At 43.2% G+C, this 143,186-nt stretch overlaps 2 protein-coding genes across 2 annotated transcripts; one reads left to right on the top strand and one right to left on the bottom strand.

Moving 5' to 3' along the window:
- The first annotated feature begins 1,729 nt into the window (after positions 1-1,729).
- NT5DC3 (5'-nucleotidase domain containing 3) lies at positions 1,730-25,044 on the top strand. The gene is made up of 14 exons (XM_030040991.2): positions 1,730-1,961; positions 5,347-5,531; positions 9,093-9,167; positions 9,681-9,736; positions 13,385-13,475; positions 15,151-15,288; positions 16,832-16,892; positions 17,129-17,231; positions 17,377-17,478; positions 18,486-18,567; positions 18,921-19,007; positions 20,206-20,346; positions 20,714-20,778; positions 21,890-25,044. The coding sequence occupies exons 1-14, from the start codon at positions 1,775-1,777 to the stop codon at positions 22,149-22,151; spliced, it is 1,635 nt and encodes a 544-aa protein (XP_029896851.1). The 5' UTR covers positions 1,730-1,774; the 3' UTR covers positions 22,152-25,044.
- On the bottom strand, positions 24,954-113,039 carry STAB2 (stabilin 2). The gene is made up of 69 exons (XM_030040990.2): positions 112,723-113,039; positions 108,183-108,316; positions 107,240-107,355; positions 103,144-103,229; positions 102,248-102,317; positions 99,723-99,818; positions 99,293-99,418; positions 97,163-97,359; positions 96,037-96,170; positions 90,963-91,096; positions 89,095-89,177; positions 88,270-88,419; positions 86,835-86,978; positions 85,980-86,042; positions 85,768-85,887; positions 85,066-85,119; positions 83,782-83,862; positions 82,650-82,802; positions 79,204-79,266; positions 78,292-78,375; positions 77,218-77,304; positions 76,575-76,686; positions 75,131-75,311; positions 74,006-74,099; positions 73,630-73,788; positions 73,145-73,240; positions 72,272-72,367; positions 71,226-71,273; positions 68,748-68,884; positions 68,269-68,383; positions 67,228-67,305; positions 66,957-67,049; positions 66,735-66,842; positions 63,866-63,997; positions 62,625-62,750; positions 61,150-61,206; positions 59,834-59,929; positions 59,213-59,408; positions 58,589-58,684; positions 57,563-57,608; positions 55,997-56,073; positions 54,342-54,467; positions 53,716-53,789; positions 51,841-51,912; positions 49,046-49,165; positions 48,504-48,551; positions 47,325-47,408; positions 47,078-47,224; positions 46,550-46,675; positions 46,149-46,208; positions 45,433-45,609; positions 45,261-45,350; positions 44,305-44,451; positions 43,006-43,062; positions 42,425-42,548; positions 41,318-41,467; positions 39,380-39,484; positions 38,873-38,980; positions 38,003-38,196; positions 36,819-36,960; positions 36,335-36,468; positions 35,052-35,217; positions 34,710-34,816; positions 33,950-34,069; positions 33,013-33,171; positions 30,648-30,755; positions 28,174-28,302; positions 27,130-27,246; positions 24,954-26,497 (listed from the first exon to the last, which is right to left on the bottom strand). Exons 1-69 carry the CDS (start codon positions 112,804-112,806, stop codon positions 26,447-26,449), a joined length of 7,644 nt encoding a protein of 2,547 aa, XP_029896850.1. The 5' UTR covers positions 112,807-113,039; the 3' UTR covers positions 24,954-26,446.
- Between the last annotated feature and the right edge of the window lie 30,147 nt (positions 113,040-143,186).

A 143,186-nucleotide genomic window follows, 5' to 3' on the forward strand; every position in this document is an offset into this window, starting at 1 on the left:
CCAGTCCTAAGGCATTTTTGTTTTGTTGCAGGTGATTGATTTAATTAGGAGTTGGGGCGACAAGAAAACCTACAATACCCCAGAACTATGCTATGAATTCAGAATGACTTTCACAGAGTCTCCTAATTTCATAGATGACTTAATTTTTTCTTTTTTTCTAGTTGTACATGGAAAGTCTGGTGCGGAAAGGTTAATGGGAGTTTTCATTTTCTCTGCCCCAGGGTGTTGTAGTGAAAGAATTCTGTAAAAATCTTCTCTGACTCGAAGGATCAGAGAAAGCAAGTACCAGATTAGAAAGTCTCTATGAAGTTGTCTTTCCTCTCGCCTTGTCTGTTTTCTAAATATTGACCATCTTGTTCTCTCTTTGTTCCCAGAATTTATTGTGATGGATTCATAGTAATGTATACCAGAATACCATATTGCAATAATAAAATGTCAGTGTTAATGTAAATGATAATGTAGGAACTTTGGTGAAAGCTGTATCTGGTCTCCACAGGCAACCAAGTCTGGGAAGTCTGTAGGGTATCGGACTTTTGGCAATCACGGTTTTAATGTCAGTCAAGAACTCAGCCTCGGTGGGAAGGACAGAGCTACCCACTGACAGACACTTTGAAATCTAAGGCTTGTTTTTCTTTCAGTTTGTTGTGGTTTTGCCTGTAAAAATGAGGTGGGCGTCATTCTTTGTAAAAAAGAGAATGCTCAGAGTAGTATTTAGACTGAAATCCTTCAGATTTTTATCGGATTGCTGCTTTAGACGTATGGGGAGGAATGGGTGAGTAACTTCCAGACATAAGTGACAATGGGTTACGTGGATCTCCTTGGTGTAAGAACAAGCTGTGTTTGATGTTGACTGTATTGGAAAAAGAATTATGTTCCTTTTGTTTTAAAGAAAGTTTCTGAGCACATCAGGAATTCAGCATGTGGAGCTGTAACCTTTCTGGTGTGGAAGTGGTCTGGCCTTTGTTCTTCTTCATCCATGCGTCATCTAAATTTTTTTTTTTTACAAGTATTAATAGGTATGGTTCAAGTTCTCAGACTGTCAGGGTCTACAGCTATCAGTGGCAAGTGTTTCACAAGGAGCTGGGGGCCTCAAAACAGCACTAGGGCTTCTGCGGATTTCGTGGTATTCTTTGTATTACACACTTTATATCCAGCTTATGTTTTGAGCTTATTTTGATCATGGTTGGAAGCAGGTGTATATAGCACTTCTCAAGAGCACACTGGCTGGAAAAGTATTTGCTGTTGACGTGGTGTTTGTCGGGCAAGAATCCCAGGCCCCTCCTAGCACAGCGAGAGAGCGGAGGAGCAGCGGAGGCGCGAAGTCGGGGTACGTTCCCCACGCAGCTCCACTTGCCCTTGACCCGAGCGATAAACCTTCAGCGGTTGCCGATAAAATGCTGCCGGCGGTTGTGGACGGCGGGGGGGGAAAGCCGCTTTCCCTCGATGGGACGGCAGACCTGAGGGCAAGGGCCCCAAATACCCCGGGGTTAGCTTCCCCCGCCCCCGGGGCCACGGCCTCAGCTCTTTAGCGAGCCGCTTCCCGGTGAAGCCAAACAACCAGCCCCCGCCCCCGCAACCCAGCGCTGCGGAGGCGAGGCCAGAGCGCGGCGGGGTCTACGGGCCGCTCCCGCCCGGCGGGACCACGCTACCTGCCGCCGGGCCGGGCCGGGCCGGGTCCCGCCTCCCGCCTCGCCGCGGCCCCGGGGCGGAGCCCGAGGAAGTGACTTCAGCCGGCGGCGGAGCGGCACGGCGGGGCTGAGCGAGGGAGCGGAGCATGGCAGCGGCGGCGGCGGCGGCGCGGTCCCTGCTGCTGGCGGCGGGGCGGCGGCGCCGGGTCCTGCCCGCCGCGGGGCCCGCTCCCTACTGCACTGTGGCCCCGCAGGAGAGGCGGCAGCCGCCGCCGCCCGACATGAAGGGTTACCTGTGGTCGCGCTACAAGGAGGCCAAGAGAGTCACCAAGGGTGAGCGGCGGGGCCCGCGGGCGGCAGCCGCGCCAGCCATCCTCCTCCTCTCGCTACCTCAGGTCGGCGTGCCGCCGGTCCTGAAGGAAACAAATGCGTGCTGGCGGTTCGGAGAGGAGGAGCGGCGAACGCTGTGGGAGCCGTTGCGGCAGCGTGAAGGGCTCTGGGGGGTCCTCCGGGGCGGGGGGGGGGGGTCTCCCCGTGGTGAGCAGCCGTGGGTCCGACCGCCCCCGCGGTCATCGCGGCTGCGGTGCGGAAGCGCTCTCCCTTCTGGTGGTCCCCAGTGGTCTCCCAGTGTCAAACTGGGAGCGCCGGTAAGGCCGTCACCTCGGTGTGTCCTGAGGGCCGGGCACCCGGCGGACAGGCGCTGCTGGGGGCGGCCGCCCCTTCTTCTTGCTCTGCTCTGAAGAAGGGGTGAGCCCGCCAGACCACCCGCCGTCTGACCCAGCGGGGCTGGAGCTGCTCCGGAGAGCCGCGGGGGAGACGGCTTTGCTACGGCGTGGCTCGGGCCGGGCGAGGTGGCTGGCGTTGGGGATGTGTGGTGTGGAGAAAAGCAAACGTAAAAAAGAAAAATCAGGAAATTGGTCGTCTGTTTGAGGGGCTTTCCGCAACAGGCTGCTCTTCCAGAAAGTTGAAATGCTGTGAAGTCTTGGATGACTCTTTTAGTTTTGTCTGTGGTTCCACTAAAATATGAAGTGTTGAAGCCAGGGTAAAATGCTAATGATACGTGCGTGACTCTGGGAAGCTCCATTCTTCAGCCCAGCAAGGCAAAAAGTTAAGGGCCAAATACTTGCTTGGAGCTTGCTTGCTTCTGCCCTTGCTCTGATGGGAAGAGTATTACCAAGGTGCTTGACTATGTGATGTTTTCAGAGAGCCGAAAGAGAAAGGGGCAGCGTGTGTTCTGCAGCATCAGGTGGGCAAGCTTGTCCTGTAGTTGCAATGGGTTATGCTGTAGTCTTGCATGTTTTGCCCTTAAAAAAAAAAAAAAAAAAAGTATATATATACTGCATCAGCCTGCACTTAATAGTCTTGAGCATGAACTGGGGCTTCACTGTGCTGGGTACAAACGTAGTGTTTGCAAACATAAAATAGTGGCAAAGTTTCACAAGTGAAATAAGAAGCCGTGTTACAGATCTCAGAAGAATCTTATGGACTTTGGAGGGTGGGATAAGGGTTAGGAAGAAGAGAGTAAATGCCTTTTATTTTGTAATCTTTTTTTCTTTTCCTGTTTTTGGAATTAACTTTTTCTTATAATAAACCACACCCAGAAAATACTTCAGAGCTGAGGTTAGAGAGTAGGGTAATGTTGAGAGAGAATAAGTCAGTCAGTGGGTGTGGGTTGGCGAAAGACGAGGCAAGTGCTTCTAGAATAATTCAGAATGTTTTATTACAGCCTAAGTCACCCAATGGTTTCAAGTATGTGACGTTTCACTTAGTTACAGTGTTAGGATGACAAAGCTGTCCTGATTTTTGACCCAAGGTTTATAGCACTTGGGATGCTGTCTGCCAGCCAGAACTTCTAAGAGCTACAAACTGTTTATACTGTCTGAAAACAGACAGGCGCTAGTCAAGGTTTTTTTTTTTGATCTGAAATATCCTTATATATAGCTATACAAATATCTTTATTTTTAAAACAAGTGTTGAGTCACCAGGCTGCACAATTGAAATCTGAAAAAATACTTTAACTATAATACAGAAATGGGTGTTGTAATGTGATATTGGAAGTTCACTCAAAACTGTGGTTATGACTTCAAGTTAATTAAATGATTCATGGTCCTTTTTATGGAGTAAGAGTATTTGCCTTAATAGCAGCATGTCAGATTGCATTTGATTATTTTGTTACCTCAACTGAAAATAACATTTATCTCCTATATTAGTATAAGCAGTGACTGGAGATAGTAGGAGCTAATGTTTTGATTGAGGCTTATTTTGTTAAATCCCCTGAAATGAAAGATACAGCTCTTCATGTCAGATTAAGCATGGGGAACTCCTGGGATCTTTTCTGGTGAAAGAGATGCTGGACTTTATTTGAAACTTGGAATTAAACTCTATGAAATTGCTGTTCTTTCTCTCTCTTAAAAATTAAAAGACTTGGATATCTGCATCTGATGAAGTTGAATGGTTTCAGGTTACTGTCTGTTATTGGGCATCTGTAGAAGTTTCTTATTGTATCTGCCTGTCAGCTGTGCAGCAGTCTAAGGCATTGCTGTTACAAATGTTATTTCCCTTTCTATGAGTTGGCCAGAGTTTTCAAAATGGAGCACTATCTTTCTAACAGATCTGGAATCCCCACCCCTACCTGCGTTGTTGAGATGGTTTCTTCCCATGGTGGAGCACATAGTCTATCTGTCCTCAGAGCTGAAGATCCTGAGATAAGCTTGACCGATTCCTTCTAGACTTTTATGTAGAAAGTAACCAAACAAAGCATAGTCCCTTTAAACTCACCCTTCCAAGCACAGAGTTGAGATGAAAACTCCCCTTTTTTCCACTAGTAGGGATAAAGATCATGTATGGGAAGGGAACGAAGGAAAACATACTCATGTTTTATGCTTCCAGGAGGGTAGCATTTAGCCTCCTAATGTTGCTCTTCAATGTTTTCTAAACAAGAAATACAAACATCCTTAATGCTCATGTTGGTGTTGGTCCTAAAGTTACTTAATATGTTACGGCTCTATGTAAGCGGTCTTCTCAGACAAATATCAAGAGAAACATACCGTTAAAAATGGAAGTGATTTACACACACTAGGTACATGTGTGTAGAGAATAAGCAGAGTATTTTTGGTTTCCTGATTTGCTAGAAGGTTAACAAGCATAGCAATGTGTATGTAACTGTTGTTTGGAAAGTATGGCCATCGCATAAAGTTTACTTACTGAGTTGAAACTGAGTAATGTGGTAACCTTGAAATGGTGAAGGAAAAGAAATTAAAGCAATGTCAGATTAAAACAATGTCAGTTCTGCTTCTGGGGCAGAAGCTGGGCCAAATAATGGGAGGAGAAGACAAGGCTCCTATAATAATAATAATAATCCTCCAACTCCAAAGCTCATTTTCAAAAGCAGTAATAAATGTCTTAATGGAGTTAGCAAAAGATATATATATGTCGAGTCTGGGGCTCTCTGATGAACGAGATGCCAGAACGTATCTTCTCTCTTGAACTGTACAGAGAAAAGTGTGCTTCAAATAAAAACTATGGGTCACAAAGACAAGTTAGGGACAGCATTTTCAATAGCATCATATTGTTAAAGATTACCTCATTGGTGTGAATTAGTTTGATAGTTTCCATCAGCATTTATCTATATTTAGAAATTGCTAATGGTTTTCTATGTATTTATTTAAATAAAAACATAAGGCTGGTATAACTTTTTTTTTCTCTCCCCTGTTCCCAGAGTTGGTTCCTTCAATTATGAGTAACATGCTGAATCCAGATGCTATTTTTTCAAACAATGAATTGAGCCTGTCAGACATTGAAATTTATGGTTTTGATTATGACTACACATTGGTCTTTTATTCTAAACATCTGCACACGCTGATCTTCAATGCTGCTCGAGATCTTCTTATTAATGAGCATCGGGTAAGTAAAACTAATGGAATAACAATAAACTTAGGAATAAAGAGTAAAATAAATAATTTCTAACTGAGAAGGGCATAGCTCATCTTTTCATGCCTCAGTCCTAGCTCGTTTCCCTTATAAGACATTTTGTACAACAGCTACATATGAACCACAGAAGTCCTGGTTTATTCTCAACTGCAGTTTTGAGCGGAGGGCAGTGTGACAACTGTTAAGGAATAGAGTTTTGTTCACTTTATTTTTTTTTAATGTAGTGGTGTGGTTTTTGTTTTTTTCCTGATTGTCAATTATTGGAGTCACCCTAATAAGTAAGAAGCTTAAAAGTTACCATTACTCTGTTTTGGGCATTGCTGTGAGTGCAGTGATTAATTTCCATATGAAATATTTTTAGCCTGACTTCTTGGGAGGCCTTTGATTGCACTGTGTGCTTGCAAGGTGCGCTGTACGTGCCTGGTGTTACAGCTGAGTTAGCTGAAGGGGCAGCGTGTACAGTGATGCCGTAATCAGAGGCTGGATACAACAGACACCCGAGTAAGTTTTCAGCTCAATAGTCCCCGAAGAGGGGGCACTGCCCTGTTGCCTCACCAAGCAGTGTGTTTGCATCGGTGACCCGTTGACATCCAAGCAGCTTGGAGCTGGTTGTTGCATAGTTTGGGGATGGGAGAAGTTACTGTGTGTCGGGAAGCAGGGGGGAGATGGGTGACTTGGGAAACTGAAGGCATTGCAGGGAAAAAGATTGGAGAAAACGTGGACTGAAAGAGGCAAAGTTTATTGAACTGTAGGACTTGCACGAAAATAGACAAAATTCCACCGAGTAACTTAATTAATAAAACTGCTTGTGTATTTTATACAACCTAAATCTGAATGGGTGATGGTGTTCTACTTTTGTATTTGAGTCTAAAGGTTAGGAGCTATATATAAACTTCTATAAATATCCCTGGAAGAGGAACAAAACTTCATGGGCACTACAAGCATACACAACTTGATCCCCCTAAGATTTGGCAGGTCTTGGTAGCAATTTCTGTAGGATTAAAGCTATGTGGTTCTTGCAAAAAACGGTGTTACTGTAGGAGTCAAGATTAATTCTTGTAGACAAAAATTCAAACGTTGCTCTGTCTTTACTATTTGAATGAATTCAGGTAGTAATAACTTTCCGGTTTGTCTCAAAGTCTCTTGAGTTCTAGTAAATGAATCTGTAATTACTTTTTGAGACAGCTTATGGAAATACATCATCTCCTGTTGAAATTTATTGAGGGAGAAGAGTTTTCATTAATGCCATCTCTGTAGCTGCTTATACTGTTAATGTTTTTCTTGCCTTTAACGTTAGAAAAAAATTCTAGATAGTATTGCCCATTATGACTGTCACAGTCAACCTAAAAGATGGCCAATTTTGGTCATGGCAGTGTAAGAATCAGAAATTGCAAAATGCGGTGTGGGGAGCAAGGAATTTTGAAGTGTGTCCAAGAGAATAAACATCAGTTTAATGCTAATCTTGGAGGTGGCAGCAGGTGTTGAATGTAAACTCTTCCTCTTGGTTTTATTTCTTTCCTAATGGACGGGCCTTATGCCACCTTATCTGGACTGCTGTTTCAGTCCAGATATATGTATTCCTACCAAGATAGTAGAGGGGTAAGCAAACAGTGCAATTTTTATCTTTTTTCTTTTTTTTTTCCTGTTTGGCTTGTAAGGAAGCTTTGATTTATGTGCCAAGGTAGGCTCAATCTTTTTCTCATATGTACTGACATGCATGCAAAGAGACAGCCTTCTAGTAGAATAAAGTAAAGTAGGAAAGTCAAGTGTGCAGAAATTTGAAAAAGTCAGAAATTAATTTCCTTGTTCATGCTTGATGTGGCTGCTTTGGGGCATGTCCAATACATTGTAGTTTTTAATCGATCACATTCTATATCCTCCCCTGATGTTTTCCCTTGTTTCTTCTGCTTCCATGTTCCCTGGCCAAATCTACACATCTTCCCAACCCGTCTGTAGGCTTCTGATGCTGTTCCTCATTCAGATCAGTAGCATCCCCCACGTTTTCTGAAAGTGGTAGTAGGGATGATAGTTCAGAAGTTAGGAGAAAGGACTATTTTCTTTAACTGTAGATGCCTGTGCTCAGTACAGGCACAATCTACAGCAGTTGCAGAGCAAGTCCTCGTCAGCATAGAGAAAAACTTTGTGGAGAAAGTGCTATTTATTTTTTGTAAAAGTAGCTAGAGCCTCTGTTGAGGCTGTATAATCTACTTTTTTTCCCCAAAGGCTTGTAAATTAGGCATGTATGTATGGAGATTGTTGTAGAGAAGGTGGAGAATGTGCCCGAGATGCATTTGTCAAGTTCTAAGACTGCTGTAGCCTGTGGGAGGGAAATGAAGGATTGCCTTTCAGTTGGTTAATCAAAGGAACGATAGTTTTCTCAGGCCTTGTCAGAAATGACTGAAGCATTTTGCCTTTTAAAAACAAATGAACAAACTCCTTAGCCCAAGGCACACACCTAACATATTTTTTTCATGGCTAACCTATGCTTAAAGCAGGCCAAAATTACAGTTGACTGAAAATGGGCTTGTACTGAAAAAATGTTAGAAAACTCTCTAATAGGTGGTGTGAGGTACCTGTGCTATCTGTAAAGAATCTGAGGAAAGAGTAAATGACACAGACATTCAATTTATGTGCATCTCTAAACGACGTGTTACAAATGCTGTCCAGGGTAAACATGGTTGGGTCACTGTGGTGTTCTTCTGAGGCAACTCGCCATGATGCAAAGCAAGTGCCCAACTTGCTTTCAGGATCTGACCTTTATGACACACTGTACCTCAGGGAGAGTCCCTGTTAGGGGAGCCTGGCTTCTCCAGGTAACATTAGCCATTGTGAATTCTCTTCTTCCTTCTTCCCCATTTGTGTTTATTTGCAGTGCACCGTATCTTTAAACACCTCTGGGCTCTACATTTCAAACTCAACAGTCTAAGATCAGGAGTATGATCTGCACTGAGGGAGTCAAAACAGATAGCTGTGCTGCTTTTATTTCTTGCCAAAGATTTTTTTGCTCCTGTTAATATTGATGATGATGTATTGTTTTTTCTTTCAATAGAAGTGAGCAGTAAATTTCAGGTATCTCTGTAAATTAGGGCATGTTCTTGCGTTTCTAGCTAGAAGGTTGAGTTGGAAACGGTTTGTATAGTCTGTTTCATGGGGAGACTTCACAATGCAAGGTAACTCAGCTATTAAATTTTAGGAAGTTAATAAAATTTTGTTTGTTTTTCAAAGGTGCATGTATCAAAATAACTTTTTGAACAAGAGGCTAATGTTAAAAAGTGATCACTACAGAGTACCTGGATGTCCAACTTTAGGTACCATTCCTCACTTAGATTTGAAACAATGACCTTGAATTCTGGAAAAATGTTTGACTTGTCTTGCGCTCTACATATGTTCCTGCAAATATCACCAACCTATCAACAGGCCTCTTAATGACTAGTGAAAATGAGAAGCATAGAAAACTTAGGCTTCTAAAATTCTACAGAAGCAATTTTTTATTTATTATGGATTTAAAATCAAATCATTACTCTCTTTTCTTAGTATCCTGCAGAAATAAGAAAATATGATTATGATCCCAACTTTGCAATCCGAGGACTTCATTATGATGTGCACCGGGTATGTATAAATAACTTTGTGATGAGTTATGTAGTGCTCAGAACCTAGCCAAAGAAAATAAATAGGGCTTTTAAGTCTTCCAACTTTTCACTGTGTTGATGTATAAGGATTTTGTTTCATATTTTTCTCTTTCATAGCAAGCTTGTGTGTGGGTTTTTTTTTTTTTATAGCTCTTAAGTAGAAAATGTTTTGGGTGTTCTGTTTTCATGGTGGGTGGGGGAAGACAACTTAGAGTGCAACAGAATAAACGTAAGGAGGCATCTGCTAGTAGGAAAAGTTACTTCTTCATGACTTAGCTCAGGTCACTGGGCAGTGTTTCCTTGGTGATTTGGCAAGCCCTACGTAAAAGTCATTGATAAAAGTATTTTGGAAGCTATGAAGGAAGTTGAACTGAAGGTGCTCAGGCATTCTTGAGACAGAAAGGTTATAGATAAAATTGCTTTGATTTTTATAATTTCATGTCAAATAGTTGACATGATAAAAACTGATATTTTTTCCTCCCCCCCCCGCAAGGCATTATTAATGAAGATTGATGCTTTTCATTACATTCAGCTGGGAACAGTTTACAGGTGGGTAAAATTATTTCCTATTTATAATAAAAATGTATACTCTTATTTTTTTAATCTCTTAGTTGCATTTATTAGTGTACATCTTAGGTTCTTATCAGGAACAGTGCCCTGACAAGCACAGACATGAATGAACGTTGCAGTCTTACTGGAAGGGGGTTTCTTTGCACCTCTGTGTGTACACACAGACGTGCACACACGTTTACTGACTGGTAGAGTAGAGCTGATTCCCCAGTTCAGAGCTGGGGAAGTTGGCAAGCTGGTTGGTCACATAGTGCTGACTCACTTTGTTTCCGGCTGTTAAATTGGCTGAAAGACATCTAAAAATACGCTGATGACTTCTCTGCTGTTGCTTTCTGTGTAAATAATTGTCACAGAGTGCCTCTTAGCATGACTTCGGTGTGGTTGTAGAGACACTGGAGACGTCTTGTTGTGTTTGCACAGAGCTTTTAAATTTGGACACATCAACCGCATCATACTTACAGAATGGAGCACAACTGCTTTGTGCCTGCACAGCCTGACGCTTTTTCAGTTTACTGAATTGATGTAAAATCGTCAATCTCTGTGCTGTGCTTCATTACGTGACATAGACATACTGTATGTGATCTTTGACTGGAGAGTTTTTAGTATGGCTTAGTTTGCTGTGATGAAGCAGTACTCATTTGACTGACATGAACACCACACTTGGTACCAGATCTTAAATTAAACAAGAAGCCTGAGCACCTTTCTTAACGTCATTGGACAAAAAATTTTCTTTTGGGGCCAAAAGATAATGCAACCTTGAAGTGATTTACTATGGGGGACTGTATATGGTAGTATGAAATTATAATAATGTGCTTGTTACTTCTTTTTGTTTGCCAGTCAGGCAGATGGGTAGATGATTCAGCTGTAGTCGTTGATCTGCTCTTTTACGAGTTATGTCTGAGATGCCCTTTGGGAGAGAGGAGAGTAAGGGAAGGAAAATGAAAGAGGAAACAAGGTGGCATGGTCCAGCTTATGCTGTCAACATAGTAGCTATGTAAAGCTGCCAAAACAATGTGTTCTGTATGTATCATCAGAGTCTGAGTGAAACTTTATACCATCTGTTTGAGTGTTTTATACATGCTGATGTAGAATAATTCTTGTGTGTTTAAACTGACAAAACCTGTTCCTGTGGTTTTTGAAGGAATCGTTTATGCAAGGCTAGGAGGGAACCAGAGAACTCGGTGTGAAGGTCACTGATTGTAAGATTCATTTAAAAAGGCTGTCACATTTTTACATTTTTCACAGTGAAAAATGCTAGTTTGCTAGATTAAAGGCTAGGTGAAGTAATCAAACTACATTTATCTGTAGAGGTATGTAGTAGAAATATTAAGAATGGTATGAATGGAAATGTGTATGTGTGAGAGCACCAGAAGAAATGTTGATAGAAGGGACAAAAGGATGGCATGCGTTGGTGGTGCCTGGATCGGTTGGTCATCAGGATATCATCACATCTGCACGCTGTTTCTGCAAACACCTGTATGGGGGTGGGGGAGCAAAAAAGAGGCTGAAGGCTTTGAGAGATGATGTCGGGAAGAACAGTCGTATGACAGGAACTGTATAGTTACCTAGACAAGAAGATGAATGAGTGGTGAGTCCATCAGCAGTGTTGCCTTATGACTCAGAGTGGGACAGAATGAAGAGGCAGGAGATCACAGTTGCTGTCAACTCCTACTACAAAAGACACATCCAAAGCCAGAACATGATGACCAGTCAAGAAAACTCGAGAGGTGTTGAGATTTGTTGAAGAGCTGGTGTCCCTTGTTCTCCGTGTCACCCAAAGTAATTCTGGACAGACTGCTAGACCACACATCTTGGTATGTGTGAGTCTATGTGACAGCGAGAGTGAAAGCTACCATTTCACTCAATACTTTATCTTAATTTTGTTTAAAATATTACCTTTGTCTTCTATGCCAGCACTGAGTTTTGCTGTCAGTTGCTGCATATCTGTAGTTCTTGGGTTTTAACCTCCTGCGTGTTCTGTGCGTGTGTAGGTCAATTATACAGCTGAAGGTAGCAGGACTTGCCCAAGCGTACAGCCTCATTTGCATTGAGAGGTGTAAGCAATTCTGGTATCCCTCTAACAATGCACGTCTCCAAGAGCAGCGGTGGGAGCACTGCTGTAGGTGAACTGTGATGCTTTTAGTGCCATCTGTCAATGCTGTCAGTGGAATGAAATAAACTTTGTAGTTATACAGCTGGACTGTGAACTATGTCATGACTATGAGTCTTCTAGTAAAACTAATCTACAGCTTTGCCTACACAGTTGTCTCTTCCCCTCTGCATTTCATGTATGTCTATTTTCCTCTCTTGATTTGTGCTTAAGTAGCTCCTGATCCCTAAGCCTTTTCTTTAGCAGTATTCAAATACCACTTGGCATAGTTGTCTGCAGACTAGAGGATGAGTCAGTCCTTCTCAATTCTGATCATATTATTTGGTATATGTTTAACATTTTGGTTGCATTTCTTTGTGTTTACTGCTGTGGAGTGGGTGGCGCTGGACTCTATATATTACAAAAGTAAAGTATTATCTGCCCTGTTTGTGCACAATACTAACCTGAACGCTGGAGTCCTACCAGCAGTAGCACAGAGCTATGTACAAGTTGATGTAGCACTGAGAAGTGCAGTAAAGGAGCAAGTTAACACGGGACTCTGCTACCATAGCAGCCCTGAGGAAGTTCATGTATCATGCCCTTCCACTGCAAAGCTGGTGTGGATGTTAAACACTGAAAGTACTAGGCTTATTAATTAATTTATTTACTTTTTAATGCCTCACGACACTTCTGGGTGAGACCAAGAAAAGGAGGCACTGAAATCACTGTCTGTCTTAAAAGGCTGCAAAACACCATAAGTAGGCTTGGAAAAAGGGACCAGATGATCTGGTTTTCATTTGCGTTCTTTAATCTTAAGCAAAACCTCAACACTTCTGTGTCCTCTGGTGAGGATGTTTGCATGCCTGCAGTGTTTTAGATGCTTTAGTGCAAGATGCTTGATACTTTAAACATTCAAAACCAAACCAAAGCCTTTAATCTCTTAATAGTTGATAAAGAAACTGCAGAGAGATGATGTCTCCTACTTCCCCATTTGTTGTTATATTTTTATATTTTAATTACTTATCAATAATCCTTCAAATAATCTTAAATTTTGGGAAACTGAACTGTTGATACAGTTTAAAAGAAATTCTTACTTAGTTAAAGGTTGTGTATGTTTTTCTTTCCCTTGAATCTTCAAGGTCATGCTGCAGAATAATCTGGTTTAAAACGCTATCACATCATCAGTGCTGTATGAAACAAAGGCAGAGTGAGGAATTACTTTGTGTTAAGAAACTGGAAGCTCTAACTACTTCTTACAAACCCTTGAGGCATAGTTTCAATGGAGACTAATTAGCTCTTTTCCCGTAAGAAAGTAAAAAGGACTTAAAATTGGAATGTGTTCTGTGTGCGTCAGCCTGTTAAATGTTACTTGTTCGGTTAGGAAAAATGCTGGTTTAACTTACAGACTAAAGTGTTCCTATGACATTATTAGTATTTTAATAAGCTCTGGATCTAAGTGTTAATCTGTCAGACTTTCATTTGGTAATTCTTGAAAATTTTAATCTGACTTTTGAATTAAAGCTAATGTTGTTTTCCAGAGGCCTCAGTGTTGTCCCAGATGAAGAAGTCATTGCAATGTATGATGGTTCCCATGTCCCTTTAGAACAAATGAGTGACTTTTATGGAAAGGTAAAACCACAAACTGCTCCTTAAAAAAATTTCTTTTTTTTTTGGAGGGGGGGGGGGTAGCGATGTTTGCATTTTGTTCTTGTTCTTACTAGCAGTTATATTTTCTCAATACATGATTGACTTAGTGCTGGATGTGGAGTTTGCCCTCTAAAGTGACAAATATCTTTTTTTTTCTCCTACTCGCTGTAGTTTCTTCTTTCACTGTTCCCTTGCCCACTCATTCAGACAGAGAAGCAGAACATAGGAAAATCAAGTGACTTGCTCAGTGTTGCACAGCAAATCTGATAAAGGCTGGGAAATGAACCATATCTGGTGCCTTACCCTGGCTATGTACTTCTTCATGGTGGTCTAATGGCTTTGCTGAGGTAGCAGCAAGTAAATGTATGGAGGCATCTCTTGCATACAAGCTGGCAGAGTGATAGTAAGAGGATTTGACAAAAGATGAAGGATAGCAGATAAAGCTTTTAAGTTTCGGATGTGACTTTTTGGGGAAGGTTCATCTTGCTGGTAGGTTCCTTCCTCTTTCCTAAATGAAGAATGGTGCTGTCTTTTTAGTAAAAACCAAGTTTATTTTACTTCTTTTACTTATGGATGTTAATTCGACATTGATGTGAAAGACCCTTCATTGTGCTGTGGAGCATTTTGTTGTTCTTGCACTTGTTCTTATTTTAAGGAGCTGAACTTAGAGTTTCCAAATCTGGTCTCTGCAGCAGTTCTGAATATCGCCATGGCATTCCCTGTGGGATGCCTTGGTCTCTGCAAGTCTATGCTTTCTTTGATCTTGGAAAGGACTGTGACAGGACAAGAGGCCATGGGCACAAACTGAAACACAGGAGGTTTCCTCTGAACATCAGGAAATGCTTCCTTTACTGTGAGGGTGACCGAGCACTGGCATGGGTTGGTTGCCCAGGGAGGTTGTGGAGTCTCCATTCTTGGAGATTCAGAAGCCATCTGGACAAGGTCCTGGGCAGCTGGCTCTAGGTGGCCATGCTTGAGCAGAGGGGTTGGACAAGGTGACCTCCAGAGGTCCCTTGCAACCTCAACCCTTCTGTGTTTCTTTGATCTTGACCAGTGTGCTGTCTTGTGCTGGTTGCTTTTCTTCTCTTCTTGAGAAGTATTTGGCTTGTATTTGCTCTTGTATGATGAGATTCTCTACTTTTGTGAAACTTAACTATAGTTACAGCTTTTGCAGACTAGAAATCTTTTTCTCTGTTACTGCATTAGTTATTGTACATTCTTACAACTTTTTATTATCTCTTTTCAAGGAGGTAAATTGTTTTGTGGTCCTAATTAGTATTCCACTTATTAAAAAAAACCCAACCAAACCCAAATACCAAATCCTCCACCCCCATCACAATACCCGGTGCCTCTTATTTATACAAGTGCAAACTTCCAGTGAAGGCCTAAGTCCTTCTCTTGACTTTTAGCTGAGCGCTGTCTTTTATGTGTTTATGAATGAAAATACTGCTATTAAGAGTATTGAGTATTCTTAAGCCAACACTTTTGTCGGAGTTATTTTATTGAAAGTCTGTTAGTTTGAAAAGCATCTAAAGCAGTGCAAACAGTGATGGCAAAACTGAATATCTGCAACTAAACTGAAGTGTTTATACTGGAAATGTTCTAATCTGAGAAATGCGTGACCTTTTTTGCTTCTTTTTTCTTCCCATCCCTGTAGAGCTCACATGGAAATACAATGAAGCAATTCATGGATATATTTTCCTTGCCAGAAATGACACTCCTTTCTTGTGTGAATGAGTATTTTCTGAAAAACAACATAGACTATGAGCCTGTTCATCTCTACAAAGATGTAAAGGTACTAGCTTTGAAGATTTAGGTAAACCTCTACGTTTGTGCGTCTTCTCGCTGAGCACTTCAGGAAGCTTCAACCTGTTGTGTCAGCTCCAGTGAAATACCTCAACTTTAGGTTTTGTATAGAGTAATTATTGCCATACAACCATAAAGACATAAGTAAAATGAAGGTAGACCTTGGAAAAGAAACATTGAATAATTTGAAATTTGTTTTAAATCTGACGTTCTAGGGCTGTTGCTCTTTTTGTAGGTTTGAGGGGTGGATGGGGAAAAGTGAAGAAGCTCTTGTATGTCAGTAAATCTTCTTTTGATTGTTATTAAACGTGTACTTTTCTTACTACCAGGAATTGTAAGAGGCTATAGGGAATTCCAGTTTGGAGCTTTCAGTTGTACTGCCAATGTATCTTTGCTAGTATATTATCATTTGCTCTCTCTTGCTTTTGGTATATCTATTTTGCCTGTTTTCCTCTCTTCCTCCTCCTTACCTTCCTAGTAATAATGACTAGAGTAATTTGACCCTCTTGATTCCTCAGGATGTATCCTGCAGCGGAAATGATTTTATGTCATGGTTATTAAAGAACAGAAGAAGCCATGCCCAAGTTCATGGTATTTGTCTGCACAGGCTTTCCATCCAAAACCTTTTCCTGGCCCCTTGTTGACATGTATTAAACTTGTGTAGTGTATGTGCAGCATATGTGATGCACCTGAATGTTGAATTTCTCACTTTCCCAAGCAGATTAGATGGGTTTTAAGAAACTTTTGACCTCTAGAGTAATTTTCTCTTCTGCCTATTGTTACATAGAGTCAGAAGGCTAGTTCTTGTGGTTTCTGCTGAAGTGTTTGTAGAAACTTCTGTACTGCTCAGCATTACCAACATTTTGGAAGCCCTATAGTGGCATTTTTTGAGGATTTTTAGGACATGCCCCATTTAAGTACCAAAATGGCAGTACCACTTGTCCTAAACAAAGCTGTCTGGTGCAGAGCTGGCTCAGGAGAGCTGCCAAATGCTTTCAGAGCACCTTATGAGTACTTTGCTTAAGCATTTAGCTTCTTTCATCTGTTCATAAATTTCTTTTTTTAAATAACCAGGGCATTTGTGAGTGATCATAATCTAAAATCTGTCTGACTTAAAAGCTTTTGTTTTGTGGTTTGTTTTTTTGTTTGGTTTTTTTTTTTGCAAGAGGAAAGGAATGCGTTCTGCTCCAAAGGTCATTGGAAATCTGCGATGGCTCTGCTTCTGCAGAGGGCTTTCACCCTGCTTCACCCTTCTGAGCTCCCTTTCGCAGTTGTTATGTAAAACAGCCCCTGTGCTATACAGTTTTTTACTTCCCAAAAGTATGAAGTTAGTTTCTTGGAGGACGGGCTTACTCTTTGTCTAGTGGTGACATATATATAATGAACATCACATGGCTTTTCTGTAAAGTTGAAAGTGTAATTCAGAGAAAGGAGTTGTTTTAAAAACGAATTACTACTGCTGTTCAGTGAGCATGGTTTTTATACTTGAAAAGATTTTTCAGTTCTTTAGTGCTCTGTTGCTTTCCTGACAGGATTCAATCAGGGATGTCCACATCAAAGGAATAATGTACAGAGCAATTGAAGCAGATATTGGTAAGTACTAATGAGATCACCTGTCAAAGCTTTTTTCACTGGTAGTATAATGATCTTTCTGGCTTCCTTATTTAAGATTACAAATTCTAAATTTTAAAGCTTGAAAGAGTTATCTCTACTTGTCTAAGGTGCCTTTGTTAAGTATAACCTTATGTTCTAAACACTTGGTTGAATGCAGTGAAAATGCTGATGGAAAACGTTTTCAATTAATGCTGTATTTTCCCCAATACTCACAGAGAAATACATCTGCTATGCCGAACAAACTCGTGCGGTGTTAGCAAAGCTGGCTGATCATGGCAAGAAGATGTTTCTCATCACAAACAGTCCTAGCAGCTTTGTGTAAGTGAACAGTTGTTTGCTGTTCAACTATACGTTTTTAAAGGATGGGGGGGGATGAGGTTCTTGAATGTAATTCATTATATTATTGAACAGATAACTGCACTTCTGTTATGCTTCACTGTTAATATCCCTCTGTCCTTTTTAGGGACAAAGGCATGAAGTTCATAGTCGGCAAGGACTGGAGGGATCTCTTTGATGTGGTCATTGTACAGGCTGATAAGCCAAACTTTTTCAATGATAAGCGAAGGTGGGTATTTAGTCAGTAAAGAATGATTCAAGCAGCTTATTCCATATAAGGCTATAGAGCATGGTATGGAATATTTTAATTTAGATGCAATGTAAAATGAAATCATATTTGCTGAAATCCTGTTTAAGGTCATTACAGAAGGTAGCAACACCCAATGCTGAAGTCCAGATATTTACCATTTCTTACCTGAGAAAGTTCCAGTAGATGAACCAGGTCTACTGGACTGAGTTAGGGTCACAGAAGCTGTTTTTAACATCTTAGCTTGTAAGCTGGTGAAGTGTGTTCCTTTCCTAATAAACCTGAGAAATTTTGGTGCCTTTCAGAATCAGCCCCTATCTGGAAATCTCTTTCATTGCTTCTGTGTTTTGTGGTTTTTTTTTTTTTTTTTTTTAGTCACACATGATATTTGAAGGGCTGACTGGCTGACAAACTGGAGTATTTGGACTAGTTCAATTAAGTAAACACATTTGTAATGCGTATACACTACTCTTACGCTTGAAAAAGACCTATTCCTTTATGTGTACTTAAGATTTGAAAGTGAGATAGAGGGAGGTGGGATTTTTTTTCCCTTTTCTTTTTTTCATTTAATTTTAAAAAGAACTTTGCTGTATGTCTTGCCCCCAGTCCTCTTGCCCCCTTCTTCTTCAGTTGTACAAAATGAAGTATTGGGCAAGATTTTTGCACATCTTCACTTTTTTGGTGTTCTCTTCTCTCCTTAATGGCAGACAATTCTGACTCTGTCTGGGATCCCTGCCTTAGTTCTCAAAAGTTGTTCTCAAACCCTGTTCTAAATGTCATAAGCATACTGCATAGATACATTGTATTTCACTGCCTAAAGTGAAAGTTTTGGAGCTTTGCTTTTTCTGTCTATTACAAAATGTTCAGGTGCTAGAGAGCTTGTTTTCCTTTTGAAAGATGAATATTTTTAGTACTAAAATTTTAATCTTCTCCTAAAAAGTGTCAGAATTTCTACAGCAATGTATCAATTATATATAATTCTATTCTAGGCCATTTCGGAAGGTGAATGAAAGGGGAGTATTGCTTTGGGACAAAATTCACAAGCTGCAGAAAGGTCAGATTTACAAACAGGTATGCTTTCAATAAACTCTTTCAGTTCAAATTTAATACCTATTTCCTAGAATCCCAAGCTTCTTTAGATATCATAAAGGCTTCTAAAAGGTAGATATATTCTTTGAGAGTTATTTTAGTGATTGAAGTGGTACAAATTCACTGTTGGTATTGTATGTCTGAAGTTTATTTACTTGCCTCTTGAAGTGACAGTATTACTGAAATCGCCTGTAAAATTTGGGATTCATGATACATAAACCGAGGACAAGATTCTTGATATGAAAATATTTTTAGCGGTGTACTAAATTCCTTTTTCATGCCTATGAAGGTGCAAGTTGCATGCCACTACAATGTATGTGTCATTGTTTCCACAGGGTAACTTGTATGAATTCCTGAAGCTTACTGGCTGGAGGGGCTCTAAGGTTCTCTACTTTGGTGATCACATTTACAGTGACTTGGCAGTAAGTAGTTTACTTCCACAAAATAGGATAAAAGGAGAGGCTTTTTGTTAGTTTCCCCGTCTTCCTCCCCAGTTGTTCAATATAACATACTTTCATTTGAGATTTCTAAATACAACAAAGTTTGAGTTGGTAGTTAAGCCATATTGCTTTTCTTGCAGTGAAGAAAATTGGTGCCATAAAAGGCCAACAATATTTTCCACCTGACTTGTAGCATTTAACTTATTTACAAACTGCACTCAGGAATGTGTGAGTTTGTATTACTGATCCAGATACTGATTGTGTTAGATGTAACAGAGAGTAAACACAGATATCCAAACATACAGGATATGGCTGGTTTGGATGACATTTACTACGAAGTGTAATAAGAGCTGAATGAACTTCTGTTTTGAATGCAGGAGGCGAACTTCCTGTCACTAATGTTAAACTTTCTTTCTTCCTGAGATCTTGCTATGGTTTGTAGCCCCACTATCCAGGCACTTTCTTACTACCTTATGAACAAATGTACTGTTAACTGTTACTTTAGAGTAAGTGACCACCACTTAACTCTTTTGTAATTGATTGTATATGAACGCCTAGGTATGACTTTCCACTGCCAAGCTGTGGTAACATGTTTCAGCAGCAGCGGATGTTAATGTTTTTGCCCCGATCTGCTTTTAAAAAGAAAAGTAAGTTTGGGTGCTTCAGAAGGCTGAGGGCTAAAGGAAGGAGGATGCAGCTCTCTTCTTTCTGACACAATGGAGGAGAGAGCACAGGTGGCAGCTGCCTTGTATTGTACTTGTCAAGAGGAGCTTGAATAGCTGGGGGTCCCGATACAACCCTTCTGTCAGCTGAGTGTATGGGTAAATACCACAAACCCAACACACGGTTTTCTCCAGATACTTCTGACAGCAGCAGAGGTCTCATGAACAAGAGGAATTTCCTACTCTTTGTTTTAAACCTAATGAATTAGTGCTTATTTGCAAGTGTTTATGTGTTCTTTGTCTCCCTCTTTTTAACAATGTGGGATTTGAAGCTTACTCTGAAATCAAATTCTATTGCCTATTGGCACAGTTAAGTCCCACTGTTTAATGTTTCTGCTTATACATAAGAAGCAATTATATTAGTGCCCCTTTGGGATAAACAGTGGTCAAATTCTTCAGTTCCTTTAAGTAGTTCCTTTTAAGACTAATACTTATATTTTGTAATTCTTGGTAAATAGGATTTGACCCTGAAGCATGGCTGGCGCACTGGTGCAATTATTCCAGAGTTACGATCAGAGATTAAAATCATGAACACAGAGAAGTACATTCAAACCATGACCTGGCTGCAAACCTTGACAGGATTACTGGAACACATGCAGGTTTGTTCTATGTGTGTGTAATCGGCTCTGTATAGCAGAAGAGATCTAGCCAAGTTTCTAAATGCTGGGCATTGACGTTATGAGTGCTTTATGTCTCATTAAAGTTCACCGGTTTGACTGTAGATAAATAAATGCAATTATTTGCGTGGCTAGTTAATAAAAGTTTTCTCAAAATCTTGTCCCCTTCCTCCACTGGTCAGCCTGGGTTGATTCCTGCTTTCAGTTGTTTAAAATGCGTGTGGATAACTTCTGTATACTGATCTCTGAAGCATTGCTCCTGTCCTGTTAGCTGGTAAGGGTTTATTAATGGAAAGGCTCATTTACAAGTGCATCCTTAGTTACCTGTTATCCATACTTTACATTCCAGATTCACCGTGATCCTGATTCACAAATGATTTTAGATGAATGGAAGAAGGAAAGAAAGGAAATGAGGTAAGACACGGGAGATGAAGAATTTGCAATATGCTTCATGGTAGCCAAGTGTTTTATGTGATGACTTCCACAGGTTTCTTCAGAATTTCTCTCCATCCCTGATGTATATTCCCTGGTAGTTCCAGACCTTCTAAAATTGTCTGTGTAAAGCAATATTCTACTTGTCTCTTGTGCAGCTCTTCTCCCTTCTGACCTTTCATGAATATGAACCCCTTTTCCCTGTTCCCCTTCTTTGGAACAGATGTTAGTTTTCTGTATGAAAGGGTAACATCATATCAAATACTTTTCCCTCTCGTCTCAGTTCTCCTGTTCCTTTATGTTCAGCTGTCACTGTTGCTATTGATTACACAGCTTTACTTCTGCATGATTTAAAAATGTGTTTCTATATCAAGACTTAGGTCACTTCAGGTTTTTTAGATGATTTTTTCAAATTACGTACAGTACATTTTAGAATACACAGAAACTGGGCTCTGCACTAGACTAGCAGTGGACTCATCACAAAGATAAGTAATAGGGCTAAAACTCCTAAAAATCTGTTATTGTGAAGGAGCAATGCCTAAATGCAGGGTATGTGAAGTGCGTAGTTGGCAAGTCCAACAGCTGTACCACCAGCAGCCTTCCCCAGAAATGTGGAAGTAAATGAAATGGGAATGATACTTGGCAGTGACTAATAACAGAAGTTAATTCCAAGATGTGTTTAAACTTTTTGTGTACATTAAGCCAAAGCTTTGTGTTTTTTTTAAAAAGTCTTTTTGGGACAAGTGGATGTCACGAGGATTTAGATGAAGCCAAAAGTTGTCTTTCACAAACTCTAGAAAGGAAAGCTTGAGATACCATGTTTCTGAAGTCAGAAGCAACTTATCACTGGTTGTAGTGGGAGAAGTGTGAAGCTCTTCTGTTCGTTACTGTGATTGCTAGATCTGGGCTACATACGTGCAAGAGGTGCAGAAATTTCTTACGTGGTGCATTTAAGTGTTTTGAAGTGCAATGGTAAGAGAATAATGCATAGAACAGATTGTAGGGCCTGCTTGCTTCAGCTTCTGGGTGCTAGCTGGTAGAGAGATGTGTGCAGGTATGTTCATTCTCTTTGTTTTCTTTTTTTGGGGGACAGGGAGATGAACAGGAATTTCTTCAACGCACAGTTTGGAAGCTTATTCAGAACTGATGAGAATCCGACTTATTTCTTAAGACGTCTCTCTAGATTTGCAGATATCTACATGGCATCATTGAGTTGTCTCTTGAACTATGAGCCTGATTACACGTTTTATCCAAGAAGGACTCCTTTGCAGCATGAACTTCCTGGCTGGTCAGACCAGCTGTGTACTGGTACATTCAGAATACCTTTCCTACAAGAGACAGTTCAGATCAAATAAACACTTGGCAGCTTCCTTTTAAAATGGGCAAATATTATCTTTTTTTTCTTTTTTGAATGTACATGTATTTTATTTAAGTCGCTTAAATCTGTTCTCTTGATTTAGGTGTAATTCGTACTTGTTCTCATGAGTGTTGTACCTATTGTCTCCTCTCCTGCTCGGAGATATAAAAACTCCTTTTACACACAGAAGAGATGATGGACTGCCAAAATAGTAGTGGGCTGGGAGGGAGGGCACATTTAAGGGGAAGAACCGGTGGTGTTCTGGGGTGGTTGGTTTTGTTCATTGGAAATTTCGATCTGCAGCCTTGTGGTTTACAAAGACAGACGTGTACTCACTGTTCTGGCCCTCTTCAGCGCTCCAGCTGGAGCCTGTAGTGGATCTTGGCACTGAAAAGCTTAAATCCAGTATTAGTAATTCAGTGATACACAGTTAGTAGCCAGTTTACAGTGAGACTGAGAAGGATGGTGTATGCATCTTAACTTTCCTTGCTGCCATAGCTAGAGCCTTATCTGTACCTGAACTAACCGCTGTAATGTTGGCGTGGCTCTGCTGCATTGCAGTGATTACAGAGCTGGCAGGCTCAGGCTGATGGGCTTTTTCTCCTGTCCATGCAGTTTCTGTTCTTGTAATGTCTGTGCTTGCCTGTCGGTGGACCTGAGCCTAAAACTGAAAGTGACAGTACCTTGGGCCGCTTCAGCTTCCTTTTGTTAATTTCTAGGCACCTTTCTTTTTAAGTTTCAAAACACTTTAAATATCCACTCTCTAATAATAAAGCCATTTCAAGAGGTCTTGCATTTTGCATTTCAAAGTGGAGGCAGATCTCTGTCAGGCTTTAGACTGATCCTAAATGCTGCTTGTTAAAATTTTAAGTGTCTTACAGTGGTATGTAATGTGGTTTTACTGTTCCCTAGAAGAGAAGGTATTTCATATAGCCTTCAGTAATGGACTTTTACAGTCGAAAGTAAACACGCACAATAGGCAAATGAGTTAAAAGAAAAATGAAGGAATGGGAAAATGAAAACCAGAGTTTTCGGATGACATTTTTTTAGCTCAAGCCCCAGAAGCTGAATTGGGGGTGGTGGACAGTTTGCATCAAGCAAAATAATTTTGGTGGCGCAGATTGGAAGTTTTATTGAATTACTGAAATTGCAGATAATGCATGAACACAAACTCTGGGTAGTATATATATTCCAAAGATGTGAGCTGAAAAATGTCTCTTTTGCACAAGGAAAACATCTGTTGATGTGTTTCCTCAAACAGGCACTTTATAGAACTGCTATATAATTGTTTTTAAATAAGGATGCTTTCCTTTCTCTGCATCCAAAGGAGACTTTTTTTTTGTTTTTTTTTTTAACTGGTGCTTCCCACCCCAGCCATTTTAGAAGGCATTATATGATTAATATTTTTCAAATTTTAGTTATTAAAGGCTCTGTTTTTAAAAGCATGTAACTAACAAAATATATAGCATTTGATATTCTTCATTTTGAGGATATCACTTGCTTCCTACCATGATTGTCAGGTAAACAAACTTTTGGCGACCAAAAGTTTTCTTGTTTGGTTTTCTTTTTTTTAACCTGTATTATGTGCAAGTACCGATATTGAATTTCACATGCAGTATCTTTCCTATTCTTAAAAGTATGTTTGCAAAGTAAAGAATGTATTCTAATCTAGCCTGTACAATTTCATAAGTAGTTTTCCTGTATGCTTGAAATCAGTCTGAAGTCCTCAGAGGTGGTTATAGATTTTATGTTCATGGTTTTCTTGCGCTCCTGTTTCAAACTTGATGTGGAACACTCCTGACGTGTGTGTGTGTTATTTAAACAGATGAATATACTTGAAATGAGTAAGTTCATCCGACAGTCCTGCTGTTTTGCTGGAAGAAAAAGATAAAGTTTTGCAGGAAGTTAAGTTTGGCTTTATCAGGAGACTTGTTGGTGGGGCTGTGCAAGAAATATTTAGCATAACTTGATAATGAAATGTGGGGATGGAAATACCCAGATTTGCCTTCAGTTCTTTATCCTAATGCTCAGCTAGAACCGAACTTGGTGCTACATGTGTGTAGCACCTCTCATGCTCCAGAGATTTCAATGCACTGTTTAAAAAAAAAAAAACAACAAACCCAAAAAACCAAACCCCAAACCACTGTACATTCTCTGTCTTACTACCAGCAAATAATAATATTGTTACTCAGTTGTGCATTATTGAATTTGATAATGTTTTGTTGGTTATAGCTCTGTGATATTTATTCCTTTAAAGCTGGCTAGGAGTCAGTTTGCCTAATTTACCTGTGTTAAGCAGGAACAGTAATGTTATCCACGTAATACACATTTTGTTTCAAGATTATTTTCTCCTCTCCAACTTCTTTTCTCTTAACTTACAAATCAAACTTCTGTACAAAGCTATGTTACAACAGCCAGCTGAAGGAAAATCTTGTTTATATTGCATGACTTCTTGAAATAAACAACCTTGCATGAAAAAAAAGATTATGGGAGGGTTATGTTCCTTTAAGACAACCCAACTACGTATAATATGAATTTAAGTGAGAATTTTAAAGTGTATTATTTATTTTTCAGTGCTAGAATGCTGCTCTTTAACTTTTAAAAATGTCTTGCATTTTTGTAATGATTTCACCTCGGCACTCTCTGCATTACTTATTTTAACCTTGTTATGTTACTGACTTCAAAGAGATTTTTGAGCATGTTTAAAGGACATATTCATTTTGGGAGTATAGTTCATTTGAACACCAAAGCAAGAAGAAATTTTCATTCTGTTCTATCAAAAACACGGAGGATAATAGTCTGTCAATAAAAGAAGAGTTTAATGAACTGTAGAACTTTTTTTGTGATAAAAATATTTAATGATTATTACAAAAATAAATGCTTGGACTTTATCTTCTGGTCCCTACGAGCCTTAATATTTTGGGTGACTGGGGAGAAGGAAAGAACATGAGTTGTATTAATTGCAAAACTCTGTGGGGAAAACTCCCCTAAATACGTGTGTATGTTTTCAGTGTGTTTGTGTTCTAAATTTTTTAATATTTTATAGGTAAAAAGAAGCAAGCATGCGTAGGGGGGCAAGGGAAGGAGTCAGGGAAATGACCTTTACATTCCCTTGGTTGTGCTTGATAGCTGTGTCAACAGCCCCAGATTTGTCTGCATACCTTGCTCTGCTGGGAGGCATCCTGGGGTTGCTCTCGGAGGTAAGGAATGCTTTCCTGGAGTGACACCTTCCCTCCTGCCCCCCACGCGTAGCAGACACCAGGAAGCGTATCACAGGGGAACGTTACTGCTGCTAGCAAGAAAATCTTCCTTTTCTTGCTTTTTTTGGTTTCTGCAGCGTTCTCACAATTTGCTATGATATTAATGTTTTGAGGGAAGGAAACAACAGCGAATCAAACTCGAGTTTGATTCACTTCTAATAGTACGGTGAAAATCGCAGCTGTTACTGCTGTGCGTCGGTTGAAAGGCAATGTTGACGTGCTTGGTAAAAATACGGTATGTGAACAAGCAGGTAGCTGCTGCTCCTCTCAGAGCTAAAAAACTGAATGTGGACGTGACATGGCAAGGGTATGTTCATCTTCATTGTCCACTTGCCACAAAAATGGCTGAAGTAAAAACTACCATTTGAATGCTCTCATGTCACCTGTATTTCTTGCTAAAGCTGCTACGATTACTATTTCCCTTTGTACACTGAGGGGAGATGTAAACAAAACACAGTCAAGTTCGAGGAAAGACAGAAAAGCTAGAGGAGGCAAGTGGGGCAGACAGGATAGTTGTGTTTCCTGCTGCTGAAATTCTTGCAAGAAAGTATACTAGCAAAAAATCCCCTCGGTTTAAAAATAGAGGTTTAAGACATGTTCTGTTTCACACTTGCCAGTTGTAGTTGTAACAGAGCCAAAACGAAAGCGTAGAGCCTGGAGTACTAGTAAATTTAGGGTGTTTGCCAAGTTAGCAGCCCTGTGTGTTTGAGGCCATTTTAAAGTCTCTGAAGAAGAATAAAAGCAGTTAAATAGCAGGCCAGTGAAAGTCTACTTTTCACAGAGGTGCTTCTGGGTAGGTTAGTCGAGACTCAGTTTTGCATTTGGCACTCATAGTTGGTATTGCTCAGATCCAGCCAACACTTCTGAGGTTGGCAACTCTGTGAACTCTGTAGACTGCATCTTAAACAAAGCTGTGCTCTTTGGTTTTTAATTTGTAACAAGATTTCATTCCCTGCAACCTGTAGGTGCTGTTTTTTCACAGTAAGTGTAAATAGAAATGTGTTTTATAATTGACTAATGCCGAATTCAGTCTTTAATTTTGATCATGAGGACCAGTCATCACAAGCTGCTGGTCATCCGAATCCTGTAAAATAGAAGAAAAAGAAAATCAGACTTGAACATTGAGTTAAGAAATGAAAGTCACTTTTTGGCAAATTTGCCCATACAGATGGCAGAGTTTGCACCTGCCATTTTTGCACCAAACAAGCCTTTTACTGGATGCAAAAAGGTTTATTTTGGTTTTAGACTCTGCATGTATGTGAGGGACTTGCTAAATTAGACCACTGAAGCTATTCAGATACTCTGGCTTCACTCAATCTTTCCTTCCTTTGATTCCCAGCCCCTTTCCTGTTGCATTTCAGATTCTTTGGAGTGCTGGCATGGCACTCAGCTGCGTTTGCAGCAAGGAGAAGGGAAGACAAAATTGGAAGGCTTTTTAAGTTTGTATAGACACATCACTGGCATTCAGTAGCATTTGAAGTCTGATTTAATTCAGCTGTCTTTGAAGGTAGACTTGAGGCTGTAGTATACAGCTGTATTTCAATTTTGTTACAGGTGAGGCTACCCAATTTCTAGCAGTGGTGAGGCAGGAAAGCCAGGAACTTGAATGTTCCTGAATTAATTTTTCTTTTTTTCCAACTAGACATTTTCCTTTCATAAAGTCATTCCCTCTTACCATTTATTTTAGTTGTGTCTCAAATCAAAATGAACACTTACTGAGAAAAGATCATAAGTAGGTTCTGGTGGAGTCAGTGCAGAAGAACTTTCATATGAGGGGTTGGTGATAGAAGGCTGTGACTTGTCCAGTGATGTTACGTCAGTGTCATCTATTGACTACACAAAATCACACAAACCTGCTTAAAATCCATCCTCCTCCTACAGTGCATTAAGTGGGGCACTTAAGCTTCACTAACAACTGGTGCAGTGTTGTAACTGAACTGGCTTTATCAACTAAATCAGTGTCTCCCAGGCATGAACTGTGTTCTGGGTGGTTGTATTATCTCAGGTCACTTAACGCTGCTGTCTTTTTTTTCACTCCCTTATTATTTTTATGTCTCAGCAAAGATTGGGAGAAGAAGTGTTGCCCTGACATTGTGCCTGGGGTAAAAGGTACCTGGTTGGTCCTGAGCGCTCTCATTGCAACTATATAAAAATACAAGTGTTTCCCTGGGCTCAGGGCTCCTGTTTTTTGTTTCTAGAAGATGATTCACATTACATGCAGGGGCTATAATAGGAAGGGATTCCTGGTTACTTCTAGGCAGTCTTTCTTTTGGATCGATTCTTGTGTATTTTGTAACTTTTTTTTTTTTTTTGTTATCCCTCATCTCTGAGTAGCTTGGCTGTTGCTCGCTGCTTTCGCATCATTATGATACTATGCAAGGCTAGCAAAGTTAGTTAAGAGAAAGCAAGCATGAAAGTGCATCGGTATAAAAATTTGCGCTTCTCAATCCTGCAATCATTTCAATTTGCTTGTCTTTTGAATCTGGCCTTTTCCCTATCAAACCTCCGGAGCAGCAAAATTATTAGCAATGCCGCGGAGGAGGAGGAAGAGAACAGGTCCCCTTTCACTAGTTGTAATTACCTGCTTCTCTAAGGGTGACCATTCTGGGGAGACAAAGGCTTCTGCACTGTGCTCTGTAGTTAAATAAGATTTTGGCCAGTCCTTGGTGTTGGAAGTGTCTGTGAGAGCAGGAGCCCGTCGGGCACCCTGGAGGGAGAGGTCTGGTGCCCCCCCGCTTCGCGTTCCTGTCTGCTGCCTACCTTGAAGTGCTGGAAGCCTGTGTTTCTCTTCCTGAACCTGAGGTAAGAATATCCAATAAAAGCCACAATTCCTGTAACCAGGCAGATGCCAAAGAATATTCCTGTTCCGGTACCGGCGTGGAGAGGAGCCTGGAAGCAAGAGAGAGGGTGAGTGAGCTACGGGTGGGCACTGGTCACCTTCCAGCACCCGAGCACACGCAGCGTCCCTTTGAGATGTGCCCCTAGTCCTGAACTGCTTTTGTGCTCAAGTTTCCTGGTGCGTGTTCCCTAGAGACGGTCAAATACGGCCTTTCGATAGTAATAACGAGCTAGATTTTTTTTTTGGGGGGGGGGGTACTGGACATTGCCTCTAGTACAGCTTCATCTTGTTTATGGTTTTGAAGTTACAGAGCGTGCCAAAGTGATCTTTTCTGGCCAGGTTTTTCAAAGTAGCAATAGCGGCTGAAACCCCACCGGCCCGAGGAGGAGAAATGGATACCAAATTCCCTTAAGCAGCTTAGGAAACCTGTGCTACAAACCCTAGAGGGCTCTGCATGGGTTGAAGCTTATTCCCCACTGCTTTGTGCACCGGGGAGGTGTTGGTTATTGCCAGCTATCGGCCGGCATACCATCCTCAAACCAAACCGCATCTGAGCCGAGGGCCGTCCCATCGCAGGTTGGAAGGGCTGCCAGCCTGCGCAGAGGGTGTGCGGGGCTGGGCTCCGTCGGCGGCCCAACGCCAGCCTTCTGTAGGTTGTTTTGCCCCAACACGTGCAATGCCTTTCACCTGAAATCATTCTTCAGTCAAGCAGCTAAAGTGCCCATCCAAGTAACTGTATATAATATTTTATAAATATTTTAATAAGTACGTAGGTACTTATGGGAAAAGTGTGTCCAGACTTTGGCTTCTGCCTTCTGCAGCTCTGTGGCCTGATAGATGGATATTATGAAGGGGACTGGCAGTTTTGGGGTGATGGTAAGTTTGAGGGATCCCAGAGTATGTAGTCTCCCCAAAGCACCGTGCTGTTTGCTGGCAATCTGGGAGGGGAGGAGGGGTCTGGAAATGGGTAGAAGGTTCCTATGCTGTTCCTCTTGCTTTTCCGTGTGACACCTTAGCTCTGTAGCCTCCTGCTTAGGAAACTAATTGTTAAACTTACCCTGGCAAAAATAATCACGTTGTTGTCTTAATAGATACGCTCTCTTCATTTATTTTTTAGAAAATAAAGTAATTTACATGGTGCAGCTGGACAGCTAAATATTAGAAAACATTTCATTGCCCTCTAGCATGAGAGAGGTATTATAAAGATTGTAATATCATGCTGCTGTAGAGTGACAGAAATTGCCTATTATTTTGAATAATTTTCAGGCAGTAATTTACGCTTTTACCCAAGTGTTTCATTTCCTACTTCTGAAGATTGTAGGCTGCAAGGGATTTTTGTGAACCATGATTGTGCAGGCATATTGCTAAGCTTCTAGGAACAAGAAGGCTGGTTTGTAAAGGAGAGGGGGTTGCTCAGAACAAAATGAAGGTGAGAAATAGGGTATCAGTAGGATTAATCTTGTGGACCAAGGAAGGGGGCTGGTTAGCCGCTTCCAAAATCCAAGCTGGAGTGGATGGGCTGTCGATGTTGAGTGAGGCCCCTCCAGTGTGCAGAGAGAAGGATCAGAATGAGTTGCCCCGAGTGAAGGGAAGTTCTTCAGATTAAGTAAATGGTGGGTCTTCTTGCAAGGTCAGCTTGAGCCTGTGTTGGGCTGGCACAGAGCAGCCTGTGTGGAACAGAGCTGGGGAGCGCTAACGCTGCGCATCGGAACACTTACTTCGTTAAGGAAAACATTCTGTACTGGGAAAAAAGGAGCTCGCTGTGCACCTCTCCCAGGGGCAGCAGGGACCGCTTTTGTGAAACATCCCAGTTGCACTGCAAGTGGACAAAATGTTTTTCCTCCCTTTCGTACAAAGCCGTAAACTTTGCTGGTGGGAAATAATCACAGCAATGTTCCTGCCTCCCTGCTGCTGGGCCCTGTACCATTGGTTTGGTCTTTCTAATGGGAGAGATACTTGGATAACTGGGACCATTGCAGGTATTCATGCAGACAGAAAATACCTATTTTCGAAACACCTTGTTGTTTTGGATTGGAATGAATGCAAAGCCAAGAGTAAAAAACTTTCCTTAGAAGCTTGAAAGATCTTTTTGGAAGAACTGAAATGGAGCTTTATCAAACCTCCAGTACAAAAATAAGCTCCATTTTAAAATGGAGCTTTTATTTTATTTATATAAAATAAATGTGGGAAGAAATTGTCCAGACGGAAACATTTGCAATAGGCTTCACTGGCACCTTGTTATCAACTTCCAATTTTCTTTCAAAGTAACCTTTTAAACACAAACTGCATATATGGGAAGGAAACTGGGAATGTATGAATGTCAGCAATGAGTTTGGGATGATGTAAGCCACAGCCACCTCCCACCACCCCCACAAAAAAATCACTATGTACTTACATGTGCTGGTGGAGCCTTTAAAGGCTCTGAAATGACGTGGATTATCCCGTTGGAAGCGATTATATCCCATTCAACAATAGCACTTCCATCCACATATCTGATCTCGCTCTGCCAGGACAAAGAGCAATGAGAGCTGAGCTTTAGCCTTCCTCCCTTTGGGACTGAAATAAACCTTGAGACTATTTCCCCACCTCGGTTACTGACACAGAGAGAAAAACCACATGGGACCTAACAGTGCTGCCTCCCTGGACATCAGCCTGGCATGGCCCCAGGCTGTGCATGAAGTAGCCATCAGCATTACCTGCATATTGTTTTCTTGATGTTTCAGATGTTTCTTTGTCTTTATTTAAAAAAAAAAAAAAAAAAAGTTTTTTGTGATGTTTGTGCAATTGCCAAGTTCTGCATAGGAGTGTTGTTACTCCTGAGTGCCAGGCAGAGGCTGCAGCCTACCCCCGTTACAGCTGCTTTCTGAGCTGAGGATGCTACTTGCTCTGAGTTTGCTGGCTCGAGAGAGCTGGCTCAGCACTGACGGGGAGCCGCTGCCCGCAGTTTATTTGGTGGCCTAGCATCTGTGAGCTGGAGGCTGGTCCCATTTGGCAGCTTATTAGGAAGGAAGAGGAATGGGATCAGTCGTTGCCACCCCAACGCTTCTCTAAACTCTGCTGATAATGGGAATCCTCCGCTGCTTTGGGCTGGTCCTGAGCCTCTCCAGCCTGCGTCTGTGTTTTGGGAGGGTGGATCCACGGGCGCCTGCCCTATTGCAAACGCTGCTTTAAATCGCATCCTAGCAAAATGGTTTCTCCTCAAGCGAGCAGAACCAAGAGCTGCCACCCACTCCTGCCCCTGCCGCGAGGGTGAAACGCCGCTGCCGGAGCCCACGGTGACCTTCTGTGGTGGCACTGCAGAGCGGTGCAGGAGTTACCCCGTGTCCTCCTCCCTCGCCCTGCGCTGCCCCGACAGGGTCCTGGGGAGCGCTGGTGGGCTCCGACCCGGTGTGCTGGGACGGGTGGGTGCTCGGCTGCCCAGAGCACGCGTGGGAGGCGGCTGCTGCCTCTCCTTCCCACCCCGGCACCCGCCCAGCTGCACTGCATCCGAGGGCGTCCGTGGGTGCTCCAGGGAGGAAGAAAAGCTACAAATTTCCAACCAGCTTTGAAGGGCAGGAGCAAGATTTGTGTTAATGGGCTCAGAGCCTCCCCTTGGCAGCTTTTGAAGAAAGGAGGATTTTTTTTTTTAAGGAGAGTGTCTGCTAGCTCAAATATCAGATCAAAGCAATCCAAAAGAGCTCCTGGCATGCTAATGAGCGATACAGGCAAGCCTTGTGCTAGTGCACCTGATCTCTCACAAGGATATACTTTATTAATGCAATTACTGGGTTTGCATTATAGGGTGGTTTTAAAAATATAAATGGTAATTCTCATGCCAAAGGAGTTTCTCCTGAAAGGGGAAGGAGGAAGGGAGCAAAGGCAACAGATGACTCATTTGTGCAGCTCTTCCTGCAGCACCTATTTCCTTCTTGTTGGTGTCCGTGAAAATCCACACACACCCCCCCCACCCCGGTTGGCGTGTTGGGCACTCAACTTTCCTTGGGTCCAGCACCATTCTCTAGAGCACATTTTAACTGCAAGCCCACAGGCGTGGGGTTTCTTATTTTCCTATTCAGCTGTACAGCCTCACCCACAGCACAGTCCCAACCTCGGTCTCAAGGGGTTTCTGTCACGGAAGTCATTTGAAATGCTTGGGCAGTGAGTATTTTCGTAATAAAAAATGAGAAGTTGGGTGTGTTTTCAAAGGATGTGTTCTCTAAAATGTCAACTTTCCATTTGCAAATATACTTTCGATTTGCAAAAAAGGATATCGATTTTTGCATTTAAAAAGCACTGAAGTAGTAATAAAAAATGCAAACCACTGTTTTATCTGCTTTTGCTCTGAGCAAGGCTGTGCTGGTGTCTCCTGCCTCTCCCAGAAAGTTACCAAGAAACTTTACAAATGCCCGCACCTTTCTTTAATGATAAGCTGCTGCCCTGTTCTCTCCTCCTATTGCACTGCTATCTCCCATAATCCTGCCAGGCTGAGAGAAGGGTTGAATCGAGCCCGTATCCCCATCCTGCCGTTCCTGCAGGCCACCTGAACAGCTTCCTTTGAGTTTTGCGGGTCAGAGCTTGGCCGTGGGCAAACGTGTACATTTGCAGTTTGCCAGCTGCTATCCTGCAGTCTCTGGGCAGGAAAGGCCCTTCTGAAGTCAGGCTTTCATTGCTGCCCGCTATAACCTTACTGAATTGCTCTCTGGATCAGCGTGTCACCCGATTACCGGGTATAGCGTAAGGGGGGAAAAAGCATGAAGATGGGAGATTTATTAAAAAGGTACCTGTTCAGTGGTGGGGGCTTGATATTCCTGGCCCCTGGTGTTTGTAATGAGGAGTTTTACCCCTAGACGAGTTAGAAGAGTGGTTCCGTTGGTCAAGTCCTCATAAAACATTATGCTGGCGTTAGATAAATGATACTCGATGTCTCGCCCGGAAAGTGTCTGCAAATGAGAGCAAAATACAAGGAACATTAACTGATCTCATTAATCCTCTGGATTTACAAGTAGGCTAAGTGCCTGTGACCTTTCTCCCTCCTTGCTATTAATTGCAAGTGCAATATGGGGTAGAGGCTACTGGGAAATCTGGATGTGAACAGTGGGATCTTCTGTCCCTGCTGGCCTCTGATGCTGCCTGAGCAGGCAGTACCTCGATTCTGGTGGGACAAAGGATTTTACGCTTTTGTACGATGACCTGAAGCGATGAGCCTCAGAGATTATCCAAACAGCTTGAAGATGCAAGGCAGGGCATAAACCCGTGTGAATTGTTTGAGATGATGTTTGACGGAAGGAAGGAAGGAAGGAAAAAAGGGAGAAGCATAGATACGAAGCTAGGAACAGATGCCTTTAATGTATTTGTGGGAAATACCAAAGCTGTGCACTGCTTTCTTCAAATAACTGTGCTTGATGTTAATAAGCCAGAACAGACTTCATCTCAGGCAGACTCTTTTATAACTAGGTAACTAAAATCCCTGATGGAAAAGTCTCTGTAGTGACTCGAACGCTCAAAAACCTTGCGCTCCTAACTGTGGAAGAGAAATGGAAATGAACTCGCCTCTTTCAGAAGCGCAGTTTAAACTCTGTGGGGTTACACAGAAGTCATGTCATACTGAGATTTTTTTTTTTTCCCAAGCTTGAATTTCACAGGGATATAGAAACCTATAATGGCTATTTAAAAAGTGTTATTAAAACGAGGAAGGAAAAAAAGAAAAAAACCCCTGACCTCATTTTCCCTTAACCCGCTGTCGTTTGGAGCAAAGAGAGTGGCGTGCACTGACAGGTCTGTGAGGTACCGCAGGAACTCTCTCCCCTTCCTAGAGCTGTTGGAGTAAGCCATGATGTCCTAGGCAGAAACAAAATCCAGCTTTACTAAAGAGCGATTGTGCGCTCCTGTGCGGGGAGCTGAAAAGATGAGACTGTATAAATAATGACAAAGAAGCTTTCTGTTATTAGCCATGAAGCAGCTCTGGAGTGACATTACAAAAGAAGTTTGTATTCAAAACCCAGTTTTAGCTGCTGTTTGATGAGCGCATCTTAAACTGACTTGCAGGAGTTAGGCCCTTGTTGTCTGTGAGGCTACTTATAATGCCTTTCTGAGTAGCGGCAAGAAAAGGACCCTTTTAATGTTTTGCCTTTCCCCAGCAGCAATTCAATAAAGTTAAAAAGCACCGCTGCTCTTGTGGCGCCGAAAAAGCCAGGAGCATTTGTGCACAGAATCTCCTTTAAGTTAAAGCTGCAGCCGCGTTTGCCTTCCAAATGCGGTTTAGAAACCCGAAACCTCTTTGGAGCAAGTAATTAAAAAAATAGTAACTAAGTTCTGATTTTGAGGGTGCAGAATTAGACCCCTCCACCTTGCTTCGCTGGTGGGCTGTTGTTACCTGTATTTGCCGTGCTAGTAAAGCAAACACTGAGATACGACCCGGCGGCAGAGCCTGCTTTGCTCCGCTCCCCCGACCGAGCAGCGCGCCAGCCGCGGGCCGTACCGACAAGAAGTTCGTCAGCGTTGGGATGGACATCAGCACTTGCAGCAAGTTCCCGCTGCAGGAGAAGCCGTCCCCCACGTAGCCTGGCTTGCAGGTGCAGTCCACCTCTGGAAGGTACAAACACGGAGAGCTGCGTGGGCGAACGCCCTTTTCAAGAAGGCTTCAGGCTGCCCTGCGCCTGAAAACCAGCTTGCAGGCAACAGATTATATATTTTTTTTTGAAGTTTAAAAGAGGCAGAGTCTCATGCAGTGTTATCTAGCAGCCTGTGGCCGACCAAAGGAACCGAAATGCCGGCTGCTGCTCCCCTTTGCGCAGAGGGATGCAGCAAAGGACCCTCTTACCTTTCTCCCTGTAGCAGAAGACGTCCCAGGTTTCGCTCAAGTTGACTCTTCTCCCGTAGTCCACGATGCCGACGTACCCGGAGCCGCAGTTTGGGGAGGAGAAGGCGGTCGGGTAGCCCACTCTTTCGCCGTCTAGCCAGCCGGCGGCGCATAGGTGGTACCTCGCCTGCAGCCGGCACGGCCGTAAGGGAAAAAACCCAGGGGGAATTGCTGGGTGGTGGGCCTGGGGTGCCGCGGATGAAATGAACAGTCCCCCCGGGGTGCTCAGGCAGCACCCAACCTGCCAGCGCTCTTTCGGAGGGTCTGAGGGGGTTCTGTCCGTCCGTCCGTCCTGCAGCCTGCCCTGTGCTGAGCTCTGGGCTAAGGGGCTGCGGAGACGGGGGCCCCCTCTGAAAGTCAGCGGCTCCCCGTACGGACCAAAGGAGCCTTTCCTGGGAAAAGCTGCCCCGAGCCCAAAGCCGGGCAGGATCAGAGGTGGGTGTGAAAGCCAAAGGGGATGTGCAATCCCGTTGTGTGCCAGCCCACCTTTTGTCAGCGTGGGAAGGGCTGACAAACCAGCTCAACGTAGAGAATAGTCCCCAGGAGCGCTGGAGCCAGCCCCTCTGCCGACTTTGCTGCTTCAAGGTAAATATTTAGACTATGGGGCACAGGGGACGTGCAGCTCCGCCTGCAATCTGAATCTCCTCGGGCAGCAGAAGGAGGTTTACGTGCTGACTGTGGTCCAGCCTGACATTTTACTAAAGGTAAATGTCCCTAAATGATGAGCGTTTCTCCTCCTTCTGCAGATGGGAAGGAGCCAGAAAGGCACAGTCAGTCTGACCCACTCTTCTAAAACAAGTTTCACAAACCCAAGGTGTGATGCTCATCCTGCTAACGTCAGCCGTGTGTTGTCTATAACACACTCAAGGAAGAGAATATGGAAATGGGTCTGCTAATTTAACAGCATTTGGGGAAAAGATTCCTGGAGCCTCACATTAAAAAAACCAAATTAATCTGAGCATAATTCTGAAGTGTACATTTCTTTAAGAAGTGCTAATAATTAAAACCCGCATGAAAACACTCTGTAAGTCTGACTCTACCATCTCACCCCAGTACCACTGGAAACAAGAACTTGGCAACTGGTTTCAGTGCTGTCTGAGCAGGCACAAAACCAATAAACAGTCTGAAAACAGCTCCCAGCCAAACATACCCTGGGGCACGGGGGAAGCAAAGGAGGGAAAATGAAGCTTATTAGCACTGAGATCCGGCTCCAGGGATGTCCTCCCGCAGCGAGGCTACCTCACCTTCTGCGCGTAGAGCAGCTGGTTGTACGTCGCGATGGTGGCCGACTCGTTGGCACAGGCCTCCTTTGCCTTCTCGTAAGTCATTTTGTACTGTCCTTGTGGGGACCGTAAGTGGAAAATCCCAACCGTGGTATCTGCAAAGCGAGAGGAGAACCAGCTCTTCCTGAAGGGGTTTCCATGTCTGGATGCAGAGTCAACTGTGCCGTACAAATACCCGTGAATTTTGTGAAATGTAGTTAGGACAGCTCGATCCCTTCGGGGTAACATTCCCACGTGGAATGCCCTCATCTATTGCTTCGTAAATCTGGTATCACAAAGTACGTGAGCACACTTTCTAACTTTAATCACCTCATTGTTTCAAGGGGACATAGGTAGAGGACTGAGCGAGCTTACAGACACGAGGATGCCGGCCGCCGGCTTCAGTGCAGCGGCACAGAGACGAGGATGTCCCCGTCGCGCGGCGTGCACGGTGTGCCACCCTCACCTTGGAAGTGGAGATCGGCGCAGTCAGCGTCAGGGTGGCACTGCCCGTTGTCTTGCAAGCAGCGGTCGAGAGGAAGCTGCATCACCGAGCAGTTCAGCCCATCGCCGATGTAGTTATTTTTACATTCGCACTTGCGTTTGTCCTGGTCGGAGAGAGAATAAAAAAGGCCAAGCCAAGTACTTAGCTGACATAAAAGTGGTATTTCAAGCAACGTTCTGAACTGTTGGAAAAATTTCACTTGATATAGCCAGGAATGGACAAACAGGAAAGTTGCTACTAACAGCTGTGATTCAACAGACCACAAACTCTGACACTGACATTTATTCTTCTAAGCAAAACATTTACACATGCACTTGGGCGCTTTCCTGAATTAATACCAAAGCACAATTCCACCCACAAAGCTATAACGTGCATTGGGGAATTATATGACACGTAATTTAACAAAAATGGATGGCAGACCTATCAAAATGATATTTAAATGACTGGGCATGGGACCATGAAAGGAATTTATCAGCCTGCCAATAGTAATAAATTGAGAACTATAAACCAAGCAGGAGCTGGTGACATCCAGGGATTGCGATGGTTGGCAGCTGGAACGGATTAGCGGCAAGGCTTTTCTAGATAGCTCCTGGAAGACACATCAGGCAAGCCACCAAAACGGAACGGACAGGTGATCCCAAAAGCACCCAGACAAATGTTGCATCGAGTCACCGGCACAAGCTTTCCTCAACAACATTGACTGTGCGGGCCAAGGAATTAGTATCATGTGGCTGCAGAGCTTTTTAAGCTGAGTCCGGCCAACCAACAAGTGACACTGTTCTCCCAGCTGTCCCTAGGTTTAGCTATCAAAATATATTCAGTTTCAATCCAACAAACTCCTATTGCAAAGAGGGATATCCAGTTAGGGAGAGCTAAGAAGGGGACAAAAAAAGTACACATGCAAAATATCCCATCTGCTGTATTACCCCTTTCCCTAGAGCAGAGAAGTCAAACTGTTTCTCACCCCTCAGCTGAAAGGATACCAAACTGATGTGGAAAGTAGGCTGGAGCTACGTAACGGTTGTTTTGGAAAACAGGGACTTTGAGCGGTACAGAGTGTGATCCAGCCAGAGAAAATACTTCTGCGGGCACCAGGAAGAAATGCCTCAGACTTCCCTGCTGGTGACTGAAATCATTCAACTTACAGGTCCTATGACAGTGCAAATGGCGTGCTCGTGGCAGCCTCCGTTGAACCCGTCAGCGCAAGGATTTACTGGAAGGCATGTAAAGCCATCTCCCTTGTATCCCTTCTGGCAGCTACAGAAGACTTTCACCCCGAGTTGTGTGCATTCGGCTGCCTTGTGGCACCCGCCGTTGTTTTGTTTGCAAAGGTCGGCGGCTGCGTGGGGAAAAGAAAACAGGTGAGTAAAGTCTGCTTTTAAAGAGGATGGTCTTCACAGAGACAATGCACCTCCAGATTTTTAAGGCACACTAAAAATACTAGGACGCTTGTTTGGGGAAAAACCCTGAGTTTCCTGAGGCATTCCTGACCTTGTGCAAAGGCTATCCTTTAGGGCTCTGAAGCCCTTGTCAGGATATGGTCGGTTTAAGAGACGTGGCACCACCCCCAGAGATTCTGCTTTGCCTTTTGGTGGCCCGAGAGAGCTGCTTTTTTGGGGACTCTGCTCTGGCCAGGGTGACTTCAGAGGACGCAAGACACCTGGCTCAGAAAGAACGACTGTTTCTGCAGTGATGTTATTGGGGCACTGCCTTGCCTAAGGTCATCAAAGAAAATCCTATTAAGTGAAACACTGCTAAAACCCATACCGTCTCCAAAACCTGACTGAAGCGCACCTCTTCCTCATAATCCTGCTCGGTAAAGCCTGGTGAAGCCAACCACTTGCTTCAGAAAACAACTGATCTGTACATATCCTGAATTTGTTTCACTTGCTGCATTGTGGAAGTTTTTAGGTTTTTTAGCCAACATTTCATACCGGACGGTAACTGCATGCAAGTGCATGTGCAAGAGGGGACAGCTTGCTTTCTTGTAGCAAGCCGTGCAAGAGGGAGCTCACCTGTGCATGTGATCCCATCCCCGTCGTAAAACGGCTTGCACTGACACGTGTTGTTCTCCATGCAGACGGCGTTGGCGGAGCAACTCGGGGAACACACTGGCTGCAGAGCTGGGGGGAAGGCAGAACAGCGGGGATGAAGGTGCTATTTATATTGCAATGCCCTTGTTTCATGCAGAAAGAAAAGCCGTCATACCAGTCTTGCTAACTGGAAAACCTGCCAGAATTTTTTCTTTTTTGACTGCTTAACTCTCGGGTGATACCTTCCCGCAGGTAACCCAGAGCCCCTCCGCAGGGGAGGTAAACACTTATATTCCCATTTCACAAAAGCGGAGACAGGGAGGTGAAGGGACACATTCAGAGTCCAGAGCAGAGTCCCTTAGCCTCCAGTGAGGGCTTCTGACATTATCAACTCTTTCTCTCTCTTTTCTACACAAATCCTCTGTTAAATTGCAAGCGCTGTCAACCCTTGGCTCCACGCGACGGAGCCTGGTGAGAAGAGGCAGAGACCTAGCTTGGTTTCACACAGCCGGCCAGTCCATCCCGTTTCACAGAAACATCGTCCCGTTCCCGAATAGCCTTCGTCACACTGCCCATGGGTCTTGCATTCGCAGGCTGCAAAAGGAACGCAGAAGGATCACTTACAGAGCTGCCTTTGGGAAAAGGGAAGATCTTTCCTTAGAGAAACCACCTAGACTGTCAGCTGAGATACAGTATTATTTAGCAACTATGTAGATAAATTTAACCTCATGGTTTTTCACCACGAGGCCAGTCGAGCAGCGGGCCAGGCTGTCCAGAGTGGTTGGGCGGTTTCCATCCTTGCATGTTTGCAAGGCCTGATGGGGTAAACCCTGAAGAGCCTGGTTTGAGCTCAGGGCTGACCCTGCTTTGACCAGGGCTTGGGCTAGACACCTTCTGAGGTCCCTTCCAACCTGAATTATCCTGTGATCCTATGATTTTATAACTGGCATTCATCCACTGTTACTCTGAAAATGAAAATGAGGATCGATCTGCATTGTGGTAGAGTAGCAAACTTGACAAAGGACTGTGGCAGGAAGGGGTTAATGGCTGAGCTGAAGACCCAGCCTGATCCTGCCCTAATGTGCAGCAGCTGTGGGCTGTGGGAAGCCTTTTAGCCAGAGGGAAGAAAGGTGTGCAGAGAGAGTTTGGTTGCTGCTTGGGAGGAGGTCTGTCTGAGCAAGGAAACCAAATACCAGGTTAGTGACCTTTGCTGTAAAACATGGGTGAATTAGCTGTATTTTTTTTTTTTTAAGGTATTTTTATGTCTAAAAGCTTCTGAATTCCTGTTGTTCCTTTTATACATAGGGTGTTCCCTCTTGTGCCCTGCAAACTGAAGCATGAGGGACTGATTTAATCTATAGGTGATGGTTTTTTTCCCCTCACTCTTTGGGCCCTGCAATAACTTAGATGCTGAGTCCTTTTTAAGGAATTATTGGTGACTCTCTGACTTGTAATGCAATGAAGTAGCATCCTTTCTTGCCTTACTTCTCTTCCTGAAATATTGTTGTTTAAAGACAAAAATGATGTGGGATTGGGGAAACTGATTCTGTGAAGAGCTGGTCCTGCTGAAAAGGAGTTTCACCCTCTAGTTATCTAATTTTTGGCTGACATAAATATGCATTGAAGAGAAGGGGCTGGAAAACTTTTTTTTCTGTTAGACACCACAATCTGCATCAGACTACTAGCTCACACAGTTGATGCTATGTTGTGCTATAAAACTGATAAATTGCAGGTAAGCATACTCTTGAGTATTGGTATCCAACCCTAGTGTCTTGCCTCTACCCTAAGGATATCTAGCTTATAAACCCCACTGCATGTACATGATGAGCACTACAGGTGCACATGGTTAGGAGAAAGATTAATATAGCTTCCCACCTGATGGCTTTATGTTAGGAAAACATTTAAGTTTAAAGGGTGATATTGATCCTGGTTCCACCTAGTTCACATTTAAACCCACAGCAAAATAGATTATGTGAGCAGTTTCTTGGCTGCTGTTCCTCTTCACAAACTGCCTTCTTCAGTGTTTTTTTTTCTTCTCTTCCACAAAAATAGCTTGTGGCCTTGGTCTCCTGCAGTCCTTGAGGAACCACATTGCTAAAATCCTGTCTTGCCCTTTATGGGGATAGGGGAGAAGGCTGGTCTGTAGCTGAAAACACTTGGTGACGGAAGCTCTGTCTCCATTCCCTGTTACTTATGTACCATATGAGAATAGGAGCCTTGCAGAGAAAGCTAAGTAAGCCTCTGCCACCTCCCCGCCTTCTCCTCCTCCCTTCTGAGACCTTGTGCCATCCCTCTGTGTGAGGAGGCACTCGGGGGAAAATGTTGGTGTTGAAAGGGGAAAGCATTTCTTGGTTTGCTTAACCCATCACTGACAAAGCAGTTTAAGAGTGACGTGGGCAACAGCGTGGAAAGGAAACGTGAACGTACGCCTGCAGCTGGAGCTGTATCTGCCTGGCAAGCACAGCTCGCACGAAGTCCCGTTGAAGCCGCTGTCGCAGCGGCACTCTCCTGTCCCGCTGTACCCGTCGTCGCAGGAGCCGTGGTTATTGCACGGGGTCTCTGGGCCCCCTGGACAAGCTGGAAGAGTTAAAAAAAAAAAACCAGAAGTGTCTGTTTAGCTCAAGTGCATGCTTATTCATTGACACTGTTCTTTATTGTTCTGTAAAAAAAATCCTTGAACAGGGAAAGGCCTGTAAATGCGTCTCTGTTGGGGTGTGTAAAAGCAGCTGTGACACTTGGAACTGCAAGCCTCCTGCTCTGAATTCCTTGACGTACTTTACAACTCCTGTCAGAAGGGTGTCGCGGCCCCTTCCAGCCCTGCGTCTGGGTGCTCTTACCTGACTGCTTGCTCATTCCGACCCGTTAGTGAATGGCACTGCCCGGCCCCTGCCCAAATCCAGCCTTGCTTGCGCACCTCCGTGTGTCTGGGTGCTGCTGGGGTGAGCCCAAAGGGCAGCTCAGGCCAGGCTGGCCAAAATTGCATGGGACCTGCATATGTCAGTCTGTGAAATCTGGATGCCTGTGTGCCCCAGTGAAAGCCTCAGCACCATTCCCCTGGGGGGTGAAGGAGCACACGGTTCGTTAGTGGGTGCTAACAAACAGCTGGAGAGAAAGCCTCCCAAACTGTGTCGCACCTGGTTAAAGTTACAATTTCTGAGCTTGCACCAGTGGTGTGCCTGCTTGCAGGTGGCTGAGGAATCGTACGCTGTGTCCTGGTATCACCACCACAAACCTGAGGTCTGGTCTTGTGTCGAAAGGACTTTCAGCTGGTGACTAATTAATTCTCGCTAGGTTCGGTTACGGCAGAGCAGTCTGTACAGCATTCACTTAGTTTGCTAGCCTGGAGTTTAAAACTTGCCGTAAATGTGAAAGAGAGATTCTCTGGAGTGGCAAAGCAATACTGCTTTCTGTTTACTTCAGCTCTTGCAACAGAGTTCCCCCATCTTGCGGCTGTGTCTCCTCATCCCGCTACCCCAGCTCCCCCAGTTCATCCTGCTGGGCGCTCCGCAGGGGTGCTGGGGGAGGGGGTCCTACCTTGGCAGCCTGGCCCGAAGTAGCCCTTGCAGCACTTGGCCGTGTGGATGACCATGGAGCAGTTCCTTCGGCAGCCGTCCCGCTGCAGCCCGTAGGACTCGTACGTGCACCGGTGGATCCCCTCCTGGGCGTCGCGCCGCCAGCGCGGGGAGGGGAAAACACAGAAGATGAGTGCTGCGCGGAGGTTTGGGTTTTTAACTCGTTAAATCGCAGCTCTTGATGTACATCGAATTAGAACGTGGTGTGTGAAGAGTGCAGGCGTGAGGCCCCTGCCGCCTTTTTGAGTCCGGACTTGCTGAGTGCCGTTAATGGGGATGGAGGGGCTGCTCCGAGGTCAGCCGAAGCGCTCGCTACAGTGGATGCTGTGCGAGACCAACAAGCATCGTCCCCCCCCCCAGCCCCTGGGTGTTTGCCCAGGGACAGGTTTGTCCCTGAGGCTTTATGGCATCACTTAACAGTGTGGTTTCACTGTTGAGGGTACTCTTTTTATTTTTTTTCAAAGCAACTTATTAGAGTTTGCTTGTGCGAAGTACAGAGAAGAGCAGGTTAGGCTGCTTAAATGCAAGATTTTAAGGTATTACCTTTGGTTTTGTCCCTGGAGGGCATTTCGAATTACTGAAACAGCTAACACAATGCCCCTGTTGTACAAAACGGAGAAGAAAAAAAAGTATATTAAGATAATGACAACAAAAGGCTATTTGACGTGGACAGAAAGTCTGTTTTATGAGAGCAGCAAATATGAGCAGAGAAGAGTGTAGGCTCACTACACTTGAAACAGAATATAAAAAACTCTGGAGAAAGAATAGAGGAGAATGACAACAAAATATTTGCGTTAATTTAGTGCCATGCAATGCAAGAAAATAGTTTTGATACCAGAATATAAGTTCTAGAAGAATAAACTTTGCTATGGATTTAAACAAGCAGGGAAGAGATGGTGAATATTCTTCAAACAAATATTGACATGGGCTGCATCAGATCTGGATGTCTAATTTGGAGTAGAGGTAAATGGTTACTTTTCAGGAAGCGCTAACTAGATCTGAGGAAATTATATCTATTTGATTTCATTTAACAAAATAATGAAACAAAAGGTAACTTGAGCAGATGGGATACAGACAAGTGTTGGTTTTATAATTGAAATATAAATTCCAATAAGTTTTTTTTTTTTAAAGACTGATTACATGATTTTTTTTTTTTTTTTTTACTTTTGGTAATTTTTTCATACATTCTAATGAAACTGAAGTAAATTTACTCTTGAAACCATTTCAAAATGGGTTTCAAAACTTCCTGTTTGTGGGACCCATCAAAGTTCACAGAGGAAACTTCCTCCACTCTAACAAGTGCCTGTTCAGGTGTGTTAAAGGATATTTCTGTGAAAGCAAGAAATGTGAGAGACTGAGAGCCCGGCTAACAGACTAGGCAGTTCTCTGTCTTGTGTCCTTAATACAGGGACAGCAACGCTGTTCCTTTGTAATTGGGAACTTTGTAAATGCAATCTCTATGACCAAATTAGTGCGAATTTATATTAATTTAAAAGCATGATAGGAAGATCTGTCCTTGCTCAAATTTATGCTTGCGTTTGTAAGGTACTGTTCTTATGGAAAACAGGGCAGGGCTCGCTAAGCCGGTCTTCACTGAAACCGCTTGTCCTGCGCGTTGCTTAGCGTGGGTGCAGGATTTCTGTCGTGTATCTTTCGGGTGTCGTGCTGCGCTTCTTAACCTTAGCTCTGACCCGGGCGGCAGATGAAGCCGGCCTGAAGTGGCGGCACTTGATCTCAGTAGTGCCAAAGCTGCTGCGAGTGTCGCCCCGGTCCCTGCGAGGGTGGGGTTTGGCCCTTGGGCTGTGTCTTTGCCAGGGTGGGGGACCAAAAAAGGGGACTGACCATGAACTCCACGGTGAAGAAGCTGTCGCAGCGTCCCCCCAGGCTGGGGTCTGTCAGCAGGCAGTCAATGCCGTAGGCGATGCCCCCGTCGAACTCCAGCTGCCGCTGCACTATCTTGCACTGTCTGTCGTTCAGGAAAAGGGCACCCTGAGAGACGGGATGGGGAGAGGGGGTGTGACAATTCAGGACCCAGTCTTCCTTGAATCCAGGGCCTGAATGGGAGTTGGGGATAATCCTTCCCCTGTAGGAATGCTCTTGGTGCAAGATGGTGTGTTAAACTATCCTGGAGGTAACGCTGATGGCTGTAGGGGCTCAAAACCAATTTGGGGACCTCTTTTCCTATAGCTGAATGCTATAACCTCACAGACGAGCAGATCTTTTTCCTTTCCTGAAGGGGACAGAGTATGCCAGCCCCATGTTTACCTTATGCACGTTAAGTCTTAGTCATGTTTTGAGAGGCAGATGCTCCGCAGGTATAATACGATACATTGGCAAAGAAAAATGTGCCATTGTTCTGGCTTAACAGGCTGTGTGCATGCCTGCAATCTTAGCTTGTAAGTGCTTACAAACCAGAGTCTGCCCGCAGACGCTACATTCGTGGGGCTTCTGCCAAAGCCAGGTTCATCTTAATAGTTTTCCATTGTGTATTTCATTGTAGGAGAAATTAAAATGTGCTAGTATCTCAGTTTTGAGGTAGCTGAGAGCTGTTTTGAACAAATAGCATCTTACAACAGAGAAAACGACAGTTCCAAAGAGTCTTACAAAGCATCTAGCCTGCTGAATCCGTTGGAGCGGCTGCCCTGGTTTTGTGGCTGTTGGCACGGACTGGTGAAGATCAACTGAGCGTTGATGCCACCGACCCTTTCTGGGGGCTGCGCACTGGCACGGCGGGGTCCGCGTGAGCAGATCCTGCAGCAGGGGCAAGGGGTAAATGTGCCAGCAGGGCGAACACTTACAATCTCCCTGTTATCCCCACAGCTGATGCTGAGGTTGGAGCCCTGCAGGGTCTTCAGTGAGGTGGAGTGGGGTAGCTGGTAGGCCAACACCTGGGAAGGAAGGAGGGGAGATGCTCGTGTCTGGGCTCGCATGTCTTGGCCTTGGCAATGCTCCTAAAAAGCAAGGGCTTACCGCAGCGTCACGGACGATGTGGAATTTGAGGTACTGCACCAGTTTGTCTGTGTTGGTCTTCTTGAAGAGAAAGTCCATCTGCTCCTGCGGTAGCCCACGGATAGCTGCGTCTGTGGGCCAGAAGAGCGTGACGGGTTTGTGGATAGGATCGTTGATCAGCCCAAGCAGGTTGTTTTTCTGCAACGTACCAAAAATTGGGGTGGAGGATTAGTGGTCCATCTAAAATGATGTTGACCCTATGGGGTGAATGTCTGGTGTAACTGGATGCAGTGGCCTGTGGTCTGCCTGGTCACCAGCCTGCAAACACCATGACTTTAAAGAAAACAGATGCCTGAGTTGAGCTGCCCAAGTTGAGTTACACGACCAAATTCTCAGAATTGCTCCATCACCCAGGGCTGCCCACCGAAAACCAGGCTGACGGCCCAACTTTGGGCTCGGAAAATCTTAATTGAGTCAAATCTTGGCTGTGTAATTTGGTATATGGTAGGACAGAGCTGAGTGGGGAGGGGAAAGGTGGCTGTGGGTCTGCCTGACGTCCCCCCCACCTCTGTGGGAGAGGGACCACATGGTGACCAGGGTTGTGTGCTGTGTTGTGAGCCCTTTGGCTCCACTGAACACCATCCTGCCAGTGACGCCACGTGCCGTGTCTGTGCTCTTGTATTTAAGAGATGTGTTTAAAACCTTTGTCCAATTGCTGCTGTGCCTTGTGTCCTTACCTCTAGCAAACTGCTGAACAGGATGTATCCATGTTTGGCTGCAACCATTTTAAGGCTTTCCTATGAAGAAAGGCATATTCAGTAACTTATCTAATAAATATGTTATATGGGTATTTAAAAAGCAGATATTGGCTTGCTTTACCCTGTAAGTCACTTTTTGTTATGAAATCAATGCAACTGTAAAAACCCTGTGCAGAAGTCCTCTTATACTGTTCTTGGTATAACTGTAATTCCTGAATGAATTTTAAATATAACATTTAACTTATTCAGCAGTGTCAAATGATGTTTGTACAAGGTCTTTTCAGTATCACTGGGGTTTTCTTGTGACTTACATGATCTACGTATCTAACAGTAACTGTGGAAAAGCCCCTGGGTTGAGAATGGCAATGAGCTGCACATACCTTCTTAAGGGGGAAATCCTGCATATGTGATGGGACCAGAATTTGGTTTATGACATGGATCACGCCATTTGTGCCAACAGCATCACGGAGTATAATTTCAGCTTTGTTGTTCAAAACCAGTGAGTTCTGGAAAGGCAACAAAAACACATTTTCTGTGGAGCCTTGTGGGTGGGTGAGGCTGATGCCAAATTTCTTTGATATGGTGAGCCCAGACCATCCTTTCTTTGCAGCAAACAGTAGCTTCAGTTTTAATAAATTGCCCTTGGCTTTTTCAAACTCTCATCATGCTCGTAAAGCCAGAGTCTGAGGATAAAATAACTGGTGTCAAAGCAAGGGTTGTACAACTCCACTCTTAGCATAGCAGATAAGTGCTGAACACTTCAGCTGAATGGGCAACCTTCTTTTAATGCTATTTATTTATCTTTGTGCATCAGAGGAGGAAAGGGAACCATTCGGGTTTTTAAAAAAAAGCTGAATGAAAGCAGACTGTTTTATTATTCCATGTCCTGCCTCTTCATTCTCTGTTACCTGAGAGTAGCTGATGTGTATCGGGTCCCCATGGAGAGAGGTGACGTTGGTGACTGTTGTCAGGTCGCTGTACAACAGACTGGCGCAACCCACCATATGGTACCGGAGGACTTGAGCCATCACTCCTTTGGCGACCCAGTCCTTGACCTGCAGCAAAAAGTGGAGGAGTTGAGAAGCAGTTGAGCAAGGCACCTGAATCCAAAAACTCACGGCCAGCCCCCCAAAAACTTCTGGCCTTCTTACTTACTCGTGGGTCACTGTTTAGCACGTCTGTGCGAGGTACAAACAGGGTGAAAGGGCCAGGGCCTGCAACATCTCTGATAGACAAGGCCTGCCAAATTGAAGAAGACAAAGCAGTAATGAGTCGTTAGCGCACACGACATCACGCAGCGATGGGGACAGCCCTGCTCGGTGGGAAGTGGTGCCCGCAGCCCTGCCGCTGTTGCACGTCGGGTTCCCTTCCCCGCAACGCAAGGGTGAGAGAAGCTCTGGGATGGTGCGGACTTTCCTTCCCAGCCCTGTCTGTCACCACTGCCCACGGGTATCCAATGGAAGACTGCGGCTTATCGCCACGTCTCCGTTTCCTCTGCAATAATGAACAGAAGAGGGAAAGCTCTCAACACCAAGCGTAGGGAGGGTGGAGGAGGGCGATCTCCTCCTGGTCAAGGGAAGATGAATAAACCCTTTCATCTGGATATAGTCAGGAGTGGATATATGCATGTGTTTGTACACGCATTTAGGTGATGCGTGGTTGCTTGTACCTAGGAGTAGATTAATTACTGGTAGAGGGACAAATGGACCTGGGGTATCGCTGGCACTTTGCAATGACCACTGACAAACTAAAATAGGAAGAGAGCTCTGCTAAAGTGGGAGGAAGCAATTAGTTTACCGTGGTAGCGCAAGTGAAACTAGAATAGGAGTCTCTGGACTAGCAGGCCAGTGTATGGGTTTGTGCTGCCCTGAGGCTCAGGGTAAATGCAGAATTACTACTGCCGGTCTCCAAAAAGCAGTGAGAACTGGCGGTGTGTATTGACTGTCTAGCAACACACGGCAGCGTCCTGTGACATATCCAAGAGGCAACTGAAAACAGCATCGCAGTTTGGAAACGCAGCAGGGCTGGGAGAGGAGTGGCATTTGCTCCCATCAGAATTCATGAGAGATGTGCTGGAAGATCTCGGACTGGGTGAAAGCTTCAGTTTTATGCCTGGTCTGGAGGCCCTACTTTTCCCTGGAATCTTAGTCTTTGTTATTAATTCTCTAGAGGTTTTCATGACAGTTAATAGTTTAAACTAGAGTATCTCTGGTATTACTGGCTGGTGATCCAAATCCACTTCCAATTAAGTTGAAGGATGCCTGGTCCCTGCCCCCTCCTTGAGGCAAAAAAAAAAAGAAAAAAAAAAAAAGTAAGTACTTTACTTTTTCTTACCTCTAAGTGGAAATAAAACCTAGATGTGTTGGAGTCCCTGAGAAGTTCCTGTAACCAAGAACAAGACTTTGTAAAAGTGCTACAAACATGGGGCAACATCTGTGGAGTATAAACAAATGCAGCACTTGCAAAACAAAGAGGACTTCTGGCTTGGAATAGATGCTGCCCATCTGCATTGCTCCTGTTCTTGTCTTACATTGCTTTATCAAAAAACAGGCTTCTTTGACACCTAAAAATACTAGTATTAACTCCCTAGTACTGCAGTCATAATGACTGTCCATTAGTTGTAGTTTTTGTGGGGTATTTTGTTTGGTGGTTTTGGTTTTTTTTTTTTTTTTTTTTTTTTTTTGTTTAAGGCAGGTAAGATTATCTTGCAGTGTCCTGTTCCTATTCCTGGTTTCTTGGATTGGGATTCTTTCCAATTCTGCAGTAGACCTACCAATTTGTTCAAGGAAAAAATTGGCATATTTCAAGAGACAACCACTGTATTAAATAACTATCTGAAGAAAAATAAGGGACAGCAAACACATGCAGCACTTTACCTGGAAGATATTGCCTCGGCACTTAAATCCATCCCCAATGTAGTTACGTTTGCAGGTGCAGGTCCTTTCAGTCAGCTCGGTGTCATTACAGGTGGCAAATTCACTGCAGCCTCCGTTATTCTTGTAAGATCAAAATTTAAAATATTCAATTCCTTCACTGCCAGGTGTGCAGGACAATTCTAGTTCACCACTTTTTTTCCCTGATGTATATAGCTTAGAAAGACTTAATCCCGACAGCTTTTTGAAACAAGATCTTACTGGAACTTCTGGCAGTATATACTTTCTTGCAAACAATAAAGAGCATTTAAGGTTCATAAGAAATAACTCATTTTATGCAGAGGATGTAGTTTTGATTACCTCCTTATATCTTCAGTTCACGGTGTTATAAGGATCCAAAAGATTTCCAGGCAGGTTTCATTCCGGACCTTGGGGATGAGTCTTAGCCGCTCTGCTGAGGCAGCATTGACTTACACTGAAGGGAACTATAGCTGTAAATCACTTTTATGGTGCTAGGAACCTGGATTTTGGGAGGAGCATTAGCGCAGGGCTGCCTGTTGACCCACCACGCGTGCTCTCCTCTAAAACATCTCCCGTCTCCCCAAGGCTCGGAGCAGCACCGATGCGCCTCGCCCGGCCGCCTGCCCCCGGGAAGCTCCCTGTGCCGAGGGGAGACGTTCCTCATCCCGGAGCAGCGTGCCGGCGTTCAGGGCTCGGAATGGTCGCAAGTGGGAGCTCCCCAGCTAGCGCCTCGCTTTAAAAATAAGTTTCTATCCTGGATTTGAGAGCAAATCGGGGAAAAATGGAGAATCCATCTTGTTTTCTTTCCTTGTGCTTGTTTCGTTAGTGTCCTTTCTGTTGCCGGTCATCTCGGGGATCCTTTCCCACGAGTGGGAGCAGAAGCTCCTTTGGGAGCTGCCAGTGGGGCCTGATTTGACAGGTCATAGTGAGTAGAGGGTCTGGGTGCTTTTGCTATTTATTTGGCTAGCTTTAGGCGGACTGTTGGCAATCCTGGGTTTATCGTAGCTTTGCATGAAGCTTTGCCACACAGAGGTTTGCCAAAGGGAAGCCAGATTAGCCTGGTTTGACAGTAACAGTTTTCAAGACTATCTTTCTTTTTTTTTTATATATATATATATATATAAAAAAATATATATAATCAGCCAATTGGAAGCAAAGTTGCTGGAACAAGGCATAGGAAAAGGCAAAAGCATACAAAATCATAGGAAGCAGTAGTTCAGAACTTTGAGCTTTCCTCCCTTCAGCTTCTGTTTTTGCCCTTGCTCTTTCATCTCTGCAGCCTTTCAAGGTTAGAGAAGCTCTGCTGACAGGCCGGGCCCAGAGGGTGAGAGTTATTGTCACTGCGCTCGGAGCACAAAGGATTAATGTGCACGGGAGAGTGGATATGTCCCTGGTGCAGCTTGCCAAGAAGCAGAGTGATGTGGCTGGTGCAGAGAGCCATGTCGCTTGCAAATATGTGACTTGCAGTATGGGAGTTAGCTCGTGTGAAACGAATGTGGCTGATTCTCAGCCTGCAGTGATAAGTGACAAAACGAGGAATGCGGTGGGAAGCCCTGTGCTGTGTGGTGTGGAGGGAAAGAAGGGAAATTGTTGGTGTGGAGAATGCTTTTTTTTTTTTTTTTTTTTCTTTTTAGCCTTGCCATCAGCAGAGGCTTCCATTCTCCCCTCCTCTGTTTCACTATTCCCTAAGCCGCCTCTGCGGCAGCTTGCGGCGTTGCTATCCTGCGCTGCGCATCCGCGGGGATGCGTTTGGGATGCAGCCTGCGCTCGGCCGTAGGGGCTGCGCTCTTTGACTTGCCCCATGGGAGCTCTGCCCTTGGTGAGCCCGCAGGCTGGGACCTCCGCTGGGAACGTCTGCTCCGGAGAGCCCAGGCCCTGGAGCACCTCTTCGCCCCAACGTGGATTTCACTGGTTATCACCCAGCAACGTGAGGACTAGTTACTCTGATTAGGCTAAGAAAAATTTCAGACTGAGAAGGGGATGTGTGTGCTGACACGTGATAATTTCTCATGTTCAGGCTGCACAGATACGGTCCCAAACCGCACCAGAGGACTTAATGACAGGAAAATATTAAAAATAGGTGTTTTCATCTACCGTAGACTGTTCTATTTGGTTCTCAATCACTTGTCTCCCAGAACACCTAGAACTGGCCCCTGAGCATCCACAACCTGAACTGTAGATTTATTTTTTTTTTTTTTGGTCATTACAGGTACCGTGTAGTAGATCACACTTCTCTCTTATCATTTGAACCAAGCTATTTAATTGTCTTGCCTAGAAACTGCATTTTTTTTTAATAGTAATTGAAATGTTGGTAAGCCCTCTGTGTCCCAAACACAAATTCAGATAGTGTTTTTTTATATGAACTCTAGCAATGACAGAAAATTTGCTGAGAAGACATGACTTATGTTTTACCACTACAGACTAGGGGCTGTTTCCCTAGATCTGATTTGAAGTGTGTGGTGTTTTTTTTTTTGTTTGGTTTTGTTTTTTTTTTTCTGTGTTTTTTTTTTTTTTTTTTTTTTAAAGACTTAGTGATGAGTCCAGGCCCTCACTTGTGTTATGTCCAGGCTGTGGTCCAGGAAGAGCCCTTACTGCACACTTAGTTTCTAAAATAGCGACAGCACTAACGCATGTACTGAACCAAGCACATTTAAAAATTAGCTAAGTTAACGTAAGTTGATTCTGGGCATACCTGCCTTAGTTTTGAATGCATACAAAATCCAGAAGTGTAATGATTATAACAAGACCTTAAATACTGTCTTTAAATGGATACTTACTTGTGAACACAGACTGATATATGTGCATCTTTTACCATCTCCAGAGTACCCCTTCAAGCAATTACATGCTGCCTACAAAGCAAAACCAGAAAATGTATATACATGGAAAGATATTTGATTTTTTTCATCACACTTATATTTAATTTACTTTTTTGCCAGATTATTTCATAGTGATATGGTGTGGGATTTATTAAACTAAAAATACATCATCTCTCCTGCAACAGTTTCTTAGCCAGCATGAGCAACCATGGACTGAGATTGAGGAATAACAATTTCCAAGAGGCTCAATCTGCCCTTTCCCTGCCTATTCATCTCTCCTCTGCTGTCCTGGTCATTTGAAATGACCCCTTTGACATCTGTGCTTGCTTGTCTTGCTGGCAAAACAGGCTAACCCCCTAATTTGTTTCCCTCATTTTGTTTGCATAGATTGGTATTCCCCTCTCTTCTCTTCCCTTCCCCTATTTTTTTTTTTTAAGTGATGAAACAGATCTTCAAAACAAACTTGGAATTGTGTCCTGATGTTACTGGCAGCTTCCCATGCAGCGGTAACACATTTGACATGTCACGATTACTCTGGTTTGCACTTGCAGTTATCACAAAGTTGAAAAATTAACATGGTTGCAAAGAAATTACTTGTCTTCCTCTCCAATTTGCTGCTTAATGGTTCTCAATTTAGAATGTAGGGGATTGAAAATTCAAGGAGATTTCTGCAGCAGAAATAAAACTGCAAGGCAGTGTAATAGCAGTGTTTTATGTACTTGGGTGACTGAAAGCCCTACAGAAAGCAGACGCATTTCTGTCCTTTAAGTTTGGCTCTACAGCGCTGGGATTTTGTTGTGGTTATTATTTCTCTGATGTTAACTCTATTCCCATGGGTAAGGAAGTAGAAATAATCGTGTTGTAGGTACTACTTCTATCCCCAGTGAGGGCGTATGGAAGAAAATAGCCATCAGCTGTCTTGTCTGGAGGGATGGGGAAGGAGTTAAGTGGCGCTCTGCTCCCACCAGAAATGCACCGACTTGCAAATGAGTCAAGGCAAAGAGTTAATTGATCGGTATTGGTACAAAGGGCTGACTGGGTTATTGCCCCTCCTGTCCCTGGACAACTGGAAGGCAAGAGGTGGCCTCTCATTCCTGGTCGCCGTTTCCTGCGTTGCTCCTGAAGAAATACTGTTGTGCAGCGCTTGCAGGAGGATTACAGTCCTGCCAATAGCCAATGTGAAAGTATAGAGGCATAATAAGAAGTGCTGCAATCAGGGTGTTCAGCTTCTGAAACTGTTCTAAAAATAGAAATGCTAATCTGTGTCACTTGATTGCCTGCGCCAATTTGTTTCTTCTTTCCCCCTTTGTCCTTTTATACTTTTTCTTTGGAGAGTATGTGGTACTTCTGCATGGGAGATGCAGAACAGCGGAGGAGTGAGTGGGTGCCAGTATGCTGTAACTCCTACATGAGAACTATGATTCAGGCCACTTTGTTTCCTTGTGAATACGTTTGAGCTATGCTGGGAGAAGGGCTAGTCTGAAATGGAATTTTTCCATGGACAGTTTCTGTAACAGTGAAAGAAATGTTATCTGGCAATACTTTCAAACTGACAGGTTTTCACATCAAAACCTCCCAAAGGAGAAAAACAACTGCTTGAAACAGCAAAACAGTGCTTTCCTCTGCAGTTTTAGATTTGTTTTACTGAGATTAATTTTTTTCATGTTTGTCCACACTCCCCCTCAAATAGCTTTTTGAGGGAAGCATATACTCCTCAGAATTTTTGTTATGAAATCCACTTTTCCATTTAAAAACAAAGGTGAGATGGGGATATCTTCCTTTACCCACTGTAAACAGTTGGCCAGTCTTATTTACCTGCACTGACAAAGTACTCACTTGGTTGGGTCCAGTCTGTGTGCACTCTGCATTTCTATCGCATCCACCGTTGTTCTCCAGGCAAGGGTTGATTTCTTTATAAAAGAGAAACAGTATAATGGGGGGGGGGGGGGGGGAAGTGACTTCTGAAAACCCAGGAAGGGAGAATTTTAAGTAGAGCTTACTAGGAATGCAGATTTATGACAACTGTGAATCAATGAAACTCATTCCCTTAGCTACTTAATACCTCAGTCTAGGTCTTGCAGTTGTCTTGGTGAAGGCTAATACCCTGCTGCCAACGTTTCTAAAACCGTACCTGGGCGAGGTATGGTACAACAGTGCCTAAAAGTCTTTAAGATGGCAGTGGTCAGAGGAGCATGAGTGTATCAAGCTGCTGAAGGTGGGTTGATCTCTGTTGAGAGGCAGATCTTTATTATTAAGCTTTGGTGTCACACCACACCGCTGTAGTTGCATGGTTTGCCAAGTAGTATCAACCATGTGGCAGGTAGAGATGCCTTTGGCATCAGGGTCTATGGTATCAGGAAACTGCATTTTGGGTCATAGTGGAAGAAGGATCTTCCATCTACAGGAAAACTCACTCCTGTAGTTTTCCTCCGTGTGATATACAAGACATTGCAAATGCTTACCGATGCAGACTATTCCATCCCCGGTGTACCCAGCGTTGCAGACGCACGCTCTATTGCCAGGCGTTGTTCTTCTGCACTCTGCCTTGGCAGAGCAGCCACCGTTGCTGGTCTTGCAAGCGTCGATAGCTGAACAGTGACAACAACCCAGATTAAACTGATGTGCTTAAATGGCTTTTTGCTTTTTCAGGTTAAGCTGTCTCTACGTTTTAAAGGGATTTGCTAACATTTTCTGAACGCAGAATCTTTCTGATTTAAGAGGCCATAGACTTCATTAGTACCAAATATTTATTACATCTTATTGATTACAAGAGGGAAAGCTGAGAAGATGCCTCTAGCCTGGAAGGTAAGGATTCATCAAGGACTGACTTTCTGTAACTTTCAGTTTTCCAATTCTGCCTATTCCAACCGAGCACCGAAAAGGCACCTTCACGTTCTCTGGATTAAAAGACCATTTGAAGCTTTCCCTTAGCTTGCCTCTTTCTGCACACAGATCATACGCCTTCTCTTGCAGGATGCCCAGAGTGTAATACCACCCAGTCCTCCTGTGACAAAAAGTCCTGGTTGTTACTCAGATGGATACTCCTGCTGTTTCTCCAACTTTGGATGAGTCAGAGGCTTGCAAATTGAGTTTGCTCGGGTTACCCTGAGAGGAGGGAGGGAGCCTTTTCTGATCTTCAGTGTGAATCAAATCAGCCCAAACATTGCTTTAATTTTTGCCTCAAATGACCCCAAATTGCTGTTTCAGCAGCTGTAACAGCCAGACTGGGGAGATGACTTGTCCTGTGACTGGTTTTGCCCTGGAATCCTGTACAGGGGAATAAGGGAGAGTGCAGAGCCACTGTGTGTGAGCTGTGTCACCCTGCTTTTCCTGCACATGGGGAATTTCCCATCAGTAGATTAAAACGGATTTAGTTGATTTGTGCCAGAAGAGAAAATGAAAGCAGCTGGAGTAGGAGTGCTAAAATCTTGGATTAGGACCCTGCTAGCCATTGTGGGTAGACAAATATGCTTCTGTTCCCAAAAGCATTAGTATTTTAATTGGTTAAGGATTAAGTAAAACAACTGTAAAATTAATTACAATCACTGTAGCTGGAAGCAGTCTATTTCGTAAGTCTGGATATCCCAGACTCTTGGAGGGATGCCTAGGATAAGCTGCTATTGTCCCTTTCTCAGGATCTCTCAGAACTCTCTGGTCTAACGAAGTTGATTTTACCACCCTAGAAATCCGTGCAAGTTCAGAAAGCTGAGGAAATGGTAGGACTATACAGCTTCCAATAGCTGGAAGTGCTATTGTACCCTGAATTGGCCTCTCTTTGCTGGGCTTTGTTGGGAAAAGGAGTAAAAGTCATAATCCGAGTTTCATTACTCTGCAAACAATGGGGCTGGGTTGTGCACGGCGTGTTCCCTTTTCTCTGGTCTCCCTTAGCACGGTGCCTTGCAACTTGGAGATTTTGAGCCCTTTGTCTGATACGAACCTGCACCTGTTGGGCTCTTGCTTGTTTTGAGGAAACTGGCGGCAATCCCTGTTTTTTAACTGGTGCGTAGGGAAGTGCTCATCTCTCACCAGCTCCACTGTGACCACAGAGTGCTTCAAGCATGTTTTGTTTTGTTTTGTTTGTTTTTTTTCCAAAAGGGAAAAAACAAAGTCCACTTGCCTGTGCAGAACGTCCCGTTCCCCTCAAACCCAGCTGCACACTTGCAATAGGCAGTGCCGTTTGATAGGAGAAGGCAGCTAAAGAAGTAAAAGGAGGGAGATGACATAAAAAAAAAAAAAAAAAAAAAAAGTAGTCAGGCCTTCTGTACAGCCCTTGTTTTTGTCCATTGTTCTGAAGGTATGATGCATAGAAATAACAAGGCGTTTAACCATCTAGTGTGATGTAGTTACAACCATAAAAATGAACCTAGTTGGACCAAGCTTTCCAAATGCATTTTGGATGTATTATTTTAAGTATTAAAAATGCACGCTTTGGTCATCAAGTGTCCTATTTTCTCGTGCAGAACTCCAGAAGTTTCATGCCTGCTCACCCCAAAACTGTGCCAAAATGTTTGGGTGCACACAATTTATTGAGGGATGCAGCAGAACAGATGCCTGGGATGGGAGCCAGGTGTCCGAGTCCTCTGGGTTCAAGTTTGCCCTTCTGTATGCAAGTGTGGGTTTACTGCCCCGTGAGCTCTGTATAATACAGGGATTGCTCCCTGATGTCACCCAGGGACAACGTCACAACACAGCCAGCATGATCCCGTCCTTTCCTGCCATGCCGGCGCCTGTCCTTACACCTACAGGGGTACGGCAGTGGATGGATAAGGCTTAGGGGAAGAACAGTCATCTTCTCCTTTCTGAAACACAGTCTTGATGCCAGCATGTGTGGGATCCCCCTGCGCAAATTCAAGAGTGGAGTTTTGCCAAAAAGCCTGGTAAAATCACTGCTGTGAACTGCAGTTCACAAACACGTGGGGGAGAGAATGATCTACATCTGGGGAAAAAGGGGGTTTGCCCTTCTGGTTTCTCTGTTCCTATGGAAGAGCTGTGGCTGAAAATGAGGAGTCTTTCCAGCCACCTTGCCTTGTTTTTTTAAATCTCTTGGGTAATGTAAATCTTGCTGTCTGGTCAACGATGGTGGGTGGGTGCACTTCAGTAAATGGCTCAATGGGGGTGACTTGCTCCTTTGAAAACTAGTTAGTGTCCCAGTATTGGTGCTGGACAGCTGAGAGCTTATTTTTTTTTGTTTTATATTTTGATGCAAAGAGGAGAGCTGTTTCTTGCCAAATGCAGCTCTCTGAAGTCCCTAGTGCCGATGGCATTTCTGAATTATGTGTGTCGTGGTAGATGGGCCAAATAGGTGGAGCAGATAAAGCCCACCTCAGAAACCAACCTCTGTGATCAGTCTTGCCCTGGCCTCCTGTTTTCTTTAGTGCTGCAGGCTCCATTTCTTTGTATACTACATAGTAGGATGTCTCACTTTTTTTTTTTTTCTTCTCCCCCTGGCTCCCCCCCCCCCATCCCATTTGTTTCCCCCTTTAACATGCACTTTTTGAACTTTTTGACCTCTTCACCAAATATGTTACATTAACATTGCTTTTTATCTCTGTGGTGGAAAACATGAGCGTTATCCATGCTGCTGAGAAGTCTTCATAAAGAGCAAGGTGGCCTATGCTTTTTGCCTCGCAAGAGATCCCCTTTTTCTCCCCCTCTCCTCCACATAAGTGGATTTCATACGTACTTAGCACTGGTATGGCATGAGGCGTTACAAGCGTCGTCTTTGATTTCTGCAATAGGAAGAAAAAAAAAAAAGAAACTGGCATTAGAAACTTTGGGGTCAACATCCTTCTAGTTTCCCAGTCTTTTGTTCCCACCATGCAGAGCTGGAGTCTGAGTTGTGCACCAGGCAATCCTGCTCTTAGTCTGTGTAGAGACTCCATCTGTAGAGATCAGTGGGTACCACTGAAATTCAGTTGTGAAGAAGAGGCATGTCAGTCTATCACCAGGAAAACATTTCACCTGTTGTCATGTGTCTGTATTTAGTTCGGTGAGTTTTGCACTTTTTTAGCTTAATTATATAAGTGTAGGTTTTCTAAAGGAACTGAAATTTGCTCAGATAGAGCAACTATAGCAACTCTAACTATTATGTTCATTTCACTACTATTTTTGCCCTGAGCAAATTTAAAAACTGATATTGAATGTTATTATTAATGTGCTTGTACCATTTTTTATTTTATAATATTATACATGGAGTTCTGAAATAGTTATTTAATACATTTAAATTATGTCTAACTAAAATATAATTTTATTGGATATAGGAGCTGTATTAAACCAACACAAAATGATTTATTTGCTAATGAATTTTTATTGTATTAGCAAGAACAAAATTTAATATCCAGAGTTGTATAGCTAAATCAACTTAGTGAAGCACCTGAGAGGCTTTTGATCCAAGGATCAAAATGCGCTAGGTAACTCTGCTCTGCAAAATATATAGCCTTAACAAATGGAATATTCTTTTGGGACAGATACAGGATGACACAAGTAGAGAATTAGCTAAGTAAGGCATTTAAGTCTCATGAGCGGTATCTCAGCTGGCTTTCTGTTAATACGGTGATTAATTGCCGTAGCACAGGAGTGTCACCTGTATTTCACTGCATGTGGGAAGCTGCTGGATATCTGCTAGTGCACTGGGGTCTGACCACTGCTGTAGTTCCGGCATTTCCCGAAACGCTCGCTTCTTGCCGCAGAAAGAAGAGGGGACACTTACCGGTCTCGCACGTCACCCCTCTCCAGCCAACGTCGCATTCGCAGGAGCCGTCCCCGTCGATCCCGCTGCTGCATTTCCCATGGAGGCAAGCGCACGCTGCGGGGAGAGAGGGAGCAAACCCCGGGCAGGGTAGCAGCGCGTGCGGCGAGGGGAGGGAAGGGCAGGAGGGATGGCCCGGACAGCTTCTGCTGACGGCACCTTCTGCTCTAGGCTATTTCAAGAAACGCTTTGGCTTGTGCCTATTGGCTTCTACCTACAGCATAAATCTGAATTCAAGATATGCCTATCTTTCCTCTATTCCCAAATGCAGGGACTGGAACTGTATTTTAATGGGAAAGCATTGGTGAAAAAGCAGTGCTAAAGAGGATTATTCTCCCTGGATGCTGTTCTAAGGCCGTAGTGTGCCAGAGTAGGAGGCACCGTCTCCAAACAGGGGAGTAGAGAGAAAATACCATAACGGGGAAAGAAAAGGGGTTAATGCTGTTTTTAAGACTGGCCTATTACCCTGAGAGCGAAGTACCTTTCCAGGATCTAGAACGGACACGGTTAGAAGATCCGAGGGGCAGGTTTTGACATCTGACAGGACTAGCGAAGGTGCCTGCGTGGTTCGGGGGTGCTCAGTACCTTGATCGCAGTTGCGGCCGTATCTGCCTTCGACGCAGCTTTCGCAGGCTGTACCGACAAACCCCTCTCCGCACTCGCAGGCGCCGGTGCCGTTGATGCCGTCCAGGCAGACGCCGTTTCCGAAGCAGGCGTTCCCCGCTTTTCCCGGGCAGCGCTGGCACTGCTGCCCGAAGAAACCTGCGCAGCACTCCCTGGTCTGGAAACCAAGAAATGCCAGGCTGAGGGTCAAGCCCAGGGTAGCAAGCATGGCAGCAAGCACGTGGCTGCCGGGTATTGTCTCTTGGGATGGCCGCCGGTGGGAGGCGAACTGTAGATCTGGATTTTTAGCAGCGGTTCAGCTCTGCTGGTCTCTGGCCACGCTCCTTACTGTGCCGGGGCTCAGGCATGTGTGGGGTTACCCTTCCAAAACCTGTGCTCCCTCGGCACCGCATCAGCTCCCAGCCCTTCCTCTGCTGCAGCCATCGGCAGCCTTTAACCTTCCAATCTCTGCTGCAGCCAGAATAAAAGGCCTATAAATATATCGTCAGGGACCGCCTTGAAGTGCTGCGTGTATTTAATGGGGATTATGAGGAGGGTGGGGGGGGTTCCTGGCTTTTACTCTGGCAGAAACGGTGTACTCACAATGATGGTTTTAGCACACTTTGGCTGGCACCCGATCTGGATGGTGTACGTTCTCATGTTGTTTTCTGAGAGGATGCAGTATTTCTTTTCCCCTGCCTGAACAAAAATTGGAGAAAGAGCGGCACTTCTGAGTAATATTGATCAGCTAGTTTCAAATGTTTTAAAAAAAAATGGGACATTAACTTTATGCGTGCTCTGCACTGACTCACACATTCACAATGAAAATGAAGGAAATACTTTTAGAAATAAAAATGCATTAGCTAAGTGATTTCTGCTAGTGAACATATGATCAATTTAACTCAGTGCCCTGTGGCATTTTAAAGATGTGTCTAATACTGCCTTTGCTCAGATTTGAACAGAATTTTTTTCTGAAGTTTGACAAACATTTATGTTTTTTTCTGACACGTTTCCTGTTCTTCCTAATACTTTTTGGAAAGCTGAAAGCCAAAGTTCTGCAAAACCAGCTGTTGAAATGTTATCTTCCAGGTCTGGACACAGTTGGGAAAGATTGCTTGCTGAAGAAGACTTGCTGCTCTCATTGTACACTTGTTAGAAGATTGAGATAAGCATCCTGCTGCTCATTGTCAAGGAAATGTTAATATTTTTGGGTTTTACTCACGAGCACTTCAGTTTGGCTTTGCCAGCCAATTACTTTAATGAGGCAGATGGGACTTAATCTGCTTTGGAATCCTGTTACTGACATAATTAATTAAAAAATAAAAGTATAAAGGAAAATACGCTTCTATAATCACAGCAGAGGGGCATTGCCAGAGAAATTTAGATGCCAAGAAACTCTAGGTCTTATCGTGGTTGACAGGGACCTGCTAAATGTCTGCAGTCTTCCTGTGTTGGACCTAAGCATCCAAAGTCTCTATAGTGTCCAAGTCTCCTTGTGACCATAACTCACAGCATATCGTTGGGCCCAGGTTGAGTTTGCCCTTCTGTACATCTCTGATTTGAAGGGCTAAAAGTTGCTTCTGTAACTCCTCCTGCAGCAAGCATACTCCAGACCATGCTCAGATCCCTCGATTTTGCATGGTAGAGGTAACCTTTGCAGTTAGAGGAGGCTTCACATGTCCCAGTGCATACTAGAAACTGGTCTTTCAGGATAAAATGACCTTTAAGCTGCTCTTGATTCTGTTCCCTTGCTCTCAGGGTGGATCAAGTCTATGGACTGCAAGTAATGTATGTAGTAGGCTGAAGTAACTACGATAACTTTTGTTGAAACTGAGGCAATTATATTGAAACCAGGATTGAATACATCTATGCTTAGTTTTGATTAAAGAAATAATTAGCATTAATGATAAAATACTTACTATTTCTTTTGTTCCTGGGGGACAGCTTGATGGCTGCGAACAAATTCTGCACTTTTCCTTAAGCAACACAAATGGGAGGTAGTTAGTAGACTGTATAGAGTTCCAGACAGGTTGTTTAATAGAAAATGCATAGTTTCCAGCTATATTTCTAAACCTAGCCATCGGGGTGCATAATCAGGATAATCCTTTTGGTAAAGGTGGTGAGGGTAGCTGGACTGCTCAGCAAGGAAGAACATCCCTACCAGTGGGTCTGTAGGGACACCCCATGGGAAGCCTTCTCCCAAGGGGAAGGAGAAGGAAAGCTCTTTCGGATATTTCCCTTTGCTCTTCTAAAGCAATGCTTCCCAAAGGCCTCCCCATCAAAAGCACAATAAAAGGCAAATCTTGAACTTGGACACAGTTTGCCTGTGGTGCACAGGCAGCTTGGAAATGGAAAACTCACTGTGTGTATGTCCTATGCTATATATATATATATGTGTGTGTGTGTGTGTGTGACTCATTTGCACATTTAAGGTCAGTTTCTGCAAAATGCTTAGATACGTGTTGTACCTAGTACACAATGTTTAATATTATTCTTGTATAGCTAACCATGCCCTTACTTTTAGCAGGGCTTAAAGGAATGTTTAAGTATGTTGCTGCATTTGAACGTAGCAGGGAAAATAATTTTCCATGGGAAAACAAAGGACCACGTGCAAAGAACCTGACTGAGCAAAGCTGGGCAAAAGACTTGAGTGAAATATACTCAAATATGGGACTGTATCCCAAGGAAAAGAATTAAGCTACAGAAGTTCATGCCTGTTAAATTTGCTTTAACTGAGGCACAAGTGTTACTTTGTCTTCCTTGACTAGTTTGTTGCATGCCCCATAAACAGGGACATAAGCTGCCTGTTTGCTGTCCTGTTTGACTCACTCGGGAGAAAAGGCAAAGGGAACATTTGTCTGGCAGTTTGAGGAAACCACATCTTATTCTTTAGAGGAATGTAAAACCAGTTGTATTTTGTATGTAAAAGGAACTAAACAGGGAGAATGCTTTACTTGGAGGGCAGGAGGAGTTCATGTGTATGGGCAGTGGTAATCTGTACCTGGAATGAAAAGAAACATTTTTCCTCACTAAAAATATTTTATTTTCCTTTTTTTTTTTTTCTTTTTTTGCTTTCTGTTTGCTTTATAAAAAAGTGGTCTGGCTAAGAAGATGCATTAGAATAGTGCATTGCTATAATTTTCTGATGATTACAGGTCAGAAATTGCTTATTCCTGTGCTATTCTAATTGTATTTTACACAGGCTGTCAGTACACCGATTGCAGCATCAAAGCAGTCATAATAGATGCTAAAACTCTGGTAGGAATATCTTTTGCTGAAAATGCATGCATTCCTTCCTGGGAAATAGTGTCATGTATTCTGTACATTTTAGCTGTGTTTGGCTATAGATCTCTCTGATGGGCCTTTAAACATCTATATGAACAGAACCACTTACGGTGATCACGGTATCATTAAGATCACATCTGTTCTTCTGGATTTCCAGGACTTTTCCCAATCCGTGAATAATTCCTTTATCTGTCGCAACATTTGTATAACTTATAGGAGCATCATTTATGAATAGCTGCAAAAGAAATGCCATCAGTTAGAAAGCAGCAGAGCTGTTTGGTAGCTATATGGTAACTAGAGCAGTAGCAAGTGAAAGGAGGAGCAACGTCCAAGCCTTGCTTAGGGAAAACCGAAGAATGTAGTTAACTTCAAGCACTTGCTCACATCCCAGTTGCTGCATTTAAGAGCTTCACTGGACTGGAGGGCATGAGATGTCATGCAGCTTGTTGAAGTTTCTTAGCAATAGGATTTGGCAGAGCAGCTTTTTCCACCGTGGGGTGTAAAGGTTTTGAAGAAGGAGCCTAAAGTAAGCCAAGAGCTGGGTTTGCTGTCTGGGGAGGGATGAGGGGCTTCAGGGAAGCCCTCCCAGCAGCTGCTCCTTCAAGGAGGGCTTTCATCATCTCACTGCTACCCCACACTCCCATCGTGCCCTCACCAGCAACAGCCCCACGAGCAGATGCTTTTCCAAGGCTCTGCTGCGGGCAGAGCAAACAACTGGGCTGAAACTGCTTTGGGGAGAAGTTTCTGCCTTCCTTTGCCTGTGCCCAGAGGGAGCTCTGGGCTGGAGGAGGAGGAGGAGGAGGAGGACCAAGGTCCTTTCCCAGCTGTGTCACCGAATTGGGTGTGTCATTTAAACTTGCTGTGCCTGACTTTCCCATGAGTGGTGTTGAAAGGCAATACATATTTGTTGCCAAATGCTTCGAGCTCTTAAGGTTGAAAGTGGAGTAAATCCACAGAAAATAGAATTAACGTTTTATAATTGAAGGCAGGTTTTTAATAGCTCTTGGAAGTCAGATTAATGACCGCTTTGCAATGCAGGCCTGTAGCTGCTGGAGATGCATGTCCACCACAATAGCTTGTAAAATGCAATGCTAAATGTGAACAGTATAACTGAAATTAAATTCAATCAAAGATCCCCTCAAGGGTGACTTTGAATTAAGCAGGTCTGAGAAAGGCCTTGCGTTTGAGTGACAGCTTTTGTGCTGTTGCATCCTAGAAGGGGTGCAACATGTGGGGTGCATCCTAATGTGGGGTGCACAGCTCCTTTTGACTGCATGTTAGTTTAATTTTGAAGCTGGATTCGTAAAAAGCAGGAAACCTGTTTCTCCAAGCAAGTGCAGACAACATTACCTGGCCGTTGTGGAGAAAGAACCCAACCTGGTAGGAGAACCCCAGCATGGTCTCCCTGTGCATGCCGTTGTGCAGGTTGTTCTTCAGCAGCTTCTCATCCAGCACAATGTGATAGCGGACTTGGCTTTCGTCCTGCAAACACAATTAAACTCAGAGTTACGTAACAAAGCATGAAAAGTTATTAGGGATAGCTTTTCCCACAGGGTATAAGCCAAATATATATTGCCTGAATTTAAGGAGAAGCTTCTCCAGCTAGCAGGTTATTTCCTATGGTGGAGAGTCTGCATTCCTGTCGTAATGAAACTTTTATTGACCATGGGAGATGGAAGGCTATTGAACTGGTGGGACCAAGGTTTGCTTGTGCCTGGTAGCGTCTCTTTCTGTGCATAGGGCTGGCCGACAGATTCAGGGAAAAGTTAGTCAGATGACTTTTTAGGACTCTGAACTTTAACGACTTTATTTGACATTAAAAGTTGCATATTCATGAGTGCTTTTCTAATCTTCCCCATACCTATTCCTTCTCCTTTTGGGAATCCCTGAATAACCTATAGATGAATGTTTACAGTAATTTATAAGTTTGCAGTGGTGTTTTTTTTTTTAATCTTTAAGGTCCTCTTCAGTCAAAGTGTTAGAGCTACACCTGTTAATTGGAAAGTTTCCTACGCCTCATTGCTAGAGTGTATTCATTTTTCATTGATGCAGTGAAATTATTCTCTGTGCATCAAAATTTTGTGAGGGCTTCCCAAGGCTTCTGCACCTTGTTCTGAAGCAGGGCACTCCCAGAGCTCTCCCTGACTTGGAGGGGAAAGCAGAAGTAGGATGTGTTTGTGAGAGAATTGTAGATGTGAGACAAGCTGGGGCATTTGGAGGGCTTAGGAGCTGCCTAGCCAACACATAGCGCTGCTGCAGCTCTATGTCTTTGCAGTAAAAGGTGCTTGTGGAAAATCCCGTTGCCTGCTATCCCCTTGTTCTGAACGTCCATACTGCTCCTTGCTCTTCCGCTCCTTCAAAAGTGTGTGAAAGCATGAAGTAACCCCAGGCTGCAAGATCTGTGATGTTGCCTGGCTTTGCCCACAGGGTGAAACAGTGGTCTTTACATCTCTTAGGGTGGGACCCATTCTATTTTGATTTCCATGGATTTGACAAAGAAATATTTGCAGGCAAGAAGGTGGGAATTAAGATAGAGCTAATCTCCAGCAGTGTCCAACCCTATTTAATCCTCCCAACTTGGATGCTTTGGAGGAAAAGTTAACTCTCATCCATCTTCATTTCTGTCTTTAATCACCAGCAGAGTGAGAACAAAACCTTGATTCATCAAGGCCAAGAAATGGGGTCTCTTTGCTGTGCCGAGCTCTTCCCTCTGCGGCAGAGTTCTCCCAAGGTGTTTGTTTCGTGAAGAGGATAAGGCTTAGGCAGGCTTAACCTTACGGCTGTTTTCTGATTTTCTTTGTCAGATTGCCACACCAGGCAAGGTTGGGAGGATGGAAGAGAGACAGAAGAAACATTGGTAAGTAGTGGAAATGAAAAGGATTTCTCTGTGTGCGTAACCTGAGTCCAATGGGATTGATGTCCTATGTGTCTCTCAAAGTTTGTTAGAAATGGTTCTTACAGTGATGTGGAAATGATGATATCGTGTCACAAAACAACTAAAATAGCGTTCAAAAGTCATTTGAGCAGATGTAACTTGATCATGCATGAATTCTTCTGGTGAGGCAGCAAGCGAGACTTTTGCCGTGGGTTTGCCGGTTGGTGGTAAATGTTTTGGGACGAATCACTTGAACCTTGTGCTCCTCAGCTTCCTGGTCATAAATGGAGACCATGAAAGCAGGGACAGAGTGCGGCAGAGTAAATATTTACGGAAGAGGCAGGGAAGTATTAATGTCATTGAGCAAGTGATGGGCGAAGCTTCCTCTGCAAGGTGTGGCTCTCGATATGTGCATTCGATAAAGCTGTTTCAAACTGGAGCAAATATGAAGAAAGGCGCTGGGATGACGCAGGAAACGGATAGCTTACCTTGGGAGGAGACTGACAGGATTGAGGCGGCTGTTTGGCCTTGTAAATACATCAGGGCGCAAATGCCAGAGAAAGTTGTTTCAGCTAAAGCATATTCTTGGCATAAGAATAAAGGACTATAAACTGGCCAGAGGTGTACTGTCAAAATAATATAAACTAGCTCTGGGCAGGAGGACTGAGGTCGGCCGGGGAGGGGGGATGGACACGTCTGCACTGGTGGGAGGAACTGGTGGCCAGGTCAGGCATGGTCCTGGTGTGGGGGTCCTGGGAGTGGGCAGCAGCAATGGGGTTATTTTTTTTTTTTTTAGGAAATTTTTCTGAGTCCCGGGACTAGCCAATGGTGCTTGTAAACTGGGATTAGAAATGGTCTGCAGAAAGTGGCTAGGCAATAGCGTTCCTGCAGAAGTGACAGGGCAAGCATCTGGATAGTTTTAAGAAAGAGTCAGAATATTTTGTGGCATTATTAATGGTGGGGTTGCCAGTGATGACAGGAGACTGGACTTGTTCACCTAGGAAACTCATTTCATTGTTATTCCTGGTCATTCTTGTACTGATCTTCTTTGCAAAAACAAGAGCCATAAAAAAAAGTCTACTGATGAAACGTCTTGGATATTATCAGCATGGTTTTAATCTAGAGAAGGAAAAAACCCATAACAAATAGCTAAGCTCTTCCAGCAAGCCAGGAAAATATAGGTGGATCCATCCCTCATCACCTTCTCTGGTGTTAAAAACAAACCCAAACTCACTGGATTTCTGGAAAACAAATGCCTCTTCCTATTTCTCTGGCCTCTCAATCCATCCACTTAAAACTGAGATGAGATACTGACTGAAGACAAGTCTTGTGAGTAATACGTACCAGAGTAGCAGGCTTTTTATCCCTTAGGTAATTTTCTATGGCATCATTATTTGGGGCAAAGACTGTGTATGTGTTTGCAGCTTCTATTTCATTTGCCAGGCTGTATTGCTGTTGTGAAAACACAAAAAAACAAATTAGAATGACCACCGATAGTCTGATACCAGTCCAAATGAAAACAAAGCAGAGAACTGCTTCTGTTCTTAAAATGATGTGAAAGCTTACAATAATGTAGCCCCTGAAAATGGAGTAATCGGGCATTTGCTCCAGGCGGGCCAGCAGCCTCGGCATGACGGTGCTGCGGAGGGGGGTCAGAACCTGCAAAGGGAGCAGATACCCCACGTCAGCGCATGTACATGTGCTGCGGTTGCACCTGCAAGGATCAGATGCAGGACAAAAAGCTGTCCTGCGCAAATACTTTTTTTTCCAAGAGCTGTTAATTATTTTCCAACGTTTGTGGCGCAGAGGAACAACTCCTCCCTATAGGGTCGTATACCTTGTCAATAACGTGTATGATCCCATTTGTGGATGCGATGTCACCAGCCACGATGTGAGCACCCTCGAGGGTGAGGTTCTGAAAGAGGGAGAGAGGGTTTGCTTTTGCGTCGCAGTGATGCTGTTTTCCCGGTGGTTCGTGCCGTGGATTTCCACACCTTCCCGAACGCTTGCCTGGGGCTCCCCCGCAGCTCCGCTCGCACCAGTCCGCACCGGAGGACGGGTTACCCTCAGGGAACCGTGCACGGGAGAGGCGACTTTGGGACTCTCCGCTGTTCCCTGTGTGCAGACCGGCAAAGCCGTGGGGTTGCTTGCGCTGGGGTGGTGACTCGGGGTACGTGTGCTTACCCCCGCCCCACGGCAGGATGAGCTCCCGTGCCAATTCACGCCCTCCTGTTTCTGTGCACCTTTGAAGGAGCCCATTTATGATTTTTCCCTCAGGGCACGGAGGTGGTGGGAACTTCTCCCTCCCTTAATGGGGATGAAGTGCTTAAGTGTGCCATATGTATTTCCAGAAAATCCTCCTCAGAACAGGGAGTACTAAATAAAAAGGCTGAGGGGGAAGGGCTGTTAGTTGTAGTTATTTACCATTAAAAATATCTTTGGGTTGTTTGGGACTATCAAGTTGCACATGTGGACGTCTGCAGTATCACTGCTTCCTCCTACCTTCCCAGTTTTCTAAAATAAATTACTGGGTTCTCCTGATGCTCTTTGTCTTAAATCAGTTCACACAGGCTGCTCCAGGCAGGGACTGTGCTTCCACTTGGCTACAAGACTGTCCAGCATTCGCAGCAGCTACTGGCACATCAGGAATAAATAATACTGTGGGCAAATTTCAGTTAGGTAAAGTGGTGGAGAAAAATCAAGTTAATGTTTCTCCCAGAGGGCCCAATATAATTGATCTGTTCCTTTAATTTTATGACATGGTCTTTTTTAAATACAGATACATGATGTCTGTGTGGTTTTGTAATACAAGAAAGTTGGTGGCAGTGATGGTCAGGGTTTGGTGTATGATACCACAGTAGTTTACAGGTCATCTCACCCCATTTTCTTTAGACAAGTGTAGGAAGTTGCTCTGTAGAGATGTTGGCAGCATGTCAGAGGTCGATAAATTCTGGAAATCAGCAAAGCTGTAAGCTCCTGTCAATACATGATACCTAAAGGAAAATAACTGGATTTGAAGGTTTTGCATTTTCTTTTTTTTTTTTTTTTTCCCCCAGATAAATATGCTTAGTGTGTTTAAAACTGGTTCAAAGCAGGAATTGTTTGTACAATACCTAGTTCAGCTATGTTCTAATCTTAGCTTGGCCTTTAAATGTTTCTGACATAATACAAATAATGCCTTTGTTTTCAGTGGAGTTGCTACAGAGATTTATACCACTGTAACTAGAAGGGGAATCCTATGTCCCTCCCTTAAAATTATAATAGCTGTCTTGCTCTAGTGGCTTCAAACCAAAGGCTTGTTTGGCATAAAAAGCAATTCATTAAAAAACCCCCCCAAACGCCAAACCATTAACATACTTCAGTAGAGTTGGGATGTTACTCTTTGACATCCAAAAGGCTTTCTCATCTTCATCCATGTTTTCAATTGCTTGGAGAGAAGGCACGAGGACAGTTAGGTTTGAGGTGGTGGACAACACTGAGTTTATCTCAGCCTCCTGCATGAAAGTAAAGAGGGAAAAATAATTCATCTTAAGGACGATCTATAAATAGCAGCCGGTGACTTTTTAGCAAGGTGGAATATGTGACGTGCTTTGTGACCAGCCTGGAGAGGAAAAACTATTATACTGAGCAATGACTTGAACAAAACTACTTAGAGCTGTACAAAAATGGTAAATGAGTGGCTATTTTGTACAGAATAGATTGTCAGCATTTAAAGGGCAGTAGCAATGTTTAGGTCAGAACTGTTTTTTATTATGAAATACCTAAGTTGCCTCCCACAAAAGTTAGTCTGTCTCACAGATTCTGTTTTATGTACTTGAATGTTAAAAAAAAAAAAATAAAAAAAATCATGGTGATAAATACTAGTGGTTACTGATAACTTCAAGTAACCTGCTCTTACAGAGCACTCCACGCTATTTAATAGATAGAAGGATTAGGAACTGTGAAATAAGAAACCTACATGACACAATGTTCCCATTTGGAATAACACTATTTAACATGGCTGGGATTTTTCAAGATGTCCAACGGATATCTGTGCCCACTACCACTGCAGTGGGGCTTGCTGCTGACAGCTCTAATTTTAGATGGGCATGTAGGCTCTGTAGTGTGCATGGGCTGATTCATCTTCCATATGTTTATCTGCCTTAAGGATGGAGAGAGCCTCCACTGGAGATGATTTTTCTAGTTGTGTGGATTTTTTTGTGGGGTAGAAAAAGGAGAGCTAAAGATTTGAATGTGATCTTGCTGAAGATGTGGTTCTCCAAACTTTTCACAGGCTCCACAACTTGCCATTTTTGATACTGCAAAACTTGAGGGAGCAATATAAGCTTGGGTTCTACTTTTTGCGTCTGGTATGCTGCCTGGAAGCTGGCTTGTTTTGGATAGTCCTTCAATACCCATACTGGGTTTTAAGTCAAGAAGGGATTCGGCTCCCTTAAATAGCTGGGAATTTTGTCTCTGTTAAGATCATCTATCTTTTTAGCCATCATCACTGTCGCCTTCCAAATATTTAAACATAGAAATAGCAACAGACTTTCCTCTCTCATCCTTCCTGACTAGCAAGAAAAAAATTTGGTTATAAAAAGCGGTAAACATCACATTCCTGCTCAGGTATGAAGTTAAAAACCACACCTATTTAACTCATGTTTGTAGCTACCATTATTTAATTTAAGCGGAACCATTTCTCTGAAGTGTAGCAGAAAATTCCACATCCCTGTTTCAATAGATTATACAGAACCTGTATTTTTCCCCCCTGTTTCATTATCTAAAGAGCACATTAGCAGGTGAACAGCCTCTCCTATTGTGCTGATTTCTTTAACTTCATTAGTTTCTCCGTACAGTGTCCAGTGCTGCAATCTGAGCCCTGATTTAAATTAGCCACACTGGCCCCTCTGCTAAGCAGCTCCCTGAGGTCCCTGTCGCAATTGCGTGCTTTAATGATCCCCAAGCCGTCTAACTTTGAAAAGCATGAAAGCAGCTAATACGCTGTGACTTCTGCTTCTGATGCTATTCATTAACATACCACTGTTCCTTTCTGTTTGTCATGTATTTGTGCTACACTTCTTATATTTAGGTTTTAAGCTTTTTGGAAGAAAGTGGTTTTGGTCTTTATTCATACAGTGCCAACCACAGTGGGGTAGGACCTCTAATTAGTAATAGATGATAGCATGTGAAAATAAAAAGCAGATTGTGACAATCAATCTACCTAGAACTTTGGGTTTTTTTTTAATCTAACTTGGTGTTTCTTCCCTAATCTGGAGCCAAACAAGCTAATCTCTTCCTTCATTTCCTGCACCTCAGTCGAGCCCGCACAGACCGAGTTTTTTCCTCCTTGCTCGCTGCGTGGCAGCGGCACACTGACCAGCCATACGGTTGCATTTTCCTGCCCCAGGGCACAGTGAAAATGAGAAAATGGGCATTGCCTTCCCTCTCCACTTGCTTGTAGTTTTATTGCACAAGAGAAGGGGGCATATTCCAGCTCTGCTTGTACCCTGCTGCTGGTCATCTGGACTACAGTATATTTATGTTCAGAGCTAGTCGTGGCTTATGTAGCCCCCTGCCTCTGAAAGTGGGCTTGTAACTAGCTCTTCTGCTTGCGGAGCTTCCTTACTTGCCTGAATTTGGGATCAGAATGTGGTTTTCAGGCAGAAATAGGGAACCAGATGATCAGCCCAGCCGTGACAGGTGGGAGAGGCACTCCGATGCCTCTCCAGAGCTTGGGCCTCTGCTCTGGGATGGGAATATTGCTGTGAGGTTCCCATTTTGTAAAGGCTACAAGGCTCATGTATTTCTGCAGACTTGAACATACTAAAAAAATCAACCATGAAGTGTACTTACATTAATCCATTGGTTAAATGCAGCTGCTTCTGATAGAGTAGATAACTCCTGATTAGAAAGAGAAAGAGCAATGAGTATGTAAGCTATAATTAGCTGTACCAAAGTACTCTTGCTGTAGCTTGTGGTGTAACCCACTGTGTCTGGCCTGGCTGATGTGACATGGGGGAGGAGGTTTTCAGTATGTGTGAAAAGGGAGGACATTCATGTTTTTCTAGTACTGATGCTCTCTGTAATGGGAATGGTGAGTTGCCACCTCTTGAAAATCAGGCCATCTATTGCTTAAGCGTATTAAGTGTACCTGACCTTGGTATGTAACATGTACTGACCCCAGGCTAAGTGTAAATTTTCTGGGAATCTAAACCTAAATCTTTTCTTAACTCCATGCAAAATCAATTGAAAGAAGGTATGTTGTTTTGGTTGGTATTTGTACAGCGTCTTACACATCATGGTGCAAGTGGAGAGCCTTTATTCTGCCACAGTACTTAGAACGGAGATAGATGAGGATATGAGCAGGGATGGCAGATAGCGCTAAGAGCCATGTAAAATTATTGCCAATGGCTGGGACAGCTGACACTTCCATTTTTCCTATGCTGTTAAATGCATATTTATTTCACCAATTTAGTTGTTTTGGTTTTATTTGCCTGCTGGTCAACATGGTTTGTTTTAACATGATACATTGACAGTTTCCACTGAGATAGACCTCAAGGCAGAACTTCAGAAGAGTTGGGTGCTTGCTCTTCCCAGCTGGGAGGTGAGTGCTTAGCGCTTCTGCAGGTTAGGCCTCTGGGGCTGGCATTTTTCAATTTGTCTTAAGAAAGAAATATACTCAGATCCCTTAGGCCCCTTTCCAAGCTATGTTTTTAAACACAACAGTTCACTTCTGTATCAGGCAAGTGTCTCCAGTTGGAACGCTGTTTGCAGATGGCGCTGGTGGGCATCATATTTTTCTGACTGTTTATAATGGCTTTGCTATCTCTCTGGTTAAGATCCGGTGTTAGAACTGTGCAGTAGGTCCTATGCTCAGAGGAGATGACCATCTTACTTACATCTGCAGCATTTCCATAGCATATTCTACCGTCTCCTTCATAGCCCTTTGGGCACACACACTCCCAGCCACGAGAAGACTCAAACTGACAAGTTGCCTTTGAACCAGAAAGAGAGAAAATTTGTCAAATACTCAAGAGCAAGCATGGCCTGTAAAGCCTCTTACTAAAACCCATTCACATACAAACATAAACTTAACAAAGGATCTTCTTACCATCTTCCATGGACGTTCTCACTCTCCTGTAGGACAAACTCCACTAGCTGAGGGCACTAACACCCTCACCTGCCCACCATGCACTAAGTCTATAGGAATCTAAACCCTTGCTCCACCCTTTGGTACTTCTTCCCTACATAAACTGGGCCCTGTTCCTTCACCCGACTATGGCAGATCCATCCCCTGCTCCCCGATGCTCTTTGCTTTAGCTCTGTCCTTGTGTCCTGCCTGAGGCTGGCGCGGCTCTTGCAGACGCTACGGAGCACAGCAGAGCCTGCAGGTCTGCTGAACACATGCAGCTACCGATAAAGCTGATAGATACCTGCGTGGAGATGTGTGACTTGGGTAAACATCCCAATACGCTAGTGCGTCCAAATTGTAATTGCTGGTAGAGAAGCAGCATGTATTTATTCAGGCTCGAGATAGTCCTTCTGTGCAGGCAGAATTGGGAGCAGCCCTTTGCAGTCTGTCCTTAGCGCACGTACCATACTGACACGCTTCACATAGCATTTTTGGTGCTTGTAGCACTGCTTGGAAAGCTTTGTTCCAACTCAAACAGAAATTGCAGGCTTGAAATGGCAAGGAAATTCTATGGCGTGCGCAGGAGGCGAGTTGTGATATGTATCTGAACACTTTGTTCAGGGAATGATTAATTACTCACCAGATGATGGCATTTTCCATTTTGTTCCAGGCATGAGTTTATGGGTGTGCATTCAATTCCATTCCCCCGAAATCCATCCTTACACTTGCAGTCATTCTGTCGTTTCAATAAAACATGACAATTCATTAAAATGATTAAAATAGCGTGCGTATTCTAGACGTGGTGAATTAGTCTGTGTTTCTGCATAGCTCCATTTACTTCAGTGGAATGACACTGATTAATATCTCCAGAAGACCTTTATACCTAACATCTACTAATGTACTTACTAAGAAGTATTTGCTGCCAGAACACCACCACGTAGGAGGGAGGGAGCACTGGGATGGGAACTGAAGGAGACCGCTTTGGGTAGAGAGCACTGTGTGGAAATAACCTTGTGGCTGGGAGGGAGAGGAGAATTTGGGGAAGAAAACAGGGTGGGAAGCACCAGCAGAGCAAAATGGGTGAGGACTAGTGCCAAAGGCGGCCATGAATGTGAGAGGACGTACCTGACCTGGCCCAACGTATATGCAGGTGGCATTTTCGTGGCACCGTGCCGCGGTGGGCAGCAGGCAGTTGTTGATGGCTGAGCAGTCCCTTCCATCGCCTGTCCATCCTGCCTGGCAAACGCACGCGTGTTCTCCTGGGCCCATCTGAATGCACTCGGCCTGGAGGGGATGCAGAGGCATCTGTTCAGGACAGTTAGGTGGCATCTGGCTTTAGGTGTAAGGCTTGTCTAAGCAAAAGAGATGCTGCTATCTGGGGAAAGAGCTTGAAACCGCAGTGAAAATTGTGACTCTTCGTCCTGCAAAAGTTTCTGGCCAAACCTTCCTTACTGCTTACTCTTCTATGATGTCAGGCTCTGCGGGAAAAGCACGTACTTACATTGATATTGCAGCCACCTGGGTTTAAAGCAGCACAAGGATCAACTTTGCTGCAGCTCATGCCATCTCCCTCGTAGCCAGGTTTGCAAACACAGCTGTAGAGACAAGAGGAGGAGGGAGGCGTTAGAAGTGATAGGTCAGGTGTAAAGTGAAGCGATTTGTTTTCCACTGTAACATGCTCTTTATAAGCAGCTTAAAACTGGTAACCTTGGATTCATGGTGCAAGTAACCTAAGTGCATACGTTATGTTTTTTTTCCCAAAATATTGGCTGGATTAATTAAATCAAATCAGGATCCATTCTCTGGGTGTGAGATGGGGAGTGAAATTAATTCTGTGCTGATGTGATCTTTACAAAGGTGAGCTAATAGCTCTAAATTAATTATGAGCTGGGGTCGCTTATTCTTTCAGTGACACAGAAGATAGCTCTCTCCCTGAAATGCATGCAAAACAATGAGCCCCCCTGTTTCCCTGGTTTGTCCCCCACCAAGATTAACCTATATTGGAGGGAATTTCTTAAGGACTCGTGTTATGCAGCATCCCCCATTCTTCTTTCTGTGGTGACTCATTATGAATACACTGCGGCAAGAGGCAAACTTGCTGCCTGTGAAGGTGAGTGTGAGGCAAGTGCAAGGCAGCTGTAGCAGTAACAGAGTTTTGTGACCACTCATGTCGGGACTCGAGAGCCTATGCTGAACTCTGCGATGTTATGGCATGCAAACCTTGCCTGACCTGACCGGAGTGAGCTATTTATCCTCAAACTGCTTGAGAATTTCATTGTTTTTCAGCAAGGCTCAAACTCCTAATTCACTAAGGGGATGGTTAGAAATAAGAGGTTCCTAAGAGCCTTTGTAGTTGTCGGTAGCAAGGCTGCCTTCCTACCAAGGGTCGGATCAGTATGCATCTATCTTATCAGTGTTAAATATAAGGTACAGAATAGGGTATTGAGAACTCTTAATTACTATCTTGCAACTCAAGGTTGATGTGGTACATGCTCATGCTTATTTGCTGCATAGCAGTATTTTAGTGGCTGATGGTTGTGTACTGCTACAAGGCGCTGTTTTGATCAAGCAAACGGGAAAGAGCTGCGGTATAGTTAATATTAATTAATGCAAGTTACTGACTTACCTCACCGCACCATCGCTAAGCTGACAGTCTGCATGTGCATGGCAGAACAGTAGGGAGGGCTTGCAGGGAACAATCTGCTTATCGCAGAGTTTCCCCGCGTATCCACTTCTGCATGATCCGGGAAGACAGATCCCATTGCTGTCTATTCGGTTGTCACACTTCCCATAAATGCAGAGGCATTCTACCAGAGATGATAAATTACAATGTGCAATTCCACAGTGGTAAAAGGCATCTATCCTTACATAGCATTTCTTATGAATCAGGTCCCCCCTTTTTTTCCTAGAATCTAAACTTTTTTATTTTTAAAGTCTCACTTTGTTGGGGGACTTACTATTTATTTATCATATGCATGTCTTTTCAGGTGTGTTTTATGGGTAACTATTTAAAATCCATTGTGTCTTTATGGTGCACTTATCTATCAATGAATTTCAAAGTACTTCGGAGAAGTAGGAGCAAAATACTATGTCCTAGGCTATTAAGGCTAAAGTTATTTTATTGCACAACTTTGGCATACCTTCAGTGATATGGAAAGCCTTTTAATACTGAGTCCACAACCCTATAAATTGCACTGTGCTAGGCTAGTACAGAGAGCAGCAGCAGAGACCTACCAGCACTTTGCTGGGGCTGGGCTCATTAGTGCTGCTGGGAGGCACAGCAATGTGCTCAAAGGACGTAGTAGGTGAACCTTCTAGAATCCCAAGAAGTGCCAGGGGTGACTAGTTAAGCTAACATGTACTGCTTTGGTGGGACTGGAGCTTAGGCAATACCACCTTTTCTTATGGAATTTGTCTCTCAGTTTTTGTCCATGTACTTCTGAACCTTGAAGTGAGCTGTGCTTCACGAATGATGGGCTGTTTCATAGCAAAAAAGACTAAAAATGATTTTGTAGATGGGGGAATATAATTTGATGTTGTATATTCTGTAGACTCTCAAATGTAGGATGGTTTGACATAGCAGGATTCTATCTGTCAGTATATAGAAGATGACTGCTAGAACTATAAGCTATTCAATAGATCAGAAATTATTTGGTAAGGATGGTTATTAAGTGGTCCTAAACACAATCTGTTTATAGATCTAGTTGTTCTTAGCTTACATATGTTTGTCATTGCAGGCGGAATCTGTTGTGGGCAATACCAGATGGGAATGGAATAGCAAAGATTTTCTTTTCAATTACTTATGTGAGGAGACAGAAATGAAAAGAACGATGAATTAGTATAAAGCAAGCTATGGCCCCTGCAGAAAGCCCAATTAAGTCAGTGGGAAGATTTTCACTGACTCTGGGCTTATGATGTATCCCTTTGAAATAAGAAATGAAGTACCCCAGAGACATCTTGCTTATCGTCATAGAGACTGTGTAGCGAGCAGTTAATTCCTACCATAATGTTACCAGGGTCCAAAAGAAATAGCCCATGCTCTTACGCTGAGGAAGTACGGCTGTACTCACCTTTGTCACACTGAGGTCCGTATTTGCCAGGGTCTGAGCAGAACTGACAGCGTGAGCCTTGAAACGCCTCAGCACAAACACAGGTCCCATTTCCATCCAGGCCATCCATGCACTGGGATATGGAAGAGAGGTGATTTCTATTTATGAATTGAAATAAACGTTTATCCTTCCCCCAGAGAAGAGACTGTATGCCTGTCCATATTGTGACTGTGACAGACTACCAGGAAGAACCTCAGCTTTGATGAAAAAGGTGCTTCAAAGCAAAAGCTTTCCTTGTGCATGTACTTTGCTGCTGTGTATTCTACCTTCCTTTGCGATTTTAAAGTGAGAATAGTGAGCTGGGTCATTATGCTGTGCTGTGCAAAGTAAAAGTATCAGAGTGGGTCACCCAGCCGCAGCCTTGCCTGTGTGTTGGAACCACAGAAACCTGCAATTTGGACATCTGAGAGGAGACCGATTCATTTTTTTCCCCTCCTCCGTACAACTGAACCTGAAATTCACGGCCATCACTGGACATAAATGGCGGGTGCAGCTCTTGTGGAGCTTAACCCTCCTGTTGTGCAGAAGTGTTTGAGGGGCTTTTGGGACACAGCCTGTCCCTCCCGCCGTGGGGGTGCGGGGTGTTGCTGGATGCTCGGCTTACCTGTCCGTTTCCTGAGCAGGGTTTGGAGAAACCTCCCGGACACGGACTGCAGTCGGGGCCAAAGAAGCCTTTGCAACACTTTGGTTCCTGTGAAATAAAGCAAATATCCTCTTTTCCAGTGCTTTAGCGTGGAGGCAGTGCACAAAAGACAACTCTCCACCGTGTTTTGGCCCTCTGGCAGAGGTCTGTAGAGGTAGCTGGCTCTTAAAAGGCTTGTGTTGAACCAGAACCACCTCTGCAATGGCCACCTTAAAACCGGGAGGGGAGTTGGCAGCCCGAGAGGGGATGCACAGGCCGCCAGATCCTTCCCTTGCTCTTATCGGACTCATCAGAGCTAGAAATCCCTGCCCTGTCACCAGTTACGAACGTGCCTCTGTGCGTGTCTGCTCGTATTGTGCGCGCTCTCGTATTCGCCAGTGGGAGTGCAGTGCAATGCAGAGGCGGGCAGTCTCCTTTGCATCTGAGATCAGGAACTCGAAGACGTGTTTTACCCCAGGGAGATGCTGTGAAAGCTAGACGCGCCTCCTTGATCTTCCTCCTTCCCCTCTGCACCAGTGTGGGATTTAGCCACTACGCAGCCCTAAATGTTTTTCTCAGCTGCATCTTTTGTTTTATTCATGAACTGGCTGCTCGATCCATTTATTTATCAAGAGCACAGAAAGTGCATTAGAAAAAAACTCCTCATTTACCTGTGTGATTCAGGGAAATAGGAATTAGAAAAAGGCTCCCAAAGCTTACGGATTTGTAGACTTCTCTTTAAGTTACTTAATGACGTGTGGCAAATAAGTTACTCAATAATGTATGGCAGCTAAAAAACCTCACTGGAGGTGCTGGTGTGAGCGTGCATCATGGAGAGGAGTTATTTCAGGTAGTAGAAAGACACTGGCAAAAATGTAGCTGGTATTTTGTGCCAAGGTTTACAGTAGCTTCTCTCAACCCCCTGTAGAAAGGTATGGAAACTACATGGACATCTCCAAATGTGTCTCAGCTTCAAAAGGAAAGTTCACAGTGCAAAAGACAACACTTTGGCAAACCTTTATGTACGTTTCACCTTAAGGAACTGTAATTCTGTACCTTTACTGTTATATTGCAGGATCTAGCACAGCCAGTTTTTTGAAAGGTTGGGCCTTCAACAATGCACCTCCGTTTTGAGAAAGGCTGGAACATGCACAAAATGGAAGCATTAGTATTTCTAGGCAACATACGCTTCTGTGATACAGTCTTAATATTGCAATATAATTTAACTGGAGAACAGAAAGCACCTTACTATAGTGTTGTATTTAAAAAAAATTATTAAATTATGTACATTTTCATAACATGAACTTTCTTTTCATCGTTACTGAATAATGGCATATAGGTTATTACTGAATATGGCATATAGGACTGACTACCAGTGAATTTTTATAACATGGGGAATAAAATTCCTGTGGTGGCTAGACACGAGTTTTGCATGTGGAGAAACATGCAGCCAGATTTACATCTCTTAGATACCAAGCAGGTGGTAGATTCCCAATCCTTTCTGAAGCTGCTTCTGCAGACAGTTACTTCTGGGATGAAGCTTAATCAAAAGGAAATTTTTAACAGGGGTGAGGTCTATTTTGCATGTATCCCTCTTCTATTTTTTGTTTACTAACTCTCAAAGCATAATCACAGTAGTTCTCATTCTTCACCTCTCTCTTCTGCCAAAGCCTATCTGAAATAGATGTTACTTTACCTGGGAAAAGAGTCAGAGCTTCTATGAAGTCTATGAGGGACCTTGCAACAGCAAACAAAATAATGCTGACATTACCTGATGCCTCAGTCATTTCCAAAAAGTGACTAAAGTACTGCCTATATTTGTATTTGTACGCAGTCTCCTGCATTCATATCTGGTTCTTTTGCTCACTATATTGGGAGAGCAGTAATAAACATATGGGGACCATATGGCGACCCCTTCCCTCTACGCATTTTGTACAACTGCAGAATCTGTCAGGAAATGTCACTTACGATGGGCTTTGAATCTGGCGGACAGGGAGCCAATGCATGTGATAAACAACTCGTACAGACACCCTAGATGGAAACAATAAGGATAGTAATTTGAAAAGGCATTATACCAACTACTGAAATACATACTTATGGATGATATGCCCTGTAAATTTTAAGTACGTCTGTTCTATGACTGTTACAGCATCGATCTGGAACCAAACAGCTGCATTAGGGCTATATCTGCTGGCTCTGATTTTTGCTGAGTGGCTGTTCATTTCCACCTTCCTCTTTTTATCTTCATTTGTCCTTCCCCCACTCCTTTCTTTTAAAGAACTGGAAGCTTCCTAAACAAAAGATAAGCATGGGCACGAATGCACTAGCATCCTTTGCTCAGTCCAGTATAATATATTAACTAAAGTCCGAGCGTCTTGTGCAGTCTGCACACTTATCTTCTATAAGAATTTTTTATTTCTTCCTAGGAAGAACACAAATTAGCTGAGTCTCCTATATAGACAGCGTGAACAGAAATCTGTCTTGTGTATAGGCGGAGAAGAGAAAAATATTCTTTGCTTCCATGTCGTAGGTCCTGTACTCCACTATGATCCAGCAGTATATAGCTATTTTTATGTCTTCACCTTTTGGTTGCCTTTCCCTACTAGCTACTTTATCACCATGTGGTGGTGACAGAGACTGGCAATTACAGCACTGAGGAGATATAAACTCCAGTGGCAGTTTTAAAGGTGAGTCCTCTGACAGGCTCAACATGCAATAACTTTGGAGAGGTTGAGGCTTTCAGTGTCTGCATATGGAATCTGTCACAGAATCATAGAATAATTTGGGTTGGAAGGGACCTTTAAGGGTCATCTAGTCCAACCCCCTGTCACGGGCAGGGACATCTTCAACTAGATCAGGGTGCTCAGAGCCCCGTCCAACCTGACCTTGAATGTTTCCAGGGATGGGGCATCTACCACCTCTCTGGGCAACCTGTGCCAGTGTCTCACCAGCCTCGTTGTAAAATATCTAGTCTAAATCTACCCTCTTTTAGTTTAAAACCTAAAAGGGCAACAGGCCCTACTAAAAAGTCTGTCCCCATCTTTCTTTTGAGCCCCCTTTAGGCACTGGAAGGCAGCAGTAAGGTCTCCCTGGAGCCTTCTCTTCTCCAGGCTGAACAACCCCAACTCTCTCAGCCTGTCCTCATAGGAGAGGTGTTCCATCTGTTAAAGCTGTGTTGCTCGTGACTGTTAATGTCTTGTGTTTCAACCAAGTTCGAATAACTCCTAGAGCTGGCATCTGATGTTTTACTTCACTGTGTTTCATAATCAGCAGACAGGTGACCATGAACCTGAATTATGGCATTTTTCCCACTGGAGCTGTGGGGAAAGAATCGGGTACTGGTTTGGATTTAGTAGTCCCTTGTATTGTACAGCAATTAAAGGAATGAAGGACCAGACTTTCAAAACCATTTGGGCATCACATAGTTGAGGTACAAATGCCACTACTATGTTTTAAAGGTCTGTGGGTCAGACATGTTTTGACAAATACATTTGGGCATTATAAAAGCTCTTTGATAAGCTGTGTAGTCGTGGCTGAAGTTGACTTAGGCTCTTAGCTTTGTTTGCGTTTCTGAAAAACCCTGCAAGTGCCTCTTTGCTCCTTTAGAACTTAAAAATCTGGCTGATTGCTGTGGAATGTGTTTCCCGCTGTTGACATTGCTCTCCCTGTTGCTCAGTGTCACCTATTTGCTCCCTTTCCCCACCTGGGATGGTCTCAGCCGTTGACGTGTACCTGCTCCCTCCTTTTCCTGAGGGCAGGAATCCTGTCTCTTCCCTCTGCCACGCTGCAGTGGGGGGACAGGGAAATGTGTCTGCGCTTCCACGCAAGGTCCGATCTGCCCATTTTCAGCAGCAGATTAAGACAGTATCTTTGCACCGAAGTGTCTGAAGCACAGACGTATATTCCCTTTCACCAAGTCTGCTGTGGGAGTGATGACCTCTGGGAGGAGGTGGAGCAAGATATTGAGTCCTGCAGCTACTACCAGCATTCAGGTACAGTTACGTGGCTATGTACGTGTTAGCATAATGGTTTAATCTTTAGGGATTGACAGTACTTGTAGGTGTGTACAACTGCCGGTTCCTACAAGGTTTGTCACTTTTCACTGGTACCGCAAGTAGTATTTACAAGGTGACATTCCTCTTGTTTTCCAAGAGTCGTGAAGATGCATGATGGCAGGTAAGAACAGCGAAGCCACTGCTCCCTCTGGTATTCTCCTTGGTAGCAGTGCTCTGCTTAAAGCCTTGGTTATTAAACTATATTTCAAACTATGCATGAAGCTTTCAAAGCTGACAAAAGTTCCTGACTTCAGTTTGGGGAATAATTTTTGTGATGGATGCTATTTGTTTTGACTTTAAATAATTTTTCATCCTGTTGCTTTAGGATTGATTGGAGTCAGACATAGTTTGTAGGTAGGTTCCTGGTAGGGAATTCAAATCACTGGAGTGTAATTTGAATTTGTAAAGTGTTGATCGCTTCTTGTATTGGAGATTGCGGCTCGGTGCTCTGCCTGGTTTATGATTGTATTGCACATAGGGCACTTTGTAGTTACTGCCAGAAGCAATAGTTCTTCAGTGCCAGCTCTTGTGTTTTCTTCATTAAATTTTGATGCTGTCCAGCTCTGCTGGGAGCCTCTTTCAAGGCTGTAGTTCTGGACTGTTGTAAATTAAGATAGTAAATGTTTTGCATTACTCTACCGGAACTGTTACTGGTCCAGATACGTGCTTGAATGTGGTCCAGTAACAGCTCATTGGAGCCACGCTTATTGCAAACTAAAGCTCGGTCTGATACTCAGTCTTCTTACCAGAAGTAGTATCTGAATGTTACAGAGCGTAAAAGCCTGTACTGTGTTACCAAACTGAACAAGGTATGTCAAAATCCACCCTTTGAAATATGAAACAATTCTAATTCCTAATTGGAAGAAAACTGGAAGAAAGCAGGGCTAGGGGAAATTGTGGCTTCTGAAAATAACATATTTCTAATATATTAATATAAAATTAATTATTATGTTAATATTTTAACTCACTGGTTCCTTTCCCTTTGTATTTATTAGAAATGAAAATACTGATCTGAAGTAGTTTCCCTGGGAACTTGACACTGCTTACCATGTACTTGTATGCACAGGTGGGATTCAGGAACTGGAGGAAAACGTTTAACTGGAGAGACAACATATTGAAAAGCTAGTGCAAGAACTAGATGTGCTTAAAGTGGTATAGGATGTGCTCATATGAGTTCCCTGTTTGCAAATTACTTGTAGCTGTGCAATAGTGCTGGCCAGGTGGCTGTATGTCATAGATATATTAATTTCCAAAAATACCCCCCTTTTTATGGACGATATCAGAGAAAGCAGTAAAGAGGGAGCTGGAGTGTGTTACATAGAGCAGGTAAGAGCTATTGATTTGTTGTGATTCTCTTACCACTGCAACTTGACTTCTTGTCTCGTCACACCGATGTGGGAGAATTGGAACAATTGTGGGTGGGACAAGGACTCCTGCAAGAGTATAAATGCGACCATTTTTTGCAACAATATCTGTTTCTTCCATTTCTTCTCCACTCACCAAGACTTGTCCCTATGAAACAATAAATTATTATTTATAATAAAATTTTCATAGCTTCTCAATTGCTGATAATTTAATTTCAAGACTTTCTAGTCATATTTCTTTTTAATTGCTATCTATTTTTTATTATGCTTGTTTTATGCAAGAAGCATGCATATGTTTTGCATTTTCTTGGATATTGGTCTACAACATGGTACCTAAAGTTTTCCTCTTAATCTGCACTTTTAGCCTGTGGAACTGGTGACTAAAAGACTGGTCAAAATGGGAAGACTACTGATGACTCCAGGCACTGATTTCAGTGGACATAAGCATGCTTTGGTCCTCTCTCTGACAAAGGGGGGGAAAAGTGAGAGAGAATCTGTCATCTGTCCAAATTCACAGGAGGGGAAAAAAAAAAAGTATTCTTTCTGCATTTACTTATGCAACTGCTCTGCCTTTACAAGAATTTTCAAAGATGCATCTCTCCTCTAGAATGTTCATATTTGGCTAAAATATGCAAAGAACAGAAGAGAGTTCAACATATCAGATAAGTTTGGCTTAGCAAAAGTACTGACAAATTAACACGTTTAAAAAAAGTGTTCATGAAGTTCATCAGGATCAGAGGCTATAGCATTAACAGGAATGAAAGAATATCTGTGCACTGAGAAGTGTTCAAAATAACCAAAATATGTAAATGAATGATTTAAAGTATTTTAAATGAATTTTTTTAAAACTAGGCAGAGCATAAATGAGGATCATTCCTGGACTGGGGCTACTCATAAAGAAAAAAGAACCTGCAGGCTGCCCGTATATACCAGTCATTTGCTCTGCATCCTTTATAATACTAATTTCTAACAGTAGGTAGGAACGGCAAGTTGAAAATTTCTGCCTCATTATAGCACAAAATTCCTCTTCTAATGTCCCCCCTCCTCCCTTTTTTATTTCCTCTGCATGCAAACAGTTGCCTAGATCAGAGCGAGCTGTTCACACGTGAAAGCTGCCTTTGACTTACAGTGCTGGTCCTGTTAAAGTAAATGAACTGCTTCGCCATGCTTCTGATGTGCTCTATTGAGGCAAGGCTGGCAATCTTTAGCTGAAATGAATATAAATTGATTGAAAGAAATGTAATATCATTATGCTTTTCAAATCCAGATGGATTTCACAAGAAAGAGCACCTTTCTCTTTAGGGTGAGCAAATTCACCCTATTAGCTACGTGGCCAGCCTCACATTGACTAACCCGCTTGTGTAACAGAGTTAAAGTGATTAAATTTTGAGGGAGCTTACTGGTTGCTGCATGTGAAGAACTTGTTGCCCCAAAGGATATTAATTTTTCTCCTAATTACAGCAACCAGTCTGAGTGAAGTTATCACCTCTCCCTAAAAATAGCCCTGTTCACATCCTTAGACCATTGTGGAAATGGCGGTGCTGATACCCCGTGAAGGGACACGTGGATCTCATGGCTCTGCTCCCTGTGATCCCGCCCTGCGCTGGGAGCGACCTCCGCCTCGGACGCGGCGAGCAGGGCCTTTCCCTAAGGATATGAGCATTTCCTTCCCTAAGGATATGAGCATTTCCTTCCTTCCTTCCCTCCCCGCAGCAGGGGCTGGGCTGGGGATGGACATCAGCCTCCTCTAGCCTTAGTTGCTGGTGGTGTTGCTGGGGTTGTGTTCTTTGTTTCCAGTAGAAAAAGGAGGGAAAAACACGGGGTTTACTTAGAAGATGACAAAACCACCTCTCTCTAGATAAACAGAAGACTAATCTTAGCAGAATAGGCTCAGAGAGAGCTTGGTTTCAATGGCAACAAGTACTTTTCCTCCTACTCATTCCTGCAGCCCTGCCAAGCTGACAGTACCCCCTGACAGTAGTTCTTGCTCCACAGCAGGCTACGGTAGCAGGTCTCAGGTTCAGGATGACTATATATATATTATTATCCCCCCCCCCCCCCCCCCCCGACTTGGGCTAAGCCCCCATCACCAAAAGGTATATTTTAAAGTGGAAATAGTTACCTGCATGTAACACACTCACAACAAAGTTTTAATTTGCTGTGATTCAAGGACTATCCCATGCCTTCTAGCAGGGTTTTATTTTGATTAGTGACACTGAGGTGAAAGGCTTGTGTTCTCTGTTAGTGACCTTTATGTGGCTACCCTTCATAAAGGCAGAGGCGTAGCTGTCCCTTGCAGCCTTGCTGTGCAGCACTGAGCGGAGGTTGCTCTTGGAAAACCTCTGCCTTCAGAGTGGCAAAGGGTTTGAAAACGCTCTTACGCTCCGGGTCAGAAAAGCAGCCGTGCTCACCTCAATATTGGAGACAATGTGGTGTCGGACCAGCTCCAGCAACTTCCATGAACCCTGCCAAAGCAGAAAAGAGGCTGTTTTAGCCCAAAATGAGTCACACAAACCCAACCTGGCCTGTTGAGAGGACATGGGGATGAGAACGGCATCAGTGGCCGGCGCACCAGAAACCTCTGGGTCAGTGGTGGTGCTCGGCTTGTGACATGCACCCTGTCACTCCGTGCCCTCACCCCTACATCGCCTTTTATTTCGACACGCGCCTTTCACAGCTTGCGTGTGTGTTGGGAGAGGCAGGAGGCGGCCAGGGGACAGGGTACCGATATCCACCTCGTGGGACCCCCCCCCAGCAGCGTCTCCCAGCCACTCTACTCTGGCATCTGCTCCCCTTGGCCGTTCCCACCAAGGGTGACATCTCCCAGGAGAGGGTTTGGGGCTTTGCCATGCGGCTGGCTGGGCTCTGCTGTCCGGGCAAGAGCAGGGCAGTGGTGGCCTGGTGTGGGGGGTTGTCATCGCTTTGTATGATGCGAGACCCCAAATCCTGTTCCTCTCTAGGTGTCATCTTGATCTTTAATTGTTAGAGATGGCTTAACCCTTATCATAGGAGCTTAGCTTAGATGAACACTGGACAATGTATGTATGCATCTGCTATATATCTACATATATATCTACTATCTGAGAAAGATTTGTGTTCTAGAAAGACTGTACCTCTGCAGAAAGCAGGTAATCCAGAGCCTCAGCTTTCATATTACTCAAAGCCTCATTACTTGGAACAAAGACTGTGTAAGACCTGTGGTCCTGCTGTAAATCCATTCCCAGGCCAGTTTTCTGTTTTGGTTTAAAAATAAAAGTGAAATTACATATTAATATTGAAGAACATCTGAAAATAGCTTTACGGAATCGCTTTTCTGGATTCTTACCTCTATCAGAGATGTAAATTGGCTGTATCTTCCATTATCTTGAAGTACTGACATTATGGTTTCCTGAAATAAGATGAAAGTAAGACTTATTTTAGTTGGGAACATGGGATAAATGCCATTTCTTATAAGACACTTTTTGAATTACTGTATGAGTCTCGGTTATTACAGATTGAATACATTTGGGTTTCCTTATTGTTTGGGTGGCTGGTGGTGTCTGGAAATGGCTGAGGTGGTAGTACTCTTGTCCTGGTGCTATACTGGCTTATAGTTAGTTTGTCATTGTCCTGAAATAGTATGTAGTCACAGAACATACAGTGTATGTATGAGGAAAGTGTTATTATCACTCCATTCCCAATGAGAAAAGGCAGAGAAATAAAATAATTGCAAAAACACCATACAAAGAAGTGAAGTCTCAAGGAGTTACCCTAAGCAGGGCACCAAAACCCACAAAGCATCCAAAATTGTCAGGTTTTATATTAATCTTTTGGGGGCAGGGATTGCTGCTTTGAATACAAGTCTTGCCTGGTATCTATCCAGATGTCCCTCCATTTTAGTATGTTTTTCTGGAATTCAGTGAGATGCATTGATCATGACTGCCAGTTTCCCAAAGAACCGCTCAAATGGAGTGAGTACAACCAAATCCTCCACGGAGCAGCTTGGCAGAAGAGCAAATGTCTGTTTGCTGTGGAAACTGTGTCATTACCTTTCACTTTGAATGTTGCTTCTCTGAGTTGACGCACAATGGCTCAGTAGAGTTTGTCTAGCTGCTGTCAGTCATCCTCCTTTGCATTCAATTAATGCAAAACTACTTTTAAAAGAAAGTCTGACACTGCATGTATATAGCTTACGGCTCACCTCTTTGCTGCTTTCAAATGTTGGCTCCACGTTGTCCATGGCTTTGTCAATAATGTGCAAAATTCCATTGGAAGCAATAATATTTCCCTGCAAAAGTTTTCCTTTACTCCTTCCTCCTTGGATTCTAATTCTTAATTGATTATCCTGAAAGAAGCCAGGCAACGGATAGTCAGCTCTTTATTATGGAATGACAACAGAGTGAGTATGCCTATTGCAAAAGTCTAACACCCCTTTCCATCACCAACACCTGGGCCATTTAAATCTGGGGAGGCTAAAGGTTGCTTCCGATGCTTATCAAGGAAATGGAAAAAATTCCTTTGACTTTGGATCAAGACCATGTTATTTTGTTCCAGGACAGCAGAGTTCAGAAGAGAAGCAGGGACAGGCTCTATGGGGAGAACAGTTTACCCAGAAGAGCTCTGATGACTGCTGGTAGTAAAAGTCTGCCAGGAAACGATTTAAAATGTGATTGTACTGAAAGGGTCAACTCCCGTAATCGTAAGGGACTACAACCCATTTCCTTATATTACATGTATATTTAAAACAAAAAAATGTTGCTGATTCTGCACTGTACTTAAGCCTGCAGGAAACTAACAGGCTTCAGACAGCAATGATATTTTCCTGTTACAAATGGAGCGCGTACTCACTAAAGAAATAAATCTCTTTTCTCAGATGCCACTGATCTACTGCAAAACATGAGAAGTACTTGAATTTCAGCCTTCACGTAGGCCCAAGTCATTAAGAGACATTTAATGGACAACGAACAATAATTCTAGATTATAAAATCTAGTATATCAGCTGTAGAGAACAAATTTTTTTAAACTGTTGGGATCAGACTACCCTGATGTTTACTGACATCAGATAAGCTGGGCTAGTGATGAACACCATATTTTTCATGATAAATTGCCATGTGAATTTTATTTTTGCTGAAGAATTCTATTATTTGCTGCATCATTCAAAGGATGCTGATGCTCAGGGGGAGGTGGGATCTGCAGTGCAATGGGTGTTTGCTTTGTGTGAGCAGTACACACTGGTTTCCAGTATAAGCTCTGGGCTTTACCCTCCCCATGCTCCCTCTTACTTCAGCTAGGCTCTCTTAATGCCCCCCCAGCTCTTTTGGTCATACCTGCAGATTTAAGATGACTTAATTTTAGCAAACATTTTTAGAGCGGTCTCTGTTAGACTGCTATGTCACGCAGCGGTGATGCATCTCTAAAAATAATTTTTGTTTTCACTGATTTTAGTGGGAACTTTGATGCTGGTGAGGTTTCAAGTTTCACTTGAACTCCTTGTAATGCATGGCCACAGCTGTGGTTTTTCATAATCCGGCAGCTGTCTGCAACCTGGCGTCTCGCTGCAGAAAGACCTTTCATGCTGCTTGTTGAGTGAACAGAGAGTTAGTATTCTTGCTGAAGTAGGCTGGAAGGCTACTTACCTTTTCTCCCTTTGATATCTCTCCTGATTTGCCGGTCAAAGTATATATTACGTCAGTATTATTCAAGCTACTGGTATTCAACTGACCAGCAATTACATGGAGTTTCACAAAGTACTGTGCTTTCTGTCTATTATTCAGAAGATCCTTTATCTAGAAGAGCAGAAGAACAGAGATTTATTTCAATACAGGCTTCATCTAAAAATAGTCTTATGGTGAATGCTTTTTTTTCCCTCCAGCTGTTACATTCTGAAATGACACATTTTTTTCTGAAGTGAGGTGATAGGGTCTGAACCAAATGGATGTGTCTCTTGGTTTCAGTTCAGGTCAGATAATACCCTCATGTCCCTCCATGAGCAGTAAGTGTCTCCAGAGTTGCCCTGACTTCAGGGGAAGGTACTGGCTGCTGACCACTTGCATATTAGGTCACCTTTTTTTTTTTTTTTTTTAAAAAAACCCCAAAACTTAAAACCATTTTTTTTTTTTAATCACCCTTACATAAAAGGCAACCTGTAGGCTTCCCTGCTGAAAATTCAGATCTTAATTCAGACCCTGTCTCAACCAAGTGAAAAAACCTCAAATATAGCCATGTAAGATAATCCAAAACTTACTTGAAGCATGGTTGCATTCTACCCTGACTCACCAAATTATTTTGGTTTTCTTTCAAGTAGGAAGAATACAGTCTCTGGCCCCTAGATTGAAATGTATCCAGAAGTGTACTAGAGCAAAAAGTTCTTCTGAATCTGTTGCATCAAAACACTTTTAACACAGAGATTTCTGAAGGAGCTAAATCCCCCCAATTTAAAACCCTCTCTGTTGTTTACTTACATTTGTACCTTTGAGCCCCTTGTTTGTTGGTACAAGCATGGTAAATGGTCCCAGAGTACTCAGTGGCCATTCATAGACATTTTCTTATAAGGAGAGAGGGGGGAAAAAAAAAAAAAGTTTAAAAGTGTAATGAAAAGCTCATTGGAGGAAGGGACTGTGTGATCTGTGCCAGGTATGCAAAGGCAGAATAAGAAAGAACACTCTCTGTGATTATTAAATGTTAATTTAGGATTCTAAACCCCAAGTTGTTGAAAGATGAGATGCAGAGATGAGATGTGAAATCCAGGTGCTGCTGCATATTTGACACAGGATGAGGCAAAACCTTCAGAATGCTTCTGGAACCCGGAATCCATGGCACGCAGACCAGGGTGATGGATGTGAAAGTACCGTTTCTTTGGAGATGTGTCTTTACAGGAAGATAGCCCTCTGCTTTAAATCAATTCAGTCTTCATGGGGTGAGGGGATATGCTGCTGATAACCTGCTGGTAGTGCAAGTATCAGCAAATACATAGCTGGTAATAAAAGCTGATGCACTGAAAGTTGAAGTTCATTTGCTACCCAGATGGTATTTCTGTTTCTAAGACAGCAGGATGAGACCACTGATTCTGCAGCTGAAGGCATTAAATATTTCTTATATTCAGGTCTTTTTCCAGAAGTTTAAAATCAGAACTGAAAAAATCTTTACAGGCATTATACTTATGTTGTACCAGAGAATATATCTCGAAATTAATATGCTGTCTTACAAAACAATGTGGAGTATTCTGATGTATATTCTTAGCTTTTGAAGACATTAACGTGGAGTGAATGTATTGTAAGATAGCCTGTGTGGTTAATGTGTTTTTGTAGCTTCTAACTAGTAAATCAAATGGCACGTTTATGTCCAAAACTTAACCAAAGAACATAAAATCTGGATTGTTATTAACAAATGGCGGAGCTCAGCACATTGGGTACTTTTCAGACTGTGCTGGGGATTTCAGTCTTCAGTGCTGAAAATGAAGGTCACTGCCAGGTTTTGTCCTTGGCCGGCTATAAGGAATTCTTATTCCATTCTGGTCAGGAATTCAGGATCTTTATTTTAATTGCTGTGGTCAGTGAAAATGACTGAACAAATTATATTAAACAGGAGGAAATTTTTCATATTTATAAATTTAACTGAAAGATCCAGCTTGATGCTAGTAGTGTTTGTTTATAGCTCAAATAGCTGGCCACGTAGCAGAGGATGATGAAAATGGTTGTGCTATTCTCTTCACAAGGGGACTGCAAGAACTACGCAAGACTGGAAGCTGTGAGCCCTGACAGGGGCTCCAGCTCACCTCTGCAGACAGTTTAGAAACGTGGAGAACCCCAACTTATGGCTGAGGTGCCCTGGCGGGGGGTCCTGGGGGTGACGGAGGCCGTGGATGGGATTAGTCTCTTCCCCTTGCCTCTCTCCTCTTTCCTGGTGAAAGCAATGCCACTGCTGGTGGCTGGGGACTGGGGAAAAGAGACCCACCTGCGAATCCTGATGTTTTTGGTGGACTTTGCATCATTCTAGATCAAATCTCAATTGTCCAAATCAATGAGGGCAGGGAGGGAGAAGTGGGATGATCCCACTTATCCCACTATGGGGCAAACCCCACTGGTGACACCAGATGATGTGTGAGGGGTTGTAGGAACGTGTTTAGCACTTCTGCTTGGAAATTCTTGCGGATTGTACGGCATGCTGAGCAAAGGCAGCTTTAGGCGGTTAGAGGCAGTCTGCGGTGGGTAGCGTGTGTGCTGTGTCATGCTGTTAGCGGCACATTCCCGCAGCAGGGAGCGTTGGGGGAAGACGGGACAGGATCAACCCACCCAGCAGGACCTGACTCTGCTCGCGTGTGGTCACTTACCCACGAGCGATAAGGCAGACGTCAGCTTGCCTTGCCACCGTCCTCCCACTTCTGCGTTCAGGTCTCGGAGGCGCTCCACGATGTCTCCGTAGCACACAAACCCGTTCCCCACGGAGCCCCCCTGGCACGTACACCTGTGAAGGGATCGTCGTTTTAGTTGTGCGCTGATGCCCCATGGCGTCATCGAGCCTCTTGCTAAACCTGCGCTAGGTGTTACCTATTGCTTCTCTGAAGGCATTTTCAGGAAGAACCAATGCATTTTAGTTTAATCTTTGCTTCTGTATGCTGTGACGTATGTTGGTGTGTAGGGCAGCCTGGTGGCTGCTTGCCTGACGTGATGTCCTTCTGTCAGCCGGGCCAGGAGGCAGCGGCGTCTGTCTTGCAGGACCTCTTTGAATGGGGGCTATGCAACACCCCTGGCTGCGGTGCAGCCTCTGGTCCCCAAATATTGTGGTTGCCGGAGCCCAGAAAGCCACTGAACCTGCCTGCCTGTGGGCGAGGAGAGGCTACGGCATCAATGTGTGGGGTGCCACCCTTGCAGTGGGGAGGCGGTTGTGTGAAGCCCCCACTCGCTACGTGGGACTTGGCAGGATTAATGGTAGTTACGTATGAAGGGGATGATGGCAGCTCATCGATCGTTGTGATAGTTGTATGGGATGGGTAGGAAAAGGCAGGCAGGGGTGTCAGTCCTTTCAACAAAGCAGAGTCGTCGTTTGTTACCTACCCTTTAAGTAACGCAACCATTTTGGGCAACGGTGCTTGTACTTAATGCTATTTTTTTTCTGAAGCTGCTGAAGCATGAAATCTCATGCTTTTTCACATGTATGCTTTATGCTGTTGCTGTCTCTGTACTGGAAATAGCATTTCATCTGCAACACCCTGGCTGTCCCCTGGGGACTCCAGCCTGTAAGAGGTGTCAGTGATGTACGGTCGACCCAGTCCTACGTATGTCCAAAACAGATTCAGGTCGTGGTGCCTGTGAAAGGGGCAGGCAATGCCTTGAGATAGGCTCAATGTCCTCACTGCCTTGGGATGGGCTGCATTTGAATTAGCACTTTACAGCTAATGCAAAATCTAAAGGAAATTAATGGAAGAATCACCACAAGTGTCAGCCTGACATTTTCTGTCCTATGAGGGGGGGGAACAAGCCTCGTGAAAATGGAATCTTATTGCTATGAAAGACTTCAGCATCACAAGACAGGTGGGGAAGAAGTTGTTGGTTGTCAATGTGATTGACACATGCTTGCTCTTAGGTGCTGATGGGTACAAATGGTTGTGCGTTTCAAAGAGCAACTAGGACTTGTGTGTGCCTTGACCTTGTGTCAGCCTGACTGTTCACCGGGAGAGGTGGTTAGTACTTTCTAAAACATCTGGACTCTTCAAGGCTGCCTCAACGTGAGGGGCCATCGATGCCTGCTGGTTTTGCCAATCTCAGGTCTTTCTGTTGCAGTCTTCAGAAAATCAGGCCCTGCTTGGCTGCGCTTGGGAGACTGGCTGGTCGTGTCAGTGCAGTGATTCACTCATTTTCAGTGCTAAAATTAAAGCAGGTGCTTGTCAACATGTAACACGCACAGAAAGAAACCCTAACTATGTTTAGGAGGCTAAGCAACTATATCATACGTGTTGTCAAACACTGGCTTTTAATAGTGCCTTTCCTAATTAAGTCTGCAGCATGTTCAGTATTTGTGTAAAGGCCTATCCATAATGATTCATCTCTCTGGATATTTTTTCTAAAGGCATCATTAGAGAAGGAACATTACGCAAGCAAAAGATGTTCTTTATATAACTAATGACCTAAGAGTTTGCATGTGCTGGTTGTTACAAACACACATCTGCCACTCACACCCCACAGTACTATCAACCTGATGCCAAATCGTCTCCTGTTTCCCACGTGCGGTCTCTGCCATAGCTGTCTCTCTGGTGATAGCACTATTTGAAAATCCCCACAGTCCCTGCAGTCTGAGGGGCTACGTATAGACTCAGAGGGGTGCTGGGATTTTGGCCAAGAGGCTCAAGCTTTGACTCCTTCCGGTCCTGGGTAAAAATAGCAGTCTAAAAGCATCTTAAATTTTTAGGATGTGATTCTGATGGTAAGCCGCCTTCTTTTTAAGGGATCTCTTGGGCAGAGGGTATGACTGTGGAGCCCGGATGAAGGGTTTAGGGCTGGGAGAGAGAAGCAGCTCCTCCCTGGGAGCTGACCCCTTTCTTCTGATGGGGTAAATATTGCTGTATTGGTCTACATGGCTCCCTTCACTTCTGAGCAGAGAAGAAAAAAACCTGAGGCTTCAGAGGAGCTGAGGAATAGTTTAGTAGAAAAAAGAAACTGCCCTTGAAATATTGCACAAATCAGATCAAGGTTTCAAAATAAACCACCTCAGCTGGTGGTTAACATAGGAATTTTTTTGGCTATCGTTTCCAGGGGCACAGTGAACTGCAGAAATACCTACGTAGTTTGAAACTTCTTTTCTGAGGACAATCTTGCTTATAACTGAGTGGGTATCCAGTAACACAGTTTGAATCTGACTGTCAAAGGAAAGCATTTAGCAATTATAGATTAGCACCTACTGCATGGGATTGTACCCTTCACCCTGTTTGTCCCCTCACCCTTTCTGATGGAGTCATTTACTCTGTGTGGCCGGGCTCGGGAAGGACCAGCTGGGCGACTGACTAGATTAGTTCTGTCTTAGCTTTGTCTGGAGGATCTGGTTTGCAACTCATACTGCATATGGCTTTATAGGTTTTGCTAGGAATGCACTGTGTACTGTACAGGCTGGGTGCCTTTAAAGAGCAACAGCTTTACAGCAAACCCTGCTGGACTATTTAAACTTAGTTGTTTGATGTTTTCATGAGATGCTGCATGGACAATATAGGCAGGACTGAAAAAGATGGGACCTGTTACTACTTCACCTTACCCAGGAGGGGGAAAAGCACTGTACCTCTGTAGAAAAGGGGAGATCAGCTTTCTGTCTCCATTTTGCCTGAAACTTATATAATAGAGTTTTGGTTTACGAAGCTACTAATGCCTACATTGAAGACATAGTCAGAGTAAAAATAAGAGTGAGATTAAAAAAGAAAATAATTGAGTTTAGCTGAGGGAAAGCTAGTTCTGCTCAGAAACCAAAGAGGTTATGGTCTAATGTTCAGTGTAATTCTGCACCAGTTGGAGCTTCATAGCTTCTGGGCAAGGCTGAACATAATTACTGTGCTGAAGCAACACCATAGAAAGTGTCAGCAATCACTCAGGAAAGATCTATATGGGAACAGAAAACAGAGACAATCTTGATTTTCCAGGAGGTCGTTATGTTCACAAACTAAACGTTTGTCTTTTCTACATCTTTGTCTGTACAAAAGATTTATTCCTGTACAAATCATTTGATTCTGGAGAAAGTAGAAGTGACTCTGTATGGGGGAAACTAACAGCACAACTGCGCCTTTAATAAAAACAAAACCAAAAACAAAAGGAAGGAAGCAATGCAGGTTTGTGGCCCCTGTTACAGCTTTGTGTTTTAGAAGAAGTAAAAAAACCCCACCAAATCAAGCCCTCCCAAATGCATTTAAAATCTGGGATGCAGCCAAGATACAGTGCCTGTCACTTATCAGAAACAATTTACTGTGCCTACGTTTACCAATCAATGTTTTTCTCTGCAAAGTATTTTTTCATAAATGGATTTTCCTTAGCTGGAAACTAATCAGTATAGTTTCAATTTTTTGCCAAATAGATTTAGTTTGATTTGAATCCCACTCCTTTCTTCTGTATTTGTTTTTGCCATTAAAGGTCACTGAATGATGTGCAAAGCATTTGGATTGCTCGTTTCCCCCCCCAAGTCATAAATTTTTAATTTTCCCATTCTGAAATTCTCAAAACTTCCTCAGCTGTCGAAAATTGAGTTGCAACAGTGAAACAGTAATGAAGTAGGAAAGGTCCTGATTTATGTGATGTGGAATTTTATTTTAATTTTCAACTCATGTTGTGCAGTATAGTAGTATACTATACTAAGTATAGTATAAGTATATACTAAGTGCAGTTTGAGTAGTATAGTATGCTCTAGAAATGAACTAGGGGATATTCTAGGAAAACTTGTTTGAAATGCACAATAGCTTACACAAAAGTGATGTTGATATTACACTGTAGGAGAAAACTGCATGGTGAAGCAAGAACTGGCAACAAGAATACTCTCCTGAGTGAATGATTTCTGTCTATATAGATCTGTATGATAAATAACTTGTCCCCAACTTAGAACTAATGGCCTGTCTTGTCTTTCATATTTAAACTCTCAGCTCCTGAAAACTGACATTTCAGGGACACCTTTTTAAACCTGGTACTAGCTATTACTGGGCTCTAGAAACATGTCATCTAAATTGTTTGGTTTAAGGTAGCTTTGTTAAGTCTAGTGTTAAAACTGACCTTCCTCCTAACATCTGTGTAGCAGGTTTCTGTACAGGAAAGCAAACTCTGCCAGAGGTTTTGTAGTTTCCCACGTGCTTGTCTCAAGGCTTTGAGCAATCTGCCGAGGTTGGTGTTGCTTTCAAAGCATGGGAGTCAGATTCCCTCGTACTAGTATAGTAAAAAGAGCCAGGGCTCCAGCGCTGTCCCATGACAATTAATGCCGATTAATTTTTAGCATGCTGCCTGGCATGTTTCTGGCCCACACCAAGTAGCATTTTCCCAGGCAGTGCCCAGGCACAGTTGAAGGGTTAGCATGTGCCAGAGACCTCTGCCAAGAAGCAGTTACTCTGTTTTGGAAGAAGAAGAGACTTTAGCTGTGAGCCAGACCACGCTGCTTGCCCTGAGGAACAGAAGAGGTCTTGGTTCTTTTTATTTACTAGCGTAGAAATGACCTCTGAGTGCTATAAAAATAAAACTTAGTAGGTATTAGCAATTGGACTGATGAAATCAAACACTATGCTAATTGGTTGACCCTAACCCCATTAAATCTTGTAATTTGTCCTTGGTAAAGAAACCATTAATGATAACTTCAGGAGGTGTTTATCCACTGGATTTGTTTTAGCAGCCTGTTTACTAGGGGGAGGAGGGAGAAACTGGGCAAAAGCTTTAATAAGCAAAAAGACTCACGTAATCTGTCCTGGTGCAACCATTGAGCATTTAGCTTTTTTATGGCACCTGTTGTTTGTTTCACAGATGTCCTTCATGCTGCATCCTTTCCCAGGTACGAAGTTTGTGTAGTGCTCCTTGCATTCACAGTGGGACTAAATCAGGAGGATGGGAGAGGGGAAAGAAAAATTAGACATGCACAAATTGTGGATTTTAGCATATATTCTGGAACTAGGGTCTAAAGACAGTAAGCTTCCAAAGCCTTAGTTAATCACCTGGTGAGTTCAGGTGCAAGTATAAAACTTATCCATATTTATACAACTCCCTTCTATGTTTTATCTGCTCCAGAAAACTACCGACTCTCAGATAAATTTCCTTCAGCTAAAACCCTTTAGATTCACTTCTGTAACCAGAGAACATTTAAAATCAGTGTGGGTGGGTCAAATTTTTTACCTCTGTTTCCACAGCCCTCTGCCTCCCAAAACGAGTGCCAACGCATATTATTAACAAGCGAGGTGTAGCAGCACTTATATGAACATGAACTGCAGGATGACCCTGGATGACTGACTCCCTTTTTGGCTCTTCGGGGTATCCAGGCAAAACAGGCATGGTCTTCTCAAGTCTCGCGTTCTCGGTGGCAGGAGTTTTACGCATGGAAACCTGAGCCAGTTCCCGACAGCGTGAATAATATGCAGCCTCTATACGGTGACATTTATTGGTAGTCCTCAGAGACCCAAATTAATTCTTTCCTAAACACATTCACTGTAGGTATTTATCTGTGGTATCTGTGTAAGAAGCCTACTGGTCTTACAAATCCCCTGTGGTCAGAGAGAGAAAATTTAGCTGGGAGAAGCTTCATTTCAGTGCCTTCATTTCGGGGAGGCAAATCTGAGCCAAAATATTCTAGAAAAAGCACACTATTGCCATTCCCATTTTCAGAGGGGAAAGCACCATGTAGATGCATAGAGAGGGAGGTAAAGGGACTCGCTCCTGGTCACCGGTGGGGCTTATGCCAAAGCTAGGAGTAGAGCTTGGCCTCCCTGAGACCTGTTCCCATACCCGCATGGCTTCTTTTCAGTGAAGAAAGCGTTATACTTTCTTAGGCAGTTGACATAAGAAATGTCTGGGACACCTGGTCAACACTAACCTTTCCTGGACCGTCGTATATGCAAATGGTAGACTGTGCAGGGCAATTCCCATATATTGCTTGGCAAGGGTCTATGGGTAAGCAGACTTGACCATCCCCTCTGTAACCTTCTCGACAGGTACATTTGTGCCGATTTGGTCCGAGATAAATGCAGTCAGCGTTAGGATCACAGACCTTTCTGGAGCATGGGTTGATAGCTTGTGAAAAAAGAAGTGAAGTAAATGAATTACTGCCCACAGTTCTGAAATTGAAGACAAGGATATGCCAGAGCACCTCCATGCCAAACAAAGCCCGGGTGGACTAAACTTCTTATAACAGCCAAGTCCAAGGTATTGTGGCAGCATGAAGAGAGAAGGGAGGAATGTGTTTATACTGACATAGCAACCAACTGTTTGCTTTTGACCAGAAATAATCACTTAACTTGGCAAATTGAGTTATAAACAGATTAAAACATGTAACGTGCTCGTTAAAATATCATAACTGTTTCCCTGTTCTCTGGTGGATTTTAACCAGAGAAGGTCAGGTAGGTGATATGAGGTCTGTACAAGCTTTAAGCATGTTAGATCAGTTGGAAAATATTTCTCAATACAATAGGCCTTCACTGTTTTCTTTCCGGTAATTAAACAATATAATGTCATCCGTTCAGCTATATGGAAAACTGGCCAGCAAGTGCTTTAGTTGAGTCTTCCACACTGCTTTAGTTTCAGGACTGGACTGGAAGCTCACTAGTTATTTCCATGAGCCCTTGTTTTCAAGGCAATGGCATTGTTTGTCCTTGTTCATAGTCCAGCAGTGCTTGGAGAACACCTGCTCACACCTTCGCGTCCAGTTTAGGATATGGTCAAGCACACATTGTACCTGGAAGGTGGCAGGCCCTGGACTCACCTAAAAGGTGGTGTTGCTAATTTTCTTCCCCTTTCCTCCTCCCTTTCTTCCCTCTCAGCTGGGACTGAGAGAGTTGGCAATGCTCAGCTTCACTCTTTCAAGTCTTCTGTTCTGGTGTGAAATCACGCGTGTACACACATATTCACGTGCTCAAATTGACCACAACAAATGCCACCTCCAAGCAGCACCTGGGGCAGCCACTGCCATCCTCACTTAGGTACTTAGCTGTGCTGGAGTTGCTTGTCCTCTGCTTCCCAGCCAGTCAAATGTAAAAGACACTGGCTTAAGCCGCAGATGACCCTGGTATCTAAAGCCATTGGGACAGAGGAGCAACATCCACGCAGACTGCATCAATACAAAACCAGAGAGATGTAGGGATACTAGCATTCTTCTTCTCTGCCGGTTGCTGCAATTTCTTTGTCTCTCACTTGCCTATGTTGCCTACTAGAAGAACATCACATTCCCTGAGGAGTGACTTTCTGATGTCTTGCTCTTGGATGGTGTTCAAGCCTATTCAGAGAGGGTGACACCATAGTTAGGGCCAAGAGGACTGAAGGTAAATATTCCCAGACAGGATAAGAAGTATTGTACTTGTGGCCTGATCCAAGCTGACATTTCCTAAATAGCTGGTGCTGTAAGACATAATGTAAATAGAGGAAAGAAAATCTGAACTCTTGTAATAAAATTAGAGTATTTGATGGCAAGTTGAGGAGTCTATAAAGACAACTTTAAGGTAGACTTTTACCTCTAGCTGAGATACTCTTAGCTTTGTTTCATGAAAAACAGGGAAGCTAAAATGAGGTTTACTTGACTGTAGAGTTTATGCTTAATGATGAAGCTGAGCCACCACATGATGGATATTCAATAAATATAAGCCCTTGGTTGCTGTTGTTTATTTTTATGGAAGCAAACTATAAGGTTGAACTTTAGCAAGTATAGGGACGTGGTGGGAATGGATTTGCAAGTACTGATGACCCAATATCCACACTATGTATTTCAAGGGGGTTTACTAGCTTTAGTCTGGCTGCATGGACTGAAGCTTGTTGGAATGATGTGCTTCTGAAGCACATTTTAGGGTTTAGTTTCACCCTGAAGGAATCTAGTTGGTGCACATAAGGCTGCTTTGTGATATGAACCCAAGAACAATTAGATGGTGAGATGTGGTTCAAAAAGGCATTCAATATCTGAACTCTAATACCAATTACGTTGTATACAAAGAACTCGGTGGGCATGAAAATTACTCACGTTCACATTGTGTACCATCCCTGTGGTAGTTGGGCAGGCACGTGCATTGCAGTCGTCTTCCATCCTCACCTGAGGCAGTGCATCTGGAGTTTTCAGGGCACCGCAAGGCCTCGCATTCAGCTATTGCTGAGGGACAGAGTGCGACAGGTTAAGCTGCGTCAGCACGCTCTGCCAGGAGGCGTTGCGTTCTGCGGTATACGAGTTCAAAGTACACCTGATCTAGGGACCATCGATCCCATTGCTGTCATCATTTTTCTGGCGAATGAAGTGGTGGTGATGGCTATGGGAGCCCACACACAGGGTTTGAGGTCTGGTGTATGTTTGGTTGCTCTAGGGTGACTGGCCTCAGTCTAATTTTACATTCATCCTCACTAATTCTAACGGTATCAGAGCTGTTGAATATATCTTACGTAAAAAACAATCTACTTACGCTGATCACAGCTGAGCCCTTTGTATCCAGACAAGCAAGTGCATCTTCCATCCCCTGTAATTCCACTGTTGCATACTCCATGAACACAGTTGCAAACTGTATGGAGAGATGGTTTGACTTTACTGAATAATAATGGTGTTCGGAAAGACATCGTTAGTGTTTACCCATAGCAAATAGTGTCCTGGCCAACAACAGGTTAAATATTACGAAGTGTAATGTTTCAAAACCAAGCTTTGACCTGAGTTCCTGAATTTATAGGATTCCATTAATGAGAAGGTCAATACTCACAGCTGCATACATCAGTAAATAACATACCGATTTTTGCAGGCTGATAATAGCCTGAGGGCTTGAAAATCTTCAGGATACACACTATAAACACCAAACTGACTAGTTGCTAATACCATAAAACTTGTAAAATTTGACATACAGTCTTGAGCCAAAATTGAATATTATGTGTAACATTGACCATTTTTATAACTATTAATAAATTGCTCATTCTTGCTTCAATTCTGTTTGCCTCTCTCAAACTCCTCCAGAAGAGATGAGTTTTGTGAGGTTCCCCCCACCCCAAACACAATTTATTTAGTTAAAAGGATAATTAGGCACTGTGTAGGTCTCAGGCGTTTTTCTGGTCCTATTCCTATATTCTGTCATTTCTGGTTATAAACCTTGTGACAGTATGCGCACATGATTCCCTATGCAGATTCCAGGCAACTATGAGACCCCTTTATAAGTGGTTTCTGAAGCCTTATGTATACTTAAAAGGCTTTATAGTTGTAATTGTTTCAATTATGGTAGTGATGCTTTTTAAAAAGGCCCTGTACAATTACACTTGGAAAAGCCTCTAAGATGTACAGAGTTGTATTGGTGACTTCATGTTTAAGCTGCAGTGATGTAGCGTATCCTCTTCCCTTTGCAAACGTATCCTGTGTTCATGCAAATCACCTACACTAATTAATTAGTAGTATTCTACCTACGTTAGTAGTCCTAACACAAACACCAGGAGCATCCAAGGCACTGCTGAAAGGCAGTTAGTCATAAATGCACAATATTTATAGGTGCTTAGAAAACTTGGACGAGTTCAAATATCTGAAAGCTGAAGTGTAAAATATTGCTTGAATTAATATGCAGTTGAATCCTCCAGCAGCTTCTTGGAAAATAATTAAATTTATGATATTAAATTCATTCAAGTACTCTATTTCCATGAAAATGTTGGCTCAGTTACATTTCTGTGTATCAACACTGGCATCCAGTGGACAGCTGGTGGAAAAAGGGCCTTTTGAGTCGGCAGTGGTATAGGATTAGTGTAAAAAGGCCAACACAGATCATTTAAAGTGAGGCCGTTCGTGACCCTTTTTAGAAGTAACTTTCTGTACATCTTGAGGGAACAAGAAGAGTTTTACTTAGAGATAAATAACTATTACCACTTAAGAAAGAGATGTTTCTTAATATTTTTTTTTTCAGGCAGTTTTCTGATGTATCGCTTTAATGCTCAGCCGGGGTCAGGAAGGTAAACAAAATATTAGAAATCATTAAGAAACAGGCAAAACTGGAAAATATTATACAAATATATACACTTGTGATACATATACATTTTAAATAGTGCACATAGCTCTGATCCCTCCCTCAATGTCCTGCTTCTCCTAATACAAGTATGGCCAACCAATGAAATCCTCTACCAGCCAAACCCCAAAACTAAACCAAACTCATCTTTTTTCACACTTTTGACTGAATTATGGAGCTCCCTGGCACAGGATACTGTGGAGAGTAAAAACAAATTGGACTCAGAGCCACAGTAGGTAATTTATGGAGGATGGATCCAGGAGGAGCCTTTAAACACTAAAATTTAATGCAGTCTCTGGCTGCGTTTACTCTTTCCCTGGATATCAACTATTGGCCTCCCATAGGGGATACTAGGCTAGAAGGACTGTTGGCCTGCTTCAAAATGGCCTTTTTTGAGTCAGATGTACTGATTTAAATACCACGAGTATTTCATGCCTTAATACAGATGGTGCAGTTTGTAGATGTATTTAGAAACCATACCAAAACACTGTAAGCCAATATAAATTATGCATTTGATATGTTCCCACCCAATGTTTTAAGTACCATAACAACCTCCTGTATTTAGATCAAATAAATGCAAATCCATAATTTAGGGTGAAAAGTGGATAACACAATAACGGGCTAACAGGGAGGCATACCTCCAGGAGCACACAGATGATTCCAATCCCTAATTTATTTGACTGTTGGCTATAAAAAAAATATTCAAGACAAGATTAAGATATTTTTGTAGCACTACACTGAGAGTGTTGTCTGTACAGTCCTGAGTTGAATCCAGCCCCAGTGTGAATGAGGAATTGAGTAGCTACCTATTTTCTTTCGCTGTTGTGTTCCCTGAAGCAGACAGCAGCTCTTGATGGGAAACCCTTAGACCCTCTACCCATTTCACTGTGATTTCTTAGTGTCTGAATACAGATTTCACCCACCTTCTTTTCCCCACTTCAATAAAGCAAGCTCAGTCTTACCTGATGTGCAGTAAGGACCAAAGAGATTATCTTCAGCACATTTTTCACAGGCTGTCCCACCAAACCCTTCCTGTGAATTATAGAATGGAAATCAAACCGTAAGTTTCTCATCTATGTCTATACAGATTGATACGTTTAGCAGCCTGAAAACAGCATCTTTAGCTGCCAAAAGAAAATAACACAAAAGGTTCAATCAGCAAATCAGAAATAACTACTGCAATCTAGAAAACATTGTCTTTTGAATGATTCCCCCCTGCCTTTTTTAAAAATAATTTTTAGATCTTCTGCTTCAAATCAGATGTTCTGAATATCAAGTTAACAATAAAGAACAGTAATCAAGCCTAATACCTAAAGCAGCCTTACAATTGTTAGCTTGTATTTTCTGACTACTTCTCACTCTGTCTCTCTTTTACCTGTCCCCAGGAGATGTGCTTTTGATGTAATGGAAAGATTAACCAGTAGAGGGGGAGGTAGAAAAGATTCATTTGAGTGGTTGTTTGAAAAAAATCTTTTTGGCTGAAGTTATTAAGCACTGCACATTGCAACTTCAGCAAAGGGACATTGTATTGAGAGTGTAGTCCCAAGTATAAGTACTTTCTAATTAGGGCAAAAAGTCATAAGTAATAGCACACTTTAAAAAATAGAGGAACTCAAAACACCTGTTTCAGGAAGGCAAGATGGAAGAACTTTTTAATTTCACCTGAACATGCTCAAGTCTGTAGAAATAACAGTGTGAAGAGTAGTGCAATCCAAGCAAAAAATGAACTCCAAGCAGATCATCTCTGCTGTTTCTGAAATACTTTCCTTTAATGCATTTATACAATATAATATGCGGTATTTCTTAGCAGAGCTTACATGCTATCATTACATTTTTTCGTTTAAAAGAAAGGATGTACCTGACAAGTGCATGTTCCATCCCCAGTTATACCCTGGGAGCAGCGTCCTCTCCGGTTGCATGGTGACGCAGCTCCTCCTGGACACGCTAGAAATGACAAAGTTTAAGCCATCAGCCAGCTTGCTCTGACCCTTTTGCTCCCCTTGCACATTAGGGGGGACAGCCTCGGAGGCTGCGGGGTTTTTTGGGCCGGACAGGGACCTCGAGTGACGCCTGCTGTTTTCCAGCTGCCCAAATCTCTTCCTTAGAATCTCAGCTTCAGCAGAGACCATCACCCGCTCTAGTCTGGGAACTTAAGCTAGTGACTGTGATCAAAGGATTGTGCAAAAACCAGTTTTCTTATTCTAAAGTACCACATTGATTTTGTCCCTGCTGATCCGCCTCTATCTGCAGGCACTCTAAACTGTTAGCTTTTTTGATGCAAGTGGAGTTTGCCTGACCGCTTCTTCTGTATGTTAATACAACTCTGATTGAAAATTTGCTGTCAGCATTCTGTTTGATGCTAAGTTAGAGTTTAAATAAGCCTTTTTCTTTTCCCCACAAGTTGCATTTGCTTTATGTGGAAAGTTTTTCCTCTTCCCCGCTACTTCCCATAAGACTGTGATACTTGATTCAAATGATCTTGGAAATTGAAATTCGGCTATCTCATAACACACTTCTGTCCAATGGGCTGTGGCCACTAGTAAAACTTGGGTGCCAAAGATGTGCTATGCTTTGCAGATCCTCTGGTGCTAAAACCACGATTACAGGTAGTGGTATACCAGGTGAGACAGACGCGAACCAAAAACCCCAGCCAGCAGGAGAGGACAAGAAATGACGACTGTATTTCCAAATGAAAATAGTTTAAATTTTAGTTGAAATTTTTCAATATTCAAATTTTTTACTGAAAGGTTGCCTATAGGAAATATACATTACAGTAATTTTCAATCAGATTGCTCTGTCAGGTTTTTCCCCCTGTAGAGATATCGTTATTTTTTATAGTTGTGTAGCCTCTCTGTGGAAATGATTTATTAACTCCCTTCCATAAACCCTTTCTTCCCATAATTGGAGTTCCCATTAGGTACCATAATCCTGATGCAGGTGGTATCTAAATGTATCAAACTCCTACTGCCCTCACAGGTTCTCTGCTGTACCTTACTGGTAGATTTATTGCTTGTGAAGAGGCTCAGTTTGTTCTGTGTAGGTGGAGATGGGCAGCACTGGGTTTGTGCTCCCACTGAGTAATTTAATCCTGATTTAGAGTGTTTAAGTCATGTGGAAGTTTTCATGAAAATGAATTTGTTTTGGACACAGTGATGAGCAAATAAGTAGATGTGTGTATACATACACCTAATTTTAGTGAAGGCTTTGGCTTTATACCAATCTGTTAATATTTCTTAATTTATTCCTTAATAATGAGTCTGTGAGGTCTGTTGGATCTGAGTAAGCTTCTTGTGAAAAACCAATAAATTTGAAGATGACAATTTTGGTGCAGTTTATCTCATACTTGCTGAAATAAAAAGTTTTATTAAGAATTGAGATGAAATAGCCAGAATTTAGGTAAAGTAATAAATACACATACTTACAGAATCTTTCAAGTAGCTTTTAGTGAATCTTGTTTCCTGGCTACCGTGTGATAGCTAAATCTCATCTCTAGGGCTGACACAGATGCAAACTGTTTAATATTTGCTCTGAAGGGAAACAATTTTTACCTGCACTGATGCTTTTATTCGAATGTGCAAAGACAGAGAAAACTCAGAGTTTATGCTATAATTTCTAAGAAAACATACTTTAAAAGTGCTGACAAAACATGTTTTTTGCAGCTGACATTCACCACACTTCCCCTTGTCTTCACTGCCTCTTCTCTCTTGTTTTGATACCACCACCAAGGGACAGCTTTATCAGAAGTTTAGCAAATTACCATGTAGTTATAAGAGTTTGGTCAGGCAGATAAAGTGCTTCCCCTGGCCGGCAGGACCACAGGAGGCCGTGCCGGGACACTGGAGCGATGCTGGCACAGTCATTTGCCACCACCCTGGCACTGGGGAGAAGCGAGACCTTTGCTTTTGTTGAGGATGTTTTTTGAAAAGTAGTAGGAAAGAGATGCTTCTGCTTAGCTTTGACAGCTGTCAGAGTATGAAGGCCAAATCTTTATATCTAGGCCAAAAGAGCTTAAATCTATCAGCTTTTTTGCCTCACAGATTTTAATTCAGCACTTCCCAAGTGTTTTCAAATGCAGCCTCTTGGATTACTTCTCTTTATCTGACTCCCTGCAGGCTGAAGCAGTGGGTAGAACTTGTAAAGATGTATTTTGGACCATATGAGTTGATAGAATTAGGTTTCTTATCTTTCTTCTTAGCCTTTTTTTCCCCCCCCTTTTTTTCCTTTATTCTTACAGTGCTTTCTACTCAGTTGCTCATACCACGCACCTTCAGTCGGTACCCAGGCTTTTTGTTGAAGCCGCGTAAATACTTGCCCAGGGTGGGAACCTGAGCTGGGGTAGGGAGTAGCTCCTGCTGGAGCCCATCAGTTACACACGCAGGACATCTGAGCTCCCCCAGGTGTGGTATCGGTGGTTGGATGATACTGCCAGTGTTAAAAGGCTGTGCTCTTTTCCCCTGGACCTTCCCCCCTCTGCCCTTTTCCCTTTTTCCTTGATGCCTTTTTACAGAGGGATAGATGTGTGGCTGGTTGGCTTGGGGGGGGGGCTTGTGGGGAGGGAAGGGGACAAAGCATCTTTCATTCACACTGTGCGTTTCAGCGTGTACTATCGTTTAAGGAAGTCAGAGTGCTATTTAAGACCTAATTTTGTCCTTGCCATCAGATGCTAAATGTGAAGTAAACCCCTAGTCAGGGATTTTTCTCTGGCCTCAGGAAGGACCGGCTTTCCTCCAAACATTTCAAGGCGCGCCGTATGCTCTTAGAGAGATTGCGAAAAACGCAAAGAGCTGTTTTCTTCCTCCAAATGACAGCAGAAACAATGCCGAGACCTTGATTCTTTGCTTTTTGGGGCCAGGAAGTTTGTCCGAAGGAAGAGAGGGCTTCCTTGCCTCTGCAGCCTCCTTCCCACAGGCAGGGCAGCGAGTTCTGTCCCTCTCCAGAAATGCCGATGCCCCTCGCGCGGCCTCCCAGCGCGCTCTGAATGATGATCAGGTGTAGCGTTGCCTTCCTCCTACCGCGCACTTAGGCTGCATTTGGTGGAAAGATGGTAAATCACCACAGGAGTGGTTATCTTCAGAAGAAGACGTGCCCATACGCTACGTCCTCAGCTGTTTGCCTGTCTTTTCTATAGAAGTAGCTGTAAGTTGGGGTTTGACTATTTTGCTTTAGTAGATAAAGGGCTGGTATCATAGCTTGGGCTAAAATGATGTCTTTTTAAATCTGTTTTGTGGACAAAAGGACTTCACGGACATTGAACCAGACCTTGACCCTGTTAACTGAAGGAGGAAATGCTCTGTCTGGGCAGGGAAACTTCCTCTGCGGGTTTTGATGCCCAGCTCAGTAGCCTGGGGTTTGATGCACTTGTGGAGATGCTGAAAGGCTTTTCCTGGGGAAGGGGCAGCGGGAGGAAAGGCACTCCTGATTACCCCGGCTTCAGTAATGGCCTTTAGCATTTGCTGGAGGTTCAAAAAACTTAGAGGGAAAAACTGTTTCGAGTTGAGCTGAAAGACAAGACCCTCCTTGCATCAAAAAGAATTAAAGAGATTTGGAAAAATTTCAGACTCAGGTTGAGGGTATTTTTGACCTAAAATGAAACATTTAAACTTGTGGTTTGAAAATTTTAGTTTTAAAAATCTGTTGTGGAGAGCCTTCTGAATGAAAAGTCATTTTGCAGGAATTAACTGAAGTGATTTGTTTTGAAAATCTCAAAACCAAGGGGGTTCCCTGAGTTTTCTTAATTTTTCTGTGAATTTTTCTTTTTAAATGAAGCTTTGAATATGGGTTTCTCTCTGAATCCTCTGAGTTTTGGCTGAAAACTGCTGATTATTTGTACTCCTCTAATAAGCTCTGAGAAGTAAACTTCTCATGGCAATAGTTTCTGAAAAGAAGAAAAATCACTGCTTTACTTCTACTCAAATTCTATCAAAAAAAAAAAAAAAAAAAAAAAAAGAGCTTACCCATGCAGTCTGGGCCCCAGTGTCCCTGGCAGCACTCAGGTTGTTCAAATTCCTTCATACAATGATGCCGACATCCAGGAAAAGAAAGTGTGTGTGTTTTAATTTCTAGATAATACCTGAGGAAAAGAAGTTGGAGCTGCTTTAAAGTACTTAAAAGCCTCCTGTGGGGAAAAATGAAATTGTTAACCTCCTCTCCTTTCGCTGTCAGACGAGCACTTTAAGCTTAGTTGTATTGATCTGCCTTTTTTCTTCATTAAAACATAGATTGCACATCGAGGTCTAAAAAGATCTGTGAAGCTGTTTCTTTTGCATAGTATATATTTATCTTTTTTTTCATTTCTGCAACCTAAGCACAGCAGTTTTCTCTAAGTTTTGATCTGAAATAGTATTTAAAAATTATTTAATATCAAGGTTTTTTAAATGCTACATAAGCTCGAAATGGTTACTTTTTCCCTAAAATACTGCTTTTCTTTTTTTTTTCAATCTGAAAGGCAAGACTTCAAATTTGTTTTGAGATATTTCTTCCTGCCCTTTACCCCCTTACACCTCCCCAGTTTGAAAAATCTGTTATTTGTATGATAATATATGATATGAAAGATATATAAATATCATTTATATGATAATATATATTTAGCATATGATATATATAATTCATATCAGGTATGCAGAATAAACAAAGAAGTGATTTTATGATATCACTCAAAAGAAAATTGGGTAGGCCATTGATAGCGATGTTTATTTTCCTCTTATACCATTTGCTGATTAACTTTAGGCTTATAGGCTTGAAGCACTCTGAATGAAGCTTGAATTCTGGAGCTGGTGAAGCCAATGATAAATGTTCCTTAAGAAAATTTCATAGAATAGAGCATTTGTAATATGAATTAACACTTTCCAATTCAAGGAGAACAATATTCACGGAGAAAAGCTCTGACAGAAGAGATACCTGCAGTCCGGTATCCCTGTCCCATTGGTAATTTTGGTGTAACCAGCAGGGCACTGGGTTTCGAGGTTTAACGAGCAAGGTACACATTCAGTTTTCATTCGAATGAGCAGCTTTTGATCACATTGCTTCTTCATCTGTAATAGGAGAAGATTAATTAAAAAGAAAGAAAAAGTTCTCTGAGTTGGTTTAACTCTGCCCCCAGTGGTATTGCTGAAAAATTGACAGATTTAACTCAGCTTTGTGTTTGCTCACTGCCACAAGCTCTCTATCCTGTTCAGCAGGAGCTCCCTGCTCTGGAGCTAAACTAGGTAACAGGCCACATATTCGGGCTTTGCAGTAGTCTTCCCTGCACTAAATATGTCCAACCACCGCCGGATAAACCCTACGAAGTGTCCTATTTCTCCTAAGAATGCTTTATCAACAAATGCTAAGTTCAGCAGACTTAAAAGCCAGGTTCAGCCTATGGAGCGTTAGTTCTACAGTTGCCATGCAAACCCAAAGCAGGATGGAGAAAGACAAGTGCCGGCAAGCGCCTTCTCCATTCAACGGCAAAACTAAACATAAGTTGTGGAGGAAGTTGCTCGTGGCTCTGTGCATACAGAGCACAGCACAAGCCTTTGTTCCTCTCAAAAGTGGGTTTCATATTATCAGCATTACCATATTGAACGAAAGGACTATGGCTGGTATCTTTAAACTGGCGTAAAAGAATGACGTCTAGCTTTGCATTCAAATCTGGTAGAAGTTATGGGTCTGACCCCACCAGAGCACACTGAGAAGAGCATCCTCCTCTTTTTTTTACCTAGAGAAAGCCACAGAAGGAACCTGCCCAGCTTGGGAAACCTGGCTGTAGTCCTCTAGCTCAACTGCCAAGGGCTTGTGCCCCTCACTGTGGAGGTCCCAGTTTCAAGAATGCAAATCTGACAAATGACTTCAGAAGGTGGCAAAAAGGAGAAAAGTCTTAGGGTATTGTCACAGCAGTGGCATTGTGTTTTGTGGTCATAGAAATCATAGGTTTGAAAATGTCTATATACCAAAAATAGTGTCTGTTTCCTACTACTTAAACAGTTGACCTCTTTTAAAGCAAAAAGTCTTTGCTGAACTCCATCTAATGTTGGCTTCATCTTCTTTCTTCCTGGTGAGTATTTGTAGCAGTAAGTTCATCATTCACAAACAGTGAAAAATGATCTAATGCAAAATACGATCTTTAAAAAACAACAAAAAGTAACAAATGAAATCATCATTCATGGAGAGGAAGGACCGTGAAGCGCTCCATTTTCTATTCCAAGATAACCATTCATCCACTGTTCTTTAAGTATGGACCCATTTAGGTGGTCTTAACTCACTCAAGCAATATTGGCCATGAGAGACTTCCTATCTGACACAATAGAATTGAAATGAACTCTCTAAATGGTATTTCAATTAAGCAGTTGCATAGTCAATTAAGGCAATGTCTGAATCATTATTAGGCCAACGTAAGGAAATGCTTAATGTTTATCTTGAAAAACTGTACCTGCCCACTGTGTGTGCATGCATGTGTGTGTATGTATGTAAGGGCCAGTTCTAGCAGCATCATCCATTTGAAAATGTTTACATATGTTAATAGTTGTCTGTGGATGTTTTAAGTAGTTTCCCAGATTGTAAAGCCAGAATGACAATTATACCAGGGGAGCATAATACAGGATAATGGAATTCTTGCATGAAATTTAGTTTGAACAAGAAGATTTTTTAGAAAGCATTCATTTGATTTGGAAATGGTCAGTTGTGGAGAAACAAACCACGGTATGTTGCTTCTGTCGCAATTTGTCTGTGATGGTTTTGCTTCAGTCTCCAGCCATTGCTCTTCTGTAGCTTGCACGACAGGTAGGAATCTGTTCTGTTACAGAGTTCACTACTCCCATCCTATGAATACTTACAGCCTGAGATCAAAGTGCATTTTCTTTGTGCACCTAAATAAATAGCATTTCTTCAATTGTCTGCTATGACTCCTGTTTCCCAATTCTTGAGTCATCCCTCAGCCCTCCTCCGGATCCTGCCCAGTTTGCCAATAGCCCACCTGGATGGGGAGCGTCAGACCCAGCCTGTCTGGGCAATTCCTGTGTGCATGAATGGGACCTGCACACTCCTCTTCCAAGGGCTTCTCTGTCCCCCGCCTTGGCAAATCCACCGCTAACCCTTTGTGCAGCAGCCTCACGGCAGGAGCTTCGGGTCATTTGGTGTGCAGGGTGTATTCTAAGCCACCACTTCCAAGGAGGGAGCCCATCGCACTGCTGTTACGTGTTGCTCGATGGGTATCCTCCAGTATTTCTGTCCAGGGATTCCCAAACAACGTATGTGCAAATGCAACCCTGTGCTGTCCAGCTAGTATTGGACCTTGTGGGCACGTGTGGGATGCTGCAGCCTCTTTGCAGAAGCTCACAGCTGGCCTGGGCGGGTACGCTGGCACCTTGGGCAGGATTTCTACATGTGCCACAGCCTGGTAGTACCCTGGATGAAGCCCTCACCCCAGCGGTTTCTCCCCTTGTTAGTTATCATCCTTCAATGTTTGTGATAGCAGCACATTTCAGTAGTGAAGATTGTGAGGATGTATCACAGACACTGACAAGGAGATTAAGTTTCATGACCTGTGAGGGACTCCACTTGATAGTCATCACCCAGTTATAAGTACATTTCAACATCTATTTAGTTGTCAAATTTTAGTCTTTATAAATGTACTGTTGAAATCTGATTTGGGTAACATTCAAGTATTTGGGTAGTGAAACCTCTTACTGTTGTGTAGATGCATTTCAGGCGCCTTTGAAACAAAAATGAGACCTTTTCCCAGATGTGGGCATTATGTGGGTACAGCTCAACCAGCCATTTGGCAAAGCAGCGGTGAGCGGTGCCATGCCGGGAGGACCGAGCAGCTTCCCTGCCCTCTCGGCAGAGCCCGGCACCGCTGGGGCACTGGACTGACCCGGCTCTTCGGGCTTCAGGTCTAACAAACCCACAAACTCAAACCAGAGCATCTCTGCACCTTGCTTCCCATCCAAAACCACCTCACGGGGCACCAACACAAGGGGGCTCGAACGCTTCAAGCCTTTCAGAACGCTGGTGCTCAGCACCGGTGCAGCCACCTTAACGGCCCATCCTTAATGAGAGATGACTCACGCACCAGAGCAAGTACCAACACAGCACAAACACGCAGGCTGGGCACCTTAACTCCTCTGGGCATTTCCACCGAGTCAAATCAGTGTTGAAGAATCATAAACTCAGAGTGTTGGCTGACTTTTCTGAGTCTTTAACCAAGTATGCTACTGAAGCCCTGCTCCTCACAGGTGCTCGGTGTAAGCTGTTAAGAGTCTGAGGCTGGATAAATTGCTGGGCTTGTAGGATATTCAGGTTCAGAAGGGAAAAAGCTATTGGTAGGAGTGGCTGAAATTATCTCATTGCAGGAGTTGTCATTGAAAAGGCACTCCACAAAATTTCCTTTTTTTTGAACAAGAAAACTCAAAGAGATTTTGAAAAGGTAAAAGCTAAGTTAAAATAAGTTAAACCCTTTCCCTACCACCAGCTATAAACCACTGTTTTGGAATGGTGGGGTTATTTCCATTCTCTCCCATGTCCTTATTTTCCCTTTTTGCTGTTAGGGAAAATGGAAGACAGGTGATTTATTAGTGGCTCTTTCTTTTAGAGGTGGAATAAGTTTAACACATTTCTTGGTACGTGTTTGTACTTTTCAAAGTATTTTTCCACTTAAAAACCCAACCAAACAATCAGCAAGTGAATGGCTTCCCCCCGCCCCGTGCCCAATTTCTCCCTGTCCTTTTGTTTTGTCTTCTACAAGTGATTTTTCTCCAGAAGGCAGGAATTTAAAGCCACATGTTGTGAGACAGTTTAGATAAGTGAATGTCTCACTGTTGAACTCCTGGTTCAGATTTGTAACCCAATACTTTCTGCTTCTCTACAAGGGTGGTGAAAACAGATTTTGTGAAATTCCACAGATTGTAGGATTTGTCCATGGCAAATGCACCACTTCCCAAAAAGCCTACATGTCTTTTACTTAAATTTATAACTTTGTACTATTACTTCCAAAAGCTCAATTCCTTAGAATTTTTTCCCCACCTATCTGAAATAGCATTTCTTCCTTGTGGTTAGTAGAGTGGATAATTTTCACTATGGAAAAATTTCTGCTTTCATCTTCTGACTTATCAGAAATTCTAATGGTTTTCTTTTATTGCTTTTGATGAATGTGTCAGCTACAGTCTTTTGCCACATTTGCCATTTTTTAAGAGACTTTTTCAGTGTACTCATGACATGCCCTTTGAGCCAAATTCTCATGTGGAATAAACAGATGCATTTCTGTTATTTCAGAGGACTGAATTACAGAGCTCTTAGTTTATAATTCAGTGTCATATGCATCAGTGACTGTTAAAGTAGGTTTTTCTTCTATAAGATACAGTATCTGATAACTATTCTCCCTATAACAGTGAAACAACCCCCACCTCATAGTGTAATACAGACATATGATAATTCATTACTTAAATAAAAAGCTGCTTCTTACCTCATCTGGGACTTGTGATGTCAAACACGGTTTCACTGCAGCCAAAAAAGCCAAAAAGAATAAAACAACTGGATTTTTTTCCATTGTGAAGAATTTGATTTTTTCCTTCAGAGCCCTCCAGACACGAGGACTAAAATTCTGACGTAAAGTGATTGTTTGTTAGAGGTGCTTTTTCTTCTACATTCTTAGGTAAATAGTTTAACAGGGCTCTTGCCTTTCTGAAGGAAAACGACTGAAGGATGCAGCATGCGGAGCTTGCCTGCAGGCAGGAAAAATTCCAAAACGCAGGGTCTTTGCCGAAAGTTTTCACTGCGAAGCTGAATAAACCCTTCCTAACTGAATGACAGGATATCCTGACAGGGCTCTGTTCATTTATCCCTCTCTCTGAAGCTGTTGACAGCACAAAACCAAGGACACTGAACTGTTATGACAGAAGATGTTTTCTTCTTTTAGGTGGGCATGGATAAGGGACTGGAGTAACTGCTGTGCTTGCTGTCGTTACATTTGTCCAGCTGATCTAAGGCAGAGCAAAGGATCTCTGGTAGCTGGCTTATCGGCCCTAATAATGTAAGGGTGGTTTCCCTAAATGTAGTTCTGGGAGAAGTACCACTGACTTTATCTCAGGAGGCCAAAAGAACATCTTCCAGCTTTGGTGTTAGCCAGATAAAAAGGGGGATTTTTTTTTTTTTATCTTTTTGCTATTTTTGTTAAATCATTTTGACTGATTTCCTGGAGCTAAGCAGAGGATAATTAACTCAGCTATGTTACTTGCATATCATTAGGAGGGATGAGTAGACAGACATTTTGATTTGCCAAAAGCAAGACTGTTTCTTTCTCTTCTCAGAGCTGTTCAGCTCTTTTCTAGCGCTGCTCTTTGCTGCTGCTCTGGTCAGTTTGGTAAGGGCAGCCTCTCTCATGTCTTAAATACCTAATAATTTGGTTGCCTCCAGTTTGCCAGCTTCACTTTGGGCCCCTGACATTGTCATCTGAAGGCACCCCATAAGGGTGCCTTAATACAAAGTTGTGCTTTGAAGCTAGGTTAAGTTTTTGAAGAGTCCACAGTGGCTGTAAACATAGTGCTTTCTCCCAAATTCCTATTTGTAGTCATGGCTAGATGCCACATTCACCTTTAGACCACAAATATAACACTCGATGCAGTTGTAACCTATTATCTTGAACTCTGTATTGTCTTCCTAAAGAACTCAGAGGTGATACATGTATAATACATTAATTCGTCTACTTTTGTTATGTGCTCTAACGGAATATTGCAAAATTGCTGGTAGGAGATGGCAGGGCAAGATGTTTCCTGTGTGCTCGTCAGATCCTGTTCCTTTCTGCTGTACAATGAGGAAAGTAAATAATTTCTTGTTTATGCAAACAAGATAGCAGCCAGGGGTTGCGATGTACATGCTGACGGTACATACGGCCCTGAGAAGCGCCGCTTCTCTTTTTGGAGGTCAAGGCCTTTCATGTTACTTTGGTTTTGCATACAATGTACGATCTGGCCGGGCGGAAGGAACGGCTCAGGTTTTTGTCCGAAAGAGCAGAATCCTGGAGGATCTTCTCTCCTGTGTGATGATAGCCCATGGCCGCATCCCGTCCTCCGTGGGATATTTGGGAGTAAAACCTATCCTTCTTCTTCTGCAGGCGTGCCTTGCTGGAGCGCGGGCAGGGTGGCTGTCTGGGCAGGGTCCGCGCTACCTGGGCAAAACACGTTTGCCTGGTCCCTGCGTGCGTGATGGCAGGAGCTGACGGCTTCTGCAGCGGCTTGAGGTCAGCTGGGTTTCTTGCCTGTTGCCACTTCAGACAGCACAGCGATGAAAGGAGCCGTAAATCAAGCACATCCCTTTCCTGTCCTGTAGATCGAGATAAAAAGTAACACGCATCAGCTCTCTTGTTATCTGCTCTTACCTCCCGTATAGGCATTTGTGTGAAGTAAACCCTTTTTCCCTTTCCTTCCTCTCCCTTCGTGTCGGAGCGCGGCCTCGCTGCTAACCGCCGCGACGATCGCTTTCCCTGCTCCGGAGGGACCGGCCACCCTTTCCTCGTGTCGGTGATGGGGATTTTCCTCGTTTGCGGGGGTTGAATACAGACCGTGCCGGGCTCTAAACTATAACTCTGGCCAGCTCCTGCCCCGCTCTGGGCAGAAATAGAGGCTAATAGGTCACCTGGCAGACAGGACGGGGCTCCCCGGGGTCTCGGGGGGTGGGAAGGTGGAACCCCGGCGCTTCGAGCAGCCGGTGCAGCGTAGCCGCTAGCCAGCCAGGGAGCTGGGATGCTGGCCTGGCCAGTGCCTGAGGTACTGGGCAGCCGCTGGCTCCAGGGCTGTTGTCCGTGCTGGCGTGCTATTGGCGTGGGCAGGAAGCCCCGTCTGCCAGGTTTTGCCCTTTGGTTTTAGAAACGCGAGGGTGGTGGTGTCTGCAGGCTGGGACCTGCGTCCTTCATCGCCTACCCCTGCCGGTGCCCCGGCCACGGAGCGCGGAGGGGTCCGCACACCGCTGGGATCCCCGGCGGGGATTTCGCCTGTCAACGGGCTACCCTGCGCATCGCCGCGTCTGTGCCGACTTTTGTCTCAACCGTCCTCCAGCTCCTGCCCTTTTGACGTGTTTGTATCCTGTCCCGGCGGTGTATTTCTGGGGTCGTCCTCCTCCAGGGCCATGGTGGCAAGCTATCGCTTTCTCGTTATCTTGCTGCTTATACAGCTCAGCTGAGACTTTTGTGCTCTTGCATTTCCTACTCTTACTTTTTCCTGGCTTTAGCAGGGTATTTTATTTTAGCTTTGTGCCATGCCTCTTTCTGTGTCCAGCTGGAGTGGTGGAGATGTCTTGGATCTCTTTGGTTCCTACAAGAAGGTGAAAATTTTAGAAGCCTTAGACGGCAAATATCAAAGTACAAATGTGTGTGGGGAGTTGGTCCCCTTGGATTTTTTGAAAATAATGTTGATACTGGTGAGGGAAGTGAGAGCAAGGAATGTGGGAGTGACGGTGACTGTGGGCACGGGTACACCTGAAAGCTGGGGTCAGTTTGACACGGAGGAGCCCAGCCAAGCCTCCCTGGGAATATCCCGGCCACTCGGATGCTTCCCATCTCAGCTGTTAGTCACCCTTGTACCTCTGAAAATTTTCACGTTGCAAGCAGCCTGGTGAAAAAGATTAGTAATAGTCATTGTGTGTGCTGTAATACTGCAAATACCACGTGCCGTGGCATACACTCGTGTGTGTCACAGCCTTCCTCCGCTCTGCTGTTGCATTCCTGGACTGGATGCTCCTACTTTAAGTAGATGTGAGCTGGTTGCCTTTTTACTTTCTTCATCCACCTACTGCTTCTCTCCAAGTTGCTCCTTCTATTTCTGTGCTGAAAATGTCAACCAACCAGAGAAAATGTGATGGTTCATTTATGTAGGTGTTTTTGGAAACAATGTTTTGTGCTGCAACTTATTTCAGCGTTACAATGAGCTGGTGGTTCTTTCTCTGAGCCAGGCATCTGGCGCGTGAGGTCTGTTTAAAAGTGAATAAAAAACAGTGGAGACAGACGTGATGGTTGCAGCACTCACCTTCTTCCGCACAGTTTTGATAACCACAGAATTTCTTGCATTTTAAAAATTTTTAAATTGATTGACTACATGACTTGCATTGTGTATCATTCCCCTGAACCTTCTGAAAGTGAAGCGCTCTCAACCAGAGATGGCTGAACAGCATATGATGAGCTCTCAGAGACTTATACAAAGCTCAGCCTTTTCACAAACAATCATATGACAAAAGCATCATTTTAGAGGAGGAAATAAAAAAAGAAATATGACCATTTTGAAGCAGAGCACTCACTGGAGCCTGAACATTCATGAGCTCTGTGTAATAAAAGCTGGTATTGCTTTTCTGGCATGTCCCACCCTACTTGCAGCTCAGCTCCTCTCCCAGGGGAGCAACCTTATTCGCGAGGTGTTAGAGAGTGTCAAGGGTGAGGGCAGTCTTGAGCTAAATTTAATATTCTTACTTAGTAATTTGAAAATAAGCAGCAGAAAATAAATGAATTACTGTATTTTACCGTATGTGGCTTCTGTTTTAAAGCCAGTCACAGCAGGAAAACTGTCCCAGGGGTGTTTGAATACAGTTTGAGGCTCCACATGTCTGAGGAAAGTCACTTTGCTCTTTGTTTGGAAACTGGCTAAAGCACCTTGCAGAGGGGTAGGAAAAGATAAAACGTGCTCAGAAGAAGAAAGCTTCCTAGGGGGAGGGAGGCTTCGGCTCTGCCAAGAGAAACGTCTGAATGCTAATTGTAGGTGGGAGGAAGGGGGGCATAAACCATCAAGTTGCCTAGGAGGAGGCTTGGGGAAAGGGGGGTTGGAATATTTGGGAAATACTGCCTTTGATTAACACAGGCTTAATTGGAACGTAACAAAGAGATTTAAAAAAAAGGTTTGGCAAGTTAAATCTTTCCAGTGCCATACATCTGAGGAAGCCAATGGTGGCCTACGGAGAGTCTGAATGGGCAATGTGGAAAATTCTAGGGGTGTGTAATTTTATCTGCGGGGTTATGACAGCCATCATTTTGAAACATGGTGACTATCAGAACTAATTAATTCTCCAAGCCCATAGGATGCATTAAGATAGAGCTGCAGCTGGTATGCTGAGGAATGCCGCGCGCCCGGCAGAGGCCATCGCTTTTATCAATGTTAATGAGGGAGAAGGCACAGACAGCTGATCTAAACCAGAATGCGTTCATGATGCATACAGCTGATGGCAATGCAGACTGCCAGTCAAGGGGTGGTCTTAGCCATAGATTAGATCCTCATAGTGGCCTCTTCAGCTTTCTTTCTTTCCCCTCTTTTTTTTTTTTTTTGTTCTCAAAAGAGTCTTTCAGCTGGTGAAATTGTAAACAAAAGGCATTCTAGCTGAGGCCGTGGCGGAGAGGGCTTTGCTAGGGAGACATGAGGAAAGTAGCGTACGCGGCGCTAACTTGGACAATGTTATTTACTACAAATTTTAAGGGGGTGTTAGGTGGGGGAGCTGTAAGGCTAAGCTTATAATCAGCACCATGCTCTAAAGGGAACGACCGCAAAATCAGGGGCTGGTCACAGGTACCTCTGCTACCCTTTCATGCTATAATAACATGCAGCTTAAAAAAAATGAGTGTCATGCTCAAGCCATAGGTAAGGCCCCATGCCCTGCAGGTCCAGCAGGATATAGGACTTATTTATAAGTCCCTGATTTGAGGGGAGCATTCCCCATGGTCAGCTGTGAGACATTCAGGCCAAGAGGTACAGGGGGATGAAGCTACTGGTCTCCTGGGTGGCAATGCCTTGGGGGTGAAGGGAAAGACTTAGTAATCTGGACTTGGAAGCGCAGGTGGCATAGAGGAATATTAAAGCCATCTTTGTGTCCCTGTCTCTGCTCTGCATCTCCTGTGTTGTAGTTCTTGGTAGACCGTGCATAGACTCTGGTCCCGAGTTGCTGCCAGTTAACGGCACAATAAATGCAGAAGGTGCTGCCCTGGTACAAGTTCTTGACTTTTTTTGAACACTGTGGCTCTTCCCGACGATATAACACTCTTCAGAATCATGGAATCTCATATTTAATGGAGTACAAATATAACACATATTGCTTGCACAGATTTGGAATAAAATGAATCACAGTTATGAGCTGCTGGATAAAACCACCAAAATAAACTTGTAGTTTGAATTAGCATCTGCCTGTTTGTGTAATGTCTGCATGTAAGAAGCTTCAGCTTTAAGATGTGATCAAAGGATATCGGAAACTAGGAACAAATAATGGGCTCACACAAGATAAGAAGGTGGCTCAAATGGAACTTGATGGCAATTCTCAAGCAAACGTATTTTGCAGTTTATAAACGTCCAGGCAGGAAGGAGGCTGGGGTTGTTTGTACATGTGTCTTGTCCTTGTGCAGTTCTGCTAAGGCTGCAGTGTGTTAAGGCCAAAATACCAGGAAACCCCTGAGATTCCAGGATTTGGGATGGACAGAGGGATGTAGAGCATGGATTTCTGCTGCTGTAAATGTTACATCGATTTCTCCAGCCCCATAGTAGAGAAGCAGGACAGAGAGCGGCACACACATTTCAGATCTTAGCAGTTGGCCGTGGTAGGACTGGGGACGTTTGGAAAGCCCAGGCACTATAAAGTAAGGGAGCTTGTGGAGTCGGGGGAAGCAGCAGAGGCTGTGTTATTACTGCGGTGTTATTACCTGCTGACTTCCTTCCTTGCTCTAGACAATGCACAGAGTTTGCTGTAATTTTGGCCTATGTAGAGCTTGTATGCTTTCATAGTAGTGCTTTTGTTTTGACTAGTCAGGCTTAAACAAAGTTAGCTTAATATAGTTAATAATTTACTAGGAATAGAACTGAATTGCAGATAATGATGTGGAGCAATCAACCTTTGCTCCGTTTTTTTTTTTTCTCCTTCCTTTTAAATGCAGCCTTTATAACATTATCCAAATGTGCCTGTTTACAGCTATAGTGAATTGATTTCAGCCAATTATCTTGTCTAGGAAAAGCCATCTCAAAATTTGTTTGAGAAAGAAAATAATGCAGAAGACAAGCTGGCATAATTTCTACAAATAGAATAACACAATGTTATCTTTCGTTGTCTTCCTCCTTACGATACGTGAACTTGCCGTGGTTTACATCAGGCTAAAAGGATCTGTTATGTGCCACGCTAGATGGGTAACACAGCGTAGGTATGCAGCACGGTGATCCCTAAGCCATGACCCAAGGGCAACAAGTTGCCCACGGTGACATCCGATATTGCTGGGAAGAACCAAGTGCGGTGCTGCCTGGCGTGTGTTAGCTGGCTGCAGGCCAGCAAAGGTTGCCAGCCACTGCCCTAAGAAATAGAGCTGGACTGGGGATAAGGAAGCTCAGGCTGCGTTTTTGGCTCGGTTGCTTAAAGATGCCGACAAGCTGCTCTCCCTTCTGCCTTGGCTACGTCTTCTTTCTGCCTTTCTGTAGTTAGAATCATAGAATTATTTAGGTTGGAAAAGACCTTTAAGATCACCGAGTCCAACCGTAACCCAACGCCACCGTGCCCACTAAACCATGTCCCGAAGTGCCTCGTCTACATGTTTTTTGAACACCTCCGGGTTTGGTGACCCCACCACCTCCCTGGGCAGCCTGTTCCAATGCCTGACAACCCTTTCAGCAAAGAAATTTTTTCAAACGTCCAATCTAAACCTCCCCTGGCGCGACTCGAGGCCATCTCCTCTCGTCCTGAGTTTGTCTGCCTTTCGCTACGGGCGTGCGTCAGCGCCTCCAAAAGTGACACCCGGGGCGAGGATGGCTCCAGTACAACTTCACGCTAAAGAATAAAACTCCACCCGCGTCCTCCATCCCTCTCCAGTTCGGCGCTTGAGTTTTCTACCCTAAATCTTTCTTGCCGCAGCCTGCCGGGTTGGGAAAAGACAAGGGTGGGCATCTCTGGGGTCCGGATTGTCTTGTCCTGGGGCTGTTTTGCAACGGGTTTGGAGGTGGGGACAGGCGGGTGTCCCGGGAGGGAGCGTTCGCTCCCTCCCGGGACACCCGCCTGTCCCCACCTCCAAGTCCCGGACCCTCCCCGTGGGACCACCGGAGGGCAGCAGAGCCCAAGCCACGGCTTCAATCCCCCCCCCCCCTTCACCCCTTTAAAACCCCCAAGCAGCAGTACCTGGCATGGGCTTTTCGGTCCCCACGACCCCCTGAGAGAGCCGGGGGGGAGGCGGCTCCCTGCGTGGGTAAGCCCACTGCGACCCAGAGGAGAGGTGGTTGGGGGGCGGGAACAGGTTTCTGTGATTGAGGTGCGCTGATTTCCTAAAAATAGTCTGGGAGGATGTGGGTGTAAATAAAGGCATAAAAATAAATACACAAAAATAGAAAAGAAATCTATAGAAAATAAAAGAAATATTAAAAAAAGCAATATATAAAAATTAAATATAAAAATAAAATAAATATAAAAATACAATATATATAAAATAAATATATATAAAAATAAAATAAACACATAAAATATATATAAAAATAAAACAAATATATAAAATATTAAAATAACTATATAAAATTAAAACAAACCTATAAAAATGCCATTATGGCAATATTAAAATGTTGCCGTATATGACCAAGAAGTTTGGAAGCATTCGTCTAATTGCAGAGAGTACTTAGGACATGAGGTAGAAGGGAGAGGATACATCCAGACACCTGGACAAACATACGCTGCATCTCAAGAACGGAGCACCTGGGGAACTATTCCCTTTCCCCTGACTCCCACTGAGTATGTAAGTGTTGTATATACACTACGAAGGAAAAAATCTGAGTGATTTCAAATACACAGGAGTATCTACTGAAGTGCTGTATAATAGAATCTGCTTCATACCTTGTATGTTGAAGACTAAACCTCACTAGAAAGTTTACTGATTTCTTACTGTGATGAAATAAACATACAAGGATTCTTTCCAGTTATGCAAAAGGTGTGGCAAAAAGACTATACTTTGTGTTAAACACACTGGAAAGTCTAAATAAACATAAAAATGTAAAGTCAGTGTTACTGGCAATGAGATTAGGCTGAGCAAACATGCAGAAAAAACAAGGCTCTGTACAGAAGGCACTTGTGAAGAACTGTGCAAAGTCCTCATCTACAAACATAGATAAGTTTTGGATATACCTAATGTAGAAAAAAAAAGCTATAGTTTTGAAAGTTTTGATGGACAAGTCAAGTCTTTAGAAGTATGAAAAGTCCAGAATTAAATGCCCTCCCCAAGAGGATTATTCAGTTTAGCAATTAGCGACAGTAACGTGAAGTAGTCACCTGAAGAGAGGAAAAACTAGGTTATGTAGGGGTTATAAATGAGGATCTTTCTGTTTTTTGAGTGCTTGACTTGTTTTCAAATTTTAAAAATGGAAATGTTGGTTGCTTTTTTTTTTTAAGCTTTTGGAGATGCAATTGACTAACATTAAAAAAAAAAAAAAGACCAAACCCACCTGTAAATGGAGCTTTAATGTAGTTATTTCAAATCCACTGAGGTTATAAGCAACAGAAATAAGGTCTGATGATGTGAAACTCTAAGCAGGAACAGTGTTAACTCTTCGGCCCTGGTGACATCACTTGTCTTTGCAGATGTATCTTTTCCTGGCAATGCCAGGTAGTCTTACAAGACTCTCACCCAGCGCTATCTCTCCGTCTCTGCGATTGCAGAATGTATTTTAATATCGTTTAGCAGGAGCAACGTTATGGCAGTTTAAAGACAGACCCTTCCACATTCACACCCTCTCTAGCATTCTCCTCTTGTGCATCATCAATGGCATTAGACCAGCCAGAATCCACAAGTCCCTGCAGCCCCAATGAGTTGTACCATGTGAGTGTACATACATGACAAATGCTGATTGGTTGTGTGTTAATTATTTAGGGATAAGGAGTACCACTGTAGGACAATGCAATTCAAACTTCAGGGTTTTTTGTCTGTTTTTAAATTTTGGCAGATGTGAAATTATGTAAAAACTTCAGGTTGTCAATTGGGGAAATAACATTATGGCAGAAGAGCACTGTTGGCACCTCATGAAACTCACCTTGTTCAATAGCATTAATATGCTAAGGGGAACTAAATGTTACCTTCTGGTTTGACCTCCTAGGTTGAAAGACTTCTGCTTCCTAGGAGAAGAACAAATAGATAATTAAATATGTGGTCTGAATACTTTAATGATAGAAATTCTCTTTAGCCTTCTTCTGATTGTGGTGTCCAGTTCTGATCATCCCATCCCATGAAGGATATAGAAGGATTTGGAAGGATCTGGAGAATGAAAATGGCAATTATTAGGAAAATAGGAAGTGATAAATGCCTCTGTGGAGTAGATAGAAGACTAAAAACAGAAAAGATGAATAGCGGTATTATGATGTGTGTAGAGAGGGTAAATGGGAAATTCTTAAATTTTCTTTAATTGTAATTCTACAATAAGAGAATGTTTGAAAGAATGATCTTTAAAAAAAGACAAAAGAAAGTTATTTCTTTGTAAATAAGAAGTTAAAAACTTCTAGTCTTTTCTGCTAGTACAACTTCTTGTTTTCTTATTGTCTAATTGTAGGCAGGTAAGTCTTCTTAACTCTTAGAAGTTTGTGGTTGAGAGGAACAACACAGAAAATGCTGTTTCACAGACTTCCTATGCAGCATTTAGCTAGAATCTGTAAGAAGCAAACTCTTCCTTGTAGAAAATATTTTGATTTTGAAGAACTTTGTTTTGTTCCAACTCTGAATGTAAGTATTCACAGGTTGAGTTGAAGAGATTTTACTGCAGAAAAAAAGGAAAATGTTCCCCTTTTTCTGCCTTGCCTGCTGGGTAAAGCATCTGCCTGGTGCGGCGGACTCCTCAGAGATGTAGTAGCTTGTCTCAAACTCTGCTGAGGAGCAGAAAGGCTCGGAGCAATTCAGGTGCCTAAACACAGGCGTCTAGTGCCTCTTTGGATGTTCAGGACTAGTGAGTGCTGTGGCCTTCTGGAGTAGCACCTGGCAGCCATGTGGGTACCATGAGGCATCTGAACCAGCCCTAGACAACTAAAACACACCCTGTGGGCATAAGGACTCCAAGGAACTAGATACCTGAAAGCGTCAAGAGCTACAGAATTTATGGGACTACAGAAGGCTGGGCCTAGGACGACCACAGATGCCTCCTTTCCAAGTCCCCTTTAATTAAGGTGAAATTCTACAGAATTATGATTTTAAAGACAGAGATTTCCTTCTTGCTCACCAGTTTGGCTTCTGTGGATCCACAAGTTGGGAAACACAGGTTGCCTGGAGGTCCTGGGAGCTGCAGAGTGTGGAAATGATGTTCTGAGGGAAAATCAAACCGACGCCTCAAAATCAATATCTTCACTCAGAAAAGGTTTTTTGGAACCCAGGTTTCCTGTTGGGAAATCAATATAATGGAAAAATCACAACTGGTTGTTCATCTGATGCAGGCTGCACTCAGAGGGTAGAGTAGATACTCATCTGTTCCCATCAACCACCGCTGAGTATTTCACGAGATGTTATGATGCAAGTTTTCTCTCTGAGATCCAGCTCTCTCTGGCTTGGCACTCTCAGCGCGGACTAGTTTTTCAAAAGAGCTCAGTTCCCATTGTGACTATTATGACCAGGTTTTCAAAAGATTTCAGCACACTGAGTGCTGAGCTCCTTTGAAAACCTCCTAATAATTATTTAGGTGAGTAAATAGCATCTGAGTCTGGTTGTAAAAGCTGAGTCTTTCTGGAAATTCTTACCACAAAGCGATGTATATTATCAACCTTAAATTTTCACGTTTCCTGTATGTGATTTGCCTTTATATGTTCTCAGCATTTGAGCTTTTTGAAATACAATTATGGCAAAAATGGTAGAGCAGCTATAGGTTGCACTTGGGTGTACTGTTGTTAATTCAGGATCAATGCAATGCAGCCTTTTTCCATTGATGGATCTGTCATGTTAAAACTTGAATGCTATTATTGAGCAAAGTTTACAGATCTGCTGATAAGTAACAAGAGAAGATACGGTAGAAGAGTGAGGGTGAATTCTTCAGTTAGTGTTATACCTCCAGACCAAAGACTAGGGGGAAAAGAGACTGTGCTGATGAGAGTCTGGTACCCACGGACAGCAGCACTGAGGACGTCAGTGAAGATTTTAAGCACTGGGTCCGTTACAAAGTTGGATTTAACTAATTCCTGTCACAGTGCTTAAGAGGCAAAATGCCCAAATTTGTGTTCTTGGCAAAACTCCTGAGTGAAGACATTATTCTGAATTTAACCCTTAAGGTTTATGAAAATGCAAGAGCATAGCAACACCACCATGTAAAATCAAAGGCCCCTTTAGTCTGGTGTCCTCTTCCTGACACTGCCCAGTACTGGATGTCTAGCAAAAGAGTGTAAGAAACAGGCCAAATGTAGAATAACGTTTTTAAAGCACTTCTCCAGGCTTTCATCTGTAACCAGCTATTTTTACCTGGTTTATATTCTTTCTTTTGCCTTCATAGCGTCTTGTGGCAGTGACTTCCACAATGTAATTGCCTGCTGTGTGAAAAAAACTCTCTCTTTTATTTCAAACCTTCTGTCAGATCCTGTGGTTGCGTGTCCCTGCGTGCTGGGGTGTGAGAAATAGCTAATACTCTCTTTGTGACTTTGTGGAATTGTATCATATCCCTCCACCCTTTGTCCCTGTTACTTCTTTTCCAGGTACACGAGTTACAGTTTATCCAGTTTCTCCTCATCCAGGAGTCTTTCTGGACCTCTGACCTGAGTTTTGCCCTTCTCTGAGCTAAAACCTTTTCTAGTTCACCTCTGTTGCTTTGGAAATGGGATGAGCCAAGCTGCCTACAGCATTCAAGATGTTTGTGCCTCAGATTTCTATTGCTATATAACAGGTTTTTTTTCTGTTCTGTTCTCAATTCTCCTTAAAATTCTTAGCATTGTATATGCTTTTCTGCCTGCTGTTGAACATTGAGCTGGTGTTTCAGAGGGGGAGCCATAAGGCTCCCAGATCTTTTTATGGAGTGCAAATACTGATATAAAGACCATCCTTGGGCCATGGTTATTTTTTCCATGCGTGTGTGGATTAACGCAGGATTTCATTTGCTGCTTGTCTCCCCTGACTTGCTGTGAAATCCTTTTGCAGCTCTTCACTCAATTGGCCTTACAACTGACCTCAGCAAATATTTTTGTAACATGGTATGATTTATTGCCTTGTTATTAACTCCTTCACCTACGCTTTCAGCATAGTTATGCATCTCACTTCCTTGTCAATGTTTTCTCTCTAATGTGAAAAATTGGCAATCTATTCCTTTATTTCCTATTTTCGGTCAGTTAATAATGCACTGGAGGAACTTTATTCCATATGCACTTGATTTCTCCGAGAGGCTTTTGTAAAGGGCTACTGCACTCTGCAGCCTTGATGGCTGGGTCATATAAATGGGTATAGCTCTGATGGAGATGGGGATCTACACTCCTTGGAAGACCAGACTGTCTGTCTGAAAGAATTCCCAATTCTTTAATCATCTATTCCTATTCTTGCAAGTGCTGCATAAGAAAATCTATTATCTCAGTTTCTTGGCCAAGATACCTCAGATGTGTCATCATCTTGCCGTAAAAACTTTGTATTTCATCTATCATTTCTTTATCCAAGAGCAAGATGTTGGTGCGGACTTATACTCCCACTTATTTTTACCCTTTGAGGCAGAGAAATTAAAAGTGTTTAGTCACTTGGCACTCACGCAGAACTAAAAAAATATGGTAGTGATATCATAAAGTGAAATATTTATTATTTTTGCTTAAAGTTGAGTAAGAATATCTAAACTATATTTTGTTGGTTTTTATGAAAAGCCTGTCCAGTGAGCAGCATATTGCTCTATCCTTTGAAGGCAAAGGTTGCACAATAGATAGAATTACAGTATTATTTTGAGCAGTTTTTGAATAATTTGTTTCTTGACCGGCTTGTTGCTACAACCTCATGCTGTCCCTGGTGTAATGTCTTAGATTGGTTGGAAATTAGATACCTGCACAGAGCTGCAAACTTCATCTACAGAACATGAAATAGAAAATCTCAAATGTATTTGGAGTGAGGCTGCCCTATATATTACATAGAAGGAAGTGTGCTTTGAGACATAATGCTGTGGAAGTTGTATTTTCTTCTTTCTATTATTTAAACCACTTGAGCTTGTCTCTCAAACTTAATAACACCATGAAAATCCCTTGGTGAAACTACAGTTTATGATACCAGGTAGGGTGTATTTTAGTCTCTATTTCCTAAATTATTATTTGTCAGCAAGTGCTACAGATTGCTTTTCTGTAATTGCCTTCCATGTGATAGATGCACGGAGATGTTTTGTCTCTTAGACTCTTGGTCATGCAGAGTCCTTTACAGAAGTATTCGTAAATGTCTCTCATTCTGGCTATTGCTGACTTCAGAAGGGGTTTGGGTTTCATTCTCTTTACCGAGTTAATGCTTAGGGAGTGCTTGCACATGTGGCCACATCAATTAAAAACTCAACTGAGTGCAGCTGAAGACATGGATGCCTGGGATCACAAAGCATTTGGGTGCCCCTTTGCCCCCCTCTCTCTGTGCGGTAGAAACGGCGAGAGCCCCAGAAGCACCACGCACGCCTGGGCACCCCCATTCCTGGAGCAGTCACCTTTTGTCCCTGGAGACCCCCTCGCTCTCTTGGTCCGCGGGTGCCTGGAAACACTGCCAGCCTGGCAGGAGCCGAGAAAGCCTGAAAAGGGGTGAAGCATCCTTTTGTGAGCCTGTCGCACTTAACTGGCTTGAGTAGCCTGGTGGAGAGGTGAGCACATCTCTCTCTGTCCTTCATAAATGCTTGCTGGGCCTGTATTAGTGTATGTGTTGTGTTACTAATTTGCGGTGCTAATGATATTGTAGTCCTTGCCTGCCACCAAAGAGTATAGCAGCTCTTCCCCACCTGTAGTGCAAAGTAGCGTGGGCAGTGGTCTGCGCCAAATTCGGGACGTATGTGGTTCGTGGATGCCATATGTATTTTCGTTTCCATGTGCCAGGGGCGTTGCTGATACGACTGGACATTTGTTTTCTCTTGAACAGCCTACTTGTTAGAGCAGCCATTCAGGAAATGGGGGATTTGATCTCTTTGGCTATTTTTCCATTGTGTCGTCGCTGCAAAATATGTCACCAGCCCAGGGGACAGGGCATGCTGCCATGCTGAAGAAGTGTGTTCCTAAGAGGGTACCTCTTTAATTGTTTGTGTCTCTAAACCCCAAGTAAAATTTATGGGAAACAGAACATTTTTAATGAAATATTTTTTTCTTTTAGGAATATGAAGCATAATTAAGATTTTTCATGAAAACTTTCATATTGAAGCCATTGGTCCAAAAGTGTTAGTTTAAATATTTTGCCTGTTTCTATTATGAACACTGACCATTCTGAAGTCTGACATGAACACATAGACAATAACATAAGTTTAACTCTTACTGATGTTAAAAATTAATTGCCACAATGCACTAATGTCAAGGTGTTAGTATTAAAATGAAGCTCTTGGAAAATCTGGTTTTCTTTAAGAGATTAATGAGGCTAAGTCTGTTTAATTACACAAAGCCAAGAGGTAACTAATGGCAAAAATGCTGGTTAGTACCTCTATAATAAAGACAGTAATGTAGGAGGAAAGCATAGCTAGACAATTTCAGAAGAGAAAAATAATGCATTTTTTTTATAGTTGGGGCAATTAGTGGAGATAACAACCTCTACTGGGCTCAGCTGGATTCTCCAAGCACTGAATGAAGATTTTAGGTATCTTTTAAAAGCAGATGCTGTAGTTGTACTAGTAGTTATGAGTGGCACTTTGTGCCGTACTGGAGGGTTTAGGGTGGATTGTGAGGACTGGTCCTTAACTTCTGCCCAAGTTGCACTTTGGGGCTTTAGCCCTTTTGCAGATTTGGGCTTAGGTGCATGTTTGAATTATGACTGGACAAGATGGCACATTTCACTTAAATCATCTGATTTTGGGTTGTTATCAGAGCGATGTTAATGATGCCAAAGCTGAATTTATCAGGTAGGTTGAATACTGTATTCACTGCAGCCCAAAAAGTGGTTTTGTGGCAGCAGAGAGTAGAGAAATTTCCCCTGAATGTAATTGAAATCTTTTCAGAACAAGGGGAGAAAAACTGATTTGTGACTTAAGGAGGTGTTTCCAAAATCCATTCAAGAGCAGCTAGAAAAAGAGCCAGTTAGTTGTAAGAAAAGGAGAGATTTATCCAAAGTTGGTTAAAAAGGGAGAATAGGCTGTTGGCTTTGTGTCCAGTTGGCCTAGAGATGTCATAGGTGGGACCACGAAAACAATTAGTGTTGGGCCCATTGCCCTTAAAATCAGTGGTAAAACACAGAAAGCCACACAGTGCTGTGAATCAGCATGGGGTGGATCTGGGAAGAAATCCTGTTGCAAACTTACGTGCTTTTATCCCCATGTGGCCCCTCTTGCAGCACGACTCTTGTGAAAGCTGGAAATTCCTCAGCTGGACCAAAGCTACAAGGAAACTGGGACCTGCTACTGCCTAATTTCGGCCTTGACTAAATCTTCTTTATTAAAATCCCATTTTTTCTGTGCGGAGATATTAAAACATGTCGATAACGTGATTCATGAGAATGTGAAAATTCTCTGATAGTTACAGGTTTGGAAGCCAGACTAAGCAGGATGAATGCATAAAACACGATTTACACCCTGCTGAATGGGAGGTCCAGCAGCGCTGTTGCTTCCTCTCAAGTGACAGCGGTATGTGTTTTGCCATTAAGGACATCAAATTCATACTCTGGCAACCTGTGTGGTATGGACCACTGTAAATCCCTCTCTAAACTTTCATTTAAAAAGAAGTACTGGAGTCTGTCCATAAAAGCTAACATTCTGTTTTCCCCAGTGATAAATTACCGTAACATTTGATAAACACAGTATGCCATAAGAGGGTATATCAGCCACTGTTATCAAAAGTTAATTTTCTAGACTAAATATTCATTTGGATCATTAGAGCTATTAAATACTGTGTCAGTATTTAAGGAGCTGGCTGTGCCTGAGTGCTAGAAGGAGCCTGAAAAGAATCATATCCTGTCAAGATAAATGATTGAACTGTTCAATGAACTCTTTGACTGGCATTGGTTCCAGTCATGCCAGCTGAAGCTCAATTCCTCTTTGTCTGTGTGGTCTTGTTTTCACCTTGCCTGTGGGGTGAAAGCGGTTTGATGTGACCTCCTCGCAGACGGAGGCATGAGCCTAACCTCTATTTACACCCTGTCATAATAGGGAGCTGGCAAACACCGCCGCTTGCTGCCACTCTCCTCATTTTCTCTGCTTTTTCGTCAAATAGTTAGAAGTTGTGCGTTCTAATAATAATCTAATTAGCATAGCGGGCTTATAACATCTTGTTTACGTTGTCTACTCTATTTTGAACAAAAAGGAGCGGAGGAAATATGCTCCTTTGGATAGCTTAAGTACTGCCTTAGGGACTGCATATGAAGCGGAGCCATAAGGTAACTGGATGATGTATATACAGTTTTGTCATTTGGAAATTAAAATTTGAGATGTGAACTAATTCCATAGCGTGCGAAGTTGAGGCTCGGCCTTTAGTTTGAAAGTTGATGTGCGACACTTGATACCCGGTTTATTTTTTGGCATTCAGCAAACCTTCTCCTGACAAGCTGAGATTTTTGATAGCGCCGTGTGTTTGCGCTGACTCTAAACTCATTTATTTTCTGTAACAGTAAAACTATTGTTCAGCCCTCCTTCTTCTTTAGGGCCAGATTTTCTGTGTCACCTACCGTCTCCCCCTCCCTCCCTCCCTTTCCCTCTGGTTCATGGATTGTTTCCTGGACCAGACCTGGAATAGCAAAGCAGCAAAGCCCCCCAAGATCTCCCAACTCCGCGCTCTGACAGCGGCTGCCCTGGGGCACGCGGGCTCCTGCAGAGCTCGGTGGAAATGTGCATCTCCGCTGGAAAATATAAAGGAGAAAAAACTTGCTGGGGACTCTTACTTCTGGAAAAGAACGGTGCGTTTTAGGATTTTCAGGTGAAGTGGGATACTGCAGGTCCACTTTTATGTGTTGCTTCGTTAATGCGGGACAGAGCCCTGTTTAACTCTACAGTAGCTGCCTCCTGACAGTGATTTATCACTGTAGTGTGTAACAAGTTTGTGACTTACAGCAGTGACTGATAGCTACCCTAGACTTCACAAAAATGAAGAAGCCTTATTTATAACTACAAAGGAAAGAGATGATTTTAAAAAGAAAGAAAGAAAGGAAAAAGACCCTGATGAATCTCCTTTGTGTTTTGAGGGATCATTTCTATTTATACAAGGAGATAGGTTATAAATAGAACCACATATGTATACCATTCTTATATTGCTGTATTAAAAGTAAACAAGATGCAAATGAAATGGTACAGTGTGGGGAGACAGCTAGAAACCTGTCACATAATATATGCAGGTATAATTTTAGAAAAGAAAAGGGTTCCTTTGTAAATAATAATAAAAAATATTTTTTAAAAAACATATTTTTAACCGATTCAGTCTGTAATTCAGATTGCTAACGTATTTTAAAAGTAAATCCTGAAATGGGCAGAGGGAGTAGGGACTAGCTAAGTTCGTCGGATGCCCTATTGAGCAATTATACAGGTGTGCGCACCACATGGGAGATCTAGCGACGGTTGTGTCACAGTGCTGCTGTAAGTGTGCAGCAGGTCGAAGAAAACCCCTGACTTTGAGGCTGTGGAGAAGCCATTAAATCAGGTTGCCTCAAAGGGTAAAATTCATTGCTCTCTCAGGGTGCTTCTGGAAATGGAGGAGATGGGTGGGTGAAATCTTTGGTAGTCCTCAGGGGGAGCCTTAGCAACTCCTTCCCTGGCATGCCTGATGTCTCCTCTTGAGGCCCAGGAGATGGTTAGTGATTTAGATGGTCACGCGTCTGATCAATGACATCGGCAGAAGGTCTCTCTTCATCTCTCCTTCTACACTGTAACACCTCAGAGGGGAAAACTTCCACTTCTCTCCCTTTTCTTCCTTTGTCTTGATTATATCAATCCTGGAAGGCAAACATATCCAAATTAGGTTATGAATTTTTGTCCTGTTTTAGACCCGCTGCTATGTAGGCTGGTAAGGAGTTGTGTGCTGTGTAATACTCTGCTTTTTTAGTCCAATTATTGCTTCTGTTACTGTGGGTCATTAGTGGCGTGAAATTTGGGAAAATGGCACTTCTGCTGTGCAAATGTTGTACTGTACTACTAGTCCCGTTTGACTCAAGTGCTATGAGGGACATCTGAAGTCAGTCATAGATGGGTGTACTCGTAATGGAGCTAGTTAGATACCTCCAGAAAATGTTCTTTCTCCTTTCCTGTGAGATAGTATTTAGTTACAACAAAGCCTGTTTTCAGGAAAGGACAAATCCTTGAAGCTGCCTATTTCAACACTTCCTGGATGAAAATTTTAATTTTTCTGGTTTGGAGGACTTGAGATGATCAAAAGAAAACATTTCAGCTGACCTTCCCCTTCCTTCTCTCCCCATGGCTATTGATTTGCAAACCTTTTCGGGATTTTGGCCTTTTGCTCCATCGGGAAGGAGAAGAGTTTGGATCCTCGGACAGGCGGAGGGGAGGAAGGCCGTTCTGGCCGGCTCTCGCACCCGGTGGTGCGGTTGCAAGGGTTCGCGCGTGCCAGCGAGGCGAAGCCTTGCCGTACGTTACCTCCGCTGCCTTCTGGTCCCCGAGCGGGGCTCCGGCATGTGGCAGCCGCCGCAGAGGCTTACGGCAGAGAAGTCACTTGCTAAAGCCCCTTCCCGGAGCCGCTTTGTATGCACAGCAAAGCCTTTTTACTTGTGCTTTCCTCAGTGGTTCGGAGTTTGTCCCTGCGCTGCGACGAGCTTTGTGCTTCCAGGGGCTGCTTGGTTTTGGGGTAAGCCGTGAACTTAGAGCACCGATTGCATTAATTGTTTTCACGCCAGCATATTTCCATTGTGGCTGCCATTATAGTTGTGTAATGTTTCTTCTCTCTCTTCTTTCATGGCTTTCTTTGCCTTGACAGGCTCAGTCAGATTCCCTCATTCACATCTGCTAATGTGAGGCCTGAATAGAATAAATCTGTGCAATGATGGCTTCAGAAAAGAGGGGAGGAGGATGGGGGGGGGAGAGGGAGAGGTCTCAAAAAATAATTTCTACTTAATACATGGGATTTCAATAGGCAATTTCAGTTAGTTTGTCCCAAGCTTATGGTATGAATGGTAACAGGGCCCCAAATCCACAAGTCTTATTTCCCGCCCCCTCCCTGAGTCGTTTTTCTCCCCAACTTAAAAGTCACGCAAGCGAAGGAATAGACAATGCACAGATTACTTTATTTGGCTTCATCAGGTTTGCCAGGAGAGGAGAGTGCTGCCAAGCTCCTCAAGACAAGCTATGCTGGGTGCTTGCCCTTGTGCCAGTGTGAAGACAAAAAAAAATCAGGAGCCTTGAAAAGAAGCTGGTGCAGCACATGGCTCTTTCCCACTCCTCACAAATGATGGCTGTTGTGCTCGTTAACCTCTTCTGGGGCTCAGTCAGTTCACGCTGTGCAGCAGCGGAGAGCTGAATGAAATAAAAGGCTCGCAGGACCCATAGAAACGCCATAACTCCTTCATTCCCAACGCACACGCAAAGGCCGCCTTCCTCGCAGAATACCAAGTGCCTCTCGTCAAACTCTTAATAAGTCAATCCTGGCTCCATGTGGCAGTGACAGCTCAGATTCCAGCACAGGCGCGTGGGGCCAAGCCTGGCTCCTGATTTACCCCACCGGCTTTGGCAAGCCACCTTGGGCTCGTGCTTGGCTTCGCTCTGATGACACGCTCCCACGAGTCTGGGTCTTCTGCGGACGCGGCTTCGGCTTAGTTAGACCAGCCCGGTCTCTGTGCGTAGGCTAGTCCTGCTCAGATCCTTAGCAGGGGTCTAAAAGGAGACACGTAATGGGCCTTTAGCTTATAAAGTCATTAAATAACTGTAACTCTGTAACATCACTTATAAAAACCCCGTCTTTTTTATCTGAGTGGCTACGGTTCTGATAAATGAAAGAGAATCTCCTCTTTGTGGTTATAAATGAACAAAGGGGACTGTACAGGCTGATCCAAGGCCCACAGAAATGAAAGGAAAACCAAAGACTTCAAGGCACTTCAAATGTAGGCTCTTCTAACTAGTAGCCTTTGATTTTAAGGATCTTAAACTGAAGAGGACAAAGCTACTGTTTAAAATCAACTATGAGCAGGTGAAGGGCATGATAAACTCCCATCTGAGGCTGCAGAAGGAATCTGTGTGACACAAACAGAGTGAGATATGAGCTCCAATATTTAAAACAAAGTGGAAGAAAATGTGAAACGAAGCATAAAGCTAATTAGAAAAAAAACTCGGAAAATGTAACAAGGAAAAAGTCTAAATAAAGTTCTCCATGGCATTTCGAATGAAACAGGGAAACACATTGCACCACAACTGAATGTTTTCCAGTAGCATTTTTCACTTGAATTTAGACATCTAAGGGAAAAGTATACAGAAAAAAAAAAAAAGGAAGAAAATGCCACTGCAGCAAAACATGTGTTAAAATACCTGAAATACATTTAATTATGTAGTATTAATGCATTGCCTTGTGACCCCAAAACACAGTATTCAGGGATTTTTAGATGTCACTGAGTGCAGGATGGAAAGCTGCTTTCCCTGGCTTCTGATTCTGTTGCCTTCTGGCAATGAACTATTGCTGGAATCACTCTTTTCCTTTTTCACCCACCCCAGGTCCAAATCACCATTGATCCACTGAATTCTGTGAGCTTTAGGATGGTGTCCCTTCTGTTGAGTCAATGACAATCTTGTTTTGCTGTCAGAGACTGAAGGAACTGTTCCCCTGATGCCTTGGTCAAGCTGAGAAAGCTCTCTAGGCTCACCATGCAGTGAAAAATGAACCAGATCAGGAATTTTTATAATGGCAATTTTCAATTTGAAATCTACATCAAAATTAGTATTTTAATAATCCTCTATATCATTAAAGGAAAGGGCATCAGAGAGCTTATAAATTGTCTGACTTACCCTTGGAGAGTACCATTTAATTGAATTTATTTTTGTTTCATTTCAATTTAAATCCATGAATGTATGTGTTTTAGTCTAATGCTGGTATGAAAACCAGAAAGTGAAACCTCGTTAGGAGAAGCAACAGCAAAATGGTATGAGTGTTTCTAAAGGACGAAAAGTGTGTGGTCTTCATTCAGATTTCAAACTGGTTTGACCCCATGTCATGCTATTGGCTTTAGTTATTGTCCTGATTTATGTTAGTGCAGACAAGAGCGGGATTAAATATAAGTGTGGTAATCCATTGTTTAAAAGAAACATGTTTGTTTTCCATACTCTCATCTAGAGAAGTTGTCTACAACTAAGTTATTTCAAATACCTTCAGTTTTTTTAAAAAAAAAGGTATATAGAACCATCTGCATGCACATTTCATGCAGGATTTAGGATTAGAGATTGAAACATTAGAGAGAAAAACATAGTTCTAGCTCATTAGCAAAGCATTGTTAGACACATTTCTCTTCTCAGTATTTCAGTAATTAACATGCATGAAAAGATGAATTTTGTAAGCGAACTACAAATCTTATCGGCTGCAAACCCTGTGGTTATACTTTTGATAAATTGGACCCAATTCACTGAAAAATTATTTTAAAAAGTGCTATATGCCTTTTCATGTGTACCTAACTTACCAGAACATTGACTAAAGTCCACCTGACTATGCTTATTCTTGTGAAGAGCAAATTTTTGAAAAGGGATTAATGTATTGCTTGCAAGCTGAATGTAAAATAAGGCTGGATTAGCTTGGCTGATTTTTGGTTTTAATGTAGTTAGGGAAAAAGTTGTGTCCTCACTTCTGTACTCACTTGCATACCACCCTAGGGACAGTGGGACTGGGTAGAGCCTGCAGAGTGTAGCATACGGTCCTTGGTGTAAAGTCGAATACGGCTTAGAATTAGAAAGCAATATGAATAATATATATCACATTTGTATTCATAACCTGAGCTGAAACTAGGTGTACCAGCAACAGGGAGCTGAGAACACTTAGATGTAAGTGGCACTGGCTAACAAGAAGAGCCCAACGAAAATCAAACGCGGCATTGGTAGCATGTCAACAACGTGTTGGAACAGGAAGACTGGCATGAAGTCGGCAGAGAAGAGTCCTGTTTAAAAGCCAAATGGGGGTAGATAAATAGCTTTCCATATCATGGAATTATTTCTGTTAATTGAGCATGCTGGAGCCTGATGTGGCAGCCTCTGATGTCCTCTGGTTTAACCCCGAGTAACTTTAGTGGGAGCAAAATGGGGCCGAGAGCTTCCAGACCAGAAGTCGCCTCCTTTGCTTTCTTGCTGCTTCTACATCTCCCGCTAAGTGACATTTCTACAGGGTCTCTCTCTTCCAAAGGTGCTGCGATGCTGGGTCAGGCCAATCTGGTACCTGTCCTCGGCCCTGGGGGCACAGAGAGGTGAAAAGAGACAGGGCAGGAGACCAGTTGTGGAAGGTGGAAGGACTGGAGAGAGCAAAGGAGGGAAATAGGGAAGAGGAACTATATATATTGGCTTGGGGCTAGATTTTGTGACCTCCAACTTGTGATGTGATCCCTGTGAACAAAGCTTTGTGGAGTCCTGCTCTCAGACTGACGTGAGACAGTGATGAAAGGAAGTTTTCTGCTTTGTGCTATCTTACATTCAGCATTTTGCCCATAAAATTTTATTGGAGAAATTGTATATGATAGTGTCTCAAAGATATGGCTCCCCAGATAGTTTTGCCTCTGCCTCTGGAGTTTATACTTCCATTCCTAATTTTGCGTAAGCTCGTTTAAAATGCTACATCAAATTATGCTGAGAACATTAACATTGTGAAAAAGATGTGTAAGAGTGAAGAGACACTGAAACTGAATCACCTTCAGCCATCTCCTGCAGTATGTGCGTTATCATCCAGCTTTTAATTGAAGTGACACTGATTTGCAACAGAATCCCACTGAAAAGTGAACAGGGCATTTAATAAAGCTTTTTAAGAACCCTTATAAGATTTCTTTGTTTCTAAAAGACTAGAAGTAAAGATTTAATAAATAGGTGGACTAGAAGCCTTGCTTATATGATGTTTGGTGTGGATGTATATGTTTAATGTGATGCAACAGTATAAATGCTCCTCTGGACATAGAGCTGAGCTACCTCTCAGCTAACTGCAGCGGTTACTACTGCCACGTAGCTATAGCAAGCACCTAGCTGGAGCAGCGTGGTCTTAGCACGAGAGAAAAAATGATCATTTATCCAGCTTCTGCATGAATTTTGGAGCTTGCATTGTTTTTGTGCTGCTAAAGTCCAGGTGTTTTTAGTGCCTGAAGTAACAAGTTAGCAGCAAACTGCACGGTGACCTGCAACCATTCACTGTGGGGTAAAGACAACTTCACTGTCAATCACTGACCCTGAATTTGATGTTGATAATGAAGTTTCCTACAAATTATCCCCTCTCTGGTTTAAGAATTGTATGTAGGGAAGGGTGGCCTCTAGCTCAGGGTGCCCGCTCTGGTAAGAGGACAGCATATGGATGTTCTGGTATTTTGGAGTCCTTTGAGGATGCAGTTTCTTGGAAAAGAAGTAAACGTTACAAAGATTGCGTGCCTGAACGTTAGGAGGCAAACTGACTAAACCAGAGCTCCTGCAGGCACAGCGACTTCCTCAAACAGCACAGTGTGCCAGGAGTAAAAATGGTTAAGAAAACAGCAATTAAATGCTCTGTCAGTGGTGAAATTCTCTAGAAATATGGGAAGCCTTAAACGGTGCACCATTTTGTGCTTGCAAGCAGTGTGTGCCTGTAAAAGAGGACTGTAGAAAAAGTCTCATTATTTCTGTAGGCAGTAGTTAGCTCTGTATTCTAGAGTGTTTATTAGTTTCAGTTAAATCTGGCAGAGTGGGCTAGGTGTGAAACTGTGCTGAGGAGTGCCATGCTAAATCTATAACAGAAACCAAAACGAAAGATGAAGTGTTTTTGAGTGAGCTGAGGTTAAATCTCTTATCTTCATGGGAGGCAAATAATTTTCTGAGCGTCAGGTCCTGACTTCAGCCCAGAGTTGAACGCCTCACATCATCGAGCAGTTCAGAAATAATCCCAAGCAGCACAGCTAGACTTTGCCAATCCACTGAAATTATCCTCTCCAGAATGAAGTTTATATTAAAGGGTCAGCACTTCCCTGAAACGCAGTTGTGTTGGTTTTGCAGTCAGGACATCAAGAAAAATAGGAATGCTGAGACAGAAAGAGAGATGTCAGTGTCAGAGCCCAAAGAGGATAAAAACTGCACAGCTGTCAAAGGAAGCGAAAAGCAGGAGAAGGTCCAGCGTGGCTGGAAAGGTACCAAAGTTGGGGTAGAGGGGGTCAGCCTGTGAGCAGCAGAACGCTGCAGCCGGGGGAGGTGAGGGCAGTGCGGATGCCCGCGGCCACCGCTCCCGTGGATGCTCTCCCAGTGGGTTCTGCACCGCTCACCGGTGAGCAGGAGGACCTCGATGAAAAACCAGGGTGTTGCCAGAGGCAGGATTCTGGCTGACAAAACTAAAGCCATCAGAAAAGGTAGAGGTTAAATCAGAGCTCCTTCTGATGGAAAGAAGATTGAAAACACCTATCGAGTCTCCTTGCTGCATGATTCCCAAAACAGTGTGGTAAGCAGCGTCTCTTATGAAGAAAGAATTACTGGGTTATGTGTGCTAATTAGAGCTCTGATAGACATTGTCTATTGATTTGTCTATCAGCCTCATGATTAACATTCATATTTCTTCATGAAGGAAAGCACTGAAAAATAGCTTGAGTCTTTTTTTCCTGCTGTCAACTGGCTGAGAAAAGGGAGAGAAACCATTGCTATGGTTGCTTGCCTTGCTCCTGGTTGTTCCTGCGTTCGAGTTTCCTGCTCTCCAGCTACTTGTAACAACATAATGTGATATTTTTTTTTTTTTTTTTCCTCTGCCATGTTTACAAACATTTCCATCAGCGGAGGAATCAAGCACGGTACTTACATTAGTCTGCTTGTGATGGTTTATTAATCATGGGGCACCCTGACGGAAAGTTGCTCAGCACATTGTTGTGGGCAGAAAAAAGAGGAAAACAAGCCTACAGTACTTAGAAAATGATGAATTTAAATACAAAGCAACTGTTTATGAAGACAAATACTAGCATAGGTATACCTATTGCCAGCTTTGTTTTGATCTTTGATTCTGAGATGCAAAGAGAAGGTAGTCCTTGCTGCCTTTGGCAACAGAGATTGAGAAGGTTTATTTCTGGTGCTAAGAACACAAGAGGAGGCATGGAAAATTATAACCGTTCCTGGTTTTGTCTTCCTTTTTGGCAGTGCTACTTTAGAGGAAGCCTTCCCCTTTAAATAACGCGTTCCCTTGCTGTTAGCTTGTTTTTCTACGCGATTTTAAATCTATCCTATAGCCAAGAAAAATTTAGTGGGCTTTTGCTAGTTCTATGGCATTTGTAACAATGCAGGAAAGAAAAAAAGCCTGTACAATAAGCAGACAAAGGAGAGGTGGAAGAAACTTCAAAGAATGATGACGTACAAGGGAAGAGTAAAGTGGTAGGAAAAACAAGTTAATGGAAGAGGCAAAGAATCTGTCTTTAATTAAGGCCTAGATAAACTGGCCCAAAAGACAAATCCTGCAAATGCAAATATATTAATTGACTTGTGTTTGTGAAAGAGGCACTGTGTGGAGTCATGTTATCCATTTTTACTTCGTCTTTCTTGAAAAGGCTGCTGTTATTTTCCCCACTAGTATCGATCAATGCAATGGAAAGCCTGTTTTCAGATAAGATCATTTATTAGATAATTTAAAAAAATGGTTAGTTAATGAAGCATTGGCACTATTATTGAGTCTGTGACCGTAGGAGGCAGGAAAACATAAAAAAAAAAGCTCCATGCTAATAGACTGCAGTAAAAAGGTAACAGCTATGCATTTAGCTGTCTATAAGACACTTTTAACAAAATGTATCAGAAAGGGGAAAAAAGCTGTTTATTGGTAAAGGTAATTGTTTTTTTGCTATCCTGGTTTTGCTCTTCCCCCATGATGAAACGAGTGTACGCACTATGTCACTACAACCCTCACTCCCTGTGCCAAGCTCTTGAACTGAAGCGCTGTGATTCAAGGGGCTTTGGAAAAGAGCTCCTGGCTCCCTCTGCAGCCATGCCCATCCAGCCCTTCAGAACTTGTGTCAAAATTTAGACTTCTAATTGTAATTTCACCTGTGGGCTCACCTGCATTCATATTCCTTCTCTGCAAATGGAGGGCAGGCGGTACTTGATGTTTGCTTAGAAGGAGGCAGCCCTCATTCTCTCCTCGTGTCCATTGCATCCATAGCATCTCTTTAGTTCTTGTTCTGCCCCCCCTCTCAGGGGGTAAGATTTTTAAAGCAGCTTAGAAGTGTGGGGTCCTAAATCTCAGAGAAATTACTGAAATTTGCATTTGTTAAATGCTTTGTTTGGTTTTGAAATGGGACAGGACATACAAGGCATGCTTGTATCAGCTCTACCCCTACGTCTCCAGAGATTATTTCTGCAGGCGTTGTGGGCCAGCTGGGCTCCATCTCCACCCCTCTTTTCTCAGAGAAAGACAGGAGACACTATCGAACGAATCCACAGAGTTCTGGGACATACTGGGCACTAAGGGTGTTTTGATGCATCTAAAACCTTAGTGTTGCAGTCCTCATCCATTCTCACACACACACGTGTGGACACACACGCAAACAAGCAATACTGAATTGCTCTTGCCTGTTCTCACCCGAGACAATGAGCTAAGACATATGAATTGAAAAAATCAAGGGACTGACTGACAGTATGAAACTTCAGGCTACTCACATTGCAAATACAGTGTATTTCTCAGTTCACAATAAATCATCTCATTGTCATGTAACAGACGGCATGGAGAACGTTAGTCTACATAAATATCCAATTTGCCTACTTGTAATGAAAATGCTGTTCTCTGGGAATGCCGCTGCAGTGTTTTACATGCTCTCTTGCTCCCATGCACGTTATATGAAAGGATGCTGTTTTCATAACTGAAAAATATCACTGGAGACTAGGCAGTTTTATTAAAAGTGTGTCTCCTGCTGGCAGTTTACATGTTTTGACAACCTCTTGGAAAGCAGCGATAATCAACTCGAGGCCACGCTGCGTATGGCCTCAGTGATGCATGGCAGGAGCAGCGGAGACCCAGCTCCGCATCCCGCCCGCACTCGCCCCCAGTGTGCTGGAGTGGAATACCAAGTGCAGCTCCGCATTCATTACCACCTAATTATCCGGCTCAACTTCCTTCAAAGTCATTTTTCCTCATCACTAAACTCGGTCCAAATATTTTTATTTACCTGTGCTGACAGATTTTCATATTTGAAAGAGTTTCATGTCATCCCATCTTTGCACGCTTGTGGCTCCAGTCTGAGCAGAGGTTGCACCGAGGTATTGGATCTGTGTTATTCGGGGACGCTAGGGAGCTCTGCTTTCTGCTTGCCAACCGTAGATAATTTTGCAAAAAGGAGAGTAAATTCCGGGCTCCCCTTTCCATATCCTAGTACAATTTGAACTGTCACATACATAAAATTAATAATTTTTGTTTTTCCCTAAAATGAATGAGAGTGAATCCTGGGCCACAGAGTAAAGTTGGTAAGAGTGTGACAGTACAATCTATTGCAGGGAACTCTAGGTTAGCTTCTAAATGGACTTCTAAATGGACAGGCTGTTATCTTTCCAGTCCTTAATTTATTAGAAATTAAACTGTTAAAAAAAGGCCTTTGGTATTATGTACTTTATCTTTTACTTATAGATGGATCCTTTGAGTGCGAATGAGGATATAACACAATGTTTGTGCGTTGTGGTGGTTAGGTAAAATTAAATTTTGTTGTATTTCAGGGATTTACTACTGATTTTATAGATGTTTGTACAGAACTTATGAACAATAAACTTCCAAGAAATAGTAGTGGAGGGGATGGAAACGGTTTTGAGAGTAAGGCTAGTCTATTCCATACAGCATGAGTTTCACATGACTATACCCGTGATCCCTGGGATTAAAAAAAAAATCTCATTTAATATTGTGACCTGTTGTTTCAGAACTGCTGAAAGTACAGTACTGGCATATTTTGGCTTTTGAATATTTCTCGATTTTCACCTACATATGAACACAGTGGACAGTGCTGGGTAAATTCAGCAGTAGAACAAACGAGGGTGTAACCTAAACATCATGGATATTGGTTGGAATACAGGTGAAAATGTAAAACGGCCAAATACATCCCTGAAATGTGTTGTTCAGTAGCTTTTCTTGGGAACTCTAAATAACATCTCGGGTAGCAGAATATTGGAAAGCATTGAGGATGGAGAGGAGAAAGTTTCTCCTACCTGGAGACCAGTCACCACAAGATAGTATAAAGGTCTTTTTTTTATTCTAATGTATTCTAAAATGGATTTTTTGAAGTCTCTGTTCATCCAGGCTCCAATTAAGAGAGGAATGAAGGTTGTACTGTTACTACTCCCTGATGATCTCTAGAGACCTCAATAAAATTTTCCACCTTGCATTACATGCACAGAATATGGCTTTTGGATGATGTGGGTCAGAAAAAAATGAAGATACTATGAAAATGGTGATATTTATAGATCAGTGCATCCCAACTGGAAGAGCTTCCTGCACACCCATGTAACTGCCATGACCAAAATGAGAGGCTTTCTTTTTATCTAGTGAAAAGGAAACCAAAATTCAAGGGAAACTTTCTACCCTGGACATGGCTTTATCATAACCAGACTACCTCTGCTGAGACCTAGAGCTAAGCATGTCTTCTTCTGAGGAAGTGTCTTACTCGCCATGACTGGAGTGGTTTAACAAAGCATCCCGCCAAAGCCTTTCTTCAGGCTTTAACTTGTCTTTCATTTATTCTTCACCTTGGGGCTATATCTAAATCCATCCGGTGCTCCTCTGTTATGTCTCATGAAGGTGGGCTGCTCTTTCTACTCCACGCTGTGGAAACTTTCACCCAGGTCCTCACCTGCCTATTAATTTAACTTCTGTAGATTCCCGAGTGCCTGCCCCATCCAGTGTGCCTACCTCGGTCTTTCTTTTACATTGCATGGAGAGTATCACCATCAGCTTGGAGTAGTTTCTGCAACTTTCCCTATATTTCAAGATCTTGATTTTGGTTCTTATTTTCACTTTGTCCTTTGCAGCATCCCTATTTATTGTATCTAGGCTCCTTGTAAAAAACACCCTGTGTCCCCTTCATTTTATTCCGTGATGCTGTTTGTGACAAATGGTTTGTCTGTCCCCAGCTACGCTTTTTCTGCTGCTGCTTCTTTTTCCAGGTCTGCCTCCCACCTTTTCTTTGTGGAAATGCTAGCTGAGAGCAAATGATCATTAAAATAATTCATATGCATGACAGCCTGTATAAAGATGACCTGTGCAACTAAGAAATCTTACTGATGTTACCTGCATCTGTTTCTGTTTATCCTTTCAGCATTTGTTCTTTTTTAAGGTATACCGGCTTAAGTAATACAAACTTGTTTGGACCAGAAGTTATCTTTCTTTTCAGATTGCTTGATAATAGTACCCAAGGGTAACTTGAGGTTAAATGGGGCCCTGAGTACTAATTTAGTATAAACAGTAAAACTTGTGATAAATGTGAGCAAGTCTATACATTTCCGGAAGGAAATATGGGATAATTCCTGTTTGATAGCTGGTGCTATCAGCAGGATGTCCTGCTGATCTTGGTTGCAGGACAAGAGGCAACGGGTACAGACTGAAACATGTGAAATTCCATCTGAACACAAGAAAACACTTTTTTTTTTTTTTCGTTGTGGGGGCTGCCAGAGAGGCTGCGCAGTGTCTGTCTGTGGAGAAACCCAAAACCCACCTGGACGCAATCCTGGGCAACCTGCTTCTGTGGACCCTGCTTGAGCAGGAGCTTGGACGAGGTGATCTCAAAAGGTCCCTTCCAGC

Source organism: Aquila chrysaetos, chromosome 17, assembly GCF_900496995.4.
Source record: "Aquila chrysaetos chrysaetos chromosome 17, bAquChr1.4, whole genome shotgun sequence".
Classification (NCBI taxonomy): Eukaryota; Metazoa; Chordata; class Aves; order Accipitriformes; family Accipitridae; genus Aquila; species Aquila chrysaetos.

Coding starts and splice junctions, on each gene's coding strand:
- STAB2 (XM_030040990.2), bottom strand. CDS start 112,806: ATGGAAAAAAATCCAGTTGTTTTATTCTTTTTGGCTTTTTTGGCTGCA. Junction 43,063..44,304: donor TCTTCACCGTGGAGTTCATG/GTCAGTCCCCTT, acceptor TTTGTACAACAG/GGGCATTGTGTTAGCTGTTT. Junction 38,197..38,872: donor GGATGGGATCACATGCACAG/GTGAGCTCCCTC, acceptor TTCCCCACGCAG/CCGCCGACCTTTGCAAACAA.
- NT5DC3 (XM_030040991.2), top strand. CDS start 1,775: ATGGCAGCGGCGGCGGCGGCGGCGCGGTCCCTGCTGCTGGCGGCGGGG. Junction 18,568..18,920: donor AAGGTCAGATTTACAAACAG/GTATGCTTTCAA, acceptor TTGTTTCCACAG/GGTAACTTGTATGAATTCCT. Junction 20,347..20,713: donor GATTACTGGAACACATGCAG/GTTTGTTCTATG, acceptor TTTACATTCCAG/ATTCACCGTGATCCTGATTC.